The sequence below is a fragment of the Micropterus salmoides genome, unplaced genomic scaffold, assembly GCF_014851395.1.
Source record: "Micropterus salmoides isolate LMB-PRFRI ecotype aquatic unplaced genomic scaffold, ASM1485139v1 Ms_hic_scaffold_15, whole genome shotgun sequence".
Lineage (NCBI taxonomy): Eukaryota > Metazoa > Chordata > Actinopteri > Centrarchiformes > Centrarchidae > Micropterus > Micropterus salmoides.
In genome coordinates, this window is record NW_024040596.1 from 30,164,174 (window position 1) to 30,306,029 (window position 141,856).

The following is a 141,856-nucleotide window of genomic DNA, read 5'->3' on the forward strand; positions in this document are numbered from 1 at the left end:
GCATCTGTGGGACGTCCTCAAACGGAAGGTGGAGGAGCGCGAGGTCTCTAACATCCACCAGCTCCGTGATGTCGTCATGGAGGAGTGGAAGAGGTCTCCTGTGAAGCTCTGCTGAACTCCATGCCCAAGAGGGTTAAAGCAGTGCTGGAAAATAATAGTGGCCACACAAAATATTGACACTGTGTGATGTGTTATTTTGAGGGGAAAGCAAAGCTGTACACTCACTACTTTACATTGTAGCAAAGTGTCACTTCTTCAGTGTTGTCACATGAAGATATAATCAAATATTTACAAAAATGTGAGGGGTGTATTCACTTTTGTGAGCTACTGTATCTGCTGTAGAAAGATCCCAAAGAGCACTTAATCAAGGAAATGATGGCCTTGTGACAATCATAAAAGCCATTAGACTCAGTCACATAACCAATGAGCTTAATTTGGGAGGGAGAGGAAGGAGATGAGAAGAGGAGGAGGGGGTTGGATTTTTGGGTAACATGAAATTCACTGGCTTCTTTTCCTGGTAAGTGAGGTGTGTTTCTTGTCAAACTGAAAATCAAACACTTGTCACTGTTAGCTTAGGGAAAATTAGTTGATTCAAAATGGATTTTATAAGCAAAAGAAAAAAAAGAAAACGTGCGTGCATGTGAGTGTGTGTGTGGAGACCAGGATACCTCTGGGCTTATGCTGTGACCTAGATTAGGCCTTGATGCTCCCAAGCCTGGCAGGCTGAGTGTGTGTATGTGTGTGTGCACAATCCATGGAGTAAATGCGTATGCATGTGTGTCTATATGCAGAAGAGAAAGGAAGACAGTAGAGAGGAGAGAGAGAAAGAAATGTGTGTGTGCATGTGTGACAAGAAGGGAGAGGGTTGTGTACGTACGCATGAAATGAAGCTGCATGGCTGCGTTGCTTGTGTGACTAAGAGCCTCAGCTGGATGACATACAAAGAGGTGAATGTTCACGCAGTAAGAGAGCTTATCCAAAGAAGTGTGCACACACAGCTTCTGCCTCCAAGGGTAACCTTACATAACTTCAAAAGCAGAGAAATGAAAAATTACACAACATAATGAAAGGATAGTAAATTCAGACATTGACACAAAAGCATACCAATCTCACTGGAAGATTTTGTGAATCATACTACCTCGGTTTGTGCGTAAAGCTTAACAGATTAGCACCCACTCTCTGCATGTATATTAGGCTGTTATTGGCTCTGGAATCATTCATTTCCTTTACATATGGTTTAAAATGAAACATCTTGTAATGTATTTTTTGGCTCTGTTACTCTGACCATGCCTTAATGACTCAAAACTATACCTCCTTACTCCATGAATGTGCTGCTATTCAATGCATTATACTGGCCTTACGTAAGAAATGAGTGGAATCATCTCGCCCCAGTTAATTCCTGACCTGTCCTCTGGCCAAATTCATCTCCATGTTATTAAATGGTTAATCCTGTGCATCATCAGCTTACACTGTGTATTGAATTTACAAGAACATATATTCAACTCAGTGGTAAACAACTATAAAAAAATCATCCATTTCCAAACTGCGTTGCAGAAGTTGGTAAGTTTGGATCCAGTCCATGACTTCTTTCACACACAGATGGTGACTCTCCCGCAGAGTCAGGCCGATGGTGGTAAATGATGGGAAAAGACTCATCAGCAGAGACCTCTGTAAACTCATGCGTGCCATTTGCTCTATACAGGAAATGACACACACATAAGAAAATTCATGTTACCCTGGAGGATGATATTCTGGGATTTATGGTTCTAGTTTTTAGGTTTTAGGTTTAGGTTTGGGTAGAGAAGAAACTCAAAAATAAAAACCCAAATCTCTTTTATGACAAGTGTCAGATTAGGAAGGCACAGAGAAGAGAGGTGTGTTATGGAGGATCTGGAAAGATTTGCTCCAGTTTAACTTGATCCCTCCTCATCAAAATAATACCAGGATAGAAATATTTCATTGATAAATTATTTATTTAATGTAATATTTCTATTAAAAGTTTCTTTAAATGCAGTTATTTCAATGCTGGTGATATTAAAGATCAGTGTCAGGAAACATGTACAGAACAATATACATGTGTGGCCATATATCAAATACACCTAGGCTAAATACATTCAAACTCAATTCCTCACAACTCACATTTCATGTTACCATACTTTTATTGTGTTAAGTCAGTTGGGGAGCTACTTTATTACATTTCATAATAAAGAAATTTATTTCAGCTTTTATTTACTAGAACATATTGAAACAAGTTTAAATACACACTGTTAGTATTTTGGTGACTCTGCATTTTCACTTCAGACGCCTAGGGGAGCCTTCTACAAGCTTCTCACAATACTTTTTTTTTTTTTTACTTCTAATTTTGGCCCATTCCTCCACACAGAATTGGTGCAACTGTGGTGGAATACAAATACAAATTAAAAATTCAAAGTACTTACTTACTTACTTTCCATTTTATGCAGCTTTATACTTCTACTCCACTACATTTGTCTTACAGCCATATATCTATATCTATATGTATGTAAAACAATTTTGCATACCCTTCCTGTCCAGTGAATTTGAATGTTTGTGATAAACTGAGGGATGAAGTGTTCCTTAGTGGGCTGAGAAAATCATCCTCCTTCTTAAGCTAAATTAACTATTTAAAGCCCCCCTTTCGTCACAAAGCTGACGAAAATATGACTTTTTAGAGATAAGTGGCTCTCACAGCACAGTGACGCTACAAACATAGGATCTTATAGAATATGATTCACTGCCATAGATTAAACTACAAAACAGTACGTAAAGTAGACTGGTTAAAATGAGCACAACTTTAAACATCTACAGCAGTAAAATGCAACATACACATTAATGCAGCATATTAATCCAGAAACATCAGATGTAATAGTAAAACACTGGCAGGGAACATTTTACTGCACTATGAGAAGTGTTACTTTCGAAGATCATGTACTTTTGCGTGAGGTTTCAAAGGTTTTGGTCAGGATTTGTTTTCACATACGGATCTTGTTCTGCTCTTTCCAGAACTCAGCAATCCCTTGAGACAGTGCCAACTCTGCCAGGCCCCTGCACTCAAGTGGGGTGAACCCCACCAGCGCAGCACCCTTCGCGCCAACCCCCTGCCGCGCTGCCAGCTCTGCGACCCACGTCGTGATGAGAGAAGCCGGAGCATGACAGTACAACTGGCCACCGATGCTGAAAGACGGCCATAGTTGACCTGCAGTCACATGACTAGGTGGGCTCCCCTTCACACTTTCTACATTACAGGCGATTTCCACAGCGCCCTCATGTGGCAAAGCCAGCACCTGTACCCCAGGCAGGCCCCCCGGGGTCGACTCCCTGATGGCTGTGGCGATGCCGCGGCCCATGGCGATGTCCTGGGTGTCGATTGTGACATTGCAGTTCATGACGTATGGGCTGGCCCCAACACCTGCAGGACATCAGCCAAATCAAATATAAATGAACACACCGACACGGAAGCTAAGCAATGAACTGCTGTGGACAGGGTCAGAAGCAAAACCTGCTTTAGCCACCTAAAAATCTGTATCAGTACAAGTGTACGTTACATTAAAAATATTTTCACTGCTCTTCCTTCAGACAGTCATCTCCTTTGGAACTACATCTTCTCAACAGCCGAACTTCCGTATTCCTACGCTAAGTGCAACTTGGCTGCACACTGCATTACACCGCCAGAGATCAGCTGTTTGGGTGTTTGCTAAGACACAACAAATTAAATCAAATTTATACGAGTGACTATGATAGCAACAATGAAAAGCCGTTCACTTTGGAGACAAGGGCACACCATTTGGAACCAGAGTATCCAGAAGAAGAACTTTTGCAGAAGGACAGTGAACGAGAAAAAGGGGAAACATCTGGGGAAACATTACCGTTTGTTTGGTAAGTCATATTTTGTAGGTATTTATTGTTATCTTACTTGATGGTTGGGTAAAGCAGTGTTCTTCAGCCAGTGTCTATCTGGCTTATTTGGTCATAGTTTTACATAATCCTCTTCAGAGAAGTGATCACTGTAAACGAGGAGTTGTCTATATTCTATATTGTCTATATATATTATATCAAGATTCAGTGCAGTTAGCCACAGCTTTCCAAGCCCATAATCTACGGTTGATTATGCGCTGTAACTGCCATACCAACGAGCCTCGTCAGGTTGCATGTTTGGTACCCTATAGACCTGGGTTCAAATCCGGGTGGGGTGACTGCTCTTGCCCCTCCGTCACATCTTGCAACAGCACTTTCTGACCCAAACAGCTGATCTCTGGCAGCATTATGAAGTGTGTGACCAGGCTGTGCTTATGCGTAGGAATACGGAAGCCATACGGTTGAGAAAATGTAGTTCTAAAGGAAATGGCTTTCGGACGGCAGGGCAAGTGATGCACATATTCTAAATATAGCATTCACTTGAACTGATATTGATTTGTTTTGGTGGGCCAACTTTCAGGTGGCTAAAATCTGTTTTGCCTCTGACCCTGTCTACAGCAGTACATTGCTTAGCTTCTGCTATTGTGCTTGCTATGGCAGAACACAACAGCAAGGGGATTGGCAATTGTAAAAGACATGGATGAAAACCTTTTCAACTCACAATGCAATGTGTTTTTGCTCCATTGCATTACAGTCCACTCCTACAATGGATTTCTCCCTCTAAATCCATTGACTATCCCTCTTTGAGTGACACAGTTAATGGCTTGCGAAGGAAAAACTGCCTTTGCATCAAATACCACTGAAGCTTCACTAGAAGCATCTTAAGATGACACCACATTGGCAATGATTGCGAAGTTTTTTGTAGGAATAAAAAATGTACTGCACTGAATAACAGAATGGTTAGCAAAGATAATAGACTTTTCAAATCAATATACTACATCAACTACAATAAAGTACTCACATGCCCTATACAGTACATGTTGAACAGTGTTTGGTCAGTGTAATCATGTCCATAATGCTAATGAAGTGATCCTTCCCTACTGCTTGTGTGACTAGGGGGGTAAAGTCTAAAGTCATATACATCCTAGTTCAGCGGAAGCTATAATGGGGACGAGCCACAACAAAAAGTAGTTATCTAGTTGTCGTGTGCAGGGTTATTGCTGGCAACAAACCTACTGCGACTACCAGGACTGTCCCTCAACCGCAGCTCAGCAAGGAAGACTGTAACTTTGTAAAGTACCCACTTGCTTTAGCTGACTCAGACCGCAGAAGCCTCATTTTAGCTTCATTTACTGCATTTTTTCCCTTGACATGGTCCTCTCGGTTTTCCACTCTGAGAAGCTTGTCTATATTTAATTTTTATGCTGATTTATGCTGGTTAAATAACCTCTTAGCACGTTACATTGATAGCTTAACACTAAGCTATGTGAATATGTTTCCTATAAATATGTGAGTGTGGATGTTTATAGTTTCAGTAGCACAGCCTTGATACGGAGTCAAAGCACATTAGTTTGTCCTGCTGACATAATGTTACGTCTACTGCAGCTAACTCGTCAGTTGTTGTTGCATGCATCTCATTCGGGCGGATACTTCTAGACTACATTTGTCCATGGAATGAGAACTGGATTTTTTTTTACCCATTTCTCACATTGTAGTCTGGCAACAAAGGACTAGCTTCACTGTCTACGTAGACAGGAAGAATGATTATATTAATAAAATATCCTTAAAAGGTGAAGCACTTTAAATGTTTCAGGTTGCTGCTTTCTTTACAAGGTAAAAGAAGAGGAGAGAGATGGCCTGTGGTTGGGCTGTAACAAACCTGCAATGTATAATCCTGACAAAGACACATTTACCTACGGAAGCATGTCTGGTATGTCAATTTTAGCTTACAGTTTCTCTCAGCTCTGGCTCACCTGTGATGCCGAATCGTTCCTGAGGCTGCGGCCCCACGTCGGGCCTGATAGCCTGCCAGTCTGGCGTCTTCTTGAACCAGCCCATCTCCTTCCTCCTCTGTGCCAGCCCCCGCTGAAGGGGGGAGTCCGCCCAGCCAAACAGGAAGGCACTGGTGCCCTGGACCCGCTCTGTAAGTCCCTGAGCCACAGCTGAGTCCCAGCATGAACACAGACATGTTAGTTAACCAGCAAATGGAGCACATGTCGTCATATGCACGCAATTTCAGAAACAAGAGGGCAGTCAGAGTGTGTCAGACAAAACACACCTGAGGGGGAGTTATTCAGACGAAAAGATATGGATACATGGACCACTTATTACATGCATGCATAAATACAGTGCTTGTTAGTGAGTTTGCGAGAATAATGAGAATTATTACTCTGCAATCACACCACACATTAGCATACAGAGTGCACACTTCAGGAGTACAGGCCACATGCTGGGTTGCTGCTCGACACATGGCTCCTAAGTCAGCTGGTAAACTAATCAACAGCACAGGAAGCGAAAGAAGATGTCGCATCATCAGCAATTAGACACATTCCTAGAGGCACCATGAGCTCATTACATATACAGTATGGTAGTGTACATTAGGAGTGGGAATTGGAAAAGTATTGGAATTTATTACTTTTTTCCAACTTTAAATTGTGTCCCCAAAGGAAAACTCTTTTTCTAGTGGACTAAAAAAGCAACTGATTTTATTATTATACTACCAATTATGTAAAATTCTCATGTACAATTTATATAATAAAAGGTCGATACTTGGCTCTGTGTATCGATACAGTACTGCCTCAGAAAATATTGCGATATTGCAATATTGCTGTATCTTATGAAATGTATGATTTCCCCCCACCACCCCTAGTGTACATATACAATGGCAGTTTTTGATACTTTCTAAATGACTGTGGTATCATATACTAAAAATGGAAAGATTAAATGTAAAGTACAGCTGTCAACTGCAAAGGACAAATTGCAATATCAAGTCAAATCTAATGCACGTAATGTCTTTGCTCTGAAAGCTAATGAACAGATACAATATAGGAACAACTCAACTTACAGGGACATATTTTTAAGTGCACACACACACACACACACACACACACACACACACACACACACACACATGGCATCTCACCCCGAGCCTCTTTAGCACAGTCCTCCACTCCCACCTCCTCCCCCAGAGGGTAGATGGGTACAAGGTCGACCGCACCCATACATGGGTGGACCCCTGTGTGAACGCGCATGTCGATCAGCCCACAGGCTTTCTCACATGCAGACAGAACCGCCTCCCCTGGAATGTATCGCACATGACATCAAACACACAATCAAAGCGAAGAAAATAAACTTTCGTTTACATTTAAAGTTTTGTGTATCATCCAGCAGACATACTGATTCCAGTCTGAAGAAAACTGAATTTAATATGATAAAAATAAATTTGATTTGATAGATTTGGTAATTTTGCAAATGAAGCTGATGTATTTGTCTTTAGGAATGAATGTAGGACATACAACTGTAAACCTCTGCAGCTTTGTCTGCATTGTCAGAAGGTTGTGTTCGGGATAAGCATTCAATAAGATGCACTTTTCACTATGGTCTTTGCCAGAAAAACGTTCATCCTGAATATTTTGCGTTTAAATCCCTGACAAAGCTTATTAAAGGATTTTTCCTTTAATCGCAGAGCAGGGGGCAGAGACTGACTCCCTGCTGCAGAAGCACTGTCACAGCAAGTAGCGGACTTTGCTCTTCCCTCAGGAGAATGAATGAAGAGCATCTTTCATCATTTCAAAAGGTGCAATACTTACCGATAGAGTCAATACTGGCCACAATGGTGATTACAGAACGGTTGTAGTCATGGTCATTAAAGATGTTCAGCACTGTGGTCCCTTCTCGTCTTACACCTGATGCATATTAATTACGAAAGGAAATAAAAATTGTCAAAGTTAAAATTATTTTTGGATATGGTGTCTGAGTCTTCTCAGTTCAAAGTTCATCACATCACAGAAGTCCCCATCATGGAGGACAGATGGGGAAGTTGTTGTGGGCAAATACTGTGGTTGTGTATCTATATTTCTATCTATATTCTATATCTTAGTATCTTTCCATACCGAGTTCTGTAAGAGCATCCTGCAGGTGCAGAGAAAAACACCACATAACCTGTGCAGAGCAGAGCTCGACCAATACCCCCTCTTACTGAAAATACAAAGGCAATCAATTAAATTTTACAATAACTTAAAATTAGTTGACCCCCAGACATACCATCACAAAGCCCTAACATACCAGGAGCTGAAACCAGAGAAGAGTCCCCTCGGCCAGCTGGTCCTGAGGCTCTCTGCAGTAACAAGTCCCCAACAGCCTCAGGACAGCAACGCCAACTCAAGCAGACCAAACCAAATTATCAGCAAGCAGAAAGAAAAATATATTGAATACTGGAAAGAAACAACCAAAACACAAAGTAAATTGCAATGTTATCTGACCCTAAAAAGAGAACTCACACTGGCAAATTACCTGAGTAGAGTAAAATGTCCCAAACTAAGAAAAATGTTGACAACATACAGACTGAGTGAACACAGCCTGGCCATAGAAAAGGGTCGCCACAGACAGAGCTGGCTACCACAAGAGGAGAGACCCTGCTCCCAGTGTGACAGGGGACAGGTAGAGACAGAGCCGCAAAAACACTTTGCAAACATTCCCCAAATATTCATATCAGACACACAGAAACTCCCCTGTTAACTGGGAGAAATGCCCAAATGTGAAATAATTTCTGCAAAATATTTCTCCTCATGCCGTGAAGTGAGGACAACCAGTGGAAACTCAGACTGATACAGAATTTGATATTTTAGTAATTGTTTTGTTTTTACATTTGATACTGATTTCTTTTTTTAAAATGTATTATTTTTTAATCAAAAATTTTTTGTCTATTACTATACACACACACACACACAAACTTACTGTTTTATTTATTTATTTTATTTTAATATATTTGTATTTTTTTTACATACACAAACACATGCTTACCGTTTTATTTATTTTATTTAAATTTTAATATATATATATATTTTTAACACACACACATGCTTACTGTTTTATTTATTTATTTTATTTAAATTTTTAATATATTTTTATTTTTTAACACAAACACACATTACTTTACGCTTATGGATAGTATGGGGTTGATTGTCCTTTTGTAGTATGTATGATGCTTTGGCAATATTGTTGTTACACATTCATGCCAATAAAGCTAATTTGAATTGAATAGAATTGAAATTCTATAAAGTACAAATGAAGAATAGTATGATATGGAAGACTTGCACTGTGACATAGTTAACTGTCTAAACTTTGGAGCTATTCTGTCTCAGCAAGACAAATCTGATCAAACAACCAATATCCTCAGACTCATTTAATTTAAGCAGTACTCAATTAAATTACACTTGCCTTCAGTGTTGTATAACGCTGCCCTGGCCACAGTCTCTACCAGGTCTTTCCTTCGAGCCTCGGAAACATTGAGAAGACAAGCAACGAGTCTTCTGCCCAGGGAACTAGAGGTCATGTTTCTGCAACAGCCATAATCAAGTGCACGAGAACAAATGCTAAAGTGAGACAATGTAACTTTTGAAGTTGAAATAATAAACAATAAAATACACTCTAGCTACTTGGCAATAGGTGGTGTAGTTAGGATTCAAAAGGCTTTTAAGGAGTGCATTGTTTTTTACTCCTTGTCCTGTGTGTACATACTGGTTGTCTTTTCTGTTTTTATTGTATGTTGTTTGATGTGAGCTGGTGGCAACAGAGTATCCTTATTGGGGATTATTAAAGTTTTGTAATATAATCTAATCTAGTTCTTTCTTTCTTGAATGGCTAACATAAACCATAAACTGCTAAATGTCAACTGTTTATTCAAAATAAATGCATGGCTATACCACAGGGACAGTGGCAAGAACATAATACTTCCTTTTGTCTTATTAATAATAATAATAATAACACTGATTGTAGCAAAGTTTACCATGAAATAACCACAGTGCATGACAATATCTCCAGGAAATATTAACTAGTGCAACCAGTGAAATATGTTTTAAAGTCTAGATGACCTTAAAAGGAGTCTCCTTGTGTCTAGACCAGGGGTTTTCAAAGTCTGAGACTGTGGGCCTCCCCTCAGACAAAGCTTGGGAAACGCCGACCTCCACCACATCTTTAGTTTACTTGGTAAGTTTTGCTCCATTCCTGGATGCTTTTGGGATCATGATGACATTATTTGATCCCATAGACACACAACAATTGAGCCAAAATAGCCTAATATTGCTGTTTGACATAACTTCTGACTACAATAAATAGTTTTAGAAAAGGTCTGTACTAAGCATGCACTGTTTATAAAAAGGTCCTAATGCATTTATTAGTTTCTGACTCTGATGGAAGAAAAAACAGTTCCCAAAAACAACTGTATCTCTGAACTCTCACACGTGTAGGCTATTCTGTGAACTCCTTTTGATAACTAATGCAATAAGTAATGTAATATTGTTTCACTTCTATTCACTGAGCCTCTCCTGAAACTGCTTGGACCCCACTGGGGACTTTGAAAACCCCTGGTCTAGACTGAATGTGACAGTGTCGCCCCATATCAGGGAGTGCTGACTGTCTGTACAGTTACAGGACAAAGTCCACGCTGGAGTAAACTGGCTACATTTATCTGTGGCATGCAGCTCAAAAACATGTAACGTTACTTTACCTAAAATATCAGTCCATTAAATGTGAGATACTTGCGTTAAACTGAATGTTCTTTCAGCACTGACACGTGTAGTACATTCTCCGGTGTTGTATCACGGGGGAAAATGGGCAAATCACTGATTTCTGTACGTAAACACCGACAGAAAACCGCTTAGTGCAGCAGCTTCTGCTCAGATACCAAAGTATACAAAAGTATCTATTAGCAAGAAGAGCTAAAGATGAAAGAGCTCAGATGGTTCACTCCTGTTCCCAAAAGTACAGGAAACCTTTGTCTTTTCTGGAGGACGCTACATTTTGTTTTTAGCCTGTAACGTATTTTGCACAATCGTGTAACATTTTCTTACTGTGCTTGTTTAGTTTTGGTCTACATTTTGTAAGTTACTATGTATGCGTATGCAAGGAGGCAAGGATAATGTGTTTTATGGATGTGTTTTCTGTCGTGGAAATTAGTTTCCTGGTGAGAGGTTGAGCAAATAATTGAGTTACAACAAACCGTTGTCTTTGAAGAATTTATTTAACTAAAGATAATAAACAGAGAAGTACTAAAACACAAATCAGCTAGGCCAGATGTTCTGTCTGCTAAGACAGTCACTGACGTCTGGCCCAGAACAACGGGCTGCAGGATCATTTACACAGTCTGGGTTTCTATGTTTTGGGGAACAAAAGATCCTCTCCCAGCCTTGACTGGTCCCAGCCAAAACAAGGAGAGGAACAGCTTGTAAGGAAAACAACTCCGCATCCCTGACCTAAACCCTACACATGTGGACAGACTAGAATGATGAGAATAATAATAAAAGGAACAGGTTAAAGATTAAAAAGAACATATAAGACATATTAATAATAGAAAATAAAAAAAATAGCACTCTTATAAGTACTTGCATAAAAGATTATAAGTAAAGAAGAAAACAATTTTCTGCCGTCACATTTTCAAATCAAAAACACATTCTTGTTTTTGATGTTATGTATGTTTTAGTGTTTATTTTATTTATGAATGTTTTACTGTTCAATATCAAGAATGTTATGTAAATTATAAATCAGAAGCATGACAGTGCTGAGAAATAGGCCCGACAAAACAGTAAGTTAAATAAAATAAATAGATATTTTTTTAATTATTTGTGGATGTATGACACATATTAGATCTACTTTTTTATCTGTACAATATCTAAAATATTTATGTTTATATTTTACTCATATTTATTCAAAAATATAGTCATCTGGGAATTTATTTCTCGATTTTAATCTAAACATAGTCCTTTGCCTTGGACTGACTGAACGGTCTAGGGTGGCTGACCGACTAGTCAAAAACGGAAGTAGTTAGGAGGACATCATCTCGCCACCATCCACGCTCAAGTATCTCTGGAGACACAGACATGCGCAGAAGTACTAATGGTTTGTTTGGTAGGCGCTGGCAGCTCCGGGGTGTGTTTTTGATGAACAGCGCCTCTTCGTGGACAAAAAGACCCCAAACTATCAGAATCAAAGAAATTATATCAGAGGTTTTTCAACAATGTTGAGGCAGACGACGCATAGACCAAAGTGTGCAATGATAAGTATTTCGCTTACGTAGCTTATTTCGCTCACAGGCTCCTTGTTTTGACGTTAGCTGCAGAGGATGTGATGTTGGGTTGCTAGCAGAGACAGCTAGCTAGCTGACACAGCAGCAGCAGCAGCATGAAGTGAGTGGGTTAAATCATCATTTTCTTATTTTAGAGTCCATGCTAGGCGCCCGAGCAGTTGCGGCGGGCTTCCCTTTAATATCTGTGGCCAAAACGATGACCTCTGTGGGAGTGACGACACCCTCCGAGCCTCGGGGGCTGCATGCGTCTGCCAGCCGGGATGCGCGCGCTGGGAGCCCGCAGCAGAGGCTCCAGAAGCTGCTCGCGGTGCCTGGATGCGACCCGAGCCGAGTTAACGACCTGCTGCTGCTCCGGCCTGATACTGACGACCAGACTGCTTCAGAACCGAAGGAGAAGGGCAGTAACAGGCACGTTGTGTTTTTCCACGGGGATATTCAGGTGAGCGCCATGCAGGGTGGGAACCACCTGTGGGGTTTAGTGATCTGGGAGGGGGCTCAGGTAATCCTCGGGGTCAACAGGACGACGATGACTAACATAATCCAAAATGAATGATTCCACTGAAAGTTCCTAGAGACCAGCTAGTGATATATCCATTCACTGACACCCACAGTACACCTGAGACAGGTTCAGTAAAATCCTGTCAGTGCTGAATGTTTTGTTGTGGAAACAGATCACACCTGCTACACTCTTGACCAAACAAGAAGCAAACTGTAACAATAAAGACTTTCTGAGAAACGTGTATAAAGTTATATATGGTGCCTTTTATAAGATTTTCTATTTTCTTGAGTTGCTGCGTGTGGTTTTAGTAGATTAAGGGAAAATACACTTTGTTTTGGTACATTACTTTTATGTGCAGCTCACTTATATGAAGGCTACATGTCATGTGACATTTAAAGGGCAAAGGTCATGTATTTTGCAGATCTATAAAGCTTTCATAGCTTGTGCACAGCATGTGACGCCTCATGGATGCAAGGAAAAGGTTTGTTTTACCCCTTCATTAAACATTTCTCTAAACCAAAGGAATCGCCTGCATGCTGTTGTTCACAGGGCACACTTGGACTTGCTTGCTTTAGAATGATTGTTTCCCACTTTAGTAACAGAGTATGTGGTTAATTCTGCACAAAATATTGTTAACTGTCACAGCAAGACACCAAATCTGTAAATTGGCACCTTAGAAATCACACAGGAGACGAAAATCAGTAAGTCTGAGAGAGTTTTTTTAACCTCAGAGCGCAGATATTTGATCCTGTCACACGTGGCTGCTCTTGACTACATTGATATCAAGTTCAGTTTATTTATACTGTGTGCAGGACCTTCATCAGCGAACATAGAGCTCAGTAAAAAAGTCAGATAATTTAACTGGAAGAAGCACTTTCCAGCACCAAGCAACAACAAACACGCACAGTGACACTAACATATGAGCCATTCAAGGAGGAGGACGCCTCTGCATCATGGCAGCTCGCATCGTTTGTAATCTGTGCATATCCCTTTTATCTGCACACTGAAGACAGAACACTTTTAAAACAATAATAGTCAATGACTAGATAAAGACAACAACATTTGGTGCTCGTAAGTATGATATATTGAATTATTGACACCTGCTCGGCTTTCCCAGCTCTGCACTGTAGGGCATTCTGGGAAATGTCGCAGTGCTTGGCAGACAGTATGTCGCAACTCGCACAGCATTTTTCTTTGCCCTCTGGTTCTGGAGTGCGTGCAAGTGTATTAAGGTGTGCGATGTTGTAAATAACATCTGTGAAACCTTTTTTCTATGAAGCATTTCAAAAACTAGAATCAGACTGTACCGCAGAAATATTCTCAATAAAAACATAGCAACACAAGACCTGAGGAAAACATCCTAATAACACTAGCACTTATTTTGCTACCACCCATACACAGCATCAGCAGCCATCTGACCTTACCTTATCTCACCTTGGTTAGAAACCTGGTAGAACCTGTGAGGGGAATCAATTCAACACTCTAAAATAGTCATTTTGTCCTTAAAACATTGCCTTTGATGTACCGTGAGAGCACAGGAAGCCAAGGCTTTCCTATTCAGCGGCAACTGCTGTTTTAAGGAGTTTTAAAGAGCACTGGATGGATGGGAGCACTAGTGCACACTTTATTTGTGCCCCGTGACATCTGTGTGTGTGTGTGTGGGGGGGTGTTAAACTGCAGAGCTGACCGGCCGAGAAGCAGGGTGTTTCTGAACATGAGTGCAGTTCTGAGTAAACTGCTTTAAAGAATAGACATGATCGCTTCCCTCCAGCTGTGCAAAACGTCTTCATTGCTGCAGCTGCCAGATTGCAGTGTGAGATTATGCAAAGCGGTCTCAGAGGCTTTTTGTTTCTTTTTTTTAGTAAATGGAAGGGGCACTTACTGAGTAAAATAAGATTAAACACAACCCATTTGTTTTCCTTTCTAATTGCTTTCAGGAATTGAAGAACTGCCCTCATTTATTAGAGCTTCTCCAGTGCCCAGTCCGTCTATCCATTGTCCTTATCTGCAGTTCGTTTGGCAATCTTCCAAGCAAGTGTTAATATTCCCAAAGTGTGCTGGCATTTGCCCGGAGGCGCTTGTATGCTCAGGATGCTGTCACAGTAATGTTTCCATGTAAGTCAAATGAGGCGGTTGTGTTGGGACCACGCAGCCTCAGCCTGACAGCAGACGGAGAACATGCTGCTAACGGAACGGATTATGTGCATCAAACATCACTGACTTGTCTTTATGGGGGGATATAGTTTTCTTTTGTTGTTGTATCTTTCCTTCTTAATTTTAAGCATTTAAAGGTCCAGTAACACCCCCCGAGCAATACGATGAGTTTATGCTACAAGATTTCATCTTGCAAAGCTGTATCATGAACTGAAGGGCTGTTAGGGATGTACATACATAGAGTATTTTTGTGTAAACGTGTGCTGCGGCTTCAAACAGTCTCTCTCACTGTGTGTCGTTGGTGCAGAACTTCCAGGAGGAGATGGCCCTGCAGCCCGAGGGAGCCCAGTGGCTGTGCTGGAGTCTGGAGCAGGTGGCCCTCACCCTGGGCCGACGTTTCCCTGGCCGACATGTTTGGGTGGTCAGAGCCTCTCGCATGTATCTCCACAAGTTCAGCTGCTACCACAACTTTGTGGAGAGCAACATGTTCGGGGCACCGGAGCACTCGCCGTACTCACCTGAATTTGGGGCGTTTCGCCACCTCAGGTTTGGTTTGTGTGTTTTTGTTTTTTTTGTATATTTCCACATCATCATATTGGTCAGCTGTGTTAAACCTGCGTTGGCCACTTGGGGGCAGCAGGTACAAGCTTTAAACACAACACTGGCATACACAGATCAGGAAAAGGGAAAGAATTTCAGTGACTTTCACAAGGGCCAAACTGTGATGGCTAGACGACTGGGTCAGAGCACCCCCAAAACAGTCTTCAGTGCTCAGTACGTATCAGAACGGGTCCAAGGCAGGAAAAGCGGTGAACCGGCGACAGGGTCATAGGTAGCCAATGATCACAAAGGGTGCGAAGGCTGGCCCGTGTCCTACAGACGAGCTACTCCAGGTCAAACTGCCAGAAAAGTGAATGCTGGTTCTGATAGAAAGGTGTCAGAACACACAGATCATCGGAGTTTGTTGCGTATGGGGCTGCGTAGCTGCGTAGGTTTGGCGGGGGGGGGGGGGGTCGATACAGCATAGTATCACGAGAATTTCTGCGGCAGTACTATATTGATACACGAAGCCCAAGTATCGATCTTTTATTATATAAATCGTACATGAGAATTTGACTTTTTTGGTAGTATAATAATAAAATCTATTGCTTTTTCAGTCCACTAGAAAAAGAGTTTTCCTTTGGGGACACAATTTAAAGTTGGAAAAAAGTAATAAATTCCAATACATCACAATATGTTTAAAATCGCAATAATATCATATTGTGACATAAGTATCGCAATAATATCGTATTGTGACATAAGTATCGCAATAATATCGTATCGTGACATAAGTATCGCAATAATATCGTACTGTGGGGCCTCTGGTGATTCCCACTCCTACAGTCAAGGTGCCCATGCACCTCAGTTCACTGCAGCAGGCATGTGAGCTTTAGAAGTGGACCATGGAGCAATGGAAGAAGGTGGCCTGGTCTGAGGAATCACATTTTCTGGATGGCCGGGTGTGTGTGCGTCACTTACCTGGCAACACATGGCACTAGGATGCACTATGGGAAGAATGCGAGTCGGCAGAGGCAGTTTGATGCTTTGGGCAATGTTCTGCTGGGAAACCTTGGGTCCTGCCATTCGTGTGGATGTTACTTTGACACGTAGCACCCACCTCTGCATTGTTGCAGAACATGAACACCTTTTCATGGAAACGGTATTCCCTGTTGGCAGTGGCCTCTTTCATAATGCGCCCTGCTACAAAGCTAAATTGCTTCAGGAATTTTTTGAGGAACACAACAACAAGTTCAAGATGTTGACTTGGCCTCCAAATTCACCAGATCTCAATCCAATCAAGCATCTGTACTATTTGATGGACAAACATCTATGGAGGCCTCGCAACTTACAGGACTTAAAGGATCTGCTTGGTCCTTTAAGTCTTGGTGCCAGATACCACAGTACACCTTAAGAGGTCTAGTGGAATCTTTAACTTTCTCCAACTCACTCGGCTGCCTTTGTATTGTTATTTACAGTAGTGACTGTCTGAATTCTCTGTGCATCAGTAAAGACCTCTGCATTATTTAATGGCCTTAAAAGTCATACCTATGCCAAACACAGGAAAGCTGCACTGGCACAAGGAACAGCGGTCACAAACACTCTTAGCATCATGTACTGAGACGCAAGATCCGACAGAGTAGACTCATCACCTCTGACAGACGCTTTACCACATGAGTATTTACTGCATGGCGATTGTATTTCTTATTGCAGGGCCCTGCTGAGCCATGGCATGGAGCGAGCCAATCTACCAACGCCCCTCCAGCCACAAGGAGGCGCTGACAGCATCCCCTCAGGGTTCTCACTGACGTTGGTGGGCTTCAGCAAGGGCTGCGTGGTGCTGAACCAGATGGTGTACGAGCTGGCCGGGGCCCGCGCCGACCCTCAGATGAGGCACTTTGTTAAACGCATCTCGGACATGTACTGGCTGGACGGCGGGCACCCAGGAGGCAGTGAGACCTGGGTGACGGGCAAGCAGGTGTTGAAGGAACTTGCTTCCAGCGGGGTGTCGATTCATGCCCACGTGACCCCTTATGAGGTGTGTGACCCGATGCGGGCCTGGGTGGGCCGCGAGCATGGACACTTCATTAAGACCCTGGAGGAGTATGGGGCCAGCCCAACTAAGAAGCTGCACTTTAAGGATGAGCCCCCTTCCATTGAGAACCACTTCAGGGTCATCCAGGAGTTTTGAGATTAGTGGTGAGCTGAACGTCACTGAGCGCTTTAGATTATTTATTACGAATACAGATTGAGTGTCTTATTCGCTGGTCCTGCCTCGTTTGTCTGTGATTTAATGGCTCTTGAGTTTTGAGCATGTGACAGATGCTGGTGTGTTGTACTTTCTACTGCTAAATGCACTTGATCCTAGTTTGAACGACCAGGGGCCTCTTCCCCTGCAGCTCCCAGTAGGATTATGCAGATATGAAAATGATCTTGCTTTAGTCTTGAAGAGAAATGTGACCTTTTCCATTAGATTGTGGCTCAGGCCTTGAATTGCTGCAGAATGGTTCATGTCGTTTCAGCTGGATTTTGCTAATGAGTTGTATAATTTAAGGTGTATAATGTAATTATGACAAATTTGATTTTAAACTTAACGTATGTTTGGCTGAAGCAGGACAGCTTATTCCATTCTCTTTATCCGTGCCCTTGTGTTGAGCTATTTTTGACCCATGAATGTCTGAATGTCTGAACTTCAACTGGTTCAGTCTCCATCAGTCGGTCTCTCAGTAGTGATTCTTGATTGTGTCCAAACGTGTGTCCCCTGAATTAAGCCACGTACTTTGTCAGAAAGTAAAACAATGGTTCTGTTGTCATTCCTTCAGTTTGATCCCAACAGCGGACTGTCCACCAATAATGTGTGCACTCCTACAGTTTAGACCCCAGTCCCACCTCAGGGTCCATTTAACAGCTGGAGCTTTCGATCATATCACATTGTCTTTTTTGGCAAATTGCGCTGAGATGCTTTAAACTCCACCTGCTGATGACCTTGAGGTGAGATTTTGTCCCCTGCTCTTTTCAAGTTTAAAAATGGACATTTAAACTCAGTAGTATTGTAACCAGAACATTCTTTGAAACTTTTTTTCTGCTATGACTTACTCATATAAACCTTTCTTGTTATCACTTTTTCTAAATATTACCTGGGCCCTGTTTCAGAAAGCAGGTTCAACACACTCTGAGTGTAAATCTGTACTCTGAGCTGTCAAACTCTGAGTTTTACGTTTCAGAAAGGCCGATCAGAATAAGTTCAGTCAACTCTGAGTATGTTGAGCCTGATGGAAGCGTGTGCGTGGGGATGGGGGAAAAAAAACATCATCAATGGAGCTCCGATACTACTATTCACCATGGCAACGGGTAAATAAAGGCAGAGCCTCCATTTTAATCGGGTGGAGCTAGAAATATGAATGCTGCCAACGCGGACCATGATAGGCTCAAAAACACAGGATCGATACATTAACAATATTACATTTTATTCAGCGTTGCTCATTCATCATTTACCAGACTGGAATTTCATTAATGAATGATAAAGTGCTGGAATTCTCCTACATTTAAAATAGCTACAGGCCTGTTTATTCAGCTGGAACTTGGGACTAAATGCTGGTGGCAATAACTGAAGATGAAATTATTAATCAAACAGATCAGACACAGTTTAGGCTCCTCATGGACCCGTGATTGTAAATTGACAGTCCAACTCAGTAGGCCTATTAATGTTTTTTGTAATGTAAAATGTTTCTAGGTTCAAACTGACTGAAGTTTTAGACGTCTATGTTCCATTAATAAAATCTTTTGTATTCTTTTGTATTTTATGAAATGCTGTCAAAACACATTCAGACTATCAGCAGATAATGAAAAACTCACTTTTAAACTACATTTGTTTCAGTTGCACCACAGTCATCCTCACTCAGAAATATTCACATCATATGCAGCTAATAACTACGATAGGAATGTTCAATCTGTGCGACTACAATATGAAAGGTTACTGTTCAATCATCAGTTTTATAGAGATTACTTTAAACAGCAGCACTGTAGCGCACAGTAAGTGTTTTGCCTTAATGTCCACAGTCAGTGTGTTATAAAGGACAGCGTAGCTTATAGATTTTCTTCTGTGTTGAAGATAAATTTACGATGTCCAACTCTCTGTCCATACCTCGATGACAGATTGATCATAAAAGCGTCATGTTCAAGATCATGTTTGGGGAAAAAAAAACAACAAACAAATAGCCTATTTAACCGTGATTTTGATGTTTCTAAAGACGTAATTGCGTTCCAATATGTGCTTTGATTGTCAGTATAATTGAGGAAATGAAACAGTGTGTGAGACAGCGGCTTCAAGCTCTGCAGGAGGAGTCAGAGAGAAACTCAGCATTAGTTGAAGTAAACCTCCTCCTGAGCAGGTTAGGTTCACAGCGTAAGTTGCCGGGGTTACAGACCTAGAGTTTCTGATCTCGCTCTCTGAAACCCAAACCCAGAGTTTCCCTCATCTCGGCGAGTTTTCACTAAACCCGCTTTCTGAAACAGGGCTCTGAACATGTTACTTGCTACTGCTGGTTTTGATTGAACACGTTTACATTTTTTTTTGACAATATACCAAATTACCTTTTTATAAATAAAAACAATTCTTATAGTTTTTTGTTAAAGTGAAGTTGACAGGATGCATCAACGAGAAGGTACACGGTCATTTTCTCACCAGCTGCTTTGTTTCTCACGGTGGCAGAAATGCATCACTGTACTTCTTGTTTATTGCAAAATGTAAAACTGCACATCTGTGTTTTAGTAGGACTGTGGCAGCATGTGTATTAACCCATGTGATCTCTATGTAAGCTTAAATAGCATCTTTGCACTATGCTGATAGGCTGTAACTCATTTTGCTGAATGTAACTTCAAGTCATTCCATTGTGTTTACTACTTGCTGTTTGCCACGCTGTTTAAAGACCCTGGGAGTCAGAGGGGCGGATCAGATTCACTTTTCAAAAAAGCCAAGAGAACATGTATTATTTTAAAGCATCCGCTTTCTAATTGGTAAACATCGTCACCATGTTATTTTGTTCTGTTAACCAGTGACAGAGAGGAATCGAGAGACTTTGTCACTAGTTACTACAGTGCACTTTGCTTCAGCTCTCTCGAGTCAGCAGGTGGCAGCAGTGTGGAAAATATTGAAAGCAGGACATTGAAAAAGACTTTGATCAACACTGGACTGACTCAAGATGACAACAACAACAAAAACAACATCAGATATTTTCTACAACCTTTAATGAGCTTTTTCAGTTTGCTTTGTGATGCTTATATATTAGCTTGCTGTTGATCAGAATACAATATGGATAATGATTTTTTTTTTTAGTCATTTCAGATGAAGATCAGAATGCTCATACATTAAAAAATATATATAAAATGCAAAATAAACATACATCTCTCGAACATGTATTTGCTTGTTGCCTGGTTTGACTCTAATCTACAGTATGCTTCAGCGTCACTGCGATCACACAGAACAGAAATATTGGCTGACATCAGTCACCTGATGAAACTGGTGCTCCACTTCTCGAGGACGACGGCTGAGCACCTCCCACTCAGACAATGAGCACTCACACACGGAGGCCACGGCTGACTAGCTGCTGAAAATAACAGCACAATAGCTGTACAAAATGACAGTCAACACCGCAGCATAAGTCATGTTCAAGTGACCGACGGACAACGGTGGAGCATTTCGTCATCGTGCAAAGTGAGATCCCTGACATCACTGCGTTGCAAAACAAGTCCGTCTTGTGGTTAAGTTACTCAGATCTTAAAATCTTGAGATGCTGCAGCAACAGGAAAGACAACATGTCGCTTGTTTCTGTACAGCTGACTGACACCTCTTGTATCAAGTCAATCATTTCGGTCTGAATCAAGATTATCTCAAGACACTGCCACCTGTTTGGAGAGGTATTAGAAAAAGCAGAGTAGACCGACTTTGAAAATACTTCACTCTTGAGACAAAGTAAGATTCAAGCTTATTTCCTTTTACAGTAGCAAAAGAGTACACTATCAAGCTCAAGTAGGAGCTGCTGACTCTGTGCTGAGATGAGAATCTTTTACAGTGTGGTGTTCCAGTTTTTTAAAGATGACAGCATACGGATGAGAGCATGGCCGTGGCTGGAGACGCCCATCTCCCACACAAAAGGCCATTGTACCGGCTGGTGACAACAACAAACAACAACACAATGTGGTCTTATTCAGTTTGGCACCTCAGAACAAAAAGAGGAATGGAGGTTAGGAGCAATCAGAGATGCCAGCGCTGCACTTGAGGAGAGGTGAGCGGGGGGGGTTTCTCCCCATATTAAGTCTTACTTAAACAAAAGATGGCAAATCCTGTGAATCACTAGCACCTCATATTTCACATTAAACCGGTTCTCTCATGACAAGCAGCTCTTTCTAAAACTACCATCATTCCCACTTTCCCATCACCAAAAAGCCTTTCATGCCTACATATCTGAACGCTCAACGTCACCACTTGAAGGAATAGTTTGACACTTTGGGAAATACACTTATTCCCCAAAATGTCAAACACTTCCTGTAAATGCTTCTTTCAAGGCCGACACATTTCCAACTCCATCAATTTAATTTAATCTTCCTCCTGACTAAATCCATCTGACTCATCTCTCCATTTCCACATTCCTTTACTTCCCAGTACCACCTAAAAACTAAGCCTTTCTTTCATCCTCCCAATTCAATGCAAATATTTCCATTTATTACTCATTATACTGTAGCCACAACAGCATCGTATTGTTTTAAATAGCTGCTTAATCATCCTCAGTAACCCGTCTCCCACTGTCATTTCAGCACCTCCTCATAAGACACATAAGCGCATTATTTACATTAAAATATATAAGTCCAGCACATAAATAATAATAATAAGCCTATAAGAATAACATTAAGAATACGAAACAAAGTGAGCAGAGTGAGCAGCTTGCCCTGAGATGAAAACAGGAATACATGACTTCAGGCACCCGAGTAGCTTTTAATGAAAGCACGCTGAATGGCTTTGGTGAGGGACTGAAACAGCGAACCTCTCATGGACACGCAAACGTAGAGACTTTCAGAAACAGCTCCTGTTGTGCTAATCTGTTCAGTATGTATGCTAATGAAGTAAGTGCTAAAGTGTTGTTTCTCTTCCGCTGGCCAATACAGAGGAACTTACAGCTCGGTGAGGAAATCCTTTGAGTAAGTGCGGGCGTGGCATGTGAACAGCTACATGACTCACTGGTTTTATGAGCCCTGCAAGTTCCTATCGAACTATTGAAAGAGGAACAAGAATACCATGATTTGTTGCTTAAGTCTTTCTGTCAGAGCAGCTTCTTCTAGAAAATGTGATAACCTGAATCCATGATTGCCATTAAATGTGGAAGCCTTTGGAAGGGGGCTATGCTAAGGTTGCAGTTATTAAGATGAGTTTTATCTAAAACCCTGAGCTAAATGGAAACCCTTATTGCAAACATGGGGAAAATTAACATTTGACTTTGAGGGAAATGCAGATATAAGGAATGTAATGTGCTTATGTGTAATTCTGCTGGTTGTTTTTCAAGTCGAAGCACAGCTCTGAAGTGAAATACAGCAATGTTGCAGGTAGACAGAGATAAAGCAGCTGTCCCTAATTCTCTTCAATATGCAAATAAGGAAATTATCACACTTCCTCATTGTAAAGGTCCTTATCTGAATCATACGTTTCTGCTGAAGTACAAGTGCAACTACTAAGTAACCAGGGCTGGAGACTCACAACACTTTAACTTTAAGGCAGAGTGATATTAACTTCTTTAAGGTTTCTTGAGAAAATAAATTTAAAATGCATGAGAGAAGTATTGCATAGATTTCACTAGAAATACTCCATACTAACCTTCATCAGCACAACTATACCCGCTCATGCAGCCCTTTGAAAATACCAGAGATTTTTACAGTATTAAATACTTAAACACACTGCATTAACTGAGACACACTGTACAACGTTCACACATTTTAACAGCGATGGATCAGTGAGAGATTTAGCTGGTTATCTTTGGTCTGAGTGGTCGATCTTGGAATTTTGCAAATTAGTGGATTATATCACAACCTAAGCACTTTTGAGAGGTGGGCAGCAGACAGCTTGTCTTCTGGAGGCTTAAAAGAATTTAAAAGCTCAGAGGAAGAAGAGGGCACCCCCGCCTCCCACTTTAATTCCTCCCGTTTTTTATGATCTCTTTTCAAAGGTCACCGTCTCCAGCAGCAGGCGTTTCCTCGTCGAAGCGAAACCTTTTTGTATAAGAGTGTGGCGAGTCCAGGAAGTTCTCCTTGTCTTCTGGGTCTTCGGGCGGGGCTGCCCACTTGGTGCCGCAGCTCCTTTCGCGGGCGGGGCGGGTTGTGGCTGGGTCGGGGCTCAGACAGAGCTGCTGCTGCCACAGCCAGGGGTGGGTCATACACTCTGCAGCGCTGGGCCGGTCCCTGCAGTCAAAGCACAACGTGAAACACTTACAATCCAACGCTCAAGTAGCCCGTCAATAACAGCTTCCTGAATTTCCCCTCTGGGGATCAATGACGGCTTATCTCAGTATGCTGGTTATTTCTGGGATTTTTCGATGATCACTTTTTAATACATCTAAAAACTGTAAAATAAATAAATAAGCAAATTGCAACTTCCTAAAGCCCAATGTGACATCTTTCAAAAAGAGTAAACTGAAAGTAAATTTAGTTGAAAAACAAATTCACACGCCTTCTTTACTCACTCTGGCGTTTTGACCAGCAGCTTGCGGATGAAGTCCACAGCCAGCTCCGACACCCTGGAGAAGGCCTCCCTGCTGTAGTCCACGCTGACCTGGGACACATTCAGATACGTCTCCTGCTTGTCGTCCCCAGCGAAAGGAGACTCACCCGTCACCAGCATGTAGGCTATAACACCCACGCTCCTGAGGAAAACACACGTGCATGAGGGACGCAGTCAGAACATGTACAGGAGCGCCTGTGGTTTGAATACCAGAAGACCCACAGGGCAACTGATTTATTCAATAATTATTAAAAAAAAAAAAAACATAAGTAAGAACAAAAGGCAACCACTAAAATAATTACCCAAACTGTAAACAGCCATTAGCTTTTGCAGAGCTACTTTGTGGTGTGGTTTACCAGCAGCTCACCTTCTTTTTCATCTACAAATCATTTGCTTCACAGAACCGAGTTAAAATGGGGGTTTGATAACATCCTCGACTCTGTGTTGCTGACCCTACTGGGCATTCAGTGTAGCTGTATCACAGTGTCCTGATAGAAATGATTTTCTCTCCAGTCACCACAATGAAGCCTTAAAAAAACTGCTCAATATACTCCAAAAGGAAGTCATTTTCAGTTTTGTTAGCATGGACTCACCATAGGTCAGTCGCTGTTGTGATTGGCTCATAATTCAGGATCTCTGGAGCTGAATGAAGGCATGAAAGTAAAAAACACTTGTCATTCAACATTGCAAAAATGTCTTCTCGTAATTTCCTGTATCATTTCAAACCTCATTGTTTTTTCTGTCTTTGTTATTACTCCGTTGTTTTTTTTGTTTTTTTATCTACTTAGCCATTTCATTAAATGTACAAAATGACCAAATTAAATTTACAAGGAAGGCTAGACAAAAAAAACAGCCCAAAAGTTTTCTAGAAGTCTGTGTGACAGCAGGGTTGTATCTGAAGACAATGCGTATCTATTAGTGTAGTCAAACAGCCAAATGCCAAGGCCTTCTCAATAACCATAAACAGCTGATCATTTGTGACTTTTTGTTTTTCTCTGACACCTACAAAATGCATTTTTGCTGACAAGATAGGTTTCACGGCAGACAAGCTGATGACATCCTGTCTGATGACATCCGAGTAATTAAAGCATGTTTTCTGAACATCACCTTACCCACATATTCAGGTGTGCCAAGAATCTCTCTGAGCTCTCCCACTGCACCCAGTCTGCGTGCCAGGCCAAAGTCTACAATCTTTATGTCTCCTGGTGGAGACAGGCTGGTCAGGAGAATATTCTGCGGCTGAGAAAGAGGAAACACAAAAGTGAGCATCATGTACAGTAGAACGCAGAAAAACTGAAAAGGAAAAACCCAGAATGACCGGCCGGGGTGGAATTTAGGTTATTTCTTTTTACTATTTTAATTCTGCTTCATTCTGCACATTATTTACACTGAACAAAATTACAAACGCAACACTTTTGTTTTTGCCACCATTCATCATGAGCTGAACTCAAAGATCTAAGACTTTCTCTATGAACACAAAAGGCCTATTTCTCAAATATTGTTCACAAATCTGTGTCAGTAAGCACTTCTCCTTTGCTGAGATAATCCATCCACCTCACAGGTGTGGCATATCAAGATGCTGATCAGACAACATGGGGATTGCACAGGTGTGCCTTAGGCTGGCCACAATAAAAGGCCACTTGAAAATGTGCAGTTTCACTGTATATGGGGGGTCTGGGGAGGTCAGGAAACCAGTCAGTATCTTTCCACCATTTGCCTCACGTAGTGCAACACATCTCCTTCGCATAGAGTTGATCAGGTTGTTGATTGTGGCCTGTGGAATGTTGGTCCACTCCTCTTCAATGGCTGTGCGAAGTTGCAGTCAGGTCGAGACCCTAATGAGGACGAGCATGTAGCAGCTGTCCGGGTGGCTGGTCTCAGACAATCTTGGAGATGAAGATGCTGGATGTGGAGGTCCTGGGCTGGTGTGGTTCCATATCGTCTGTGGTTGTGAGGCCGGTTGGATGTACTGCCTTTGGAGACGGCTTATGGTAGAGAAATGAACATTCAATTCACGGGCAACAGCTCTGTTTGACATTCCTGCAGTCAGCATAGAAATTGCACGCTCCCTCAAAACTTGCGACGTTTGTGGCATTGTGCTGTGTGATGGAACTGCACATTTTCGAGTGCACTTTTATTGTGGCCACACACCTGTGCAATACCCATGCTGTTTGATCAGCATCTTGATATGCCACACCTGTGTGGTGGATGGATTATCTCAGCAAAGGAGAAGTGCTCACTGACACAGATTTGTGAACAATATTTGAGAGAAATAGGCCTTTTTCAGTACATAGAAAGTTAGATCTTTGAGTTCTGCTCATGATAAATGGGGGCAAAAACAAAAGTGTTGCGTTTTATTTTGTTCAGTGTACTTTACTCACTTCTTGAATCTGCATCGTTACATGGATGACGTTTAAGGGGAGAGATAGCAATCTTCATAGCAGGGGGACGAGTTAAAAATTAGCATTAGCTATAAACTTTACATGCAGCACTTCAGTGACAAGCTTTGTTTTGACACTATGTTTGTTTGCATTGTCCCTGTCAAATAAATAAATAAAAAAATATTAGGAACATTTCTGGTTGTTTATTTCTAACTGCAATGCACTACAGGAAGTGCTGGGGGCAGTATCGCTTCCACTGTCTGCCATTACTGCTTGACTGTAAGTAAACTCACGAAGAAGAATTCATGCGAAAAGCAAAGTAGAAAGAGGCGATCAGCAGAACGTTTGAGGAGATGGGGAGAGTGTTAAAATACTACAGTATGACTTCATTTAAGATATCAGAGGTAGCATATTCTGATAGACTACCGTAATAATGATTTTAAATCTTGATATTGCTGACGATCAGCCACTGGCTGCATCCGAAAAATCAAAAAAAATCTCCTTTCCTAACCACCTTTCCTTGACCTTGATGAAAACGTCATGAGGTCAAGGAAAGATGTGAAGGAGAATCCGTAAGGACTTAGGAAAAGAGGACGGCGGGTTGAGGAGAATCCGACTGGTCTTTTCTAAGCGACGTAATTATGCGACGGCGGATTTTACTGACGTGACCTGCCGTCCTGATGTAACTAAAACGTTCTGAAGATGGACTACAAAAAGCTCGTCTTTGACACAGCGGCCCATGTTGTAATGCAGGCCATCTAAATGTGGACAACACGGTGGAATATATTACCTAATAACCAAGATAGCAAAAAGGCAGATAAGGTAGCCTACCAGTCACTAAATAATGGACAGGGTTGTTATTTTGCTCCCCTCCCCACCCACAGGCGTATTTATCAACATGAATCCCAATTGTATGTAAATACAGTGTTTCCCTCAGAATGACAGCGTAACTGTGCTGAGAGAGAGAGAGAGAGAGAGAGAGAGAGAGAGAGAGAGAGCGCTCTGTCATCAAATACGATTTTACCCATTTTAAATAACAAAATCAATCAAAAATCAGCGTTGATAATGTGGCAGGCCGCCACAAATAAATCAGTGTGTGGGAAACGCCTACTTAAGAGGTTATCCAGCTTGATCTTTGTCTTTATTAAGGCGAGGGTGTCAGTATCTGTGACTGAAGTAAAACTAATTTGCTGAAGGCTGCAGTACATAACGTGAGGCTACACGCTGCAACATTATCCTCACTTTGATCACGTTACAAGACTAGTAGCAGCTCGCATGGGTCTCAGTTATTGTTGACAGTTTAAGATATATGCATATTAGCAAGTTATGGCATAAGAGAGAAAAGGCTTAACAGACAGTGGTAACTTACATGGTGATCATGGTTGGTGACATAAAACGGTGTTGAAATAGTATCAGATTACAAAAAAGCCAAAAGAAAACAAACCAAAAAAAAGAAGGTAATTATGAGTCTTATTAAAGTATCATAATGTGCTCTGATGATTGATTTTATCGTATGAGTTTGAGAACGTGCGCCGCTTTATATGTTGCCGCCGCAAGGAATTGTGGGACGGCATTCTCTCCTTTCCTTACGTAAAGGATGGTCAGGTGTACCCTATGCTAAAATTGGAAGCATTGAAGCACCTTTCCTTAGCTTTTAGAGAATTCGAACAGCTCTTATCATGGCTGCCACTGAAATAATTCCGGTTCACTTCACTCAGTTAGGAACCTTCCTAAGCAAACACGTCTCGACGGCATGCCCAGTAGCACGCTTGTGGGTCATACGCATGCGTAGAACCGCTAAGTAGCACATCTCGATGGGCAGCATAAATCGACAGAACACCTGCCGGCCAGTCACGCCCACAGAGCGCTCTGGTCCCAGTACACTCAGACCACTGCAGCAGCAACAACAGAGGAAAGGCAGTGTTTCCTATACCTTCATTTATTTGTGGCGGCCCGCCACAATATCAACGCTGACTGCCACATACTGATTTTCGTTTCTTTTATCTTATTTTATTGCAGATCAGCGCCATAGCGCATTCATGCAGCACATCTTCTCGCTCATCTCTCTCTCTCTCTCTCATAAACACCCCAGCACAAATCTGTCCAACACAACTGTGGAAATTTTCTGAGACCCAGCTTTAAAAATGTTAGTAATAATGAGTAATGGATTAAAGTGCATCAAGGAATATCTGGCTCGTGGCCTACAGAACATTCTCCACTGAGTTACTGCCTAAAACTTATAAGCACTTCTGAAAAATACTACAGCAGTAGTACAAAAGGGGACTGTTGCTTTATTGTTCTAGATAGACATTACATTGTTAGTGTACAGTTATGCTTCTAATTTGCTTTTATTTTATGTAGTTCCAAAGCAAAAATCTTTGTTAAACAGTTAAAAGTTTTAAAGTTAGTTTAAATCAGTGAATTATGGGTAGCTAGTATGAGTAGCCAACACTGTCTGTCCCTGGTTTCCCCCTGGCGTTGATACTAGTGTTCATTCTGAATAGTAAACCTTCGTCACTTAATGGCAACATTAGCTAGTTAGGCTGTGTGTTGGAGATTAGTAATTCACTTGAAAGGTATTTAATTAGTTAAATGGTTTTATTAGGGTTAGGGGGTGACAAAAATAATCGTGACTAGTCGACTAATCAAATAAATAATTAACAATTAGTCGACTACGAAAATAGTCATTAGTTGCAGCCCTAATAGTAATACAATACAACATCTCTCTGTGTTTTTCTGCAAAAAGCTAAAACGGGTTGCCATATATACCTGGGCAGTCTATATGTGGGAAACACAGCTTACGTTTAACTTGGGCTCATAAATGTTCTCAAGTTATCTTTAAAGACTAGTTCAGTAACGGTTTTGCCCTCTAAGAGGAAGTGTTTACCTTTCTGTTAAGCACTGAAAATATATTAACCATATGACACTCGGCAAACACTACTCTTATAAAATGACAGCATCATTCTCTACAAGAGAAGTTGAAAACATACAGTACACAATGTGCTTGTTTTGTGTGTTTTAAATGCAGATTAGCCTCTACTGTAAGTTGAAACAATCAGTCATGTAAAATTCCCAACCCTGGTGAAATGTACACTGGTATTATTGTTAAGTGTTTTAAAACGGGAATCTACCAGCAAACGTAGCCAGATAACAAAACCTTCATTTCACAGGCTGGTGTCAGTGCTGCAGGAGTTGTGGGGAAATCATTAAGTTTACACTGTGCTGTTGAGGTGTCCCACTTAGCCCTAGGTGAGGGGTTCAGTTACCACCTATAATCCCGGTTCTGGGCTTAACCGTGCCATGATAATAGTAAATTGGGGTTTTGAGAACACAACTTCTCTAAAAAAGGAATACGCAGCCACTTTAGGGGGAAGTTTGTGGTGAAGCGAGTGAACATGTAAAAATAGATTCCCTCAGCCTTAAGCTACACTCATGCATGCCATTTTCTGTGTGTGTGTGTGTGTGTGTGTGTGTGTGCGCAGACCTTCAGGTCTAAGTGCACCAGGTTGCTCTGGTGGAGGTAGTGGACTCCCTCCAGTGTTTGCCTGATCAGACGAGTGATCTGGGCCTCTGGCAGCAGCTCCTCAGACACACAGTGGTCAAATATCTCTCCACCCGCCGCACTGGGCAAAGAGAAAACACAGGAACACTGTAAACACACAGATGCACACACAGAGGCTGTGTATGAAAGCGTCAACTACTAAAATGTCCCACGACAGTAGAATACCAGGCAATTTGGTGATAGTTTGTATGTGATGCACTTTCAGCAACAGAAACTGGATGGATTGCAGGGTGGCCTGGTGGTTTTAGTGGCCAACCCATAGCCAGAGGATCCCTGGTTTGATCCTTCATGCCCTGGCAAAGTGCTATTGAGCAAGAAAGCAACCTCCCTTCTGCTTACTCACTGTAAAGCACTGTAGGCAAGACAGTCAGCCAAAGTTGACACAAAGCCCTAAAATTGCGCCCTGAGTACAAAGTTCATCTGATTTAATTTTACATTTCAGGTTATTCAAGTTTCTAATTTGGTATTTCTCTCAGCCCTTCTTTAGTTGTCCATGCTGTCTTAGTTAAACAACCTGAGTTCTTTGCTCTCAGGGAGGGATTAACATGTCTCCAACAACAAGTATTAAAGGTGTGGTTAGAAAACCACTTCAAGACAACCACTGTGCATTCTTTCTCCCAATCTAGGTGTCGCATCTAATTTCTGTGTCTGATGGTACAAAGGAACAAGATGAATGATGTGCCGGACAAGGAAGGACAGTTCATTTGAAAAAATGGATAAATGTGAAAGGTTAAGACGTCAGGACATGATCATGGTGCCTATGAAGATGTTCATCAGGTCATCTAGATCTGGAGTTTCAGCTCCAGCAGTGCAGTCATTTCCCTAACATGGGCCTTTTAATCTCGAAACAAATCTTTTAGGAAGAAAGAGCGTTACATAAATAGGCTGGGAGTGTGGCAGCTCCTTCAGGTTGGACAAACAGGACTTTGCCCTTCAACAGGCATTCACAGGCTCATACTGCTGGCTGTGCATGTTGCATGTTTGTGGTGAAAACACTGAGTCAGTGTGAGCGGTGTTCAGACAGGTTAGATAGTGGTTTTCAAGCCAACATACCCCCATAGTTCCATCAGATGGGCCTTCATCACACCCTTTGATAGACAGGATGGCTTTACAGTATTGTTCAATGTTTAGTTTTTTTTTTACCAGTTTTGCCACAGTTTGCATTTATGCTACTACTGTTTAAAGGGTCAGAAACTGGTTGGTTCAACCACTTACAGTCTCTTTACTTTAAGCTTTTTGTGGTCTTCTTTTTTAACTAGTTATCCTGAAGTATTCATCAACTAACCTGACTCAGAGTACCACTATTGGTAAGTTTTTGTGACAATAATCTCGAAACAGGTATCTTCATTTGAATGCAGAGGCAAGAGACAAGATTTTGGTATCAGAATTCATATGTAGTCAGTGTGGTATTGACCAGTCAGGTTTGAGCAGGCTTTGGTTGAATGCAACACAGTCCACAATCGAGGCCGAGATTGTTCAAACTATAAAAGATCAGTATTATACAAATGTGTATCCTTACTTGTGTGTTGATTTTCCTCCTAAACACAAATATGTGGATATATGTTATCAAATCATAATTTCTATTTTTCAAATTAGCAGAGCTTCAAGATGTTTCCATGTATCCCCTGGTTATTGCACAAGTACCCCTGGTAGGGAATCACTGGGTTAAGAGAAGATCAAATATGATGTTGTATACATCAAATTAAAAAGATAAAACAATATGTTACTGGCTCTGTTGTGAACTCACTATTCCAGCACTAAGACAATGTCGTGATCGGTTTCGTAAGCAGCATGCAGGTTGACCACTCGGAGGTTGTTACGGGCCATCTCCAGGACGGCCATCTCATGAATGACTTCTGCCCGGCAGTCACGACCTCGCCTTCTCTTCCGTAGGAACTTGGCAGCAAACACTTTGCCCGTGGCCTTGTCCACACAGCGCTTGACCACAGCAAACTTCCCCCTAGTAAGCAGAAAGTGGACATGTGGTTAAGGTACACCCCTTAGTCAGACAGATATCAGTTTCATTTCCAAACTACACAAAAATCTGGGACTTCTCCACAAGGCCTTGCAATGACAGCAACAAAAGAAAGGATCCTAAAAAAAAAAAACTTATTACAGGAATCCAAGAGCAATGAAGGTTACAAACTCAGAAGGACTTCTATTAAAGAATGGAACAATGACACTGAAATATCCTACTCCTTTGTAGCACCATCTGTCACTTTAACAAGTCATGTTTACATGCAGGTTTCGCAGCATTAGCACTTGATAGACAAAATATGTTTGCAATGCAATGTCAAGCTGAGCAGAGTCCCTAACATGAGTCAAGTTCCAAAATAGCTGGATCCTATAATTCCAATAATGTAACTCAGTAGCTTTTGTTAGACGCTGCCCAACCGGTTCAGCTCTGCTATCTCTCTAGCTTTCTGATGTTTGGTGCTGGGCAAGTAACACAGATTTTTTTTTAGCTGTAAACAGCTGGGTTGGAGAAAGCATCCTAGACTCAATCATAAAGTAAATGGGCAGGCTGTAAAACCAAAACAACAAGCTAAAACAATTCCTTAAAAGGTCAAAAGTGGAACTAGAATTGCCTTATGTTCTTAGATATTGCACTTCCTGTATTGACAAATCACACACAAATAAGTGAACAGAAGTGGCCTGTTTCTTGTTTCTAAAGGCTGGTTTTCACATGTGCTTGTGTCCTTCCTCCTGTTTTGAAATAAGAATTATAAAGTACACACCTCAGAGATCTGAGGATGTGATCATCAACCATCAGCAGTTGCCAAATACATGACAAAGGTTTACCATAGGCTCGTGTGTGGTTATAGTCCGGAGTCCAAATGCAATTAACGCTGTGTATTGAATTACTTGATCTGTGCTGTACATCAGTGCAAATGCAGAAATTATAGACTAAACGCACTTCAATATATATTATTAGATAAAGAACAGGTTAGTTTTAGTCTTCTTTTAAATGTTTTTGTCATATGTGATATATGGCAGTTATTACACTTGGACCCTCATGTTTAATGTTGTCTAAATCTGTAGTGACAACATAACCTAGTTCAGTGGCTCAGTTACGTCCACACTCTGTTTCGATTATACAGAAACTGACATTGTCATATGTAAATACAGACGGGAGGATAAATGACAGGAAAAACCTGAATAAAAGAGAAAACATTTCAGATGCAGATGCTTCCTGCACCAGGGCTCACTGAGCCGTTTGCTGAGGTTGGAAATGACTTGAATTAAATGCTACAGCCTTTACAGTCACCATAACCCAGTTTCACACCTATGGAAGACTTTGGGCCAACATGTAGACAATGCCCTCCACATTCTCCCAAACACCAAATAACAACATAAACTTTGAAAAGTCTGCGACTGCCCTGCTATTTGTCGTTTAGTTATGTCTGGCTATGTGTGTGTTTCTTTATATCTGCTGTGCTTACGTCTCTCTTGATCTCGATGACATGACGAGGTAGAAGGTGGTGTGTATAAATGAGGGGATATCTGGTGTTTATTCCTTCAATAGAGTTCAACAGACTAAGCAAGGAGACCTGAAGCTGTCCAGGAGGCTCATGTTCTGACTCTATACTGACACACTTCATGTTGCTTTTTCCTGTCATTTGTCACCCATCTGTATGACACTGGCACAATTACCGCATTAAAATATATTTAACTTCACTGAGTACTGTGATAACACATGGAAATGTATGACACTCTCACGCTGTCCTCGATGTTGCTCTGATATAAGGCTGACAGTTTCTAAACCCCTCTCGGGGACCCTGACAGTCCCAGGACAGCAGCCCCATCGGTTTGACTCACCTTCCAAGTTCTCCGGTGATTTCATATACACTTTCCATCGGCTCCGAGCTGATTGGGGTCTGAATTTCGCTGAGCAGCCCCGCGGAGAGCCCGCTGCGACTGTCCAGCCGCCTCCGAGACATCTTCCTATCAGTCCTGCTGCCAGCTACCCGGCTGGATACTGTGCTGAACGCTAAGTAAACCTTAGAAGAGCGATGAAACTAACCTAAGTGGCTAGTTAACTTAGCTAACGTTTACACTACCAGCTTCACTTTAGTTACATGTTAATGTTAAGTTGGCGAAACCGGTTACCACGCTATTGCTTAGTTTGAATATTTAGTTTACCGAGTCCGGTTAGCTCAACTGTCGCTAATTAAGTTAGCTCCAACGGTCAGTCTCGCGAGTTCAAAAGTGAGTTAAACCGATTTTCCACAGCTCAACGTGGAAGGAGCGGTTAGTCTATAAAGTCGATACATACGGATGATTCCAGTGGGGAAATGATCCAAACTGCCGCTGCGGGCGACTATTATATCGCTTAATAAGTTTATCTAACGTTAGAGAGTTTTCGATCATTTTTACATCCCTCTGTTTGACACTTTCGCGACACGTCACTGCCTGGCGCATGCGCACTGATGTTGTGTTTGAAAAACGCGAGGTTGGGTTTTTCTGAAACGTGAACACTGTTTGAACAGGTAACCTGAGATCAGGCAGCCTACTCCCTTTATTTATGTAATAGCGGTGGTGGCGGGTTATGATAGGTCAAAAATATGAGAAAATAAATAGATTTCTGTATATCAGGGGCGCAGCACAGCACCCTATAGGCATTTCATTGTAGTCGGCCTATCTATACTCAGTCCCCTTGCCCCCCCAAGTCATAGGCCATTGACTGACTGTGAGATGAAAAGTCATTTTGACTTTTTAAAGTGGAAATGTTTACTAAGTCAAAATTAAGAGTTACTAAGTCATAACTACATGCACTGCATCAAAGCTGTGAAATAAAACATGCACTGCATCAAAGCTGTGAAATAAAAAGTCTTAATTGTAAGGTGACTTAGTATCTCATAATTTTGACACTTCTATATCATATTTTTGAGTAGAAAGTCAAGCATTTACTTAGTATGTTGCAATAATGGCTTTCTATGCAATTTTAACTTTCCACGAGTATTTTTATTTTTGTCATTTTGAACATTTTATCTATTTTTCTTTTCCTGGCAGAAATGAACTACCACGTAAATCTGTCCATTGTGCACATGCATTTATTAACATCTGGCAAAGCATCTGGAGGGCATTGGAAGCGTCACACTGACCTACGCATCTGTCCCGAAAAGACTGCAACTTCTCAAAGCACCACGCAATTACAAATGTATAAAGTATGTATAGGGAAAGTTTTACAATTTGATTTTTTTTAAATATATATTTTCTCCACATGATCATTGTGAAACAAATTATTTAGCTGCACTTTTTCTATTTTTCTTTTCCTTTTCTCTGACATATTTGGCTGGTAATGTGGGGATTATGAGAGGATTGTTTAATCAATAAGAGGTAGTGGCTACTTGCTGATTAGGTGTTTCCCAACACACTAATACTGTCTTGTACAAGATAAATAAGGGTCATGTATCATTAATCAAAATGTTCCATTTGTTCTCTTTTATTACAATCATTGGGGTGAAATGGAGACACACATACAGGAGCTTTGCATAGAGTGGAATTCTGAAAACTGCAGCCGGGTCTTGTCAGAAATGTACTAGGAAAGACAAGAGATGCAACTGTTTTCATCTGCCTTGCCGGTCTGCTGCAGCAGAAAAGCCTCATTATGGAAAACTTCAAACTGACCAAGTGAATGTATATCCTAACGTGAAGTGTTGTTGCCCATGCCACGAAGCTGCCCTTCAAGCAAACATGGGGTGATGCTCTGTAAGGATTTGGCAGACGCCAGGAGTGGGATGTGTTTGTTAGACAGAAATAGAGAGCAGGCCTAATGATTGACTTTGCAAGCCCCAAACCTTTGGTACATTCGGTGCAAAATATGTATTTATACACACAGGACAGACATACATTTATATACAAATAGACAAACAAGACCACACACGGTACACGTACATGTGCTCTCACGTTTCACAAAATCAAAACAGCCCTATTGATTCATCACTGATTCATGAGCAATGAAGCATCACCTTTGACCTATTACTAAGATAGGCAGACACGCACATGTGAAAGAAACAACCATTTTTGAAACATGCTGCCGAGATACTCGCCATTACACTGTCATAGAGAAAACAAACTATTGCATTCACACATTGTCCATTCCCAGAGCTAAAACTAAGTGACTAAAGCACCTATTTCCTACACCCTGTTCCCATGAGCTGAACACTCAAGGTATGACAGTGCCAGGTGAGCATAAGGCCGCATGCCTCAAGTAAGCGCCACAACCAAAGTGACACAACTTAACCAGCTCCCTCACCCCTTTTTCTGAATGGATATCAATATCCTCATGCAAAAAAGCTATTAAGGACAGAGTGTTGCACTATTTCAGCATGCAATATCGAGCTATAACACAACGCCATCTAGGGGTTTCTGCCTCAGCGCAGCTCACAGAGCTGACCGGGAAGATCCCGCATGCAGTATTGGACTGAGAGGGGGGCTGGGATACAAAAGGATGCCGCCACATCTTGCATCACACGTGGGGCTCCCTAGCACTATTTCAGCCCCTGTGGTCTAACTCCAACAGGGCTCTGTACAATAGGTGTAATCTTGCATGCACCCCATAGAAAATGAGTATGTGTTTGTGTGTGTTTGTGTGCATGTAAGAAAGTGTGTGAGAGACTGAGTAAAAGGGCCCTCAGGGTTTGGGTCGTGCACTTAAGATTTATAGAAATGTTTTATCACATGCTTTTTAAGAAGAAGCTATTGACAACACCAGGTCTTTGTTTAGGTGGTGCCATAGTAATGACACCTTACCGCCCCCTTGTGTTGATGTCTGTGTTGGGAATTTAAACCACAGCTCCTGTTTGATTTGTTATTAGACACACAGATCTGGTCAAACTTCACAAGGAAATAAAATAGCTTCCCTTATGAAATTTCACTTTGTGGTCAGGAAAACCCACGAGGCACTAAAAGATTTCCTTTCCCTCCACTTCTAACTTTCCACTTTGTGTTTTCCTCTTCCGCCTGCTTGAAATCCTCCTCGGGGGCTGGACAAAGTTGCTTGAGGAGGTTCATACATTCAGTCACTTATTTGGTACATTCATCACTTTCATTGGATGGGAGGCAATTACATCAGTGGGACGGGCCTTGTGTATCATCTGTCATCATTGGTCTGTGTGAGAAAGTACATCTATTGCTTATGATCAGTTTGAAAGACAAACCCTGCTCTTCTATCTGACTGAAGTGTGTCATTAAATGTATCTGTATACTGGAGGGAGTGCATCTATTACACTGTAAGAAAGTGCACCCGCAGCATCAAGGCTGTAATATTGTATGCATGTGTTTGTGTGTGTGATAGTAAGTGTCCTTGTTAAATATATGCTGAAACAGGACTGCATGTCTCAGATGTGTCTTTACCTTTCGTGCCCATGTACAGTAAGAGCTCTGGTGTCGCAGTATTGAAGGTAACAGTCTTGACCAGAACCTGCTGTCACTATCACAAATAAGACTGTCCGGAAATGTCACTGATGATTTGTGACTCCTTGTCTAGCGTAACCAGAAATCAGAACTGTAAAAACAAGTGTATTTTTAAGTTACGGAACTGGAACAACTGGGTTTATGCAATTTTGTGTATGTTTGTGTGTGTATTAGTGCACATTAGTGTAATCCTTGCTCTCTCACAGGCAAGGAGGACCAGCCAACATCCAACTGTAAGTCTAAAACGTCTTTCTTATCTTTCAATGCTGATAAAAAATCTTGGAGGAAACACTGGTTTGTACCATTAATAAAAACTAAATGTCCCACAGTTGTGTGTGTTTTGTGCAAAGGTGATTAATGTGTGTGTGTGTGTGTGTGTGTGTGTGTGTTATAGTTCATAACGTTGCAGTCCCAGTGCAGAAAGGACACAGTTTAGAGGTCCAGAGAGGGGGAAGGGAGGGTGGGTTTTGAGCAGCTGTCTCTGAGGTGCAGGTTGGAGAAGGAGGACGGAAGGTGCTAGAATTCCAGTAAACAAGGCCATTAACTGAAGAGATAAAGCACACATGTGGCTCAATGAACAAAGGTTACCATGAAAACAAGAAATTGTACAGCTTTTCAAACCATTCTCCGATTCTCTTCCTTTCTTCCAGAAGGTGTTCACTTGATAGACTTCTGTTATACATAAGAGAAAGACAGAGAATCGGAGGCTGCGTGCTGAATGACGAAAAGCCAGGCGGTGAAACAGCAGAGTTATCCACGGGGAAGTTAGTTGCCTTTTGAGGATATTAGTTTTATATTCCATGTCTCTCCTAAGTGAGAACGGCGGATTTCCAGATGGTTCACTCTCCCAAGTTGACCCTGGGTGTGAGCTGATTTAAGGTTACTCCAAACCGAATGTGCTCGTTTCCTCCACAGCAGTGACCAGCTTCTCGTAAAGCATGGAGAAGGAGGGGTAAGGTGGGAGGTCCAGACGATTAAAGCAAGTGTGAGCCCTATGGAGACACATACACAGGCATTAATCAGATGAATGCCAAGATAAATCATCTGTGAGGTTTAAACTTAACTAAAACCAAATTTAAAAAGAATAAAAATCAGATCAGATGATGCCTTAAATGACGTTGGTAGAGAGAAAGTTTAATGACTTAGATATAAAGATAGTAAAGCTATAAAATGTACATGTTGGTCCCATTAGTTAGTTTTTTCATTTAGAAAGGAAGGTCCTGAGAAGGAGAAAGGACTGAAACACACATTGTGTCATTATTTGTAACTGTTTAATCTTTGTGTAATAATCAGTATTTCATTTTACAAGGGAATGTTCATATATAAATGAAGGAATTAGGACAAAAATAAAAGGCCCAACCCCACTTCAGCAAAAGAAAAAAATACACCTTTTTAATCATTTGTACAGTCCCTAAAGGCGACATAGTCATCCCATTAGTTATCAGCTTACCTGGGTAAGGAAGTGATTTTCCCCCACTTCTCCACACAGAATCTGCGGGGTCCATTACTGCCCCGTAGAGAGGCAAATCCCTCGTAGGGAATACTGGAAGTGCCTGTCACAAACTAGAGAGACGGCCAATAAAGTCACAAAAAGTTCGAAAGCAGCATAAAAACATTTATTCAGTTATTATTTATGACTTATAACTAAAGAATTTTTTTTTTTTTAGTTCTGCACGTTTTTATATGAATTTAAACAAGTAGTCTCATCTAAACTGAGAAGGTTCAACTTCAATGAAATTAGAAAATTGCATGCAAATTGTATAATCTAGTTACATAAAAGAGAGCTTAAAGTAACATCTTTCTGCAGCCTCAAGCAGGACTCTGCAGTGCCTGCAGGGCACCCAGCCTCCACATGGGGGCAGTCTGTGTGCATGCGGTCACCCACGTGCTGTACCTGCAGCAGTCTTAGCCTCTGCTCATTGTTGAACCTCTCTACAGCTGCCCAGAACCAGCGAATCACTATATGGTTGTCATGGTAACCTGAGAGGAGACAGATATGATGGTGCATGAGTCAGATGAATAACAAATATTCCTGGCCCCTGATCCTCACTGCTCTCTTCCACCTCCCGCATCACTGTTTCTCCACTGTGATTTTTGAATGAGCTCTGCTGTTTAATATTTAATGGCCGAGGCTGTTTTGTCCATCTCAGTCGATTCCTTTATTAAACGAGCTTCACACTGAGTCACGGCCGACTGCCCGTTTGGGTTCTCTTGTCTCTCTGCTTGCTGGCGGCTTTTCAACTGTATTGGCCAGACTCTTAAAAAGCCTTTTAATGTGATCTGTTACAAATGGTTTGGACACTGGTGCTTGTACTGTACACAAGATGTATTACAATAATTAAATAGCAATAACTCCCCGAAGAAAAATTATTTATCAATTATTATTTCTTCCCATCTGTTCTTCAGCAGCCACATTTCTAATATTGTTTAGAGTTGTCTTGCTGACACTTGTGTTTTACAAAAATATTAAATAGACATGTGCAGCTCATTTATGGTGATTATGGTAAGAGATACCTTAAGTCTTTTTTTAATTACTGTAAGCAGCATGCCTTTATTTTGTATCGGTATTTCTTAAATAATCCTGTAGGTATAAGAGGTTTAGAGGCATCCCATCCTTACACATGCAGTGGACATTGGCTGGAATGGCAGCGGACCACTGTTGCAACTTGAACCAGTGTTTTAAACAGTGGCCACTGGGGGGCTACATTTGTCAGTTCATTTTTTCTTCAGGAAGATTGCTGGGTTTAATCCCTGGACTCGCTGAGAAAAACTTGAAGAAAGTGAATGAGAAAAACTTTAAACCTCCTCAGCGATTACTTAACACTGAGGCGTTCTTTAGCAAGGCCTCTACATTATCTAATCCCCCCTGCTCAAAACAGAGGGTTAGCTGGTGCACACCTGCAGCTTTCAGTTATGAATGAATTGTGTGTGCATTTGACTTTGCTAGTTTTCTCACGTTGCTGTCAGTGTGCCATGAACACTTTCATCTCTGTCTCTGCTTTCTGCCCCACTGGCTCCCTGCTGCTTTACATACCTCCTCTGTACTCTGTGTTGTTTCTCCAGTCTGACAGATCGATCTCTGCGGTGCCCGCAATCACCAGCTCCAGCTCCCTGGCATCAAACACAGACACCAGTCGCACATCCACCACCTAACACACACACACACACACACACACACACACACACACACTCAAACGGATGAACACATGGTATATAACATATGATACAGCCTATTCATTTATCATCCTTCCCACATACATCATGAGTTCCAGCGACACAGATGGCAGTAGGATAAACATAGTGAAAACATTTTTTGGCGTCTCTCATTTTGTTTACAGTAAATGGTGGCGTTTATTTGTTTAGTAAACTGAGGCCTGTAAACTCACATTGACACACATGTAGCCCGCAAAGACCCCGTAATCTGTCACAAGGGACTTAAGCAGGGGTTGGGTTTGTACCAGTTATAAAAAGTCATGAGAAAAAGAATATGAGCACCAGTCCACATTATAGTTCACTCTTGTTTCACTCTGTCATGCTGAGCTTCCACAGCATGTAGGACTGCGGGCTTTCAGATGTAAACATCCATCTTACAGTTATACACTGGACATTCTCACTTTTTTAAATCCACATATGTTCATCTGTCATTATTAGTTATTAGTCTGAACAGACCACTCCAAACGTCCTTAGTAGGAATGTGCCCTCAGATTCATATACAAACTGAGAAGTGCACAAACACTCTGTAAGCAAAGTACATATCACAGTTGTACAGTAATGTATGCCATATATCTTAATTAATCTATTTAATTCTCAAATGTGAATATTGTCTGTTCTCTTAACTCCTCTCTGACAGTAAACTGAATAAATATACTGTTGCAAACATGCTGCTCTTAACTAATTGCCCCTAGTGGGATGAATAAAGTTGACTGAATTGAATTGAATCAAATGGAATATTTAGGTCGGACAAAAGAAGACATTTGAGGACGTCACCTTGGGCTTAGGGAAACACTGATTGACTTTTTTCTTTCCAATTTTCTGGACCAAATTTTCTGGTCGGATAATCAATAATGAAAATAGGCACATGAAAATAATCATAAGCTGAATCCCCAATTTCCACCCACTACATTTCCAAGCTAACTACATATGTCATGATGTAGTTCAGCAAAGTATAATGCTGCTTTGTCATTTGCTGTTTTGGCTTGATCAAAGTCTTTCTAATTGAAATGTATTGTGACACCAGCTGCTCGCTCAAGGCATCGTCATTCACCACTGAAAATTCCAGATGGCAGTCAGAGAATGGGCGGAAGCATGGGTTCTTAAGTTTGTGCTGGTCAAAAACAAAATCTTAAAACCCGAAGCAATGATTCAACCACACTGCGTCAACAATCCTGTCATATTATAGCCATTATGCAACATAAAGAGGGTCTGAAAGCCTCATTAATACCTGTAACACCAATATTAATGATGTACCTCATAGAAGCCTCGGACCAGGCTCTCCGTCTGCTGGGCTACTCCTCTCTCTATACGCCACTTGACCATACGCTCAATGTACTCCTTCTTGTTTTTCTCAGACACAGGGATACCAGCCCCGCCTGGCTTCAGCTCTCTCTCTGTAATCTGCACAATCACATGCAGACATTTTAAATACAGCTTTATTATTACATGTCTACAGTCACAAATTTAACAAATAAGACAACCCGTCTTATGCAATCACACACATACCTGTCCAAAGACCTCCTCATTGACAGTGAAAGTGAGGTCCAGCATGTCTTCGATGTCGTTGTCTTTCATCCACTGCAGGCTCTGGTGGAACTCCTCATCTAGGAACTCCAGGTCACTCAGGTCACATGGGCTGCACGAGCGCAGGCAGAGGTTACACAGAGCTTTCAGAGGGGTCACGGTAGGTATTGATGGGTAGCCCTACTCATAAACCATGGCTGATTGTAAGAGGGGAGGTTAAAGGTTAATTACCTCATGTATACCAGCGTAAAATAGCTTTCCCCAAATAAGCACATGCAGCATGATGCATGTCAAATGTATTATGGATACGGATAAACCATCTCAGTTATGACGTATGTGAGAGGCTTACCGAGTGGTTTTCACTCCCTTTATTTACAGGCTTATTTCATTGTCACTACATGTTTTAGCTAGCGAGGCCATATATTGCTATTTTCAGAATAGGTTAGGTTACTCAGAAATGCCATCACTTGCTATGTTGGTGACAGGTTTTGTACCAAAGTGCTTCACAATGACGGAAATGTATGTAAACACACACAAGAATAAAGGCATATACTGTATGTGCATGAGTGTGGAAATAAAGCAAGGTTTAAGTAGAATGGTGTAGGGTGTGAGATTATGAAATATGGCCCGAGACCATGGACAGATTTGTAGACAATTATAACTTAGATCACCACCAACTATAACAGCAAGGTTCTTGGCATGTGGTTGGATGCTGGCGGAAAGGTGCTTGAGGCTCTGGGCAGTAATGATGTCGGGGACCAAAGAGTAGGATTTCTCTTGTCCTCGTTTAACTTAAAGAGGTCATATTATGCTAATTTTCAGGTTCATTATCCTATTTAGGGGTTGTACCAGAACAGGTTTACATGGTTTATTTTCAAAAAACACCATATTTTTTGTCATACTGCACATTGCTGCAGCTCCTCTTTTCACTCTGTGTGTTGAATGCTTCCTTTTAACTATCGAGTGATACATCTTACCTCTACAAGATCTTTGTTGGGCGTTGCACATGCGCAGTTCCTAGTTAAGGACTACAAGCCAATCAGAAGCAGAGTAGGGCGGGTCATGAGAAGCCGGTAAACACGGCTTCGGTTCAGTTGTACATGTTCCCTTAGCAACATGGACTGGAGCAAGAGTTTCAGAGTGGTGAGATAGTCATCATTTTTTAAACTGAGCTCTGCTACATCGCGATAACAACTTAATGTCCATCGACTGCCTGGAGGGTAGCTAATTTTGGAAAGGAGAGGAGATGCAAAAGGCGGACGTCTTGTCACTGTGTGCTGCGTGTTTTTCCACCTGTGTTGTTGAGGGCGTGTCGGACTAGCTGCTTGGCGAGCGTTATGACTTGTGTTTTGCTGTGTCATCACAGGGATCAAAGGGAAAAGGCTGGACTACAAAGAAGCTGTTTGCAGGCAGTTCAGAGCAGAGTTTTCTGTGGGAGATGGTTAACTCCCTATGGGCTGGACTTTGGGCTTTTTGACTTTACATACCTATTACACATTCAAAAAAGGTATATTGATGGGATGTTCTGGGCCTTAGTAGTGTCAATTCATGTGCTGATAGTAAAAAAAACAATACATTTTCATAAATTTAACACTTAAAATATTATTATTTTGTTTCTTATGACATGAATATATTTTCATATTTTCCCACCACACACTAGCTAATGGAAATAGGAAGTATAGAGTTGGTATGGAAACAGTGAGTTAGCGGTTTTGCAGCCTTTTTATTCATATTTCTTTACATTTTTGTGAATGTGCACCATGAAAAGTATGGCTTTCGCAGTCACCTGGATTACTATATGAATATTATGTTTTTTATAGGGGCTCAGGAGCAGGTTGCCCACTAATTGGGAGATTGATGGTTCGATCCTCTAGTCTGCATGTCGAAGTGTCCTTGGGCAAGATACTGAACCCCAAATGTGGTGTGTGAGTGTGTGTGAATGTTAATTTCTGTTTCTGATGAGCAGTTGGCACCTTGGCCAATCACATTCTCAGCACGGTCTGAGGGGGATCTGACTGGAAGTGCTGGTGTCCTGCAGACTGGTGTGGAATCGGGAGAGGCAGAGGGACTTACATACGAAGAAGCCCCTTGTAGAAGGGTCGGGTAAAGAAGGCATCCAGCAGGTACTGATGGACAAGAGCCAGGCCGAGGATACGCCCACTGAAGCGAAACCTAGACACAGCACCAAAAATACAGGTGAATACAGGCACCAGGACCAGAACTGGAAGAATAGACCCCACAAAACAGAGGATGCAGCAGATGGTGACATTGTTCATGACAATAAATAAACTCCCCTCAGATTTACTGTGAAAACACTGCATTGAGTCAGAATAGTGCTGAAGCCTGTAGTACAGAGACCATCTGAGACACTTCTCTATCCATCTTTCTTGAGAACTTCAGAAAGATTGTCTCTACAGGAACAAGTATTATCTTGTCATTCTTCATTTTGAAGTGCCACTAAGCTTGGCCCCCGTGACAAACAAACCCCTGAAGACTTGAGTTTATGTTGCTACATCTGCTATCTTCTTCATCCAGCCAATGATGTGCTGAATTTCCTGTCAAGTTTTTGTCCATCCATTCATCAGTCTGATCATCCATCCATCCATCCAATCACTGTCACTCAGGCAGATTTTAGGATCAACACACAGCAGTCAGAGCAGACAAGCGTCCCTTTACAGTCAGCTCAGCAGCAAACTTACGTTCGACAGACTGATACTGTAGATGCACTACACAGATAAATATATGAAAAGCTCACCATTCATGGTGGTTGTCTACAAAGGCAGACATGGGGCTGATCTGGACAGTATATGTGTCATTGGCTGAATATTCAAACAGGCCGTAGTATGGGTTGAACAGTTCTCTGGACACCAGGAAGAAAAACTCTCTGGATGGCCCACTGTAGTCCAACCTGCAATCATCACACGTTATGCATGTGTTATACATGTCATTAGGAAAACCGAATCAGTGAATGTTCTCTTCTGCAGCTACTCAGCAATCACAGAAAGCACTTAAAGGAACAATGTCTAGGGTATATATTAGATTCTGCTATAGACAACTGTCTAAGCCAAATCTAGAGAACTGGTGGCTCAAGAAAAGAATGAATGCTCAGCAAAACACCCCTGGATCCTTTACAGTTAGCAAATACATACATTTCACACTTGAAGTGTCTAAAGCATGATGTGGAAATGAACTGGGAATGAAATGGGGCTTTCTCACCCGTCCTCGCCCACAAAGCTGACGTAAAGTTTACTCCTCTGTAGGTCTTTACGGGAGTAACACATGATTTGGTTAAAGGCGTCCTCCAGAAGGTGGTCCCTGCGTATGATGAGCCTGGGAGCACACACACACACACACACACAATCACACACAAATTGTTATTATTACAAATTTGATGCTGTAGTGAGCATTTACAGCAGCTGGACAGTGAGTGTGGGACTGAGACAAAATAAACAACGTGTGTGTTCATGATAACGGAGGATCCATAGACAGTGTGGCTTATATGTTTTTAATTGTTGTTAGACAACATTGGAGCTCCAAAGAGGAAGAAGAGACATCAGGCCATCTTCAGTGCTATCACACAATTTATACATACATCTCTTTCAATTGTAGGGTTTAAACCTACTTGACTTTTCCTGGTCCCTGTCCATAACCCTTGGTCTCCAGCTTTCGATAAAAGTTCCTCAATTTAGCCTCAAAATCTCGCTTATAGGGAGCAGGAGCGCGGGCATTGGCTCGCTGGGTGCCTGGGATTTAAATGAGAGAGAGAGAGAGAGAGAGAAGGGAGAGAGAGAAAGAAAGACAGGAAGAAAGAAAACGGCTGAGAAAATGGGCAATGAAAGTCAGGCGTCAGGCACAACAGAATGGTAAACTGACAAATAAAAGGGGGACAAAGATGGGTAAATAATGGAAAACAGATATAGGGACATTGAGATAAGTGTAACTTTAATGATCCCAAGCTAAAATTTTCTAAAGCCTAAATTGGCGAGGAAGAATCAGAATGTGAGAATCGGAATTACTATTTGCAGGTTAACAGTTTAAGATTAGAGGTAGACAGTAGTAGATAATCACTGACTTATGTGTGTGTTTGCGTGTGTGTCAGCTCCTGTACATCCCACTTAAAGACACATCTAACCCTCAGTAACTAACTATTCTATTGTTCTATAATTAGTTTCTATTCGTTTTGGTTTAATTTGAAAATGATATGGCTACTTGATATGCTCATATATTAATTAGGCCAACTGGCTGTGGTTTATTGTAGTAATTGAAATGATAATCAACAGAGATGAGTTTGTTGTACATTTGATCACTGATTTATCACTTCATTTGTTTTTTTGTTCAGATAAATATGAAAATAATTATTTAGTTTTTTATAAAAAAATGTATATGGCCTTGAGGGGAATAAAGGACTAAGCGTGTATGTATGTAGAGGTTGAGGGGAGGGAGTTAACAGGGAATGCGAGTGTACATTTAAAGTATGTCTTAGTTTTAGATCTAGATCTAGTTTCAGCTCATGGTTAAACATCAGCGATGTCAAAAGTATTTTTAACACATTGTTGCCTTGTTTTATCTGTAGCCCACACCCAACAACTAGATCTAGAATTTTTAACTCATCCTCTGCTGTTAAATTAAATACTGCCTTCGACATTCCCACGAGTTTCTCTAGAGCACTGCTCTCTGCATCTGAGCAGCTGAATAATTTTAATAATACATGTTCCTCCATCTTAGGTGACATTGCTCTCTTCAAAACCAAAACAATCATGTCACCTCTCAATGCCCAAAGCCCTGGATAAATGAAAATATTATTATATAATCATCTAAACTCACAGTTCAGCTGGTTCGCTTCTCAGGTCTCTACTTAAGACCTTTAATGCAGAAGTTAGAAATTCTAGAGCTTCATATTTTGCTTCTTTAATTGATATTAATCAGTCAAATCCAAGACTTTTGATTAACATTGTGAGCCGTGTCACTGATCCTCTCCCGGGCCAGATATTAGATGCCACCCCTGAGAAATATGAAGAAATTCTTTCCTTATTTACTCAAACTGAAGTTTCATTTCTCTCCCAGATTCTCCAGTTACTGTTAGAAGCCCTGTGCAGTCTTCCTTGGCTCATTTAATCCAATCTCTCCATCTCCACAAACTGATATGGTAATGAAAATAAAACTCTCAGCTTTCCTTTAGATATTCTACCTGTAACATTTCTAAAGGTTGTTTTTAACAAAGTGTCCCCTTTTCTTTAGCAAAAAGCTGCTCTTGTTCAACCACTTTTAAACGGGCCTTCTCTTGATTCCTTTCATCTTAACCATTTAAGGCCTATTTCTAAACTCCCTCTTTTAGCCTTGGTTTTAGCAAAGGTTGTAACAGATCAACTGCTAGCTTTTCATAATAACAATATCTTCAATTCCAATCTGGCTTTAGAAATAAGCATAATACTGAAACTGCGCTTCTCACGGTCTTAAATAACTTATTACTAGCAGATGGTGCTGACCATAAATCCATTCTTGTTCCCATAGCATTTGACACAATGACTCTTGGACCGTCTTGCAACTAGACCATTTTTTTCTGCCAAAAATCTGGAAACAGTATTTTATGCCTTCATAACTAGTAAGTTAGATTACTGTAATTACTTGCTCTCTGGTATCTGTAATAATAATATTAATTATGGTGGTGAAAACTGGTCTGCATGGCTGTCGTCCCAGAAGGAAGCCTCTTCTAAAGATGATGCACAAGAAAGCCGGCAAACTGTTTGCTGAGGACAGAGCAGACTAAGGACATGGATTACTAGAACCATGTCCTGTGGTCTGATGAGACCAAGATAAACTTATTTGGTTCAAATGCTGTCAAGTGTGTGTGGCAGCAACCAGGTGAGGAGCACAAAGACAAGTGTGTCCTGCCTGCAGTCAAGAGAGGTACTTGTGAGATACTGTAACTCACAAATAGCAGCAAGTGAAATACATTATTTTTTGAGGTGAACCATAGAGGATGCTAACACTGTGGTCAATTCTGGATGTAATGAATGCGGCAGAGAACGTGAGTGATGGGCGGAGACGGGCAATGTTTGTGAGGTGAAAGAAGGCAGTCCTGGTGATATGGTTGATGAGGTGTTCAAAAGTGAGGTTGTGAGGTTCAGTAAGAAATCCCTCTCCTGTCTCATCCAAAACTCTGCTGCAAAGGATTTTGACTCGAACAAAGAAACACAATCACGTCACACCGCTCCTAGCGTGCTTTTAGAATAAATTTCAAGTTACTGTTGATTACTTACAAAGTTCTAAGAGGCTGAGATCCAGGTTATTTGCAAATCTTTTAGTGCCCTATGCCACTTCCCGCTCCCTGAGAACCTCGGATGTGTCATTCCTAGGTCCAGATTTACACTCAAAGGTGACAGAGAATCTGCAGTTAGGGCTCTGAGACTGAGATCAGGGCTATCTCGTCTTCTAAATCACTTTTTAAAAAAGGGGGTTTCTGCCTGTGAGCCCTGGAGGTGAAGTTCTCTCTCGTGCATTTTATTTTATTTTACTCTTTTTGTGTTTTATAATGTGGTAAGTTTTATGGCTTTTAGTTTGTTTTTTTGTTTTAAATATACTGTTTTTATTATAAGGCACTTTGTAACTGTGTTTTGAAAGGTAATATAAATTTAAAAAAATGATTAGTATTATTAGTATTATTGTGAGTGAATTAATATTTTATGTAAGTCTGTCATCCACCTATGTTACATATGAAGGTGTTATGAAATTGCTCCTTTTTTGTTAGACAATGTAAACCAAACCTCATGGTGGATGAAATGTAATAAAAAGATAAGAATTTAATAAACATAAACAAACAAACTTGGTGCAGTTGTGGTGATGCAGACACAGAATGAGATGGAGACTTACCAGGGGAGCTCTGAGGAGACGAGAGGCAGTAAGTTTGGTGGAGTAATGGTGGTACATATGACATCACCTCCTCCTCAAATAAGCTGGAGACAAGAGAGAGGTTCTCACACAGAGCACAGCCAGGAAGGAACAGACATACAACACTATAGAAACCAGACTTTTTAAAACATAGGTGGATAAAATGGGAATTCGACTTGTATTCCTGGAAGCCAATAGGTCATAATTTTCACAAGTGACCATTAATCAGTCCCCCACCCCTTCACACAAACACATGCAGTGGGACTCACCTCAGCAGCATGACGAGGTCAGCGTCGCTAGAGAGACGAGCCAGCCCACTGACACCCTCACTGCGTATAAACTGCACCTTCTCCCTGCGCGCACACACACGCACACACACACACGTCAGGAGGTTAACTGACACAATCCATTGGGATTAAAGGTTAACTGTGTGTTCAGGATGACTGATGTTGATGATGATAACGCAGTGGGCTGGAGAGGAAGAGAGAGAGTGGGAGAGAAAAGGAAAGCAATGAAAGACAGAAGGAGGAAGGGAGAGGAAAAGAGGGAGTGAGAGACATACTTGAGCGAGTGGTTTCTGGCGAGCTCGGGTTGCCTTTCCTGCAGGATCTCAAAGATGTTGGGTTGCCGTAGAAACGCCACGATCTTGTCATTGTAGGCTGGAGAAAGTGAGGAATATGCATTTATATCTGAGTCTTGTGTGTGTTTGCACTTTATGCTTGTATCTTTGCATGTGTACATAGATCCTGCCTGACTCACCCACAGGCACCACATCTTGGTACTGACTTCGACTGGAGCCGCTGAAGGTGCTGGAAGGGCGTGGCATCACGGGCGGGTTGGTTTGGCGAGAGTCATCTACTACCTGTGAAAAAAGGAAGCACTACAGTTCAGGTCGCATCCTAGTTCTCAGACCGATCCACCTGCTAGTGACCAGCCAACACTGACCTCTGCTCTGAACCTCTGGACATCAGTCAGCTCTGCATGTTCTCGTCCATGAACTACTAATCTTATTTCTTATATTTCTTTTTGAATAGAATACCACATACATAGATTTACAATCTCCCAAGCTGCCATCTATTATACTATTGTATAAAAATAATTGCAGAGATTTGAATTTTTGAAAAATAGGTATTTGATCATGATGAAAATGTAATCAGCCCAGCATTTAAGATTTAAGATGGCTGCGAAAAAATGCATTCACTATGTATTAAAGAAAGCCAAACCCAGAAGACTAACTGAAAGTAATCTATATAATAACAGTTTTACTAAAATTACTAATTTTCTGTATTAAAAGTTGTATTTTTCTACGTTTATTTTCTTAGATATTCCAGAAAGCATTTGAATGCATTAGTGAGGAAGATTTATTTTTAAGTAATCTCTGCTGCATTAGCATGCAAAGCACAGATTCTTCCTAACAGGAGACCTATCCAAAATCTATCTATCTTAACCAGATAATTGAACCCAATAATGCTGCGGATTCTATGGATTTAAGAGGCAACAACAGCCATTTATCATCTTCACTATGGCCCCTAGTGTTTATATTAATCATACTAAGGTATCACTACTAATATAACAGTCACTGAATGATGCTTATCATTCCTACATAAGTAGTGGTCTGGAAGAGATGAGTGGAAACAAGACAGGAGTGATGATGAACATAAGAAGGATCCATTATTTGATATAGTGTCTATGAAGATTGTCATTAATTCCAGTGATACAGCAAGATCTCTTTGAGTTTTGAAATTAAGTGATGTGTCACTGCACTAAAGGATTGTGTCAAATATCAAAATAGGTAAAATGAACTTCAGTGAACTTTCTACTTTCTACCACTGACTTGACTTGCAAATTCCCTGCCTGTGTCCACCATGCAGATACTCACTAAGCATATATAAACATTGCAGTATTTCTGCTAGTCTTAAGTTGACTCCAGGTGACAAGTGGCGCAGTGGCGGCTAGTCTCTCACCTCCCCAGCACTGTGGCTGCGTTGGCGGCTCAGGTGCTGGCGGTGGGCCAGTAGCCCGGTGGAGCGAGAACTCTGGAGGGGCAGCCGTGGGTCAATGAAGGTCGTGGAGCGACAGTTGTGGTCAACAAAGAAGGGCTGAGGATTGAGAAGCACAGTCATGCATGAATAAACTTCACTATTTGTTCATATACTGAAAAGAAGGATTACTGAAAGACTGCTGAGAGACTACCGGGACTACTGAGCAAAGATTACAATTACTATGATATGACCTTCAAGGTTGGAGTAATCTCAGGTCAAAAGCCAAAGGTTATGGGTCACACACACACCTTCCCAGTATGGTCATGCTTCATCTCCCAGCCCCGGGGAAGCTCCAGCTGCTTGTTGGAGAACATGTTGAGGAAGGTGACGAGGTCGCGGTTATGCTGGTAGCGCTCAAAGTAATGAGCGTCCCGACGCACCTTACTGATCATGTGCTTCAGACAGGTGTTGCTTGTAAACATGCGGTAGGCACTCTGGGCAGAGAGGGCAGAGAGGTGAGGTCAACAGAGAGGGACAGGAGGCGGACAAGGGAACAGCTTTTGGGTCATTTTCAGTTCATTCACTCAAGATGGAGGACAATGTGGATAATGACTGAATTAAGAATTATTTACATTTTATTGTCTTACATGATTAGTGCAGGATCAGTCGTTTACAATGATAAAACAAAGAGATGCAAGTACATCTTTGAGATACTTGAGATCGTTTGTAACTAATACTATTTTTGTAAAATGAAAAATGCTACTAAATAATGATAGCCATCATTGAGCATCGCTTATGACCAACAGGTCAACTAATTTAGCACCGTATGGGACAACTACGAAACAACACTGGGTCATACCCGCTACATTGCAGTACTGTACTGAAAAGTCGAGCTGTGTGGTGAACTGATACTGTGGCTCATTCAGGCTGCAGTCACTATATCTGAGTCCTGTGACTGTGATGTGTACTCACAAATTAATTCAGCCAAAATGCTGAGTCTGCAAAAGTATTTGCATTTGAGTTTCATTATACAGTGTGTCTGCTTGTATGTAGACAGATCTATGTAAAAGGAGTACAGGGTGAAAGATGACAGAGGAGGTGAAGTATGTTAGACTGACAGGGTTAGAATGCAGCACGGTGAAGAAGTCTGGGCTGCACAGGAACTTGGCGCTGGGTGACTGCAGCAGCAGGGAGAGACGCGAGCGACCACTGGAGTGAACGACTGCACTTTCTCGTCGGTATTCTGCAACAAAATTAATGCACACTAGTTAAACCTTGAGACAGGGAGACACTACCGAAGGCAGCTTATTTCATGAACGAGACATTTCAAAATGACATATCCATCAGTGTCAGGAGTATAAAAACAAACATCTCCACAGGCTACTGCTATTCTGAGTAAAATAATATACTCATGGCTTACCATAGTATTTCAAGAGATGAATCATTTTCAAGAGGTGAGTCATTTAATTGAGAACATATTTATCTTCAAAATGTGTACAAAGCTCTAGTAAATTAAACCTCAAATGCTTCTATTTTTGTGTTTTCTGTAATAGGTCTATTGAAACTAACCAGAAATGTTGTGAGGCATCAGGTCACTTTCTGGTTCAGGAAGCAGGTCAACAGAGGCTTCCTCTGACCGATCAGTGTTGGTTATGGTCCTCCTGATGCTTTGATACCTGTGTTTGAGAGTAATGATAAAGTTACTGTAGTAAAAGTATAGTTTTCTACTATTTTAGCAAAGAATGTAGTCTCTTGAATAGAAATTAAGAGAGGTGAATATGAAATTTGCCTATATTTCTCTGCTGAAAGTCTTTGTATTCCTTTATTTTATTCAAAGTTACATTAGTTCAAAAACCTGAAGATAAAAAGAACTACTAATAACTGATGATAGTAACTCTTGGTTTAGTGAGATATTGAATAAATACCTATACCTTATAAATAATAAATAAATAATGGTATTTACTAAGAGAAAAAAATTATGGTTATTGCAATACATTTCTTTTTACAAAGCCCACCTGCGGTTGAGTTGCTCCATCTGCTGAATGGAGTTGGAACGGGTCAGGCCCTGCGGGGCAGGAGGTCCAGTAGGACGCTGCCATGTGGTGGTTCTGTTCACATGGTCCACAAAGAAGATCCTCCCGTGGCTGTCGATCCGGGCCTCCCAGTCTGAGAGGCAATTAATAATTGATATACAGTAGGTGTGGAATGCCTCAGGGGAACGTAATGGAAAAATAAATACTAGCCAAAAATGAATGACAGATGATGATACCAACAAATAAATCTAAAGTATGCTCTGGGAGGCAAAATGAGAATGCTAACATGCTGATGTTTGGCAGGTATAATGTTTACCATGTTCATCGTTCATTTTTAGTGTGTTAGCATGCTAACATTTGCTAATTAGCACTAAACACAAAATACAGCTGAGGCTGATGGGAATGTCATTACCTTTTCAGGTATTAAGTCATAATCCCAAGTATTACATCTGTACCAAACTTCAATGCAATCCATCAGATCGTTCATTTCATTCAAAACCGAACCCATCAACTTAATGGTGGCGCTACATGAAAAGTCATGGGGATCACCAAACATGTATGGTTTGGTCTTTGGTTCCACGAATGAAACATTTTCAGCAATTATCAAGATTTTAGTGTGGAGTCAGTGGACCGACCTACTGACTGACATTGGCATCCCCAAAGTCCAGCTAGTGTGGCAACAAGAAATGCAAAACTTCCGATAATTTTATCGACATCTTTGTTGTAGCCATTTCTCAATATAGGGAGAGACTTTGCTGTGTTAAGGTCAATAGTCATTCTTCGGGTCATTTGGGATTAATTTGTGGTCCAAGAATTGTAGTTTTACTCAGGATCAATCAGCAGGACATGGACACACAAACACAGATGCATAAACACAAAGACACGTTGCTACACACAGGCGGTGACATACAGATACGACAGACAAACAATACGGTGCATGCAGACACACACACTCACTGGGAGGTAGAGGTTCGTCCACACGTTGGTATCTGTGGATGTCATGACGCACAGAAGGAAGTGAACGCACAGGATGGCCATTGACGTGAGTACCTGATCAGAGAAAACAGGCAGAAGGAATTTGTCTTAACATGGAGACAATGATAAACAGTAAAATCCGTCCAGAACGCAAACTGAGTAATTTCAAAAATGCATTTCTTCGGAATTCAAAAATGTACTCTGCAAAAGTGAAAGCTGACTTGTTTAAAGCTGGGTACCTTCCTCTCCATCTGTTTCTGTGGTGACTTGGTCTGAATCAACAGAATCAGCCTCCTTGTGTGGCTTTGTCCCCTCCCCTTCCTGTTCTTCAGCCACGCCCCCCGCAGCCTGCAGGCTCAGCCTCCTCACACTGATCCCCTCTTGCACGCCGGCTGGGGGAACTCCTCCTTCTGCCTCAGTAATAACGGCTTGCCCACCCCCTTCATCGTCTACAGCTTGATTTGTCGGTGGGGTGCGGGAAACCACATCTCCCCCAGGATCTATGGCCGTCTCTGCTCCCTCCTCTGCTTCCTACAAAATAAAAAAAACTACTGTAAACTAGTGTAAAGAGTGGACAAAATGATCTATAAAAAATCAAATCAGCCTCACTGACAGGGCTTTATAGTGAAGTAGGTAAATCACATATACAGTACATTGATATGTGTTGTGGAAATTATATTCCTGGTGAGGGGCTGAGCAAATAATTGAGTTACCACAAACCGTTGTCTTTGAAGAATTTATTTAACAAAAGAGAATAAACAGAGAAGTACTACAACACAAATCAGCTGGACCAGAGGTTCTGTCTCCTAAGACAGTCACTAACGTCTGGCCCCAAACAAAGGGATGTATCATGATTTACACAGTCTAGGTTTCTATGTTTTGGGGAACAGAGATCCTCTCTCGGCCTTGAATGAACATTCCAGGAGAGGAGAGGAACAACAAGAGGGGGAGTACACCAAAACAATCTCACAGCTCTGACCTAAACCCTAGTAAATGTGGACGGACTAACATAAGGAGTATAGGAGAGGAAAGGTTAAGGATAAAACACAATACATAATAATAATAATAGTAAAAGAACATACATAAAAGATTAAATGTAAGAGGATACAATTTTCTGCCATAACAATATGCAAGACATTCACCACCCAAATGGCAGCTCTAACATGAGGCACCTTTGGTTCCATCACCAAGGCAACAAAAAAAAGCTGAGAAACATGTTCATCAAGTTTGTGCAAATGCATTGGTGCGTAGGCGCATGAGCTAAAAGGAAACAATCATCGAACAGTTGTCCAAAAAGTAGAAACAGATAACTGGTTCCCACTCACAGCACACAAAACTATCTCCAACTAACTGATCGCTTGAGAATATGCATTTAACACCCTATATTATAGGTGTAATGGTGGTGTTACATGTAGTAAGGTGGTGTTGCATTATGGCGCAATGTCGCATGAAAACAGTTAGGACTAGAACCTATGTGTGCACTGTGGGGACAGTAATGACACTCTGCCACAGCAGAGTGGACTGTGGGGTTTACTAGCTTACTTTTTAGAGCTTAATAGATAAGGGATTTTTGAGGTTGATACCAAAACTGATTTTAAAGGGGGAAAAAATCACAGATTACTGATATGGTTTAGTGTAGCTATGAAGCTAGCTATGAGACTCATGTTACCGCCTTGTTCCAATGGATTGATCTCCAATCAGAAACACTTTTTACTTGCTTATCAAAAAATGTCAGCAATATTTCACTGCTAATGTATAACATTAACAAGTAAGATAATCTTGTCACAGAGAGTAAAAGACTCACTGAACAGACTCAGTCCATCACTGTACTGTTCTCCACTGAACTGCAAAATGACTGGGAAGAGATGCTCTGATGCTTACCTTGCAACCTGCTACGTTACTGACTCTACTGACAAATCATAGGGGGCTAGCTACCTCGCTTACTAAGCAAACAGATGTGAGATCATGAGTGACATGGCGGTTGTCAGGGACAGGGTTAACGTTATATTACTTATATTGAGAAGGGGAAATGATGGGGTCATTGTTTATTATATTTTCCAGTATGTATTTCTGCACCACTGTCTGCTCAGCTGTGATGCACTCTGCAATATGCTGCAGACAGTGCTGACTGAGAGAATAAGTCAAAGTGCGCTCTGCTGAACAAACTACGTGATGACACCTTTTCTAAATCACCCCAAGCATCGTTTTCTGTGTTGTGTTATTTTTTCAATTTGGTGCATATCAGAAAACATACATGCCAATAGCGATATATCTGTGATAGCATAACATAACATAACAGCTGGCAGTGTTGCCGGTGATGAACTCACAACTGCCTTGTTGGTCTGTGCTATTTATTAGAGACCAATTCGAATTTTCAAGACAATTTTTTAAAGATCTGACCTGCTAATTCCGATTTAGCATTTGTGAAAATTTGACCAGCACAGAATCATATGTGAGGCTGATCAGCCTGGTCACCTGTCATGGCATCAATTAAGAGTAGTTAACTAAGAAGTGAAAAATGGTCTACAGGGCACCTTTAACAAACACTGATTATTTCACAACTTGCTAAATTTCCTAATAAATAAAACATGTTAAAATATCCATTTATATGTAATCTGTGTGTGAAATATACCTATTCGCAATTAACACTACAATACAGACAATAGCGCTGAACAATTCAGTTTAGTGACTAGTAAAATGCCGGAAAATTAATCAACAACTATTTTGATAATTGATCATTTAAGTCACTTATCAAGCATAAGCATTCTCAAATGTGATAGTTGGCTACTTTTCTCTGTTTTTTAATCATTGTAAATCATTATTATCGATTAATCAGAAAAACAATCCTTAGTTGCAGCTCTAATAGGGACCATTGTGGTTTTGTAGTAATACATATACAGAAAGTTGAATCTTGGGTTGTGACCATAAAAAGATAATGAACTCACCACAGCAGTAGTCAACGTTATTGGACAGCTCTCTGATGACGAGAATACTGTCTGTGGGGCTGTTGCCATGGAGCAGGTGTCAATCTCTGAGGAGGGGTCCTCACCTAGGCCCCTTTCTTCCTCATGCACTTCACCCTCTGGCATAGTGTTATGGGACACAGCCTCTGTGAAAGGAGCCTCCTCCACTTCAGAGAAGACGTCTGGCTCCAAAACATCCTCCATGTCCAGACTTGCCCCCATTTCTAGGGCCATCTCTGCATCAGGGGGCACATCGTCTGTCGCACCACCTGCACCCTCGGGCGACTCCTCCGCCACAGAGGGCTCCAGCTGCTCAGGCTCCTGCTGGAGCTCAGGAAAAGGGTCGTCTTCATCGGGGCAGCTGACATCTGGAGGTTCTCCATTCATCAGCAGCGGTGACAGCGGCACCGGAGTGATGTCATTGGCCCCGGATCTCTCCTCGTCCTCGTCTGAATCAATGTGCAACATGGCACTGAGCCTTGTGTGTGTGGGGAAGCTAGAACGCAGTTTAGGTGAGGCCGCACCCAGGGGTCTTTCACCAGGGCCTTTGGGGGCCTCAATAGCATCCAGGCCTTCAATGAGTGACCTCTGGAGCATTTCATGGCTTGACAAGCTTTCGGGCTCCACAAATCTACCCTGGGCTCCAACAACAGGCAGCTCCTTTTCTGGGAAGGCTGTGGCCCCACCTTCCCACATGTTTTGGGAGCCCTGGGAGCCGGTAGGAGAAGGGCCTGCCGAGATCACTCCCGGAAGATGATGGGGCAGGTCCTCATCATCGGATGGAGTCCCTGGAGCTCCATTCAATGATGACATGCCAATGATAGACTCGGGAGAGGCCCCTACAGCAGGCAGAACGGGTTGAATTTCCATGTTTAGAAAGACAAATTTAGAGAAAATACATAGTGTCAAAATACAATTTAAAGGCAGATTTACCATCAGGCCCAGTCGAGGTGAGCTCCACTTTAAACTGCAACTGGCCGCTTACATGTTCAGTGGGTAGGCGCCGACACAGGGAGAAACTCACAGGCTGGACTCTGGACAGCCAAACAAAGAGAAAAACAGATCCTAACACCATGATATCTGTGACGGTGCCCGCATCAAATATGAGTAATTAAGCGGGAAATAAAATATATCCTTCTGACTAAACTGAAGCTGTAGCTGTCTGGTGTTACATACAGGTATATGTCTGTGTGTAATTCTGTGAGTGTCTGTATGTTTTCCACCTACCCGGGTATTTTTTCAATAAGCCTCTGCACAGGGATAGTGAGCTGACCAAGGAAGCGTTTGATGATCGGTCGACTTTTCGCAAACTTGTCCTTTACTTCGATGTACAGGATGTCTGTCATTAGAGCTACAAACGTGTATTTCTGCAGAGAGGAAAAACATGCAGTCATTACATTCTCAGTTGTGTACTGACAATACATTGTTTGAAGGAGAACGTGTGTGGATATGTCCTCCGAGTGCTGATGCTCAGTGAAGTATTGTAGTGTAGTGTATAAAAGCCTAAACGTCACCTCTCCGTGCCAGACGGGGTTGGTGGTGTTAGCGATGATGGCTGATCGGCGTTCTTGTCCGTGGTGGCTGAAAATGGGGAAGACGCTTCTCTTCCCCGGGTGGATGGACATCTTCAGGTACGGGTCCGGATTGAAAAACATGCCCTTCTTCAGGCCAGTGGCGCGTAGATCTGCAACAAAGCGTGTGAAGAAGAGAGGGTTAAATACTAGGAGAACTAAAAGACTAATGCTCTTTTCTCTGCGAACAAGATTTAAAGTCTACAGACGTGCTGGCAACTCTGTCTGGCTGCACTTAGTTTCAGCAATGCTTGGATGTAAATGTTAATTGTAATGTCATTACAATTCATCAGGTAGGGATCACTGATGTCTTTGCCAAATTTCCTGGCCGTCCATCCAATATTTATTGAGACATTTCATTCTCATCATCTGCACATCCTCTGGGAACCATAAATATTTTAACCCAACTTTGTTGCAATCTCTCAGTCTGGACCACCATGGTGGACCAGATGACAGACTGACATTGCCATCTCTAGAGCCATGCTAAACCATTTTCAAGTTGCTATTTAGTACGAAACAGCTGGATGGATAATGACAAACAGAAGAAACCACTGTGGTTGAGAAGATCTCTATTGTCATGTCATGCCATTTTATTTCCCTATCCCCAACCTAACGCAACCCGAGTCTATTAACACAAAATCGGGGATCACCCATCACATTGGCCAATAACTCCCAAAACTATCCCTAACTGCACCAGAGCACTCCCAGTGCATAAACCTCTTCCTGGTTTATTATATTTTCATCTGGAAAAAGGGTAACTTGGGTTGCAGCAGGGCAAAACAGCTAAAAGCCATTCCTGATGCAATGCATAATTAAAACAAGCTGTACACGTACATACCGGTCTTTTACTGTAAACTTATTTTAAAAAATCCTGATACATACTGACATATGTAGAAAACTGACAACATTCATTTTTTCTGTCAGGAAAGCACCTCTTTAAATTCCAAGACTACCATGTTACCTGAACACTACGGAGCCCCTGAAGTCCCATAAGATTATATCAATTATCTGGAGCGCACAAGTTATTATCTTGTTCCCACAAAATAATAACTTGTTCCCACAAGATAATTATCTTGTGCTCAGAAGCTGATAATCATCTTGTGCAAACAAGTTGATAATTACATTGTGCACACAAGATAATAACTTGTTCCCACAAGTTATTATCTTCTTCCCACAAGATAATAACTTGTGTGCACAAGATAAAAAAAAATCATCTTATGGGACTTCAGGGGCTCCGTAGAAAACAGCTTTAGTTTACTCTAGTTTATCCCACAGGACTGTAAGACAAACATGAGAAGAGAGCATCACTCAGCTAAAATACAAATGTCTGTGTTTAAATTAACTTTAATTTAATCACCTCACTTTTTCTTTGACTTGTTATTGTTAATGTCTTCCAACACGTCAACCTCTCAACTCACCTGTCAAAGTAAAGCTTATCAGTTTTCGTGGATGTTCAATGCCCACCTGCTCTGCCAGCCCCTCCACCTGAGAGAGAGAACCGACAAGGTTACACTCCATATACCACAGACCTATGACAGACCTGTGCTCGTCCTACTAAAGTCACATAAATCTAAATGCTAATACAGTAACATAAAATGTACTGACTATTTGCCCGCCAATTAAGTGGATGGGATGAAACATGATATAAGCAATGACGGACCTGCCAGCTTGAACCACGGTGAGGCAAAATTATTTAAAGACAAAGAGTTTTTTGAAGAGTACTATACATTTTCAGATAGATTTCTAACATAACAGGCAGTCACTGGTTTTATACTCATTTCAGTTCAAAAAACAAATTCGCAGAAACTAGAATGGGGTAATTCGGGTTTACTTGTTGGTGCATTCGAAAACACAACTTTGAGTCAGGTGCTGAACAGCAACTGTTTAATGTAACTAAAGACAACTACAACAATACTATTCTTTATCTTCACCCTAACACCTAATTTTCACCATAATGACAGAGCTACGCCTGAGACTCTGAATGTCTATATCTCACTCACACACACACACACACAGACCAGGACTGCTGGATTCTTCACGGTGATACAGGGGGTCGTGGCTCTCAGGGCGCCGCTCACTCCATGGTAGTACTTGAAACAGATCTTGGTCTCAGCTGCAGAGGAAGCAATTATGGAATGTGGAAGCAGTGCAAACATTATCTGCCTATTGTTGGCCACAAAACCGAAGTTGAACTGTAAACTGTAGAGAAGTCCAACTGTACTGTGTTTTGAATACATAATATGGTCTTAATTCGAAATATATCATAAATATACTGCATTGATTTAAGGCTTTTTATGTTTTAATGAAATGAAATATTCCCATGGTAACTTACGCTCCATAAAGTAGGGCCCAGGCTCCAGTCTCCAAACAATCTGACCCTTCTGGGTGCCATTCACCCCTCGGTTCTTACAGTCCCACACATTGGACGGATTGGTTTCATCTGGAGAAGAGGGTTAGATGTCAGTTAGATGTTGGAGTGTGTGTAAGTTCTGGAGTTAGACAAATCACGCTCTTGCTGTGTTAACATTTCCCGATTTGAAACCAAAGAATGTTACATTAAACAACAGATGACAGTGTTTAAGCTCTGGATCCTGCTCTTGCTATGAAAAACTGCAACAAAGCTGCATCTGTTCAGTCTTTTAATATGTTTAGTCTGCAGACTTTGTCTTCCAAAACACACGTTTGCCTTTAATCAGTGAAATTCATTCCCAAAATAGCCTCCCTACAACCTCTATCCAGAAGGACAAACACCAAACTTCCTCTGAGTTAAAAACAGGGAGGGGGAATTCCGCTGTACGTAGCACTTTCGCACACAGATTAATGAAGCACCACACGCTGACTGGTGGAGAGAGTTGGGGGAGGAGTGTGTACAGTATCTGTGTGTGTATGTTTGAAGGGGAGTGGAGGAGGGGAAGGCAAGTTGCTTCTCATTGAATGTCTGCTTAGTCGATGAAAGTGGTAGCCCCTCTGGGGTATAAGACCCTTCAGCAGGTAATGAAGTCCTGGCGGCCTTATGATCGATATGAAGTGACCTGACGCCCCGCCCGGCACCAGCAGTTTACACTATCTCTTTCTCCCATACAGCATTCTTACCTACAAGGGAAACGTTCAGGAAATTTAATCAACTCATCCAGAAAGGTTAAGTCCTGGAGGTCATCAGAACTGTAACTAATCATTTGGTAAACAAGTTAAAGCCATCATGAACTACATTCTATTTTTATTTTTTTTATCAAAAAATTGCACGGTATCCAGAATATACTGCCATCTGTTGTACTGCAGGTTTGTCTGACCTCTTAGAAGTCAAAGACACCCATTGTTTTTAGAAATCCATTATCCATTACTAACACAACACATCATGCTGAACAGCTCACAGGCTGCATGGCCTGCAATGGCCCTATAGAGAGCTGAAATAAAACAGGAAAAATCTCTTTTCTGTTTCAGAAGTAAGAAAAGCTAATTCAAAATCTCACTGACATTTGTAATAACACAAATACCTACGAATCCAGTTTTGGGTCATACCTGTACTGTACATCTAATCAGCTCTTTATTATGTGAGCAAACCAGCATAGAATTCATAGATTCTTAATAAGGAATGTGCTGGTTATACACTATTGCTCCTGTATTACATTTCACCACGATGGACAGATCTGCCTGACAGTTTGAGCCTGATAGCCTCTTCAGCAAACAGGTCAATGTATTGTCCCCCCCTGTCAAATTCCTGTCTCTAAGCAGGATTAGCAAACATTATTGAAGACCACCCCATTTGCCCCAGAGACGTGCATGCTTTGTGATGGTGTGTATGTTATTGTATACTGAGGCAGAGCTGTTACATGTTGAGTCAGCCTCCAGGCCTGTGTAAAGTCTCAGCAGCTCCTTTTGCAGTATTGACTTGGAGTTTGAAGCTCCTGCATAAGACTCTACCTGGCTATTCTCAGCTCCCAATAATAAAACACCTGGATCAGCTGAAAGGCTTTAAGAACAGGTAGGGTCAAGTCAGCTCAGGTCCTGGATGCCTGCAAGTTTTCTAGTTAATAGTTAATAACATGTTTCTGATTGCATATTCATAATGCTGCAATTCACTAGGAATTTATCACACAATCTGACATACCCCAAAATGTTACGCGATAAGAAGTTATTAGGTTCATCTCGCACAGTGCGACATGCAATTAACCTGCAAAACTGCTGTTCCAGCCAGATCTAACCTACAATAATCCCAGAACATAAAAAAATGAATAAGACAGCAACAAGCAGGCCTTTCATATCTGCATACCTTGCATATTTATTATTAGGATGCTTTGTCATTTTATTATTAGGATGCTTTGTCATTGCTTTATTGGTCATCATTCAGACCTAAAGAATTTCATCTTGACCTCAGACTTGTCTCTCACTAACTTGAGATCTGACCTCAACATATCCTAGTTGACCAAAAAGCAGCTCTACTAGCAACTACATATGTACAAATCATCATCTCACCAATGTGGTACAGCCCAATCCAGTCGGTAGCATCCACTTCCTCCTTGATATCCCAAGAGATGACGAGGTTCTGGCCACGGTTCAGCGTGTACTCCAAAGTGGACGCCGTTAGTGAGGACCGGCTCTGAGAGGTCACCAGATCTGTGTCACTGTTAGCCCGCGGAAGCCCGATAGGACTGCTGACAACAGAGACGGTATCCACGGCAGCCCCGCCTCTCTCCGCCAGGGTTCGCAGATTCTCCGGGCTGAGTGTGTGCCGGAGGTGGGGGCTGCGCCTGCGTGGAGCCGACAAGTGTTCACGGCCCCCCACTGCGAGGTTGGGTGGATTGTGGGAACGGGTCCTGGGAGGTAGGACTGCCGTGGCGAGGGAAGGACGCATGTTGTACGATCGGTAAAGAAACAACGAGGAGATGATGAGAAGGAGCTTCTTATCAGTTGGGCTGGTCGTCAAAGTGATGGCAAATTTGATGCATTTTCCCTGTTGACTCAACTTAAATCCTCATGTTTGAACAGCGAGAGTTGGTTTGTCGCAACTGGAAACATGTGGGAGCCTTAGAAATGGCGTGATTCCCTCTCCACAGAAGCTCACATCATCGAAACTTTTGGTCCTTGCATCATAACAGGCCTGTCGAAGTAGAACTATCCTACAACAGTCGCCGTGTTCGCCCCTCTTATTTCAAGTTATCCAAAGGCAATGGGAATCTAAAGATGGGGAAAGAGGAAACAGAGAGAAAACAGTAAGAAACAACATTGCTCCCACACAACAAAAACAATGATTGCATGTTGTGTGTTGCAATCAACAAATGACTGAACAATCATTAGTCACCAGGAGGGTTGTTTTCTGTCAAAGAACCTGACAACAACACAAATAACCCAGCACAACCATTTCACTCCATCCTTTCTTCTCGGACAACCCTTCTAATGAAAGAGGAAATGGATGTGAGGAGGGCTTTGACATGTGCACGATTACTTTTATTATTTCATTTGAATTATGTTTTTATTAGTTTATTGCTCACTAAACACTTAAAGTCTTCTTGGTGGTACAAACAGACTGCCTTAGTTAGAAGAGGGAAGGGAGACAGGCAGCTGTATATGCCTCCCAGGAAGCTCTTTAATCAGCAAATGCCAGTTTGGAGACTGTCTGGGGAGTGCTGTCAGAGTCTCAACCAGAGCCATTTTGTTTTTAAAGGAAGGATGGCATGTGACTTCAGAATCTAGCCAAAGGCAGCTGGTTTTAGACGGGCTGAAAAGCAGAGGTTTTTTTCCCCAACAGAGAATAGGTTTGGTAATATTCAGCTAATATGTGCCTGGTGCAGTCACTGGAAAACCATGTGGGCTGCAGTCTGAGCTAAGCCCTGATAACTTTGGCATTTTAAGTGCACAGACGTCTCAGAAGCTGAGCCGTTCAGCGATGCTTCCTCTGCAGGCCTCAGTGTGAGGTCTGCACTGTATGCATCATGTATTTAGTAAAAACCTTTGGATTGTAAAGTTAATAACCTTCAAATAAGTAAACCTGAAAACCCAAAAGCTCAACATCACTCCAGTTCAAATGACTGAACAGAACTGTCAGTTTACGCCCCCACTTATATTTGCATATTAAAGGAAAGTTCTACATTTTGGGAAATACGCTTTATTGCTGAGAGTTTTGCCTAGATGACAAGATCATTACGTTTCTTATATCAATGTGGTAGCAATGAAGCCAACCCCGGCAGCCAGTTAGCTTTGCAGCATAAAGAGAAAATAGGGGAAAACCTGCCTGATTCTGTCCAAAGGTAAAAAAAATATCTCACATTAACTAACTCTCAAGCTCTACAACTGTATTCCTCTTTTGTTTAATACAAAGTCTGCGATGTTAAAAGAACTGTGGCTGAGCGCAGGAACTTTTCTTCAACTTGGTACCATTAAAAATATCCCAAATTAGCTATTAGCAGTTCCTGTTTGAAGTGTTCCCATAGATGTACAGACAGCTATTACTACTGAAGATAACTTAAAAACATGATGATTCGCAGGCAAGTTCGGCAGTCGAACGTCATTCTTCTGTGATTTCTAAACTCATTTATGAATTTTTATTCAAGATTAACATTAGCGATATAATGTAGAGGGTAAGTCGCACTAAATCTAAAAATATGTGTGTAATGTCTGTGTGTTGAGATTTGACTGAGAGCCATTTTTGACAGACTCACTTCAGTTTTAAAACCCCTACTTTAATGTTTACTTTGTTTTTAATAGTTATTTCTGTTCTTCACTTTGTCAGAATGGTTCCCTCCACTGCATCCACTAACAACGTTCCCTGCCTCATCTATCAAAGTAACAAAAAGAGCAAAACTGAGGCTCATGAAAGGTTAAAACCACAAGCAACTGCTGAGGTGGATGTCTCCTCTAGTCAGTTATATCATCCATTTTCAATCCTTAGCTCTGCACTTCCTTTCTTTACAGTCAGATTTGTAATAATTTTCCATGAACAGAGCCAAAAGGTAAATTGCGTGAGTATGACTGTGGAAATTCTGCATGAAATATTGTCTAATCTATTGTATATACTGCTCCTGAGCTTCTGAATCAATTCACTTTGCATTTTGAACTGACTGAACAGAAATGATGGACTGGCCCCTGCTCTGATGTATGTGGATTGGCTGTGTTTTTCCTGATAGCCAAGGTCTTACATTGAAATAAGATCTGCTACATTTGACATGGGGAAAGCCTGGACGCCCCTGATTCGACAAGATTACCAGAGCAGCTCCATCACACACACACACACACACACACGCGCACGCACATACCGCATATAGGGATTTATGACAGAATAAAACCTTCATCACAGATGCAGGAATACGTAAATCCTGCTCATGTGTGCGCAAGGTCTTACACACAGTCACGTAGCAGCAGCAGGGAGGGGCCGTTTCCATCAACAAGCCGAAGCTTACTCAGTTGAAGAAGAAGCAAAAATAAGTGTATATGTAACTGCTGAGTTATGTAAGTGCCAGGCACTGTCGAAACCTGATGTGGAGTGGGAGATGCAGAGGCTGCAGTCGTCCCACTCAAAACAGGGGGGAAGAGGAGTCTACAAGCAGCACAGACCAGAACTTGACCTTAGGAGAGGGCATTGAACAATCTGGACTCACTCCACTGCCTTTTCTTCTAAAAGCCATTTCCCATTATAATCCACTGATCTGCACAGCTTTGACCTGAAGTGGGATTAGTGATTGATTCTCAGGAAAGGGACAGATAAACAAGGGGTTATATGATTACCCAAAAAGGAAATTGTGCTTCTAATTCTAACCATTCTCTGGGATGATGTTGAATTTGACACCTGTCTTGCAAAGACAGTCATTTGAGTACTGTTCTGTTATTAGGCACCAAATACTCTGTACTCTGCACCACTGTGCTTTGAATACATAAAAGAAACACATCTACTGCAGAGGATCTGATGGAGCAAGTCAGAATGTGCTGGATTGTTGTTTTCTTACATTTTGTCAAAAAGCATTTCTTCAGAGAACATTCCTAGAACAGGAAGATGATTTCAAGGTATACTACTACTATACTATACTACTGCAAGTGCATGTTTGTGTTTCAATGTGTCTTTTACTTCTAAATCTGGCCTAGCGGCTAGTGTTGCACCCCCCTCAAATACAAGATCAAATAGAGTGTTCAACACACAGGGTGAAAAGCTGCAGCAATGTGCAGTATGAAAAACAAATGTGATTTTTTCAAATTAAACCATGTCCAAACCACATACACACATTCATACACTGGCGGAACAGCCGCCAGAGGCAATTCGGGGTTCAGTATCTTGCCCAAGGACACTTTGACATGCAGTCTGGAGGAGCCGGGATTGAACCACCAACCTTCCCATTAACGGGCAACCCACTCTACCTCCTGAGCCAAACCACAACAGCATCTGTAAAATAAAATAACAGACAGAACAGACTACTTGTTTACACACATATCACCTTAAGGAATTGTGATGGGCATATTTAACTAATTTCTGGCATTTCTTGGAAACAATGAAAGAAAATAACAAACAGAGACAAATCAGTAATGAAAATAATCAGTTTCAACCTGTGTGTTTTTGCCAACTGGATATGTGTTGTGTGCTGTAGGTGCTGTGATGTTAGTAACTTGCTTTTCTCTGTTCCTGTGTGTGTGTGTGGGTGTTAGCAGAGGGACCCCTCTGTGCCCCTGTGGAGGTGACTGCTGCACTTTACAGCCTGACAGAACGGGCACCTTGGGGAGCTGGCACACACACACACACACACACACACACACACACACACACACACACACACACACACACACACTGAGGTCTTATTGCACCTCACCGAGACAGAAAGTTAAGAACAAAACACACAACCAGCACGACAAAGCATTACACAATGCTGCTCGAAAACACCACACACACATTCTTGTCCATGCTTATGCAAACAGCATTTCTGACTCAGAAGATGAAAATACATTCTCTTCACAAACTATGTCCTCGCTGAGCTTTCAACATGAACTTAAAGGTGGATGAAGACTGAGCGGTCCACCTGACTACCGCTCCTTGCACTGAGGCCTCACAGGAGGTGCAGCTTTATAAGCCTGAAAGAACACAGGCCACAGGGTCGATGCCAGAGTGTTCCCACTTCCCAGAAAAAGTGCAGCCCTGTCCCGCTCAGGTTGTTTCTCTAAACACATCGCCCTGGGAGAACATATCTGGGATGAGTCACTCCTCGGGAGGTATCCCTCTACGACAGAAATGGCATTTACGCTGGAAGACTTATTGATATCGCGCTCTCCAAATTTAGAATGCTGACCTTTGTAGTTACGTATGGATTTGTAAAAGGCAGAAAAAACTGTATACAGACATATACAAAGTATAAAGACAGATCTGAGGCATTTGAGCAGACTACTGTCTCTTTTCTTCAACCTATATTTAAGAACCATATCTAGAGCAATGACTGTGGGGACAGTCTATACAAATTCAGGTTGTACAGCACGTGCAAATTGCACAAACCCACTTTTAAATTTTATATCATAAAAATCAAATGTACAAAGTATCACAGGCTGTATTTTGGGGAAATGTACATCAAATCATGCACAAAATATCTAGAATATTTCTATTTGATGGAATGGTGCAGTCATAAAAAAGTGGTGAGTATTTCACTCATTGTAAACATCCTACCGCTTCAATGAAGAGCTCAAACACACATTACTGTATATATTACTGTCAGACAGCGTGGAGTAAGATCAACCTTAAAACTACTTAAATAGAAACAAAATGGCTTGGAAAATGGGTTAATGATGGATTAGTATTGACCTATACATGAAGCAGACAGCGACATCACTGCAAGGTGACACAACCTCTATGTCGCGCTTCCATTTTAAGTCCTGACTCATTGGCTAACTCAGTTTCTTCCAAAGGCTTTACAGCCTGTCAAGTCAGTGAAGCCTTACCCACGACTCAATAAGGATGTGTTTTTAATTTGATAATTAATCTCTTTCTTATCACATCACTTCCACTACACCAACATCCAAAACGCAAGCAGTGTCTTAACTCACACTCCACAACTCTCTCTAAACAACACAATGAATGCTGAACAATTAAGGGTGCATCGAGGGCTGGGTGTTGTTTGAAATGTTTTGTGGTGCCAATACAATACCTTTGTTTCAGTTCTGACAGCCAAATACCTTTCTAGGGAAATTAGGGCTGGACGATATGGCCAAAAATGTTATCACGATAAAAAGTTTTGTATCTTTTGATATCGATAAATATCACGATAAGTATCAAATCGTTATTTCTTTCGAGTTTAAAGGCTGATTTTTGCTACTGAGTGAATGTTGAAAAAAACTGATGTTAAATTGTGGTTTAAACCTCTTTAGGGTCAACTCTTGATGCTAAACAGTGGATCCCTTCACAAATCAGATGTAGAACATTCAAAACAATTATGATAAAAGCTTTGTCAACAAATATGCATGAGTAAAGTTAAGTAAAAGCCTTTTTCCTCAACAAAATAAAAATTTTAATAAAAAAAGTCCTAATTCGTTTGTTATTTATATTGAAAAAAATGATATCACGATAATTATTGTTATAGTTTTATTGTATAGCCCTAAAGCCATTTTTCATGTAACAAAAGGAAGCCAATATTTTTAACAGCAGTTGCATGTAGTCTATCCACAAGCAGCCATGCAGGCACCTAATAAATCTAAATAAAATGCAGTGTAAAACGTAATAAAATGCAGTGTAAAAGATTAAGTAGTCGCAAAACTCTATGCACTAATACGAATTCATTAACAATGTACGATGTTCTGCTCTAACAGGAGTAAGAAAACTAGCGAGGGAGTCAAGAAGATGTCAATCAAGAGCAGTTTGAACACATACACACATCCTCAAGAAGAGGTCGAATCAGGTAACATGAGTGAAAACACCTGTGTGGGTGGACCAGTCTGCAGGGGTTTCCACAACACGTCAAACGTGTGTGTAATAGAAGGTGTGTTCAGGTTCAGGTGTACTTTTTCTGCATGTTTACAGTGTTTTAATATATTAAAGGTTGGGGTCAAAGAGGATGGCTACATATTCTTAACTTGGGTTTGATTCCCACTGTGACCCATCCACTGTTGTGTCCCTGAGCAAGACACTTAACCCCTAGATGCTGCAGAGGAGTGTGACCTCTGACATGAATAGCAATTGTAAGTCGCTTTGGATAAAAGCGTCAGCTAAACGAAAAAATGTGAAACGTGCACAGGACTTCATGACATCTACTTAAAAACTTCACATGTACACACATACTCAGCAGTTATCAGACAAATCTGCAGCTGACATTATAGGTTCTGTTCTCCCCTTTCTGTCAATTCTGTCAAGTGAGGAAATTTGGATTTTTGTGATGATCTGCTGCAGCGAAAATCTAACAAAACTGTATTTCTGCTTGTACCAGGCCATCTCAGGTAACATATTGCTTAATGTTTCATATTTTGTTTAGAAAGCTGTGCATGTTGGCACTTTTCAACCAAAAAAGCAGATCACATTAGGAAAATATAAGCAATTTATGCACTGGGAGATCTCAAAGGGCGATTTAGAAAAGACACTGCAGGCCCATATGATAGGATTAGCCTATAGCACTCAATCTCACTTATGACCACCACACCACATTTTCTTATTATATATAAATGCCGGTGGGGTTATTTACAAGTCGCTAAGTGATATTAGTTCTATATGAATATAAACACAGGCCACTTTCTAGACTAAGGCATCTCAGAGCAAAAGAGACCAGAAGGTAACCCCCGCTTATGGCAAAAGCGCGTCAGCAAAATCACCTTACATAACAGTTTGTCTCCAACTTTAATCATTTCAAATCAATCTTTGCGCTGCCGAAGCCGCGCACGGTCGCTTTGCGCACATGACTGAGCAGGCCATGTAGGGGCCGCACTGGCGGAATGTGCAGGTGTCATCGCTCGCTATTGGATTACTGTGGGAATTCCCTACGTCATTTTCTTTTTTATGCATCTCTTTCACAAGACGCATTCGTGAAACCAAAATCGATCAATTATTCCCTTCAGTACAGAACCACAACAAAAGCAGGTAACGCGACACGCATGAGACTGCGCTGCGGTTGTTTAATGACAGATTGGGCTGCTTTGAGCATCACCGTCATCATCATTATCCCCATCACTTCGGGAAGCCATGAACACCTACGCGGTACCTTCATTCCTGACGGCGCCCTGGTGGCAGAGCTTACCTTTGGCGCAGGGGTGCAGGATGGAAGAAAACGGTGTACGGGCGATGGCAGCGTTGGCACCAGCACTTACTCAGTGGTCTCTGCACGGGGATATCACGGTTTAGGTCGTTATCCCTGCAGTCCAAATGAGGAGAGGCGGGCGGGGTGCCGCGCTAGGGCCCCCCTCCCTCTCTCCCTCTCAGATCCCGAGCCAGGGCAGCTTTGGGCTTGGAGTCACGTATCGAGACGGTATCCCTCTGAAAAGCTGCGGCGCTGCAGAGACACTTCGGCCCTCTTTGGTAGCAGCTTCCAGAGGTGTGCGCATAAACTCCACCAGCACCTCCCTGCACTCTGTCCGCACTGGAGGCTGCTGCTGCTGCTGCTGCGGGCTTCAGGCGTGCATCTCATACAGGCATCGCATGTTTAATCTCGCTCTCTGCATCGCAATGTGCTGCAGTCAGTGCCGACGTCCTCCCACCAGTCCCAGTTGCAAAAAATCTGACTGGGCAGAGCATGCAACCACTGTCAGCCCCCCCCCCCCCTAAAAAAAATAAAATACAATAAAAACGTAGGCTAGCGGAGGATGGCGTAATGCATGGTTATTTGCAGTGGAGTGGCTCTCCTGGAGGGCGTGGAGGAGAATTTTCAGAGGACTGTAATGCCTGAGATGTACTTTTTGCTGTTGATAACATATATACACTCACTGAATATTAATGTGTGAAAGCGCGAGTGGGCGGTGACTCAAGACACGTCCCAGATAGAGGAGAGAGAGAGGGGGGGGGGGTAGTCAACCTGTAGAACAATTACACTGCACAGGCACATCCAATGACTGCTTTAAAATGAGACCATCATGACTGGTCTCCATTGCTAGAGATTTAACTAAACAGTAGCTACACAGAAGTTAAATGACTCCATCTCGACCAGCTACAACATTAAAATGTTGCTTATTCACTTATGCATCACTTCAATCCAATGATGTGATATAGCCTAGCCTTCATCACTCAAAGAGTCCATTCTGCATAATGAATACTTTGGTGATGGTAGCCTACTTTATTTAGGTTACTGAAGTAAAATTTGTGCAGGACTTTTACCTACAACAGAGTATGTTCATGTTGTGGTATTTCTACTTTTACTCAAAAGGATCAGAATAACTCTTCCAACATTGGTGGCATCATCTTTCCTCAGCCGACAGGCAGGAGAATGAACAAACCAAATACCGCATTGGCATACATATATGCCAATAGATAGATATATACCTTTACACCTTTAATGGTAGGAGTTTTCAGTTGAGGGCTATTTGCCTTGTTTCAATTACGCCAAATTATGACCCCTGGAATTCCTATTCAGCACTTTCCGCCATAGTGAAAGGAGTCACCTGCGCAGTGACACTTTAAAGCAAACATTAGGAAATGGCACTGATGCGTTCATGCAGCCGTTTTGCAACTTCCCCACTTTGTGTTGCCGCAGACTGCGGACAGTCAGGTGTTGGCAGGGACACGGAGCCCCCCGGTGGCCGCTCAGCAGAGAGGCAGGTGATGGCGCGATGGTGTGAGAGACGCGGGTTCAATCCCCAAGGACCCCTCCACCATTGTGTCCCTGAGCAAGACACTTAACCCCTCGTTGCTCCAGAGGCGTGCGACCTCTGACATGCTTTGGCGTCAGCTAAATGAATAAATGTAAATGTACTCAGTGACAGCAAACATAGATAAAGATCAAATGAGAGCATGAAGCACAATGAAGTGCTGCTTGCTAGGTGTCGCCGTTATCTAGTATGAGCTAAAGGGTTGTATTTCTGTAGCGTCAACTATTACCCTATCTACACCATAGACTGTATATAAAAAGATCTACACTTGCATTTGTTTACCTCTCACAGCATGTTTTTGACCACCAGGAGACGGAAAGCCAAGCAAAACAAAATAGGCTACACTAATAGCTTATCAAATGACTTCCTGACATTACTGACCAAGTAATGTCATTCTGAGGAGGTTTCTGTCTGGTCACCCGTTGAACATGTCCAGTATTCACTTAACTTTAGCTCTGGTTTGGAAAGCTCTCTCTGTCATCCTCAATGTTCGACTCCTAGCAGTTATTTTAGTCAGTTTTAGCTCTCTGCTTTTCTGCGCGGGCCGCGTTGGTACAGTTAGCTTGAGCTCTTGTCCTGGAAGCAACTGCCTAACGTTACGCCTTTTCAGTGATATCAATGAGCAGGCTAGTGACAATTAGTTGATGCCGTGTCCTGAAAGTTAGAATAAAATAAATAATGTCTGCACTCTGAGAGATATTGTCACATTTGCTGGAAAAAGCGATGTCAGAAAGAAGCAGACAGTTTTGCAGTTGTATTAAATATTTGAAGGTTTTATTACGTTACATTCAGTAGGAAGTTAGCTAACGTTAGCTAAACTGTCTGCGTCTTTCTGACATCGCTAGCTATCGCTAACTGACATTACATTAGGAACAATCCACAGCCGACATTTTTGTGGATTTATTTTAGGTTTTGGAAAGGGAATAAATCGTACTTCTCCTTTCAACCTCCCTGGGGAGCGACTGTAACTATTACAAGTGCCCCAGGAACAGCGTTTGACCAGATCTTGGAAAAATACGGCAACATTTTTACATTAGTCAAAGTTTTTTTTGTTGTTGTTGGTTGTTTTACCACTTTTTTTGCTTGTTCAATAAACAAACAGGCACCATTGTAACATTACATAGACCTAACATTTAAGTGCAACTAAGCAGCATACAACCGAAAGTATATAAGCAAAAATAAATAGATACAAATATATAAATCAATAAACATAAAATACAATGAAAGTAACTCAGAGAATCTTAAGGCATTATTCTTTTCCAGTATTTTCAATGCCGAAAAAAATCTTCAAATAATTTATAAATGCATTAAAAGTTGATGTAGCTTTAAAAAAATCTACACTTATGAATGTAAAATCTTGCTATAATAAAGATATTATTACACAAGAACTCAACGTCTTTGTTTTCCATAAACAACCAAACTTCACGTTATGGTTATCAAACACAGGTATTTCATTGTACCTAACCAATCCAATATTCTGTCCCACAATAATTTAACAAGATTACAGCCGTAGAAAAGATGTTCCTGAGATTCAATATCAGTCTGACAAAATGTACAAACATTACAATCTAAATTAAATCTTATTCTTAAGAATTCATTACATGGATAAATGTCAGTAATTGTTTTGAAATGAACCTCTTTCATTTTAGGAAACAACGGAAATGATAAAATCTACTTTGAACAGTTTCAACTCTTGAAAGTCTTTCTGACAAAACCTTTCTTTTCACAGGAAAACAGTCTTTTTTCATTAATGACCTCAAACATTTGTTATCACATTTACTATCTAAGAAATTATACTCATCAACAAAGAGATTAGCAGATGTGGGTACCACAGCACTGTATTGTAACATTCCTTTTATCTGGTTTATCAAAACCTCAGGAATGACACTGACTACTAAGGAATATTGTCTAATTGAACAATCCAAATTAAATTTTGTTTTAAAATCATCATGATTTCCCATATTCATCCATTAGATGTACTATAACCCACACTCCTTTTTTCCATCCAATCTATATAAAATAGTATTTTCCTCTTGTGTAAGATGTTCCTGTTGTTCCATATTGTAGCCTTATGAGGGGAAAAATTATGCTTATACATCATTTCCCAATACCTTATGATAATCACATAACTTAAATGGCATCTTTGATGGGTCAAAATCACATTTTAACAGAAAACCAATTCCTTCTACCCTCTGTAAAAGATAAGCTGGAAAACTAAACCATAACCTATGTTCATGTTTTATAAATATTTGCAACCATTTTAATTTAATAACTCCATTCATTACTTCAAAGTCAATCACAGCCAAGCCGCCTTCTTCTACTGGTTTAACCATGTCACCTTTTCTAATCAAATGCTGCTTATTATTCCAAATAAAATTAATGTATTTGGTTTATTTTCTTAATACATCTGTCTGGAACTGCTAAAGAGTATGCAGGCTATAGTCTAGAAATCGCTTCCATCTGCGTTAACAAAATTCTTCCAAAAATTGAAATATTTCTTTGTAACCAGCTATTTAAAATTCTTTGATTCTTTTACAAAACATTGAAAGTGACTGCTTCCCCTGTCACTATGGCCTTTACTGATAGTTACTCCCAAGTACTTAACCTCCTTTTTGACTGGGATGTTATGAGTAAAAGGTTGTGCGCAATCGTGAATAGACAAAATCTCACACTTTTTAAAATTTAAATACAGCCCTGTATCTTCCGAAAAAACAATAGAAACAGCTTTTAAGGCATTAGGTATTTGATCAGAATCTTTCAAAAAAAGTACCGTGTCATCTGCTAATTGTGTTATTATTAAGGGATTACCCATAATATCCAATGGTTTTATAGTTTTATCATTTTTAATATACACTGCTAACAGTTCAGCTGCTAAAATAAAAAGAAGAGGACTAACTGGGTCTCCTTGTCGTATTCCCCTTTCAACCTTAAATCTTGTTTTAGTTCCTGACTGAAGTAAGACTGCACTTGTTATTCCCTTGTACAACATAGAAATAACCTCAAATTTTTTTTTTTACCAAATCCAAAATATTGTAGTATAAAATAAAGTGGTGTTCCAGTCTGTCAAAAGCTTTTAAAAAATCCCAAAATAATATTAACACCTTTGTCCTCCACCAAGTGTGCATAATCTAAAAGATCTAAAATAAGCCGGATGTTCTTATGTATTAACCGATTCTGAAGAAAACCTGACTGTGTTTCATTTTATCCATACCACTTTTAAGCCTAGAAGCCAAAACATGGGTAAATATTTTATAATCAACATTAAGTAAAGTAATCGGCCTTAAATTATCTATAATTGTTTGGCTTTGTTTGGCTTTGGGATTAATGTTATTGTACCTTGTTTCATTGTTGTTAGTAACATATTACCATTTAAACATTCTTTCGGACCTCAATTAGAGCGAGTCCTATACTGCACTGTGATTGGCCAGCTGTGTAGTTGGGGCGTGGCTTAGCAAAAGGTCAATTGGTTAGACAATCTCATGCAGCTCCACCTACCTTCAACCTGAGCAGAGGTCTAATCAGCCAGAATTAAGTGAAAAGCACATGAAGGTCTGGTGGGCATAATAATTTCATACTCACAACATTTCTATAATAATAAAATAATAATAATGATAATAATAATAATAATAATAATAATAAAACAACAATAGTTTTTTTTGGTTTTATTGCAACAACAAAAGGTGCCAAAAATTGCACAGTTTGCCCATTTACAATGACATCAGATAAAAATGTGAGAAATATAAAAACATCAAAGCAACCCATTTGACACAATAATGCTTAAACCTGAGGATAAAATACGCTTCCACATTAGAGCATCATCAGAAATTATAAATAAAAGAAACTATCCCCTCAGACATGGTATATTTTCACTTCTTTCACCTAACTGCCTGTTACAATATTAGCAAAGGCCAGAGGACTAACTAGTTCTACACAACAAGGACCAGCTAGCAGAAGGTTACAGGTTTTAAAGTCACTCTAGGCAGAAGCAGAATAAAGGAAAGTGATAGTATTACCAGACTTTAAAGCACTTATAGACAGTAGTAACATGTAATATGATCGTTACCTCCATATTACCAGATGAACACTAGAAGAGGGTCATATGTAATTACCCTTTTCATTACTTGGCAAAGAAGATGGTAGTGAATACAAACAATCCATCGATCAATCAAAATGATTAACGCTACTAACACTTTTCAAATATGACCTACTTTGTGACTGAATTTGAGAGTTTCATATAGGTGTAGCAATGCTGGTTGTCAAAAGGATTTTCTGTAATGGATATATGGTTAATAATATAATAATAATGGTTATACTGTTGTATTGTTCTACAGTTTACCTTAATGCAAGATGTATGTACTTGGACCATCAGACCATGTTTATGACAAGCTGATTCAACATTGGAACAACTTTAGAAATAAGAAGCAGAAGCACATTATTCTTGGCAAAAATCGTTTGTTTCTAAAATGGAATTTGGTTTGACTGAGCAACTCTTTTTCAGTAAGTTGAACTAAGAGCCTTTATGTTTGATTATTCAAAAGAGCAGCTTAAGTTTTCAGCAGCTACACATTTCCCAAGTGGACATTGACAGTGATCAATCCGACTGAGTGGAGTAGAGGATCGAATTTTCTTAGTGTGCCTTGACTTGAATGCTAAAAAGCTTGGGAAGAAAAGTGAGCTTGTGAAAAGAGAGAAATCCTGTCTGTCTGTCAGATATTTGATGTTTTTTTGATCCTATATGCTCCATAAGTCACTGTACATTTGGTGGACAAGACAATGAAATAACAACATACCAAAAACTGTATCACCTACTGTACTATCATGAGAGAAAAATTATTGGACACTAATCTTTATGCCCTTTTAAAAAAAAAAAAAAAAGGAATCCCTTCTATGACATTCAGGATGTGACAAAACTGTCCAAGACATTTTTGACACATAGGAAAGCTGCCATGACAGACAGCGGAGTCTAAAATATTTTGCTTCTGAAATTGTCGGGTCTCATCTATAAATATAATTGAGTTGTCAGTTTAAGCTAAAGGTCCCATATTATGCAAAATGCACTTTCATGTTTTTCAACCTAAATGTGTGTCCCCACTGTGTCTAAAGACCCCCAAACTATGAAGAAAAAAATCCTTTCTCCCGGTCTCTTCTTGATGTCATGTACGGATATGTTTAGCATGGGACCTCCTCCAGCCCTGTAGCCCACTGAACATGTACTGTTCTCAGCCATGCCCCCACTGGCCAACCTGTTTTTCCAACATCGAGCAGTCATTCCATCTCTAAGCTGAATGTTGTTCAGTGTGTCTCACAGAAAGAGCTTTTAGGGTTATGAAGGAAAGGAATATTTTCAGTTTTTCCTTCTGATGTTCCCTGGCTGATCTGCCTCAAGTCTGTGATTTACAGAGTTTCCTGATGGACAGACAGCTTTACTTGTTGCTAACACTACAGTAACTGCTAGCTACTGCTAACTGCAGCTGCCGTTATCAGCCGACTCTGCCCAAACTAGGCGCTCCCAGTGGTCCAAGGCTCCTGTACTAACGTTGTAATAACCCCCAGAGCACCAAGCTTCCAGTCCGGGCAGGGTCAGCTCATGATAAAGATAAAAAGTTGTGTTTTTGTACTGTAAGGCCTTGTCACTCATAGCAGACCTAGCTCCACACAATTCAGCGCTGTGCTAGCTAGTTCCTGCCCCTGGGCAGGCTTCTAGAAGTTGGCCAATCAGAAGAAAGTGGGCTGTTAGGGAGGGGGCCTTAAAGAGACAGGAGCTACAACAAAGTGTTGAGACAGAGGTAAGCGGGAAGCTAGCGGTCAGCGATCTGATGCAAATGCGAAGTCCCTGAAACCTGCATTCTATTGAACGGCCAGCAGGGGGTGACTCTTTTGGTTGCAAAAAGAAGTCCGGCTCCACTAGAAATAATGGTAAAAAAATTTCTCACCTGAATAATTACCTCAGTAAACACTTTCCTAATGAGTTTATGGTCTCAGTTGCTAGTTTCATGTGTTCTTCAATATAAAATGATGTTCATTTAATAAATAATGGTCCCATTTATTTTAAAATAGACCATAAAGCAGAGTATGTTTCAGAGCGGGATTATCTATGATTGACAAGTTGTTACCATGGCGACCTGTCAATCAGGCTAGAGCCGACTCGTACCCACGGCACTGAATAAATTTAACCAGTTCCGTTGAAAAAGCTTATTAGGAGTTGGCTGTTCACTTTCTTTAGTGAGTACATTTAGTTTTAAGTAAGACTGTTGTTTGCTAGACAATATTGTCAGCCCTGTTAAAATGACGCAATGAATGAAGCACCTAGCTTAGCAAGCTAGCTAGCTCTGCACACGGCTGTTAGCTCCACTGTTTTGTCCAAATATGGTAACTTCCGGGCACTTCCTGATTGCAAAAACTCAACATGGCAGCGACCTATCAGCCAAACTCGAGGCTTCAAAACGGCAGTCCACAAACAGCGGGTGACGTCATGATGACTACGTCCACTTCTTATATACAGTCTATGGACAGAGGTTGAAAAGAGGGGCTGAAGCAATGGACACCATGAAAAAAATAATGTGTTTTTTGAACATTAAAGTGTATAAACATTTTCTAGTAGACCTGTAAAATAAAAGAATCCTGAAAATGAGCATAATATGGGATCTATAAGACTGGAAAGAGATTCAGTGGCCGCTATTCTCGTTGATAATGGTGCCATTTTACCAACTTACAGTTTACTCAATTTCCACAAATGATTCATATTGGTACACCCAGAAGCATTTTAATATAGAATAAAAGACAATAATGTTAAAGTGGAGAAATAACATATTCACTTGCTTCTTCCCTGTAAAGATCGATTTGTCTGAATTCAAAATACGTAACCCAATATAACAAAATTAATAGATAGGCACATTTTCCATAACTGCATTACAACAAGAGAGCAACGGGAACACTGTTTGTTTTATCGGTTTTTAAAATGGTAGTATTTATAAGACTGAGTGCTTATGAAATGTAGAATTTGATTCCCTGCATAATTTTAGTCCAAGTTTTCAACCTAATTCTGGATGTATTCAAGAAACATATATGACAAAGAAATATGATTTTCTGTCTTACTCTAAAATGCGAGCTAATATTAATGCCTAATATTCCAAAGGATAATTTTGTCTGAGAAAATGTAAAAAAAAGAAATTTTCCAAACATCGGTTTTCCAGCTTGGAAAGAAAACCCTCATGTGTAAATCTGGAAGTACGACATGATCACAGTGAACACCGATATAAATCACATTTATATTTATATAAAACAGAACTCTGGACTCTTCTAATTTGTTCTACAAAGTAGTGTATGCCACCAATTCACAATGAGGCGACAATGTGCATCTCAAAGCACTAAAACTGCACCAAACAGACGAGTGCACAGAAAAGCACTAAAATCACTTACACCACTAGTAATTGTATAAAGTCAAACACACGTAGAGACATTCTGCGCAGGTACATTCACATTGGGAACAACAGTGGCGTCTTGCAGAGCATGCTGACATGATTGTATGCTTGCTTGATGGGCAAGAGTGATTGGTCCCTTATGAACTTATCTTTAGTATGAAGTTATTATCAAGTCACACAAATTCAAAATCATACTACCGTGTTGAGGAAATATTTTTGTGGGTAAACTCATTCACACAGAACCAGTGAAGTACACTTACATTCACCATAGGCCTTTATCATTTAGCCAAGACACTGCTACTGAGGACTACATGGTTTTCAACTGACAGGCAGGTATGAACAGATGCACTGCTGCATACACGAGAAAGCAGAAAGGCACAGCAGCTGCTTCACTGATGTGAGGAGGTGTGAGCAACAGTAAGAGGATGTAACACAAAGCAATACAACACAATCTTTAACACAGAGAGGCATAAAATAAAACAAAATTGAAACTGGTACAGCTGTCATGTCATGTCTGTCATGTTACCCACAGATACTGTAAACCCCTAGTCAGACACTGATTCACAAAAGTTTGTTATGAAACTCTAAGGGGTGTCGGTGTCAGTGCAACACTTGACTGAAGTCAAAAAGCAACAAAATGTTAGGCCTACATGCCATTACAATACACCACACACACAACATGCGTCACCGCACAGAAAACAGTTTTCGTCAACAATCATAATGATCGTTTGAAGCAATTGTGGCAACAGAATTTCACAACTGTTTCTTTTCCACTGAAATCTAAAAGCTTCATTCTATCAAATATTACATCCTCCTCTTATAACAAAGGAGAAGGCTTGTTATATTTTATAGTTCTCTTTCTGTCAACAAATCCCATGAAAAGACCCAAACCAGCAATGAATATATTCATCCATCGTCAACTGCTTATCCCGCGTACAGGGACGCAGTGGGCTGGAGCCAATCCCAGCTTACATCGGGCGAAAGGCGGGGTACACCCTGGACAGGTCGCCAGTCCATCACAGGGCATGAATATATCCACTAACAAGTATTGTGTGTGGAGCCAAAACCTGATATCATCTTCCTCTGTGCCACAGAGCTCCACTGTTATCCAAAAACTATTAAAACACATCAGTGAGCTACACTGTTGCACTGGGAGACATTGTAGTTTACCCACTAGAGCACCAAATGTGGATTAATCCACAGTTGGAAATCATCAGATTTCCTCCTGTTTAAATTACATTTACTAAAAATCACTGACACCAGCTGCTTTAGGAAATTATATAAAAAAAGAAACTATGTTTTTAAAAATGTACATCCTCAGTAAAAAGCATCAGGCTTGGGGCTGAGTGCCACCAACATGGTAGGGACGTCAAAAAAGTACTAAATAGCCAAATAGCACATTGTTGGCTTTTGTTGACAGTAAGGAAAATATAAAACGACCCCAGCCTCGTCTTCTAAGTTGCTCTTAAAATGTTAAAATCTGGAACCACATGTTCTAACATATTAAGAGAAAATATTCAAAAATAAGAATAAGAATTTAAGTTGTTGCTTGCTATGTACTGCTCCATGCGTGGCTGACTTTGTAAAAGGACACACAGACCAGTAGTTTTGTGATCTTTGTTTTAAAAAGGTATTAAAAAATTAAGACAAAAAGGTGGATTCCTTGGTTATAAATATTCACCTGTACACCTGCCATTAGGATAGCTTACAGTGCCTTAAACAGTCACTAAACTGCAGCAGCACAAAGCAGATAAAATTCCAATTACAATATGGGGTTTACAAAGTGTTTGTTTAAAGCTCCAATCACACTGTATGCTGCAATACTGAACAGACGTCCCATAATCCTCCACTGAACCTAAATCTGAGGCTTAGAGAAAGCAAGTAATCTGCTTTTTAAACTTTGCTAGCCAGATGCTTCACCAAGAACAACGTAGAAGAGGGTGTCCCTAGTGTAATAGTCCAGCATAATTTGACCGTCAGACCTCACTCCAGAGTGTCTGAAAGGACACAACAAAGCCTGTTCACACACGACAACCAACACAGCACTGACGGCATTTTAGATCCTTTCTTTAAGAGTTCTTGCCTCATGTCTTTCAAGTAGGAAATATATATCAATATTATTTGGCTAAGCCTAGCCTGCTGCTCATTTAACAGCCGCTGTTACCTAAATAAACGAATGAGTATCGAAAAGCGAGTATTTGTCACACAGTGACACGCAGGAAAAAAGGACTAAACAAGACCCCAAAATGAATAGTGCTCATAGCCTGGCCACGCCTATGAAAATTGTTTGGCTACACCCCTGTATTTTAGAGAACATGGAGTAGATCATAATTTTCCTCTTCTGAATTAAAATGTGCGACAGATTAGAACCTGCGCATTCACTAAAACCTTTTCCAGCTCAAACGTTCATTTTGCTGCCCGTGCCTGGCAGTGCTACGACAGTCAACAGGTAAAGATAACATAGAACCATAAGTCATCGCTAAGCAGTAGGTAGTGCAGGAGTTCACAGCGTAGTGACCACAGTGAACAGTGCCACTGTAAACACTAGAAACAAACAAAAACTAAAAGAAGACGTTTTAACAGTAACACCCTGTTGTGAATCTCTAGTATCAGTAGCTTCACTGGTTGTGGAGTTCTTGCTCCTTGAAGACAGAGCTATAGATATACAAAGTAAGGCAAACTTGGTTTCAGGTCAATCCTTGGGAGCCATATTCACACCAAATGTTCCAAGGCCATTACATCCTCTCATTTTAAAACACAGTGTAATCGCCATGGAGCTTTCAGTGCTAACATTGAGCAGACAGTTCCCCAAGCTATGTATGTCTATGGCTCTGCTCCATGGCAGCTAGATGGCGTAAGTCTTCCCCGGACAAATCAGTCTTGACCAGCTTCAGTGAGTAAAGCTGCGCTTTAGAGAAAGGCTTGTTATGGTGGAGATGTGGACTGAAAGCTGCCAGATACCGTCAGAGAAGACAACACAAGGCCAGCGGGGCTAGTGCTGCCAACAGGAAGTAGGTGACCCTGTAGAGGTGGAGTGGAGAGAAGGTCACCATGGTGATGGCCAAGGGGAGAGGGAGGCAGGATGTCAGAGGCAGGAGTTTACTGAAAGAGATATAGAAAAAGTTGTACACTGCAGCAGAATTCCTGTGACAGGGTAATCAATGAATAGGGGATGTGTGTGTTGGTGATGGTGTCCTCTTACCTGTTGCTGAGTTTTAAGGTGTTGCAGTTAATAAGCAGCATGTACACACTAATTAGAGGCACAATGTGTGGCCAACAGGGGTCAGGATCCAACTGCGTGGAATACCTGCAGAGGATCACAACGAATAATGGTACTGATTTCAGCCAGTTATTTTACACAAATAATTTGTAGGGAACTTTAAATGAATACAATAATTAATAACAGTGATCTGCCACAGAAACATCCTGTTCTGCCAACAAATCAGAGGTCAATATTAGACAAACCAGCACCCCTGCAGCTGGTAAAGATTCAACAGTTATATTCATAGAAAGTAGAAAGTTTAAAGATGCATTAGTGGACCTGCTTACATAAAATGGGCCAATTTTTATCTGAACATGTGGTGGAATGTTTGAAGATTTTATTATGTTTTGTTTGACATAACTAATACACCCTTTGGTGGGTAGTATGCAAAAATGGAGGATGCTATTCAAACTCAATTTATTGAAGCAACACATGTTATTGTGAGGTTACCAAGTCATAACCCCCCCCCCCCCTTAAATCCAACAAGTTGTACCACATCATCACAACAACCAGACATTAGCAAGCCCTTCATCTCTTGGCCTTTACAGTGTAGCATAGGGAATCGCAGCTCTCTCTCTCTCACCTGGACTAGATCTCCATGCAGGAATGGAAGCACCAAAGGAAGTCTAATATTTGCAATGGACTTGATTTTCGTAATTGGTCTTGTCAAATCAGATACTTAACTACACATTGCTGTGGACGTCCAGTTTTTGTACATGTAGAAACTTTTGCATTTTTCTGAACAGATGCATAGTTAATAATTAATAAGCATTGTTAAACATGGGGTGGTGATTAGCATACTCTCTAATAAACACAGCCTTGGGTGTGTTCATCTCAGCAGTGCAGGTGCTTCGTCTCTAACATGCTCTCTCACACGCTCCTTCCATTTCAATACTGTACCTCAAGTTGCGGATCCAGTGGAGGAGTGAGGGTGTGATGAGCACAACAGGTAGTGCCATGAGCGCCGACATGCAGAGGTGGAGCTGTAAGTCATCTCTCACCTCCTGCAGAGCACACTCAGACAGCAGGGGGGCGCCATTACATTCTTTAGACTTGCTCATGGATTCAGCGTGAACTGTGCCATTCTCTGCTTCTTTGTGCTTACGTGGTGCCTGGAAAGATGGTGGAAAACATTCAATTCACTTATTGTAATTGTATTGTAATTTGACAAGAATCAAATTGTAATATTGTAAAAGATTCTGAACCCTGGTTCTTCATTCATGCATCACCATCTGATGCTGGTGGTTTGACTGGAGCCATTCAGTCCAACCTGAAAATCTTACCAGATTCAACATGTGACTCAAAGATCTTTCTGTCATCTGTAGCCTCAGTACCTGAACATGCAATGGCAAACAAAGACAGATGGAATAAACAGAGTCAGTACAGTCTTTCAACTGGTTTCATTATTGGTGCTACTCTGTAAAATGAATGGGAGGGGCTTCCTTTGTATTACTATGTCCCAAGATTTACCCTGTAAAAGTGGAGCAGAAAGGCAGCAAATATTGACAACGCCCCACAAGACGTCCCACCCAGAACAGTCAGACACAGAGCGATGAGGAGCTGGGTCCGCAGTCGCAGGGTGCCACAGTCTCGAGAGACAGATGGTCTGCATATGAAAAAGAAAAAAAAAAAATCAGACAGAATCCTACTTAAAGGTTTACAGTTACATAATAGTATGTGAGACATGTAAGAATGAAAGTGCTTATATATATATTCAGAGTGCCTAAAGAGAGTCACAGTTTCAAATCACACACCTTGATGGTTAAATGTCCAACCATACCTGTGTAGTGGAGCTAATATCAGCGAGATCAGTCGCATAATGAGACGGAGCAGTGCGCTGCCCCAGTATGCCACAGCTGCCCCAAAGATATAAAGTAGAGGGGACAGAAGGTGGGGCCATTCTTCAACTGGCACCACACCCTCATGAAATGTGGCATCAGGGACTGTTGGGGGGAGTGCATCCATAGGCGGGAGGCAAAGAATTGACCAGACCTCTTGAAACCAGCTACAGCTGAGGCGAGGGAGAAAACAAAAGATTAGCAAGAAAAAAATTTATTCAAAAGGCTGTGAGATGCAATAAATAAGCTCTACATATGGCCAGTAAGCAGACATTGAGTTAAGATTATTTCTGCCAAAGTACTGTTTCCAAAGGGACATTTTCACATCTCAGTTCAACATTAGACTTCCAAAGCCTACCTGAGTAAGATGTGGAGAATGTAAACGGGCAGATAGACTTTATGAGGCTGCAGGCCTTTCCCTACCACCTGGCTCATGTCTGCAGCTCGCCTTGACTTCAGGATGGAGGACAGCTGCCCCCCACAGGCCAGGAGGAGGGTTACAGCTGTATACACCGGCACCATGGGACCACAGAACCTCAGTATCTGTCAGATGAGAATGCAGATCATGCTGATAATTAAACAAAGCAAACAAACACACACACAAAAAGAAAAGTCAAGAAAACACTGTACAATACTGTTCCTGATGTCACTACAAGCCTTTAAAGGGGATGTTGCCCAAAAAACAGAGACAATAAAGTTGTACCTGTCCCAGCACCCTGGGTAATGAAGTCCTTACTGACACCTGAGGTTAAAATCAGAAGGTAAACATGTCATTTATTTCACATCACGTTTTTTTCCCTTATTGATGATAAAAACATGTTTGTCATTAGGATTTGCAGGACGTTGAAGGCTGAGGACTAGTACCTTATACTGGCAGTTGGGGGCAGTGTGGAGCTGAAGGAGCACACCTGAGGTGTTGTCTGGATGACTTGTATGGAGCATCCCTGAGATCTCAGTCACTGATGGCACACTGGCAGACACATCACATCAAGTCATGACAGAAACAGTGAACATGATGACGATCTGCCAGTAAAAGAAACTGCTAAGGGACGGACGCTGACATAACTAACCTGACTGTGGTTAAAGTGTCTTCCCGAAACCACGGTACATTTATTCGGTACACATTGGGCAGTCTATCTGCAGACAGACGTACAATGATCATCATTACATTTTAACATGTGCCTACCTATGAATCACAAAACAAACTTACCTTTATGTACTTTGCACTGGCTTGAAACACTAATTCTGAAAGCCTGATAGACCTAAAGACACAGAGGTGTTCAAAATGTAGTGACACAGTAGGAACAGAGATACTGAGTCCAGAAAGCACCTGAAAAAATGAAAGCTACCTGGTGAAAGTGCTGCAGCTTGATAGTGTGAAGAAGTCCAGAGGAGTTGACCGTAACATCGCTGACTGTCAAACCTGGAAAATAAACAGTTATTGAATAGGAATGTGTCTTTTCTCTCCTGAGTTTAAGAAAATCTGCATCAACAGTAAGACTACTTACCCAAGGAGAGAACATGTGGCACTGGGACAGATAGAGTCTGAGATTCTTGTCTCTGCCACTCACACTCCACTGTGAACTGTAGACCAAACAGACTTTGTAATTTGTGTAAATGAACATTAGTGATGATTCCAAGTCAGGGTAACCTCTTCCTTGGCTTCTTTGACTGTTCTTCTGGCCACTTTTGCTGGGCTTTCTCAGGCTTTTATATTCTACAAACAACCCTTTTTTAAAGTTGTTTTGATTCTGATTCCACCGATTCCACCTGTGGCTGTGACTGAGAAGTTTGTACAAGCATTTATGGTTTCCAACTGATGCACCACAATGACACTGGTGGTCCCCAGATGTTTGCTCTCGCACCACCATTGGCTGACCTTTGGGTTTATTGTGAATGTCTTGACAACAATGGTATGAATTGTCGTGAAATTTGTTTCAGACATTCATGGTCCCTTCAGAATGAACTGTGATTTCTTGACTTCTCATCTAGTGCCGTCATCAGGTCAAAAGCCGATTTACATTATTACATTAGTTTATGAGTTTTATTAGTTTACCAAATACATGCTGTTAATTAAAATGTCAACACTTACCAAAGATAACGAAGACAGTAAATAGTAGAGGTTACCTGCTAAACTTCAGCATTTTAGCATTGTCATTGTGAGCATGCTGAAGTTAGCCTTTAGCTCAAAGCTACTTGTGTTGAGGTACAAGCCTCACAGAGCCACTACCATGGCTGTGGACCTATGCCTTGTTACAGTTTCTTCCTTTACGACAGCCCAGCAAGATGGACAGAGGCAGAACAGAGAGAGAAGGACAACGAAGGGGCAAAAAGCACCTCATCAGAGTATTGAGATTCTCATTTTGTTTCAAGTACCTGTTTGCCACTGAGGTTGGAGGCTGAAACAACCAGATGAGTAACTGAAGACAAGTCACTGAGACTCAGAATCAGGACCTGGGGAGAATAACAGACGGTTTTGAGCAACCAACAGCAGCTCAGACTGGACTGCGTCTCTTTAAAGGATAGTTACCTTGTATGGTGGCAGAAGCTCAGTTCCCATTGACAGATCCACTGCATGCACACTGGAAAAAGAGCATGAATGAAGAAATATTTATTTTTTTGATATGGCAACCGGCAGCGCTTGTAGAAGCAGCAGGCGGTAGCTCCTTCAAACTGCGCTACACTTTTGTTTTTCATCAGTATTTTCTGGCTTTATTGCGGAAACACGTATCACCTATGACAGAAATACAGTCATTGGGAAAAGAAGACAGGGTTTTTGGATTACAGAGCAGTGGACCACGATCCACCAGCCAGATAGACTGGAACAGGCACCATGGTGGGTGCAGTGATGGCTCAGAAGAGAGGAAAGACAACTGGGAAAGGAGCCATGTAGGCCCAGCTTTGACATTATTTTATTTTATTTAAATGTTACCATATTTTAATACGCATTTAATTATCTGCTAAGTTCTGAGTGTGTAGCATGAAGGGACTACAAATTTCATTATACAACCTTACGTAGTATAATGATAGATAAACTACCTTGTAATAGGAATACATACAGTACATCATCTAATATAACCACAAAAGACATCACATTTTATCTAGTAAGTAAAGAAATAGGTGGCGGGGAAAGAGATATCATATTCTTACCATGAGGAACCATTCTTGTGCACACAGCCGTACACCCAGCTAGACATCTCCTGTTGGACACCAACAATAAATCTGAATCAGAATTTGTACTGTGATTACCAGAGATTACTCTGGTTTCTGCATTACAAATTGTGTGGCTTTTGCACTTAAATCTTAAACAGCAAAATGCTAGCCTGATAATCAGACTGAACTGCAATTCCATTCATACATGTGTGCCTATATGAATCACTGAACAAATCAAAGATATGGGTGGCGATTCACCAGGCACCAGGCCAGTGAAATGGTCTTACTCAAACCCAAAGGGATGACAACATTAGCACAACAGTGCTGAAAACTCACCATGTTGTTGCTCCGGCAGTAGAAATGGCTGTAGGCTTTCCTGCGACTCGACAGGGCAAACAGAAAATATTTGACCTGTCCTTCCTGTAGATGGAGAGAAACACTGAAGACACCAGGAACATTTTGTTGGTCTGTATCAGGTCTTTGCTTTCTTAGATCATTAGCCACACTACTAAGCTGGACAGTCTGCATGACTGCATTTGAATGCGATGAGAAAAATTAAGTTTCCAGTCTTCTTCAGTGAAAGGACTATGGTAAAGCAGAAAATAAAATTAGCATTCCTCTTTGACTGTGTCTAAGGAGCTCATTTATCATTTACCTTTGGTGTGCTGTACGCCAGACGCAGTGTGTTCACTTCACTCCATGCTTCAGGAAAATCTGGAAAACAGAAAAGAAAACAAGGGGAATAACAGGACACAGATATGGGTGATTCATTAATAGTTTGACTCCTTCCTTTTGCTGTGTAGAGTGAATGAAAACCAAATATTTTAAAAATACAATACAAAATATGAAACACGTAAAAATATGGCTCTATGACAGCTAAAAGTACATGAACAGGATGGTGCTCTAAATAAGACACTAATTGCACAGTTTCTGTGGTTACTCCAGCCTCTCCATGGTGAAGTGTTTCTCACTAACCTAAAATGGAGATGGAGGTGTCTTGTGTTTCTCCCAACATCCTGACAGGATGTCTGACGAAGTGATGGTTTAGTACGGCCATTTTCTTCTCTGGGTTTTCTGTGAACTAATAAGAAGACACTGGTTATCTTGGAAACAGATGCCGCCTGATTGCAATGAATGCTTATCAGAGATGTATGGGCTTTGATGTTTCACAAAAAAATTTATTCAGAAAACTGTGTTTTAATGTTTGTTGTTCTGACCTGTCTAGTTTCAGGATCTATTAGGTCGAAGAATGCCCTGACAGTAGCAAGTACAAGCTCTTTGCACCTGGAACACAGACACAGACATATACATGCATACCACATCTGCATACTATTTTAATATAGTTGTGAGTTAATGCATAGTCTAGTAATACATAATGCCATGTCTTTTACCAAACGATGGACAGATGGTCAGTGGACACCCATGTCCTGGGAACTGCAGTTGCCTTAACAAAAACAGTAAGACATTCGAACAAAAAGTGAAGAGCAGTGCAGGATCAAACAATCTATTTATGCACCAAATAGTTCCAGGAACTTACTCCAGGGACTTCTATGGGGGTTGAAACTATACAGCAGAAACAAACTTAGTCCCCACGGTAGAAATGTAGGTAAAGTTCCTCACTTCTTAAAAACGCACCAGGGCAGAATGACATGGTCAAGTGCCACTTCACAAACTACACTTACCACCAGTGACAATTTATTGGGGTCTCTTAGGGGACAAGGTAGACATGTCAAGCCAGAGCGGACCTGGTAGTCACGGTAACCCCCTCCAACAGACAGAACTGTGATGTTCCTGAGCTTCTTCGCCTGGTTCACCCACTTCTGTCTCACTGCAGAGTAGAAATCTACATAGAGCAGGGACAAAGAAATATTTATTAACCATTTATGTGAAGTCATATTCTCTATTGTAGCTATGATCTGGAAAAGTGCTCATTTACATATACAAGGAATATGCTGGAAGTTAAATTTAATACCTTATAAGACCTTTTTAAAAGACCCTTTCCATTAGGGCTGTGCCATTAATAGAATTTTATTTTAAATTTAAATTTTTGATTCAAACGATTATAAATAATTATCGTGATAAAACGATTATTGTTCCGTTTTGTCTTGTGCTACAAATCACCCAACTTAGGATGGGTTAATGCAAAGAACAAATTTCCCTATAGGGATCATTAAAGGACATTAAACTTTATGCCTAAAGTCCACTGGCTGTTCTGCGGCTGCCGGAGCTAATCACACCCATTCTTGTCAATACTCATGAGTCCACCAGACGTGGCCGCAGCGCGTCCCAGAAGCGTCTCTCCGCCCCACTCCGCAGAGAATAGGTAGCAGGTCTACATTAGAAGGAGGCATTCAGGAGTGGTGACAGGGCCGGGTGCAGGGCGTTAAAGTACAGGTTTAGCAAGGAGGTGCGAGAAGCTAAACGACTGTGCTCAGAGAGGCTAAAGAACCAGTTCTCTGCAAACGACGCCTTCTGTCTGGAGGGGGTTCAGAGAGATCACAAACTATAAACCCAAAGTCCCCCACTCCATAAACGATTCTCGCCTGGCAAATGAGCTAAACCAGTTCTACTGCAGCTTTGACGGTCAATTGGACACCATCCCCGCGTCTCCTCCGCTCAGCTTCAGCCTCAGTCCACCAAAATCCATTACAGACCCACTCCTGGACCACCTGCAGTTCGCCTACAGAGCCAACAGGTGTGTAGATGATTCAGTAAACATGAACCTTCACTTCATCCTCCAGCACCTGGACTCCCCAGGAACCTACGCCAGGATCCTGTTTGTGGATTTCAGCTCTGCTTTCAACACCATCATCCCGGCCCTGCTGCAGGACAAGCTCTCCCAGATGAGCGTGCCTGACTCCACCTGCAGGTGGATACCAGACTTCCTGACGGACAGGAAGCAGCACGTGAAGCTGGGAAAACATGTCTCTGACTCCAGGATCATCAGCACCGGATCCCCTCAAGGCTGCGTTCTTTGCCTCCTTCTCTTCTCCCTGTACACCAACAGCTGCACCTCCAGTCACCAGTCTGTCAAGCTCCTGAAGTTTGCGGATGACACCACCCTCATTGGGCTCATCTCAGGTGGGAGATCGACCATCTAGTTGGTGCAGCCAGAACAGTCTGGAGCTCAACGCTCTGAAGACCGTGGAGATGGTCGTGGATTTTAGTCCAGCCCCACCCTCCCCCATCATCCTGTGTGACTCCCCAGTCACCACTGTGGACTCCTTCCGCTTCCTGGGCTCCATCATCTCCCAGGACCTTAAGTGGGAGCTGAACATCACCTCCCTCACCAAGAAGGCCCAGCAGAGGATGAACTTCCTGCGGCAGCTGAAGAAGTTCAGCTGCCGCAGCAGAGTTGTCAGCAGCAGAGTTGTCAGCAGTTCTGCCAAAGACAATGATGGTGCACTTCTACACCATTCACCATCATTGAGTCCATCCTCACCTCCTCCATCACCATCTGGTTATATGTACACAATATTCTCTTCCGTTGCGTTACTTCTGCATGGCACAGACCCAGAATAATGCACATGTATATATCTGCAACGTTGTTCTTCTATTCCATATTTATATATTTCCACATTTATTTATGTTGACTGTATGTTTGTCTTGATTTTGTGATTATTACTTGATTATTTATATTCCTTAAGTCTGTAAGGGTCCACAGATCATAAGTATCAAAATGGATTTACATAAAAATGAATTCAAGTTATAATAACTACAGTAAGCTTCTGCTTTCACCCTTTCTAAGTTAGGCTACTGGTATATTGATATGGGTCTCTCTCTCTCCATTCTCTCTCTCTCTCGTGTAGATGTGCTCTCTCTAGATCCAATGAATGAGTTGTAATTTTTATTAAGTAAGTAATTTACTAATGTTCATACTGGTTTAAATAAACAACTTATTAATAGCCCTTCCCACCTTTGCTGAGATTTGTAGGAAAGGAATCCCATGCCTGTCCCAAATATAGGCAGAGTGAGTTCAGTGATTTAAGCAAATAAAAACCCGGGTTATTAATCAATGTTTCATGGTATATATCAGTTTTTTATGTTACTTTCTTTTATATTTATGTTTTCTCACATTAAAGGATTGGAGGTCAAGAATTTAATTGAACTTAAATTGAAGATAATTAAAGGTAATATTTTAAAATGTGGTAAGCTTCAGAGGGGTAACGTCATGTCGGAGTTCTTAAATACCCATCATGGCAACTGTTGATGCTTCCAACAAAATCTATCAACTCAGACGGCTGTCAGACAGCCTTTTATGGTAGGCTATATAAAAAGTTTGGCGTCATTCAAGACCAGCATGAGAGTTGTTCTTACCCAGCAGATATGGGTCCAGGGCCAGCACCGGAGCCAGGTGAGGGGAGGCCTGGGTAATGATGAGGCTGACCAGATTGTTGTTGAAGCGGGGCAAAGTGAACAGGGCCCGGGCCACCACTCCTCCCATGGAGTGACCAACAAGCACCACACTCTGAGGGGGGGTCTTGACGTGCTGGCAGGTAGAAAAAAGGAGAAAAACCGTTATAATATATTTACCATAAAGTTTTGTTAGTAATTGCATCCAACAGTGCCGCATGTAGGGGTAGACCAACACTCCTTAATGTTGGCTTCTTGTACTGGAATTTTACTTTTTCTACTGTTGCCATGTCAACTTCTTTACCAATGTGAGATGTACAACTCAGAGGGATTAACTGAATGCCTTGAAGTTTAAAGATAGAGGTTTCAACGTGTTTGTAATGTAGCCTCCACACTGAAATAGAACTCCAACAATATCCATAATCTAAATTAACCCTGTCTGAGGACTAGATGATATTTGAGGCCTGACCTTGTAGAGCTTCAGGATGGCCTTAATGCTCTCATGCAGGAAGTGCGTCTGCCTGAGCAAACTGCCGCCATAAAGGGCCACCAGCTCCTCGTTGAAGTCCACGGTGAACACGTTGAAGTGGAGACCCCCCTCCATGTTTTCAGCCTTCCTCAAAGCCACAGAGCCCAGGGAGCGAGCTTCATGTAGAGAAGAAGACATATGATGCTGTCATGCAGTGTGATTCGGCTCAGATGGCATTTATAATCATACAGATGCAGATACAGATAATCACCACCATATCCTCTCTTTAAAGCACCTCTGCCGACCGACATGCTGTAATAATTATTTATACACAGCTCTTACAGATACACTAGAGTCATCATGTGCTGAGCTTCTTCAGATCCTCTGGGCAGCTCTTCGTGACCTAAAAAGAAAACTCCCACTCTACTGCTATAGAAGCTCATTAAACGTCCACAGACAGTACAATGTTCCTGTATGGAAGACCCCCGAAACATCCCAGCACTCTGATCTTATTTGACACAGGTACTTCATCAAGCTGTTGTAACCTGTGAAGTCGGGAAGCTTATCGAACAACAGCTGTTTTTAAAAATACACCGACTTTTAATTTAGTAAAATCTGTGGCTTTTAAAAAAATATTCCTCCAGAATATGCCCAAACAATCACGTGGCAGAGAGGGTTTTCAGATACTTAGGTATTTTTGTCACTCCTTATTTCAATAATTTGAGACCAATTACTCGCCTCTAATTCAAAAAATTTGAAGAAGTGTACCTCCTTGCCGACTTCCTTCTTTGGGAGAATCATCTATAAAAAGAAACATCCTTCCCTGATTAAATTATTTATTTCAAATCTTCCATTTTTAAGTCAATGAACTCTTATTCTTCTTATTATATGTGGAATAACAAACATCAGGATCAGGTTTTCTCAACTTACCAGGCCGAAGGAACTTAAATGTTAATATATTAGTTTATAAATAGACAGGATTCTTCATGGACTGGCCTTGCATCTGTAGCATGTTATCCTAGAAGGCTTAAATCCCTCCCCTTTATCAACAATGTAGATCAGATAAATTCTCTGAACAATAATATAATTATCTTCAACACCCTACTGGTTTGGAGTGATGTGAGAACATTTTTAAATATTCCCTATGGTATTTCTCTTTGGTCTCCCCTGGAATTGAATCCTTTGTATTAGTCTGATGGAGTGGACTTCCAAAAGCCTCTCAGATCGATTTTAACATTCATTTCAAGTATCTAAAGTAAATCTCTCTCTTTTAGGAAAGAATGAGATCCGCCTGAAACTTTCAGAACAGGAAAATGACATAGCCTCCAAGGTTTCCGCTCTACTGCTGTACTCCGACTCTTCAGCTTTTGATTCTCTGTGGGAGTGTGACCTGGGGGTAACACTTAGTTCTGCAGAATGGATCAAGATTTCCCCAACAGCTTAAGCCTGTTATAAATGTAAAACACACATAAAAGTAAATTTCTCCATGTTTTGGTCATGTAATCCCATCCAGACATTCTGGAAAGAGTGGTCCAGGAGCATCTTATTCACTTTACCTGTTATACAACACTTTGGAAAATCTTTTTAATACGGATACCAAATCTCTATTATTAATCCTTTTTTTTCTGGCTAAATGCTTATCTTGCTACTGTGGTCTGCTCCACAGGTCCCCACAGTCTGCATGTGGATATCACAGATATCGTCTCTTCTCCCGCTGGAGAACTCATGATCATAAATCTGACAAACTCTGGAAACTCTGGAAACCCTTGCAGAGAGTCAGACTTGCTTGTCCCCGGAAAGCAATGGCAATTGCTTCATCTGTATGTGCTATTAATTCCTGTCATATTCCTGTATAATTAATGTTTGTATATACATATATATATTTAAATACCACAGGGTCTGTTTGGGGAGGGATTTTTCTGTTGTTGTTGTTGTTGTTGTTAAAGAGTGTGTTTGTTAAAGTTAAGAAATGTTAAGGAACAGAGAGCACGGACCATTCTCACAAACACCACAGTGTAACTGCAACATTTTGTAACTGCAAAATGTGTTTGTATTCACATGAATAAAAGCGTGGGTGTTTTTCTCCTACACACAAGTGATAGCCAGAGAGCCAGAATAATCTCAGAAAGGATTTGTATCAAGAGAGCACAACTTACAATTACTTAGAGTCACCATAGGTTCCACGTTTAATTCCCTGAGACATCATAATTTTCCAACCATATTATAAACAGAAAGATAATATATAATACAATTTACTGCATATATATTATATATATAATTGTATTTCATTGTCAACAAAGCTAATGAAAAAAACAAAACAACAATACATTGATCCATCTTTTAATACATTGTTACTTTCCTATCCTGTGGTCCAAACACATATGTTCCTACTGAGGACATATATCTTTAAAAATGGATCACACAAATAAAGTTTCATTTTAAAAAGAGATTATGTCATTTCCTAAAACAGCAGGGCACTGTAGTTTTTAGATAACGTTACTTAAACGGGAGTCAAGAGGGCATTTGTTGGGCACTATTTTCAGCTGTGGATTAACACACATTTGATGCTCTAGGGAGTATTTCCAGCAGCAGGACAGTGTGTGTGGGATTAAGTCAAAATAAACTACAGTGTGTGTGTTCATGGTAATGAAGGAACATGTCACCCAGTGCAACAGTGTGTGACTCAGTAATGTGTTTGTAATAGTTTTCAGCTCAGCGGCACAGAGGAAGAAGAGACATCATGTGCTGACTCCACAGAAAATACTGAGGATCAGTTCATGGGGTTTGTTGACAACAACAGAAGTATAGAATAACACCAACCCTATCCTTTAATATTATCTATGAGTACAGTTTAAAAGATTAAGGGTATTGCTCTGGGTGTACATATCATGAAACCGTATCACAACAAAAAATACAAAACAAAAACCGAACACACTATTGGAAAAGGGTAGCATAAGCCAGGTTTTCAAAGAATAATTAATAACGTTTACACGTGGATTGCAGCACCACACACACAAAACAAACTGTCCAAACATGATTTTGTGATATGGCAAAGCTCTAACATCCTCTATCTTAACACACTGAAAGCTGGTGTGCAAAATTGTCAAGTCAGGTGCAGGCTAATCAACAAAAAACAACTTTCCCTCGCCTTGTTTCCTCCCTTTGCTTGTCGCTAATTTAAAGGCTAATACTGAACCCTCTCTTCGAGCAATCCATTGTATGCACTTACCTTGTTTGTAACTGCCTGCATTTCCAGGCAGGAAGAGAACAGGGGCCCCGGTGAGTTTGAGCGCTCGGGTCTCCTGGGCATACAGACCCTCCCCGTACAGATAGAGCCCATACGCTGGGTACAGTCTGGCCACACGGCGAGGCAGAGCCACGCGCTGTCAACACCACATGCACCCACACAGACATGGATTAGGAGGTGAAGTGCCACAGCCACATCAATCACAGACAGTTCATTAACCGTCTGTCACACCGTAACACATCCCCAACAGTCCCACTATTCTAAATACCTACAGTTAATTCTGCTTTTATGTGAGATGTTAAATTCCTGGTATAATTGTATACAACAGTGGTTCTAGGAGTGTGGTCTGGGGACCCCCGGGGGTCCTTGAAGGGGATCCAGGGGGCCCCCAGCAAAAAAGTGAACAATTTATTTTCACTATAAATCCATCCATAAGTAACACAGTAACAGTACGTATAACAATTCTGGTCACGTGTAATGGGTTCTTACACTGTAATAAAACCTCTAAAAGCGAAAATACTATCAGATGGGTCATCCTGGGACAAACTCTTATCAAATGGTGGTCCCTGGTACTTTTTCAAGCAAAATTGCCCAATTGATTGATTTCCTTCTTGTACCTGGTTTTTAAGTTGTAAACTGAGCATTTTTGAGGTTTGACTAATGTTTGAACAGAACCTGGAGTGCGTGGGATTATGGTGGGACATGTTTTAGAATTGTTATTTTTTTTCTTTTCGCATTCAAGGATTGATTAAGAAACACTCAGCCTCAGTATTGGAAAATTCCTACATTAATAAGTTACAGCCCTAAAATTGACCAAATCAAATATAATAGCATCAGCTATTAGATGTTTATTTTCACCTCTGACTTTTCTCCCCTTGCTCTAAATAACGTTAGCATGTTGTTATGCCCTGTATTCATCACAAGCACTAACACTGACACAGACACAGACTCAAAAGCCAAATGTCCATTAACCACATAAACAAAGCGCTATCTATATGTGTATATGAGATATATGGGGTTCTTTTTATTCTTCCTCCCTTACAACATAACTAAAAGGCATCCACTCCTGTCTCCTGTAAGGTGCCCATACAGTGCATTGCCCCCAGCTGTGCTCCACTTCTGGACAGATGAACACATCAGTGAGCATAAAGCAGAGGAAGGCGACCTACATTGCTTTGCTAACATTTTAACAGCAACTTCAGCTGTCTTCCCCTGACCTGGAGCCTGTGTGCAACAAACATCCGCACCTTGCTAAGCTGGTGTGCTGATACTACGCTGAGAGGATTCAAGGATCAGCAGTTGCTTTATGGTTTTACAACCTGGCTAATTTAGGCTTTTATAATCTGAATCCTTTAGAACACGCACGCCGCCCCAACCAGACAGGCGCGTGCGCTGATAGAAACCCCTGAGGAAATGCATGAGCCCGGTTCAGAGGCAACACCTGACGTGAGTTGCTGTGTTGGGCAATGTTAGCAGGTTTCAGGAAATAACGTTAAGTTAGCTCACAAGACCTTTGTCGTGGATAATTTATGCTGCCTGTTGAGGTGAAAACAAAATATGGTTCTCGGTGTTGAAATGAACAAACCATTTAGCAAGACTAAACCAGAAACAACGCGACGCTGCTAGCTAATTTATGCATTACGTACTGTATGAGGTGGTAAGTGAAATAATTAGTACTCACCCGGTACTCTGGGTATTCAAACATATAGGTCATACTGCATCTGTTCTCCTCGAAGCCAGTCAGCAACTCTCGGAGGCCAACCGCCAGAAGCCCCACAGCAAACCCGTAAAAGGCCACAGTGGCGAGTTTCATGGTTCAATTCGGGCTCTGGGTTTTAGATATTACAGGTGTTTCATCTTCCTCTTTTCATTTTTCATTCTGTAAACTCCTCGCCCATGAAGACGCTACACAGGCTGTCACTCTCACCGGCTGAACCCACAACAGGAACCACACGCTGTACAAACAGTAGTGATTGGCATGTTTCTCGGCCAATGGGAGGAGAGGACGTGAAAACTGGACCAATAGGAGAGCAGACAGCCAGTGACATATTTTTATACTAGGGATTGCTAAATGCAGCTGTTTTTTGTTGTTGTGAGTGGATTTTGCTTTTCACTTCATTGCATTTTTACTTTTCTTTTACAATTGTATTACATTTTTATATAGCCTTAAAGTGATCTTTATTGGTGATGCCACGTTTTTAGTACACCTTTGCTTTTTCAACGATTACAAATACATATTAATTTTAATGCATCAAAGACCAAAAATAAAAACAAATAAATGTAAATAAAAAGTCCCATGGAGCAATCATTTTGTCTAAATATATATGTGAAAAAGGAGTATATTAAGTGTTGAATGTTTGTAATACTACAAGAAACTAGTGGCACATTCTTAATTTCTCAAATCTTTAATAGAACAATCAATGTTCTGCTGCAGCTGCATCAAACTGCCTTAACCATTGCAAACACATGTACACACATACATAGCATGTACTTCAGGTGTCTGCAACAGGTCAAATATAGTGTGTGAAAAAAAATTATTTCAGTGTGGAAACAAATCTGGCACATTGAATTGCAACTTCTCTATAACACACAGTCCTACATAGAGAAACAGGAGTTCTCTACTTGGAAATACAGTTTCAGACTATTATCAGTCTTTTCAAAAATAAAACAACATGATCAGAAAGTTTCTAACAACAGGTGCACAGCACACCCATATGCACAAGCCCCACCCATATGATGTTACATAATAGTTACAATTAGGCTACAAATTATTTGAAAAATATATTCGATTCCTCTGGCCACAGTCCTGAATGTACAAAACCTTCCAGAGCAAGGGTTCACGAACCTGGTCACATTCTGATCAATTTTTGGGGAGATATCAGAGATAGCAAAGAAAACTATAAGAAATATTGTTATACTGCAGACGGTTTTGGCAGTATAGATGAGAACAGATGTTTTTGGCTCATGTGTGTTTTCTACAGTGACTAAGTGGATGAATCCAAGTTTGTCCTGGTGCTTCCCTCTGACTTCCCAGAGAGGTGATGGGTCTTGTTTTCCCTCTGTGGATTGACTTGTGGATTGCTGTTTTTTGTTTTTGTTTTTTACTCAATTTAATGAAAGCAAATACTGAGGAGAATTTCATGTCTTTGACCAGTTCAAAACGACCTTAATCCAAAAGCTTGGAATGTTCTATCCTTGTAATGGTCCAGTCTGGAGGGACTCCCTTAGTAAACTCCCTTTGAAATCTGCCAGAAAGCCAAAAAGAAAGATCAGAACAAGTATTCTATGTCACACAAAGATTTTTACAATTTTATATGTCATTACACTCCTGAAGATATACTCACTCATAATTTGCAGTTAGCAGTCTCTTAGTTTCTGTTTCTCTCTCTCCACCAACGGCCACCTGAAAGACACGGGTTCCCTCCATGGTGTCGTTAGGAAGACGGGCGCTTGTCAGATACCAGAAACGCATCAGAATACTGACAAACTTTCTCCCTGGAAAAAAAATAAAAAATAGTACAGACACTGATTAACACTGCACAAATAACCCCACCTGTTCTATTCCGTGCGCGCAACACCTATCCATCCTGGCAGAGGAATCCCTCCTCTCTTGCTCTTCTTGAGGTTTCTCACCCCCCCCTTCTCTAAATTGACAGTCTGTACACATTGTAAAGCCCTTTGAGGCAAATTTGTGATATTGAGCTATATAAATAAAATTTGATTTGACTTCATACTAATGCAATTAATCTACTAATATTGAGGATACAGAACCAACACAGAGAGCAAAACATTGTTTACATGTAAAATAATATGGTAATAATAACTATTGGTTCCTAAAGTAGACGAGAATCCTTAAAACAGCTCACCAATATATACTTTTAATTTCACAAAAAGACCCAGTAATTTTTAACAATAATAATAATAATAATAAATAATAATAATAATAATAATAATAATAATAAAACAGGAGTAAATTGTGTATTTGTTTGGAACTATTTTCAGCTACGGATTAATTCACATTTGGCGCTCTAGTATTTTCAGCAGCAGGACGGTGTTTGTGAGACTGTGTGAAAATAAACTACAGTGTGTGTTCATGGTAAGGGATGATGTTAGGCAGTGCAACAGCGTGACTCACTGATGAGTTGTTGTTTTTTTTTAATAGTTCTTTGGACAACAATGGAGCTCTATGGCACAGAGGAAGCAGAGATATCAGACTAAAATACTTGTTAGTAGGATCAATTCATTGTGTGTTTGGGTCTTCTCTTGGGATTTGTTGATAAGAAGGAACAGAGGTAAAAACATGCTGCTGACCATTATCATCATAGTAGATTCCCACGTCTCCCGGGGTCGTGTACATGATCTCTTCAGGATCTGCAGAGAGCGCTTTCTTGTGGCTCGATGGCAGCATGTTGCACTTTTCCTCGAGCTTTCCAATCAACTGCAAGGACATGGAAATTAGACCAAGATGAACTTGAGCAGGGAGAATACACCTGTTACATACAAGAGAAGGGTTTTAAAAGACTGCAAGTTCAATCCTTTGATACACAAAAACATGTCTTGCCATGTTTAGTAGTAAGACTAAGCGATTCCTTAATTAGTTATTCAACAGATGTATTTAATCCATCCTTGTAGTTATTCATTTGTTCCACAAATAGGTGGGAAAACCTGGCAAACAACCTTTTATTTTTATTTTTACCAGTTACTTTGTTAAACATAATTGTTATGAATAGTTATCCACACCTTACACCACTGGTTCTCAAGAGGTTTGGCTTGTGAACCTGTGTTTCCAACCAATTCCAACTTATGACCCCTCACCACAAGTTGCTTCTGTTTAGGAGCCGTTTTTTCTTTCTTTTTTTAGAGGCCTAAAGAAGGTAAACACTCCAGTCAGAACAGAAATATATCCATCCAACATCAACCGCTTATACTGCAAACAGGGTCGCGGGGGGCTGCAGCCAATCCCGGCTTACATCGTGCGAAAGGCAGTGTACACCCTGGACAGCCCGCCAGTCCATCGCAGGGCCACACAAACAAACACTCACATCCACACCTATGCAGACTCCACACAGAAAGGTTTGAACCCACGACCTTCTTGCTGTGAGGCGACAGTGCCAACCACTGCACCACCGCACCGCCCATAGAAATATATATTTGAACTTATTTCCTTAATTGAAAATATTCTTGCGAGTACTCAGAACTATAATATATATCACACTGAGGGCTCCTGGAAACACTGGCCTTGTCTATTATAATTCTATACAGTCTGCTGGTATTAGTCAGTCCTGTTTGTCCAGGATACAACTAACTTACATGCGGCTGCTTGACTTCACACTGGCACCAGAAAGAGAAAACATCATCCCTGCCTTTCTTTGCCGACTTTCAGCGTAGTATAGAACTGATCTTACTGTTTTGTTTTTTTTAAAAGGCACTCAGTGGGCTGATCCTTTCTTACATCTCAGACTGTCTCTGAGGTTTTCTGACCTGAAGTCTAATCCACGTCCTAGGGTGAAAGTCCAATTATAGTGGAACCTCTTAATTAGGAGTTCCCACACAACTGAAATTAGTCCCACCTCTATGTTACTTGTTATCCTTGCCTTGACAGAACTTATGATATATGTGTTTGTTTGTTTTTTAGATGTATTTTGTAAAAAACAGGATGCAGTATCTTGAACAGTTGAATTGTGAGGGTCAAGGCTCTTATTTTTGAGTAAACATGGGAGAGATGGTGTCCCTGTTCCATAGTACACCAATTTTTAGCAGGTTCACACTGCAAAAATACTATACTAAAAAAGCCAGTACCTGATACCTCAGCTAAGGGTATCTGCAGATACCAAGCTGATACCAATGCTCTATTTTTCTAATTTAAAAATCTGTAAAGATCACTGTGTGGAACTGATTGGAAACATGTCAATGTTAGGCCAGAGCCCACTGTGATTATCACGTCCATGATGTACACGATTATCCCACAATCTAATGCACAAAGGAAATGGGAGCAGGACTCAGAGCTGCAGAACATAAGACATAGTTGTGGATGTTGGTAAAGCAGGTCCAAAAAGATCTCAGAAAATTATAAATTATGAAATATGTTTGACAACCACTTTCTATTTTTGACATTTATTCAGCTGTTGCTCTTTGTAGGCAGATCTAACTGCAGTACACACAGAAAGAGTGCATATTGTATACCATTAGTATATAATATTGAATTGTGGATCAGCTTGAGTAATCAAGTGATCGTATTAGGTTATGGCACAGGATGGATAGCACAAGTTTGGACTTGCTAGGTTCCCATACTCACGTCTTTGGCCACGAGCCCTTCCAAAGCTTCAAACTGACACTGTGACAACAGTCTGGAAACATGGGAGAAGGCCTGCGAGAGTAAACAAAACGCTCAGCAGAACAGAATTAACACGGTATTAACTGGGTTTTAGGTCGCAGAGACAAACAAATGACGATAAATAAATGTGTAGCTGTCAGAGAAGTTGCTAACGTTAGCTAACAACCACTTAACACCACCTGTTTACAGGTTCTTACAGACCTGCTTCGCGCCCTCCGTGAACTCTTCAATGCTGAACTCTTTATCAAAGTAAGCCTTTATCAGAAAGTAGTATATTCGGGTGCGAAACCAGATGAAAGGGTTCGGGATGCCAACAACCACCACCTTCTGGTTCTGGTTCTGGTTCTGTCCGCCCTGGTCGGAGCTGTAAAGGCGGACCGCTGCTGCTACCACAGCGGCAGGTGATGAAGGACGTAGCGGCGTTTTACCGGACCGGTTAAGGATGACACTTTCATTTAAAAACAGACGAGTAAAGCTAAATGTTGACGGCAACCTGGAACAACCTCTTAACATGGGCAGCGCCATCTTTTTTTTTCCTCTGGCCTTCTTGTCCGTGTACTTGTATTGTCCGGTGAGGAACAAAGACCAACTATTAAAAATACAGATAGTAATGAAACTAAATACTTAAATAGTGACGCAGTTTTTAATATTTCATAAACAAAATTTATGTTATATAAGTAATAATAGTATATTTTTTTCTTTTTACAGTTGGCTTTCACTTTGTCATGTTTTGTTTCTATGGGGAAAGTAACACCCCGGAAGTTCCGGAGCTGTTTACTTTCATTAGTTGGTGAATTTCTGAAGCAGGTTAAATGGAGCTCCAGGAAAAAGTACCGGTGCCGATATTTACAGAAGTAGACAAGGACGTTTTTCTGCGAGAGATCTACCCCAAGGTAAGATAAATCTGCTTCCTGGGGACACGTGTCGGTCTTTATGGCTGCAGGAAAGCGCGACTACAGAAATGTACATGATCCAACCGGGGGCAGCTGCTATTCTCAGTGTTGCACGACGCCTTAAAGGGCAGTTTATAGCTGTATCTCTCTTCCTGGTATGCATTTGGTCTTGGTTCTTGGCCACATTTACAATAATGTTCTGCAGCATGTGATAATGACAGATTAGAAAGAAATTGAATCACCTGACAATCAGTTAATAATTTCAGATATTTACTTCGCAAAAACACCAAATATTCTCCGGTTTCAGTTTGTCAAAGAACAAGCATGAAGTTCTCTCATTTAAACTTTTAAGGACATAATCAAGTGATTTGTTCAGTGTCTCAAATGAGTACCTGTTACTCCAGTGTTTTAGTGTTGCACATAAAATAAAGAATGGTCAAAATCTCAGCAGAAGAGGTTGAGATATCCTGACTTTTATTCTCTACCACTCAAGTTCCAAAAAAACTCCCACAATTCTTATAATGCATTTGTGTAGTGTCTATTCATAAGACCATTCCAGCCTGAAAAATGCCTTAATTTCCCCATCAGACAGGGTGTGCAGATTGGGACTTGAGTAAAGTCTCTCCTGGGGGGCAGCTAAATTATAATGACTCTTCTCCAGCGCAGACCAGCAGTGCTGAGAGGCCCGTGTCTCGGACCATGCCTGGAGAAGTGGACAGCTGAATATCTTGGACAGAAAGGGGGAGACAAGGAAGTGAAGATTCACGTATCCGCTGTGCCACAGATGGACTTCCTTCACAAAAACTTTGTGTACAAGTGAGCTGTCCCTCACACACAAACAGAAAGACAAATCGGTGCTCCTTCTCTGCTCCCAGCTACACTTCTTTATTCACAGGACGCTGACATTCAATGAATTTGTGAAACGGGCTTCTGAAAAAAAACACTCTGACTTCTTCCTCAGTGAGGTAAGGCTCATGAAGCAAAGATATGGTATGTACTTCTTTTGCAGTATGTTATATATTTTAATGACCCAAAGTCCCTGGTCTTATTTTAGGATGAGAGCTATTATCTGCGATCACTGGGAGAGGACGTTCGAAAGGTTCTCATTTTTTTGTACGTTTCTCTTTCCACTTAAAATGTTTTCTGTCCTCTCTTGTCTGACTCTGCAGAAGCTCTTGACCCAGAATATAAATGTCTCTCTCACAGGAACCTGCTGATCTGAGCAAACAGTTCCCAGACCTGGCAGAGGATTTTCACATCCCGCACTTCTTTGCACCGGATCAGTTTTTCTCCAGTGTGTTCCGCATCAGCTCCTGCGGTCTGCAGCTGTGGACGCACTATGATGTGAGTATGCTGCGGTTCGTCGTTTGTTCAGGTTGCTTCATGTGGGTAAATATTTTTGAGGTTTGAATTTCTAAAGACACTGGCCTCAGTAAGCTCTCCCTCTTCTGGTCTTTGGGGCCTGTTCCCTCAGGTGATGGATAACCTGCTGGCTCAGGTGACGGGGATGAAGAGAGTGGTTCTCTACAGCCCCCAGGATGCATTGCACCTCTACCTGTCAGGCAAGTGGCTATAGAAAGATGCCAGTTTGTTTGAATGCTCAACATACACTTCACCAGCCTGGTCCACTTTCATATTAAACTCAAACTGATATAATTTGATTGGATGAATATTTGTTGTTTTTTTAATAGCTTGGCTAATTTTATCGTACCCTTTTAATTTGAATCGAACCCATCAGGTGATAAATCAGAGGTCCTGGACATCGACTCCCCAGACCTGCAACGGTTTCCTGAGTTTGTGAAGGCAAAGAGATACGAGTGTGTGCTGGAGCCTGGAGATCTACTTTTTATCCCTGGTAAGGCGAGCTGCCCCCATGAACCAGATCTTCCTGCAGTCACACCTGCAGATTTTCCATCTGCTTGACTGTTAAGCCACTTCTTCTCATAGAACTCAATTGTAGCACACGGATGTAAAACACTGACGTAAGACAGCACACTGTTAGTATTATAGCAACTTTGATGCATCAACAGTTACATGGGATTTTGGGTAAATAGTTTCTCATGTATAAAAGACATAACATGATGCAGTGTCCCTTTTGTTGTCCTCAGCCCTGTGGTTCCACAACACCCTGGCACTGCAGTTCGGTGTGGGTGTGAATGTGTTCTGGCGCCATCTACCTGCTGACAGCTACGACAAAAAGGACCCGTACGGTAATAAAGACCCCGTGGCTGCGACCCGGGCCCTTCAGGCGCTGGAGAGGGCCCTGCACACTCTGGATGAACTCCCGGCAGATTATCGGGACTTTTATGGCCGGCGTATGATACAGCGCATCCAAAAGCGGACGTACTGTGACAATCTGTCGAGCACAGCCAGGCAGGAGGACTCTGACAGTACATTACCCAGCAGTCCATTCACCAAGCCTGGATAAGTGTGCAGGGAAATGTGGAGTCGCCAATAAAACACCTGTGTTGCTCTTCAGCTTTGTTTTGTTCATCTGACTTTCAGCTTGGAACATGAATGTGATTATAACAAAGTTACAGTCTGTAGAGCTGCAGCAATTAATCAATTAGTTGTGACCAATTAAATGAATCACCGATTAATCGGTTTATGTAATTTATGGGGAAGAAAAGGCAAAATTATCCGATTCCAGCTTCTTACAGGTGAAGGTTTTCTGGTTTCCTTATTCCTGTTTGACAGTAAACTGAATCTCTTTGGTTGTGAACAAAACACATGTCAAACACATGTCTCAGAAAGTGGCCAACGTATAGATGTTTCCTGCTGAGGAATGGATCAAGTTTGGAAAGTATGGAATATTTTAGACATTTAGAATTGAACATTGCATAATGATGAAAATAAAAGCAAAGCTTTTTTTGCTGCATTAGCAAAACTCATAGACAAATATAGACAGTGTTTCTAAGAGTCACTGTCACTAGTGTTCCAGCTACAGCAGCGCTCATCCTCAGTTTCTCTCATAGTAGGCTTGTGAAAAAGACATTCCGGCATGTTATTACTTTTATGCATGCTGCACACCAAGGTGAGTTTCACTGCAAGTTGATCAAATTTAAACATGTTGCATAACTCCTCTGCAATTGACAATGCTTTAGCACCCTGATGTGTGTCAGACTGTACAGAGGAAAAACCCTGAATCAGTGGTGTTACTTTACAGAGAAATGCATACATCAGTGAATTATAGGTATGCGAGACATTACAAGGATCAATGAAGTCCAATCTAAATTTTTCAATACACGACGGCACATTCTGTGCTTTCAACCTTACTGTTCAGAATAAGTCCATCTCTTTAGAGAAGATGCACCTTTATCATTTTGGGGAGCTCATGTAATTCCTAGAAACCCAACCTAACATCCAAGTCAGCCTACACCTGGCCTTTTTTAAATAAGAAAAACAAACTCAGAAAACAAAAATGACTGAAGATTCACAGCTAATTTGCTCACAGGCAACGTGCCGAATTTAGAAATCTAGAATATCTTCCCTTGAGAGTGAAGCGTGTAATACTGGATGTTATCCAGTCATTTATATTTTTCTTTATACCACTGTTCCGTTTTAACTGAGTATTGTATTTAAGACCATTTTGAAAAGACGATTGCTGTGTCGTCTTGTACATGTACGTAGTGACATTTAGATTCTCTTGTAAAACGGCATAATTATAGTAGTAACATACACTGCTGCCAAGACAAAAAGATATTTGCTCACTTGAACATGACTTAATAAAAAGTACTTTATTTTTTTAAAAACTGATTAATTTATTATCCAGTAGCGAGAAAATGTTATAACATAAAATATTGTCACATGAAAAGGCACTTAACACATTTTTATTTTATATTATAATAAGAGATGGAGCAAATATGTGTTTGTCATGGTGGCAGAAATTCCCTGCTGTATGTTACCAATAGATTAAGTGACTACATAAATGTGATATTGACAACAATCTCAACTCAAGGTCCACTCGTTCTAGAGCTTTCCAAACTTCTGTTTCAAAGGTCAAGAATGAACTGTCAAGCTGAGCCTCTAATATGGCCCCGATGAAGATGGCATTTGCAGAATAAAGCATGGTCCAGGACTAAAACACACAGGTGTATAGATACCAATATGATTTGAACTTTTATTGCACAAAGATTACATTTCTTTATGTCTCCTTACAAACATCTGAAAGCTTTGTAAACAGTGAAGCAGCATCTCCCCAGTGCGTTCAGTATCTCCTGCTAACACTGCTGAGAGTCCCCGTTGTCACATCTCTTCAGTAAGTCTCAGCAGTGAAATGTGTGCACAAGAGCCAACCAGTGACTGACTACATGGAGCAGGAAGAGCTCGGAGATATGCTTAGCAGAAGGGCAGTTACACGCTGTGGGTCAAACTGTTCCACGTTCAATAACCTGCATCAAGCCGCTGGCTACAGAAAGGAACTACAATTTAAAGCTGGTGACTTTCTGACTGTGGTGATTATATGGTGTCGGTGGTGCTCTGTAAAAAGTGAGCTATCCTTTTGTCTGCAAACAGGTATCGTTCAGTTTTACCACAAGTGACAAACACACCCAAGAACTTACATCTTTAAAAATAGTTTGGCTTTGGATGCAAATCAGGAAAAGGTCTGAGGAGGAAAATACTCATTCATTTTGCTCTTTCATTCACACATACAGCACTCATGTCTTCTCGGCAACGAAGGTCAACAGTCTTGGGCCTGGGAAACTGTTTGTCTTTTCTCCGTCCTCCATGCGCGAGAGCAAGTAAATACCTTGAATCTTGATGAGAGGCGGCGCAAAGAGGGCAGTGCAGCATTTTGTCTCTCGCTATGCTGGACAACAGAGAAGTCGTCTTGGTGTCGTTCAGTCCCGGGACTCTCCATGTGGCCCATTCACCCTTCTAGCAGAGCCGTGCAGATGTTCGTACCCAAACATCTGCTCCCGCACCGCATGTACTTTTTCAGGGTGTGTGTACAATGCTACGAAGAATTCTCATCGGACAGAAAATAGACAAAGTAATGGCACATTGCTTGTTGGTGTTCTCTATTCTGTGGATATGTTAACTAAGAGTCTTGATTTCTTTTTTTTGTTCTTTTTCTTATGGTTACTATGAGGCAGCTGCAAGAGAACCCCATATTGCAGGATGACCCTTTTCCACTTCATTACCAGCCAGTTTTGGATAGAGAGGAGGTGGAGATGATGTGTGGGGACGTTTCTATGGAGTCTGCGCCATGCCACGACTAGTCTTCATCTTCTCCAGTCGTTTAGACAGGTGGCTGTTGTTCGACTCGAGTTCGTCGACCTTGTCCAGCGCTGACCGCAGCTATCGAGTCAGGTGGTAAGAGAGAATATATTGGAATTAAGAGATTAAGATTTTTTTTTTTTTTTGCCAGTGTGAGAAAACAACGTTCTACCTCTCTCTGCAGTTTCCGTTTCTCTGCCTTCAGCTCGTCCTCCACTTTCTCTGCGTTCTCTGCACAAGTCTTGTAGCGTGTCACCTGACCCTCAAGTCTGGCCACCTGGAGACCAAAGAAATACAAACATAAGTGAGAATGAGGTCATGTTTTTAGGTACGCTGTCAATTCAGAACTCTTCTCAGCTTACATTTTGTTCCAAAGCCGTGACTTCCTGCTCTGCCTTCACAAGTTTGAACTTCATGTCGCTTATTTGCCTGCTTGAATCTCCTGGAAAGATTTGAGCAAAAGCAAAAAGTTTTAGGAGACAATAAAACATCAAACTGCGGGTCTGTTTTCATGCTAATGAAAACTTACTCTGCAGTTCTATTATGTTTGGATCAGTGCCGTTTTCAAGAATTTCACCATCTGGACTTGAAGTGTTCTCTGTGCCGTTCTTCTGTGCCTTCTGTTCCAGCTGGGCCTTTAGCTTCTTTACCTGTAAACGGAGCCATAACACATCAGCTCATAGATGACTCACCCAGCTACAACCTTAGTGCATTTCTTAAGCTCCATGAGGAACATACGACAGCTCACACACACACTTTCTCAGTTGAGGAAATGTTTGTGTGTTACACTGCAACCAATCCAATGAAAATACCAAAACCAACCATGCGTTCTGTGGGACTCAGCACGTTGGAGGATATACATTAAATATATGTGTGTGTGTGTGTGTGTGTGTGTGTGTGTAATGGAAATAGAGGAATGTGTGGCTCACTGATGGGTTTTTAATAGATTCTGGACAATAATGGTATGGCAGGCCATTTTATTTAACATTTTACTAGTCACTAGTCAGAAAATTTAGTAGTAAGAATGAAAATGTAACTAGTTTCTTTTGGAATAGTTACTAGTAACTAATGAATAGGTACTAGTATCATATATAAATAATAGATACTAGCAAAATGGAAAGAGATACTAGTAACTATTCGAATAAGTACCATAAAACTTTATATAATAGCCTGGGCTTTTATTTGCTAAAATCACTGAATTGACCCCATCTATATTTGGGACAGGCCTTTAATTCCTTTCGCACAAAACTGAAAGAGTTTATTAACAATATGAATATTATATATATATGAATATTACTTGTATAAAAATGATCAAATACACGTTATTCATTTGGTCAAGCTCCGACAGACTGTTTATGCGCTTTTATTTTGAAGACAGCAACGTAAGGAGAACAACAACAGGGTGCAGGATGAGAGAAGTTAGCAGACAGAGAGTGAGGGACTTCACATGACAGGATTCACAACTTGGATTCATTTTATGAAAAGCTGTTTTGGTTCTTTTGATCGGTGGACCCTTACAGACTAAAGGAAGATAAGTAATCAAGGAAGGACACATTCAGACTTAACGGGCGCTTCAAAGGTATCTAACCATGTGCTGCATGTCCATACTGACATATCGATCATAGGTTTAAACATTAATATTTGTATTATCGATCTAAGCAGCTTAGAAGCAGCTAGAGCGGGCACCCCGACAGAGTTTAAGATGTTTTTATACATCCAAACAACTTCTATAAAAACCAGACCAGGCGTTTAATGGAGACCTGCGTTTATTTGTCAAAATGTGTTCCCACACCAGGCCAGTAAACGGGGTAGGCGGCTATTTGGGACTCAGCTATTAATTGAAGTTTTACAGTATTAGTAACTAATGAATAGTTGATATCTGAACTGCAGTGTCCCATAGATTTCAATGGCAAATGGCACTAGTAAAAAATAGTTACTAGCAACTAAAAATTAAGTACTAGTATCTAATCAATTGTTACTTGTAAAACAGGAATAGTTACTAGTAACTAATAAATAAGTACTTGTAGCTTTTAAATAGCGACTACTAAGTTTTAAGGAATAAATGTTAAAACAGCCTGCCATACAGTGGAGCTCTATGGCACAGAGGATACATCAGGCTTTGAATACATACACACACACACACACACACACACACACACTACACTTGTTAGTGGGATCCATTCATTGTTTATTTTGGGTTTTAATGGGATTTGTTCACATTAAGATTAAGAATATAACCTTTTCCCGTAAACACTCTTTAAAAGACAACTGCCATATTCAGAATAAACATATGAGCAGCATAAAGTTGATCATTATACTGTAGATACATCAATCTTACCAGTAATGGGACAACCACATATTTAGAAATTGAAATATACATAGGCCTGTCTGTTAGCAGTAAAATGTCTTCTTGGTGTATGTGAGAGGCTACAGCTGAATCAGAAGTAAAGCTCATGACAGCCACATCACAGTCTCAGATAATGGATGAATCAATGACCCACCTGCTCGATCATTTTTTCACGCTCATCCACCAGTTTCCTCAGGCGGATCTCTAAAAGATAAAGCACATGTTTGAGAAGACGACGACGACGACGACGTCTCAGAAAAACTCATTTGACGTCTGAGTCTTGGTCACGTACCATTAATGCAAACAGAATGGCATGCATCACAATGCAACACCAATAATTCTAACTCTCATCTTTAAAATGAAAAAAAAATGAGTTAACATACCAGGGGTGGGAGGAGCCAAGGACATGGTGAGAGGGGGGGGCTGGGTCAGGGTGGGAGGTTGATGCATGCAACAGAGCAGGCATCCATGGGATAGTGATGGAGCGGAGTGTGAGGGGGAATGTTAGCATGCACAAACTGTGGAGAGTACGGTCAATGCAAGAGCACACAGCTGGCAGGACTATGTTCATACTGTATGACAACACAATAATAAGATCTGGACATCTATTCTAATTGGATGGTAGTAACATTTCTTGCCAAAAGCTTAGAGTATGTCACTGAAAGAATTTCATTACAAAGATGCCTTCAAACGTTTCAATCTGGTAACAGCAGGGTATTTATTGGCACTTCAGTGTGGACCCACCACATTCATCTTTTCCATTCAGTGCAACAAAACACAAACATACATTTATCATACATTTTCTGTGCTTTAGAATCCAGAGTCCTCGTAGATGGAAATGGATTTGTTGTCAAACAACAGCCTTATTAATCCCTACATCCCCTAAACAGAACAGCGTCTCCAAGCATTTTTCATTTTTAACCATCACAACTTTCAACACTACAGCTCGGACATGGAAAAGCTAGTTCGCAGGAGTCTTAATGAGAATGACCAATTAACATGTGTGCTTTTATTTCTTTTTTATTTTACACCTATGAAATGAATACATGTATGAGTTCCTGGAACTGTAGCATGAGAAAATGTTGCAATATTATCCGTGACACATTACAAGCAGCACGATACATGTGCATCAATAACAAAATAATGTTAACTGAGCAAGTACAGTACTGTCCAATGGTAAAGTCTACTGTTACCAAGCCGTTTCCATTCCCATCTCTACACAAATCAATTGTTTTTGCACATTTAACTTCAAAGAAAACTCATGTATGGATCTTGGACTGGTTATATGGAATTTAATTAAAAGAATGTACATACTTGCACCATTAGTCAAATGGGAAAGAATCAAAGTGCTGGAAGGATCAGCATTTATTTACTTTACTACTTTGCAAACAGCTAAGCAAAGACTATACTATATACCATGTATAAGCTAAGACATTTTACAGTCCTCTTTGGCCTTGCCTTTGCCTCTCTTGCTGTTCTTCTTCGCATCTTTCCCTGTCTGCGGTGGCTCTTTATTGCTGGCCACTTGGTCTGCACTGTTTGGCAAAACCAAATCTTCGCCCTGCAACTCGTGCTTCATGGCGTCTAATCCTTCCTCTATGGGCGAAGACACAGCCTGGTTAATGTTCTCTGCATCAACAGCCACCTCCCCAACATTCAAAACATGTCCTTCCTCTATGATGTGCCCGGGCTCCTCTGCTACACCTACGTCTTCCTCAGGCACGCTGTTCGGCTTTTCACAAGCATTTTCAGACGGGGCCTCCTCGTCAGCCGAAGAGTGTTGGTTGTCTTGAGGCACAGTATCTGACGCTTTATCTAGTGTATCTATCTGGTGACCCCCATCGACCGTACACTTCTCGGCATTGCTTTCTGGCTCGTCTGGTGTACTCTCATTCGACTCAGTATTTCTTTGGCACAACTCTGAACTACCATTGCTGCTGTCGTCTAACATGACTTCAACTCCCTCCTCGACTTCTTCCTTTTTTGGATTTTTAGAAAGATGTGTCACTATAGCCGCCTCCATATCCACGTCATCAAAATCAAAAGACTGCCCTTCCTCATCTTCAACGCCCCCTTCATCACTGTCCTCCAGGGTGGGTTGAGATGCATCATTTTCCCCAGACTCGTCTTTGCTGGGTTCATGCAGTTGCTCTGCCGAAGGACAAACAGGTGTCTCACTTTGCTGATCCTTTTGACTGTTGTTATGTTCTGGATCTTCTACAGCTGATTCTTCAGTACTGTGGTCCTGTTTGATAGAGGACCCAATTTCAGTAGCTTCTTTTGGAGAGTCTGGTGTATTTAACGTGTTAATGGTATCGATCTCTTCTGTTTCAGAGGACACGGCTGCATTGGATTCATCAATCGGATCCTCACACTGTAATGTCTGGCTTTTTACATCATCCAGTTCTTCTACCTGCACTGCGGTCTCCAGCAGACTCTTTTCGCCGTCAATTGCGTCAGTGTTTTTCGTTAAAGATGCACAACTGTCTCTTTTTTCGTCAAGCGAGGGGCTGTCTGGCTCGGCTAAACCTTCGGCCTCCCTCAAGTCTCCACTCAGCTCCTCTTTTTCTGCTTTTAGCCCTGAATTATCCCCGTCATGACTGGCACTGGCAGAAAAGGATTCTTGTTCTGTCTCTGCTCCTGGCTCCTCATCATCTTTGACTGTCACAGTTGCCTCCTCGGGACCTCTATCAGGAACCTCGCTGCCCAACTCCACGGTTGCGGACAGCTCCGAAGGCGGCTCTGAGCCAGACAAGCTCTTGAGACCATCTGTGAAGCCATCAGTAGAACACAGGGAGACTGACGTGTTATTGTTGGTCTCAGAATTGTTTGTGGATTTAGATTCATCAGCAGCACTGGGACCATGGCTTGGAACTTGAGATTGAGCTTCAGTGTTTTCCTTCCCGTTTCTTTCAAAGGTGTTTTTGGGTTTACTAGTTGTGCATTCTGATTTCCTCCCATCAACAGACCCACTTTCACCCTCCACACTATCAACAATTTCTGAATCAGTATGGATGACATTAGTTGAGATGTCTGCTTCACTTTTCGAGTTCTCTACACTGGAAGTACACATTTTATCAAGACCATGAGAGCTCTCTGCACGTTTGGAGTTGTCAATAGGATCACATGTACTGAGGTTGGTCTCTGGTACAGGACTTGCTGGAGATCCCACTGCTTCTACCATCTTGCTTTCCAAAGTTTGTTCCTTGTCTTGCTCATCCGTTTTGGGATCTGTGCAGGTTTCCTTGAGAGTTTCACCACAAGAAAAGTTTTCAGCGGGTGCCACTGTCTGCGCTGCTTCTACTGTTCCTGTTTCCTTGTTCTGTTCATCCAGAACATGATCCAGTACTATTTCGTTGGGAGTTTCAGTGTGAGAAAAGGTTTCAGTAGTTGCCACAGCTTCTACTTCTTCTATATTTTCCGTTTCCGAACTTTGTTCCTTGTCTTGCTCACCTGAAACATGATCCACCCTCGATTCTTTGAGAGGTTCATTGTGAGACCAGTTTTCAGTCGGGTGCACTGCTTCTATTCTGTCTACCTCCTCTGTTTCTTGTGTTGCCTGCTCATTTTTAACTGGAACCACCCTCAATTCTTTGAGGTTTTCAACATCAGGTTCTGCCGGTTCTGTCTCATTATCTTGTGCAGCCGATTCAATGTCTTCTTCTATTTTGCCCTTTTTTGTAGCTGTTCCATCTTTTTGTTGTTCCTTATCTTCATGAGTTCCTCCTTTCTTTTTGCTTCTCCTCTTCTTTTTCTTCTTTTTCCCTGAAGCAGAAGCGCCCTGAGGCAGAGATTTATTTGATATTTCCGCTGCCCCGTCGTTCTCTGCGTCTCTGTCGTTCTCGGGCTCTTGTTGGGGTTCGGTGTTTGATGCAGCTCGGACAGACCCGTCAGGTAAACTCTCTTTCATAACATCTTGTGCAACTTTTTGCTGAGGACATGACTCCGTATTGCTCAAACTGTTTCTCTCAACATCTTTCCCTTTGTTGTCTTGCTCTTCTAAAAAGTCGTTACATGACTCTCTGTCAACACTGTGTGTCTCAACACTACTGCTTGTGGTTTGTGTCTCCCCTAAATCTGGGTTACTTATGTCTACAACATCTCCCCCCTCAGGTGTTTCTGTTTCTGGAACATTTTCCTCAGAACTTGTTACAATCCCTTGAAGCCCAGGGCTGCAAACATTTATATCTTTGGCTTCTGTGATTGAACGGTCATCAATGTCAACATTTAAGTCCTTGCTGAGGCCACTTTCTTCAACATTGTCTTCTTCAGTGGCTAAGCATGTTTGCTGTTCTTCACTAGATGTTTCCAGTACGGGGACATCAGCAACATTACAGAGTGAATCAGAGTTCAAATGATTCTCTTCGGCCTCCTCAACCATTTCTTGATGCTGCTCTGGATCCACCTCTTCCTCTCCGCTACTTCTCAACTGAGTGTCCTCTGTGTTGCCTGAGAGATCGTGAAGAGGTGATAGAGGGCCAAAAAATGTTATGACTTCACACATGATTTTCAAAACTGTAAATCTAAAGGAAGTGCATCAGCAGAAGTCAAGGTAAGGCCTGAATGATTTGGTGGCCAGAAAAAGAAGCACAGAGCCAAGATGACCAAGAGAAGCACAAGTAGAACAAGAAGAAGAAAGGCAGGAGGAACACCGAAATGAAGTTCTCGATTCCCAGATCATCAATGTGACAAGAAAAGAAGCCTGAAGCTGGCGTCGCAAAGATATACATACAAATTTCTCCTCACATTAACTACTATTTGCTTCTAAATTACACTCAAATGTTTTATAGAATTAACCCTCTAGAGACCTGTCAGCATTTGCACACCAACACCACCTGCATTAACACAGTTAGTTTTGATTCAGAACTATATGTATTAGCCGAACTGGTGAAAAAGTTGGAAGAGAAACATGAAGCCAACACATTGCTAATGAAGAAGTGAGGTGTTGCTTTAAGTGAAATCTTAGTTTCTACAGGAAAGCAAGATGTCTGATAGATGTTGCTTAAAGGATAAGGCTGCTGTTTCTCTACATTTTACTTGTAGTTGGCAAATTTCATGAAAAGACCAAAACTAAGTAACAATGCATCGGTCCGTCTCACTACTTTGCGACCTCCCTACCCTGTCTGAACCACAAGCCCATTGGTTTCCACTAAAGACTACAGAAATACATCAGTTTAAATTAGCCTCTGTTATGTCCTTAAACAGCTGGACAGTGTAGTGTTTAGCAAACGTTACTCAAACAGGAATAAATTGTGCATTTGCTGGGGACTATTTCAGCTGCAGATTAATACACATTTGGGGCACTAGCATATTTACGTCCAACACCGTGGCTAAGTTCTATAGCACAGAGGAATGGGTCTTTTCATGGAATTTATTCAAAATAATAAAAAGGTCCATTTAGTAGTTTAGTAGTAACACAATCTTCCTCAGCAGAGAGTTTGTTGAAATTGCCATTGTCCTCTCAAAGAGGTCTCGTCAACATTGGTTCAAAAGTTAAGATTGAAAGCTTCATCACCAGACTTATCCTTTCAGGTGAAAAATGTGTTAAGTGACACTTCCAGGGGCACAACACTGAACTGAAGAGTTCACTCCAAAATCAGACATTAACCATTTGAAAATTCAGATGTCAATTGTGAGAAAAATGCCTACATGTAATCTCACTACTCAGTATTCATTTTCATAGATTCATTTCCATCACCACGAAAATTTTGGAATGAAAGTCTTCAGAAAGTTTTATGCCGAGCCATGCAGTAAGAAGTTCTTAATTCACAATGCGTCTTACCGAGCATGCTGTTCCCCTCCGTTGGAGAGGTCTGGGAATCCTGAGTCGGTTGGGAAGCAGGGTCCGCACTGGGGGATCCTTCAACTTCTGCCTCACCACCATCTCCATTGATGTTCAGATCAGGTCCCAATACTATTCCATGTTTCTGGACAAATAAAAAGTCAAACATTACTTTATTTTTATACTTTAGAGTCTCACATTTGCTCTGCAAAACGACACACAGCTGGCTTAAATAAGTATTCACACACTGACTGAGTACCTTCAGAATGTCTTTCAGATTCACCACTTCTTCTCTGAGCTCATCTCGCTCAATTCGGATTGCATCTGTGTATTCTTTCTGTCGCTCTAAGGCCTGAGCAGCGCCCCCAAGTGGCAGAGTGCGAAAGGAAGTAAAAACAAACATGTACATGGGGTGGGGAAAAAAAGTGAAAGTGAAAGCTCATGCAAAGGAGATACTGAATTCATGTCAGCAGAAGTAAAGCTGAAGATAATAAAACACAAAATGGCTGGACCAGGGCTCATAGGCAGGGCGTACCCCAATTTTTTTATCCTTCCACTCCACCGTCTCCTGCAGGTCAGATATTTCTCTAATAAAACCCTCCTGTTTCAAACGCAGCTGACGGATCTCCTAAACAGCAGGAAAAGGATTTGAAGTTTGAGACGCAGAGAGAGAAAGCAAAAAGAGAAAAGCAGTGTAAGCATATAAATAGTGTATGAAAAGAAAAGAAAGCTGTGAAATGCACCCCAACATGCAGCCTTTCTCCGTGACAAACTGAGTTTGTTTGTTTTCTTAGTATCTGTCTTTTAAGCCCATGGGAGGCTTTCACACTCATTGTTAGGCACATTCACACCAGGGGACAAATACTCACATTTAGCAGCTCTTCACTTTGTTTTAGCGTCTCTTTCATTTCATTGAACTGGAACTGAAGCACACTGTGGGCATGTTTCTCTCGCTCGAATTCCTGTGAGGAACAAGAGACAACTTGACAACCAATAACTCCTTTGATGTCATTTTGAACGTCCATCTCATACATGACCAAAAACTTCATAGGAAAGCTACTTGCATCGCTGTCAGTATGTCGTCTTCACTTGAACAGTTGTCATTCTGAGACCTGAAATGTGCATTACGGTGCTCATTTGGCTGATATGTTGTATGTCCTAGCGTACCACCGATATAATGCTGTTTAACTGCATATGTGGAGAGTAGAGTGCAGTGTTGTTTGTGTTGAGTCAAAACAAAGCATCATTTATTCTCTCATGTCTTCTGTAAGAAAAAAGTTGTGAAACCAGATTTAAACACTTGATAATGTAAGTATACAGTATCTAACAAAAGTGAGTACTCCCCTCACATACTGTAAATATTTGTTTATATCTTTTCATGTGACAACACTGAAGAAATGACACTTTGCTACAATATAAAGTAGTGAGTGTACAGCTTGTATAACTGTAAATTTGCTGTCCCCTCAAAATAACACATCACACCGCCATTAATGTCTAAACCGCTGGCAACAAAAGGGAGTACACCCCTAAGTGAAAATGTCCAAATTGGCCCCACTTAGTCATTTTCCCTCCCTGATGTCATGTGACTCGTTAACTGGAGGAGCGCAAGGTCTCTAAACATCCACCAGCTCCGTGATGTCGTCATGGAGGAGTGGAAGAGGACTCCAGTGGCAACCTGTGAAGCTCTGGTGAACTCCATGCCCAAGAGGGTTAAGGCAGGGCTGGAAAATTATGGTGACCACACAAAATATTGACACTTTGGGCCAATTTGGACATTTTAGGGGTGTCCTCACTTTTGTGATACACTGTATATAAAGGCAGCTTCATTCATTGGGACTGATTACTTGCATCAAAGTTTCTGCATGTTTATTTTTATAAAAACAGCTTTGTGGAAGCAGAACATTGATTGAATAAATGCAAGAAAAGTCTCGTCTAGGTCCACGTTCCATCCATGAATAAATGACAGCAAAACTTGTACAAGCTAGCAAGGTGTAACCCTCCTGTGAAGTGTGTCACTTTCAGTGTTTTAAACACACTTTACTGGCATTTAACGAGAAGAGGTATGACCTCACAAGCAATGACATATTGATTAACATTTCTCAACAGCTGAGTGCTATGAATCACAAGGGAATAGGTCATAAGGGTGTTTTTTGACACCAAACAGATGGACACATTTATGGTTTCTTATTCAAAACAGGAACCAGATTTAAGCCATTCAGACTTCCTACAATTTCAATATTTACTTTTATTTTAGGTCAAACATGTGGCTTAATTCTATAATATTCTCAGTTTTAAAGACTGCTGTACCTTGACTTTCTCCTCATATCCACGACGTGACTCAGACAGCAGTTCCTCCAGCTCCATGAGCGAGTCCTTCAGTGTGTCCACCTGGTACATCAGGTTGTTCTTCTCGTTATCCAGCTGGGCGTTGGACACCATGGCCTTACGATACTTCTCCTCCACTTCTGCTAATGCATCCTAATGTCATGACATTTACAGAATATAAGAATATAACAGGTGCTGGCTCAGGTATAACACATCATACTTTCCTCGGTCAAAGGGTATGGAAAAGTTTCAGTTTGGAGTAACAGATGGGGTGCAGCAGGCAGAGAATCCAGGCAATGCTAAAACGCACTTGGAAGTCAAACCTGTATACATATCTGTATTTCACAACTGTAAACCCTGGTGAGTGGAAATGTGAGTTAAGAAGTGTAGGCTAATACACACACACACACACACACACAGACACACACACCAAAATTGAAGAAAGAAAGCAACATGCAGGTGAAACTTTGCCGGTTAGATCGCCAGTTTGCAAGTTTATACACAAAAACATCGGCATTGCCCAGGGGAAAATGAATGACAGGAACGGCATCTGAGCCTTACAAAAGGACTACAGTTATACCACTGCCCATGTGTGTCAACACTTGTGTCGAGTCTAGAGCAGCAGTATTGCTCCTAAAACACTCCATGGAGAGTTTCTAGATAAAGCATTTATTTTATAGTTAGGACAACAAAATATTAATTGTTTGTTTCCATTTCAATTCAGAAGCCCTGTAAGCAACACGTCTTATAAAATAAAGTCAGGGACACCAAACTTATTAGTTCAGATTAGTGAGTCTGGAGCTGGGAGTTCTGTGAGGGTCTCAGGCTTATACCTTGACTTCTTTTAGGTTCTGTGTGTACTTGGTTTCCACATCTTGAATCTGATCCTTCAGTTCGTGAATCTCCTGGTGAAGAGTGCAGCAGCATTGAGCAGAGAAGCGCATCGTGACAGCATCAGAAAAAGGTAACCGGGCAATGAGAACAGCACAAGAAGTGTTTGCAGAAAGAATGAAAATGGCATGACAGCGTGCAACTTCATACAAGAACATGATTTAGACAAAAATAAATCTCTGAGTACAACAGTAAGATCCAGTTTTTCTAGAATGTGAGACTTGTGCCCTCTAATGTCTTGTGGAATCGTTCATGGACAGAAATATCTCTGTCCCTCTTCCACACTGAATTTAACCAAATGAGTATTGACATTTGACTCTACACAAAAGCTTCTGCTCTGACATAATACAGCAGAAAACTTTTCTTAAAGTCTCATCGGTAAAACGATGAACAATTTTGGCCAATTAAAGAGTAATTCATCATTGGAGCTGAAACTCTGATCTTAATTATCTGACTGTTGTTGTTATTGTTTTTAACTATGTTCAATTAAGTACATATTCCATGTAACGCACACATTAGAGACAATTACTCAAGTCAAATGATTCAGATTGTCCATGTAAATTCTTGTTTTCATGATGATTTTGTCAAAATGATTGAATAACCCTGCATGAGGAAGCTACACCTCTTCAGCATTACCTTGATTTCTCGTATAGAGGTCTCTGCGTCGACATTTATAGCCGTCTCGCCGCTTCCTCTCCGTGAGGAAGTCCCACCCAAGGAGGTGAGGGTTGCTGCTGTTATGGCAGAAGCTGCTCGAGATCCCTGAGGAGGGGGAAAAAAAACCCTCCTTTATATATATATTTTTTTACACTCACATAAAGGATGAAACACCCACTCATAATTCTTCATTAACTGTCACTTCCTGCATCATGAGTAATAAAATACATAGCATTTGGTGACGTAATTCACTCACCTTCTCAAGATAATCTCTGTCCTCCACCTGTTGAGGCAAATAAAATAGAGTCAGAGCAAACAGAGGGTGATGAAGAGGCCACAGGGCCACAAAAACTAACTGAGGGAGGAAGAAAGTCCCTAAATCCTCACACACGGCACCTCAGCAGTAAGAAGATTTGCCTTTAACACATGAAACAAAACTTCCAACTATTCCAATCTGCTTTCTACTCATGAACATATTAAGAAAAGGCACAAGTTTATTTTGACGTGCAACACCATGCAAATTATCAGAATGGGTGGCGTCAAAACTCCTTCAGAAATTAAAACCACCAAAACTTAACAGGTGAAAGATTAGTCAGACAGTATTCCACAGCAGAACAGCAGCTCATGTGTTACAAAAACACTTCAAACACTGGGCCATCTTCTGCCACACGCACAAAAACAAACTGTCAACACACAAATTAACCTCTGACACAAACACAGTGTGCAATCAGCCCTCCTTGTAGGGCCAAGTGCACACAGAGGAAGGACGGCGGCAAAAAAAGCAACCAAGCAGGAGCTCGGCTCACATCACTGCCTCCTGCGGGTGCGAAGCCACTCACATCGGAAAAGTCAGGAATAGTAACATCGTCCAGGTCTCGGGGGAGGCCACTGCTACTGGCCGCGCTCCTTAAAAAACTGGCAACAGAGCTGCAGTTGTCCTACATCGGCCACCAGGAGGCGAACCAGAACAACAAAGAAGTCAAACACACACCAGCCAGTTAGAAATACACACAAAAACAAACAAAAAAAAAAGCATAGAAAGAAGTTGCAGAGAGAAGAACTTATTTTCAAATCCTCATTAGTGCTCAGAAAGACTAAAAGGAGATCCATCTTTACTCTACATGTAAATTGTGTTACCTCAGGTTCTTTTTTTGGAGATTATTTTTGTGTGGACTGGTGTTATGGCTCATGATGGGAAAGATAATCACCTTCATTTTGAATTTGAACGAGAGTTAACTGAATTAGTTGCATGTATGAAAATAAAAAAGTGTCCGACCCAGCCCCTGAACAGTAATGACGGCATCCTACAGGCCCACTTTCAGAACACTGTTGCTAAAAACAAGGTTTGGGAGCAGATAATGCATCACATTTCTGAGTCATGGTGTTTCCCCATCAATCACTGACATCACACAGTAGTAGGCTACATTTTTAAGTAAAAAATGAGTATTGTGTATATGTGTATTCTAAGGAACATTTTTCAACTGGTGACTGATAAATCAACGGATCTAAATCCAAAGAAAAGCATTTTTAAACTGTGTTCTTTGTGAATGACGAGCCTCTACTAAAACTGTGCAGCTCCAGGCTTGTGGCAGATGGACAGAAACTGTGCTGTGGCTCGTCTCTGAACTCACTGAGCTGGACTGATGACCACACACTCAGACTTGTGTTTCATAGTTACATTTCAGGTATTATTAACAGGGAGTTCAGTGCTTTTCTGAGCTTTCATTCATGGCTCATTAAAACAAAACATTAACATTCAGTACAGGTCCATCAGGAAATACCTGCTTGTATTCTAAACGCAGAACAATTAATGTTTGCGCATTTCCAAATTCTGCAAATCATGCCAAGTCTGAGTCACTGTTGCACCCAGAATGAACAGGGCCTAATGATATACAGAATTCCTCTGATGTCAGTGAATCATAAACCAAACTGTAGTGTAAGTGGATAATGGCTAAGTTCAATCATAGACTTCTGTGGTTACAAAGCATCATGTTCATGTGGCTTAATGCTATTTAAACCCCAGTGTTGGTGGAAGGGTGTCTGGAGATTGAAGGCTCACCACTGGGCTGGCGCGGGCCGAACTGGCCCGGGAAGAGGCTCTGGAGTTGGAGCTGCGATAACTAGTGTACTCTAAAGGCTGCAGAGAAAACGCACAGTTATGTTTTCTGTCTACACATGGAGGCAAACAAACAAGCATGCGCATATTCACACCAAGAGTACTAATGATAAACGCATGCTGGGGAGGACTGATGCCACAACTTGGAATAAAAATCACAATCTGCTTTATTCAAAATGTACATCTAAATTCTTTTTCACTTTTTGAACAATTCACAGATATTAGACTTATTAGCAAAAAGCTACAGTCAGTCAAAATTCAGTGAAGGCCTTGCTCGTGTGAGAACGAAACAAACGCAAACTTCACACATGGTCCATTCCATTACTTCACACCAGATACACGGTGACACTTAACTGTTAGTCAGTTAACAATCCAGGAACAGAAAGACGTTTCACAGGTCATTCTCAGATGTGTCAAACCAACAAAGCCACAGTTCCCTTAAATCTTACATGTGAGCCAGCGACTCGCCGTGGCCCAATACTGAGACCATCTTCATATGCAGAGCTCTGCATATGTGACATGTCACAAACACACAGACACACACAGTAAGCTGTATGCTCACGCTTCAGTGGTGTGAATTATTACATTTTGTGATTTTATTACGTGCTCTTCTACTCTTCTACTTAGTGTCGGACACGTGGCTCCATTCGGACCTGACGTTAATGCTGGGAATTTACAAAGTGTTCAAGCATTTAACTGAGAGCCGCTGACTTCAGCATCAAATCCTTTGCTTTGAAAACAAACAAGCTCAGTTATGGGTGTTCTAAAGAAAGCTGGTGTGAGTGATTGATAATTACAGGTGTCATTTAACACTGTGGAAGTTACAGCGGGGGAAGGGTAAGCTGAAAATGAATGGAACCAACCCTACGATAGAGCTGCTGGGTGATCTGATTGAGTGAGCTGCAGAACTGCAACAGATAAGTCGGGCGACAGAATGAGGTCTGCGGGGCAGCAGGTTGGAAAAGGTTGTGAAAACAGGATGAATGATAACTTAACTATTTTACTTTTTCTTGTAGAGAAATTCTCTTCTCTTTCTGTTGTCCCTCTCTACAGAGAGGTGGAAGGTCAGGTTGCAGCTACAGAGTAGCAACAAACCTGACCGAGTGTTTACAGTATTTGTCTGTATACAGACCTGGTAACCATTGAAAGCTGAACCTGGGTTTCTGGAGGAGGACAGACCATTGAAGCTGTACAAGTCAGAGGAAGCATAAGAGACCTGAAAAGGAGGAAAGGGAAGAAGACAGCAGAGAGTGTGCGGGGGGAGGGGGGTGGAGAGGAAACAATAGGAACTTCAGAAACATCTTTTTTTTTTTTTTTTTTAAATCACCCAACTCTTCATCCAAAGCGTAACTTTCACCTGTCAGCAGTGCATTCATACTACGCAACTAAACAGCAGTGAGTGAGGATCAGTGCTGTATGAATGTGTAGCAAATCAAATCCCCCCCCCCCACACACACACACACACACATGCACAAACCAATCCAAATAATTCTGGACAACATTTTCATCTATAAGCAGGGAAATATGGCCAAAAATGTAATCACGATAAAAAAACTTCATACTTTTCTATCTAACCATTTTAACTTAGCCAGCCTTTACATGTGTGGTTGTGACCCAGCGCTAGCTAATGGGTCCTTCCCAGCAAAAGTCCAATCCACATCTTGTTTTAACACACAAAACAACTACATTATCAGCATGCTCGCCGAAAATCTGAATCAAAATTCAGAATTCAACACAAAATTCTGCCACCCACCGGCTGCAAGTCTAATCTGGAGGCACGAGACATCCGGTTGTCATCACTTAGTCTGGAGCTCTGCGGGGAGGACACATCAAACACCACAAAACTAAATGTCATCCTCAATTCATCTGTCTGACAGCGCACAGCTGTGTTTCAACATCACAGAGGTTTAACTTATTGACACATCACATGCTGTGAGTATGCTGATATGTAGCAGGTTTGGAACATATGATATCAATCAAATGTGTCAGCGCTAGAAATAACAAGGTAAAATCAAAGATATCAGCACAGGCCTCTAGCTGTTCTTTTTTATTTTTACATTATTTGTGTTGAGGAGCTTCTGATCTTCCTTCTACTAGAATGGAATGACTACAGGAAGAAATGTAAAGCATATTGCTGCCTTCTATAGGCAAGTCCTGTTCATTTTTCCAGTTGATTAAATTCTTGTGCACAAACCAGCAGAGTGCAGAAATGTAGTCATCTTCAAGATTGTTTTTAAAGACAAATAAATTGCTTTAGATTCTACTAACAGATTGTAAAATTGACAAGAATGTTTTCTTTGACTCCACCCCCTGCAGTTTGCCCAAACAATGAGATTATTTCTGTGTCCAAAATATGATTTCCAAAGCAAAATTCAACTCCGCATTACAGTGTTAACAGGACAGTTTGCCCTCAACATGACACAGCTGTATCTGGTTCATCAAAGCGACTGTTACGCTAGATTCTGTTTTGGACTACTGTACAGCAAGTCAGCATTAAGGATGATAGGGGCCCGCCACGCACCGTTAGGTCTAGTCTGGAGGAGCGAGACACTCTGCTTTCATCACTGAGTCTTGAGCTCTGACGGCATGAGAAAGAGGAGGGTCATGAGTGACAGGTTGAAGGTTGTCCACAAACGTGCTAGCATTCCCTTATTTTACAGCCGACCAAACGCAAATGTCAGTACAATCAGTTCAACTACGAACCCTGCTGGATATTACACTGTAATCATCATCACAGCCGTTCCTCTGTGGAGAAAGAAGACGAGTGAGAAACATTTCTGTGGAGGCCGTTTGTGCATTCACAGGCTGGGTTTTTACATACATCTCTGTCTTTGTGCTTATGCTTCTTCTTTTTCTTTGACTTCTTGTGTGAGTGTGATGGGGAGTCCTGAGAGTGAGAGAAAGAGAGGGGGGACAGCCATGGGTGAAAACACGCTATCTGGAAAAATCTTTTCTTAACCCAAAACCAGAATGCCTAATGAACAGTATTTATTGGTGCACAACTGTATTACTACTGTAATCCAGGAAAACCCAAGCAACACAGCACATACATGCATGATGGACTCTTAACACTGGCCAGACTGCTGTAAAAAGCATACAGAAGGCCACAATGTATTTAATACGTGCAATTATATGACTAAACTAACTGATTCAGCTGATGAAGTGACTGACCACGTATACTGGATCTCGTACGCCCGTGAGAATGATAAGTATGAAGAATTTTTCCACATTACATAGCACAGAAGAAATGGCACTTAGCATTTTGAGACATAACAGAGCCTAAAATAGTGCGGACTGTGTTTTGGTTGGAGCGTGATAGCTCTATAACACAGTGTTCTTTTTGTCCAAATCAAACCTGACTGACTCCAAGGTAGTGGATGTTGCAACAGCAAAAACAAATACATGACAGAACATAATCACTTGATGGAATCGCATAATACTTATTAAGTAAGTCCACACTCATGCAGCGTTTCCTATTTATTGCAACGATTAAATCAAGCCGACAAAAATGCGTCATAGATGTTGCTCTACAATCATGGACTATGCAACTCTAAACCATAAGAAAACCTGACTCACTTTCACCTCACATAAACGGACAGAATATAAAAAAAGATGTAACTGATTGTTATGCCTTCTATGTAAACCTGATTTTTATCACAATGACAGATTTACTCCATGCTTTGAGGTCTCTATAACAGCTGTTAGTCAAAAAAAAAAAAAAGTCATTGTCTTTCATGAACATCAACCCTTACCCCACCACCATACGCCCCAACGGCATCAAGATCCGACTGTGCAGAAGACACAATATCATCATAAACAACAAGTGCCACCCACTCTGACAGCACCTTAATAAGTTACCAAGGACAGACACACTGCCTCAACTCAAGGGGAGAAGGTCTGTCCTTGTGAAGCGAAAAGGTATTTGATAATGGTTAAAAGGGGGAAAAAGGTTTAAAGAGAGTCTTTTGGATTTTCGATGCACGCTGTTTGAGTGATACTGACCCTGACACTGCCCCGGCTTCCCACTGACATCCGCTCATCATCGTCTGAGAGCTGTGTGAGAGAGTGAGAGATGAAACGGATGGTTAGGGTTTGGAAAATGGTCACCATGTGGGATTTCCGTCATCAATGCGAGCAGTGGATTATGACAGGAGGTATCCTGCTACAACGACACGTGGTTCAATTTCACCGTGTTTCCTTCTGTGAATTTTTGTTAACCATCTGATGGGTGTTTTATGTGACCTCGTGGAAATTACAGAAATTCTCCTGTGCAAAACCAAAGTAAAAAAACAAACAAAACATTACTGTGATTTACTTCAGGGCTTTATGACGCTGCACATTCTTAAATAAAAGCTGATATTAAAAGAATGCATACACAGTAAATCCAGCATAGTGGTTTAATTTTCTTTCATCATCATAGTTTCTCTTTAACAAAAATACTGTTTTCATGATGCAACTACAGTCACTATTATGTGCCGTTTTTTGATGGCTGTTAAATTGCTGTCAATTAACACTTACTGCTAATTTTTTACATTAAAAATGTGACTTCTGCTGCACTGATGGAAAAGGTGTTGTGCAAATTTACATTTTTCTGAATTTTTCTAGACAACAGGTAAACATAATGCAAATTAAAACAGGAACACATAGTAAAGTCATAGAATAGCTGCCTTTATTTGGCATATTTAAGTGACGCTGACTTGCTCCCTGTCTTCTCCCAGGATTTACATTTTCATGTGCTTCATGTAACATTTTCCAAGTGGTGGAGGACAAGATTACAGAGGAAAGGCATGAGGAGATGGAATCACAGGGAGGGCTACAAACCGTTTGTATCCGTGAAGAACGTGAGTATCTCTCACTGTCCTCCTGGACGAGGGAGGGGAGGGGTGAAGATGGAGAAGAGAGGAGGTGAAGGAGGAGAGAGATGTCAAAGATCAACGAGACAGATGGATGAGGAAGATAACTGCCGCTTGAGGTACAAAAATACTTTTAAGATCAGCTTCCCACTGATCCAGCATTGTAAGAACAAGTTGCATGTTTTCATTCCAGCCAAATAAACTATTTAAAGTAATTGAAAATCTTTTGAATTTTCTGATAGGTATTTACAGTCATACATATTTCCCTTCTCACACATATTTGGTAGCAGTTAAGACATGTAAACAACACTGGACACTGCATCAAATGAATGGCATGTAAGTAAATACCAGGTATCACCTGCCTTTGGGTTCATTTGAACACAATTGGCTGCATGAAACCGACACAGAAAACATTTTATTTGATAGTGAAGTACACACATCCTCACAGGATCAGACATGCACGTTCTTAAAACAATCACACTGAACCAGTAATCCAGGCAACAAACCACTGAGACAGCCATGTTGAGCAAACACGGTCACCTCAAATTGGAACATACAGAAAGTAAATTACTTTAGTAAAAAAAAAACACCCCAGGGTTAGTCAAGTCACACACACTAAGCATCCTCACTGCCGTGTTTCAAGCTGACAGTCTGGAACAATTCAACAGTAAATCCCATGCAGTCTCACACCAATGGGGCAGATGGTCATGCCGATTCAAAGCCAAACGGGCACCCTGCTTCTTTGAATAAGTGGATTATCATTAATGGTCAAGCTTTGATTCCTTATAATCTGTTATTTTCTAAAAAGGCTTAACAGGAATTATCTGGAATTCAAAACGCAGACTCGGCACACTGCAAACGCTTTCAGATATAAAAGCTTCAAAATATGTTCAGAAGCATAGAAACACATGCATGTTTTATAATATTTTTAGTGTTGCATCACAGCAAAGAAACTGTACCATCCATTGCTCAATATCTCCCCATTTGCTGTCCACTGGGTCATCTAATTTGGTGTTCAAGCCGTAATATTTCTAAGAGGAGACAGGAAGTGAGGGCAAGGAACAAACACACGGGTAAGAGATGTCCATTATTTTCTTTGGCACAATTTAAAGCATACGTCTAGGATATTTACATAACCATGCTGAAATCAAATGATGTCTCAGGTGGAAATGAGGAAAAGGAGGCCTACCTTCTGCACCTGAAAGATCTACAGATCAACACCGATGAGAGGTAGAAAGATTGGAGGATATCAAACATGGAAACAGGGGAGGAAAAAACACAAACCAAAAAAAATCAGCCTCAAAACTGAGATGCAATAAAGACAGATATGAAATTAAAACTTAAAAAAAGGCAGAAAAGGCCAGCTGCAGTACATGACAGATAAACCCAGACAGCATGCAGAGAAGACATACAGAGCCAGGTTTCTGCTAATGAGAGGCGCTCAGGAATGTGAAGTACCCCGCTGCACGGCAGGACCAATAGTAACTGAACCAAGAAGACACCGAGTTCACTGCACCCATGAGACTGTGTTACCAGGCATTTTCCCATGGTTCCTTTAGGTCGGTATCAGTGGCACAAAGCTGGAGAGTGCCAGTGCCACAGTGTCACTTTCAAGTCTATGCTCCCATGACTACAGAGCTGAGTCTTGTGACAAACAACTGGCCTCTGACACATCCTGGTACTGAGGACATGAAGGACAAAAATCAGCCACGGAATCTAAATGTTAGGCGTTTTATGCCATGAAACACTGTCTGCCTGTGCACAATTTGCAGTTTTCCAGAGAGCAGTATAATAAATGTACATGTTTGACAGAAATAACACATTAACACACCTTTGCCATTACATTTCTTTTTATGATGATTCTGAAGGTGACACGCGACAAAAGATCACACTTTTGGGTTTTCGATACACTGATTGGTATGAATTGCTGAGAATATCATTAAATCTTTATCTGATCAGTGAAATAAGCATTCTAATTTTCACTGTATTTAACAATTAAGCACAAAGTTGTATCAGCAGCGAAGAAACAAAGACTTCTGAAAAACAAAAGGAGCCTAAGAGATGTGATCATGTTCAAATATAGTAATTTGTGATTATTATCTGAACCTCAATATTCCTCTTGTATTGCCTGTTAAGATTGATACCACTCAATGAAGCTACAACCAGCAGCGAGTTAGCTTAGCATAAAAACTAGAACATAAAAATGGGGGAAGCAGCTAGCCTGGTTCTGTCCAAAGGTAACAAAATCGGCCTACCAGCACCTCTAAAGCTCACTTCTTAGAAGTATTGTTGCACAGAATGAGAACTGTGGGTTTTGTCCCCTATCAATTATATTTACATTTATTCATTTAGCTGACACTTGCAATTGCTATCTATGTCAGAGGTCGCACGCCTCTGGAGCAACTAGGGGTAAAGTGTCTTGCTCAGGGACACATTGGTGGATGTCTCACAGTGGGGAATTGAACCCAGGTGAAAGGCATGCATCTTATCCACTGCCCCATCACATTAAAGTAGGGCTGAACAATTCACTGAATTATTATCCAAATCGCAATATGGTCAAGTGCAACATGCAAAATGCAGGAGCTGCACTTTTTTTTTGATAAAAGGGTAAAATGTGTCCATTATAAATGAAGCATTGCGGTGCTACACAGACACAGCCCACAAATCAGATTCTACCGAAGTAAGAGAACATGCTTTTTCAGTACTTTCCCAGCAAAAGTCACTTCATCATTTCGCAATCTCTATCAAAATAATCGCAATATTATATACTTGTCTTGCCTTATCGTCACCAAGCACTTGTCTTCCACTTGCTATAGCAAACTTCTAACATGTGAAACAGATCCAAAGTTCTGTTTTTTCCAGCTGCAATATTACAAAAATGTAACAGAACTCTGTGTCTTGTGTGTAATTTTAAACACCACTTCACTATGAATCATGGTATCTTCTCTAACCTAGAGGTCTGTATAGTTTTCCTCATCAGTACTGGGAGCAGGCCTGTGTATCACTTTGAGTCTGTTAGATAGAAGAAGAAGCCGTCTCTTGAGGCTGGTGAGAGTGCCGTCACTTGTGGGTGTGTCTTTCTAAAATGTGGATCGTTTGAGGAAGTACACAAATTATAGCCAATTACAGTAGTTAAAATTTTTGCTAAATACATCAACCCATTACCCTGGGCTATATTTATTTTTATATGGAATGTTATTTGCTATGACCTCATAAAGATCTTCATAACCTCTGAAATCTTCCTTGATGCTGTTTTTTTTTTTTTTACTGATGTGACCGTTAACAGGCACGGACACATTGCAGCCATTTTTCTCATAATCAAATCAGCTTTGTGTAGTACATACAGTGAACACATCTGCCCTTCAACTGAAATATGACAACCAGTAGAGTTTAATTAAACACAATCAAGTCACTGTCTGTCTGAGGTGTTTTCATACACACTTTCAAAATGTGCATCTGCTCTTTTCACTACAGCTCCTTTCACCACTGAGACAAATACACTTGCAGTGAAAGGTAAAAAAAAAAAAAGAGCACTGCCTCTTTGAGCTTGCCTCAAATCCAACACAAACACTGAAAGCACACCCCACCCTTACTGCAGCATTTTCCATCCCACCGGTCCAGTCCTTTAATCCAGATTTACTACCGCCGTCTCCCTTGTATGCTTGCCCGATATATGGACTGGCTGTTCTGTTATTCCGGCTTTCTATAATCGATTTGCAGCTGACCTTTGTCCACTGCATCACCTCAGTAACAACAGTGCTCCTAGATAATGAGTGGAGTATGACCTCTTGCCTTCACTAGTCTACTGCTCCTAATTTATAGGTTCAGTCGAGATGAAAGGTCAGATCCCCACACTGGCAACCTCTAACTGCAGCAGACTCAAAGAATTTGCTGCACCTTGTCCAGTCAAGAAAACAAAGTCATGCTCATTTACAAGCAGGTGACACTGAGTTGTAGTGGTTAGATTCATTTATAGAATATCTATACCATGTATGGTGGGGAGACACATTATGTCACAATTACAAGAATAATGTAATCCGCACCAATTTCACATTATTTCTGCATAAAATATCCATATTGTTTCATTATAAGAAAGAAAAAACACTCGCTGCGTGATTTAAAAGTTAATTCGGATCAATCCATAGCAATTCTCCAACTCTCTCTGTGTTGACCTTTGACATCTGCCTACACAAGATGCCTTCCATTAAATTAATGTCGTTTTCCACTTTTACCGACAACTATAAAATGTGAGAATAGATGTACAAGAGCATTCTGTGGCAGAAAAATGCACAGTCTAAAAGAGATTAATAACTGACTGGAAGGATCTTGTCTGCTTACTTATCTCTCATTATGTGTCTGGACACCCAATTAGCAAGAGAGCCAGGCACCGTCATTCATCAAACGGGTTACACAATCAGCTTACATTTATGCGCCTGTTCTATTAGACTCACCGCGCTCCCCTTCTTGATCGGAGGGCTTCTTGGGCGCCCGGTGAGGGCAGCCCTCAGCCCCCTCCCTGCCAGCCGACGCCCGGCCGTCCTGCTGCTCCTCAGGGTACCAGGAAAGGTCGCATCCTTCAGCAGTCAGCAGGTGAGACCACGGCCAGTCATGTAGGCTGGATCACCGCGGGACGGAGCACTGAGATTTGAGCTCAGAACACAACGAGCAGCCACGCGTCTCTCGTATGTCGCTATACAACCGATAATCCACCTTTAAATCCTGACTTCAGTGTGAGAGAAAATATCCAGAAGTCCCGCAGGTGGTTGTGAGTGCAGCGACCCATCGTTCATGTCAACAACACGGCAACAACACCAACTGCTCCACTGAAGGCTGGACCAAGGAGCGCAACCTGCTAAGCTACTTTGGAACTCAGCTAAAGGGTTTAAGGAACACACACATACTAACACACACACACACACACACACACACACACCCTGACCAGACTCAGCTTAACACTGACCAATAATCCAGTGCGTATGACTGGTGTGTGTGCACATGTAGATTGTTGTTGGTGGGCTCACCACCTGTGTTTTGATTACTGAATAATTGAGCGCTGCTGGAATGCTCATTATCCCGGTAGGGGGCAATGCGACAATATACATGTAACCAAAATTAGTGACATATGTTTAAATCAAGCACAGTTTCGCTGAATCTTCTGTGGTACAAGTCTCTAGTTGCATAGTGAAGAAGAGGAATCCTTCGTCTGGCTCCTGAAGGTGGCAGATTTAAAAGCATCGATGAAATGCCTGCTCAGAATCCAGAAATATTTTGGTGCACTGACGATGAGACAATGGAATGGTTGTTTAATTTTGTTTCTTGTAAAAAACACGGGAATGGTTTATTTGTAATTTATGCTGTTACTCTGGTTTCTGGTCTCTTTTTCTAAAGGGTGGTGTCTTGTTTGGGCAGGGCGTATTATTTATCCATGATAATAATAAAAATCTGAAAACCAATCATGCTTACAGTGAGATGATAGAAATGTGTCAATCATCTGAAATTTTTAATCAGTGGTTTCTTCCTGAGGCACAGCAGCTATCCCTTTCCTTTATCTGTGATTGTATTAGGTCATTGTGAGCAATGTTGTAAATCCAAAAGGAAGATATCTTAATGTCAAGTATTTGATTTACAGTATGTTTGCAATAATGACTACCTTAATTGTTCAAGGTATTTCATTCAAAGTATTAGCCAGAAAGGAGAATTTGTTCTGTTAACGTCTCTAAATTCCAGCAATATATATATATCATCACAGTAAAACATTACATACTAGGGCTGAACAAGTAATTGCAAAGGTTGCGATTACACTCTGGTCACATGACACGCGAGAGTAAAGCAGTCTGCAGACGAAGCATCAACTTCGCACGTTACCTTGTACCTGTTGTTGTCCAACGGCCATAAGCTTGACAGAGGCTGACACTATAGAAGCGTTAGTGTCACACAGGGAATGAAAGTAGCACCCGCCACCCGTGGGTAACTTGGTGGTGGTGGGTGACATTGCAGGGTCATCCGCCGCTTTGATGGACAGGAAAAAGACGTGTGTAGTAAGGTAAGCGTATTGTGGCGATCGGCGTCAGCGTCACACACACAGCCACGAGTCAGTTCAAAAAGTATCTGTGAAACGGCGTTTCACCCCAAACGCACCAGTTCGAAAGAGGCCCGGTCTGTCCTGAGTTACAGTCTGGTTACAGCCAGTGCGCCGCTTATAAGCATCGCCAGGCTGCGAGGTGGGGAACTCCGGTGTTGTCAGAGAATTACTAAGCTTGTCTATTAAACATGAGAGGCATCATTTAGTTTTATTTTCGTTGGCCAATTTTTGAATTGAACTAGTATTTTTTGTTTGCTTACTTAGAGGGATACAGAAAGATGGACTCCTAGGAGATCTGAACTGGGATAAGGACTCATTAATTGGTGCTTGAACTTTTGTCTCCAACCCCAACAACATAAAGAGCTTTAGGTAACAAACACATTACAAAAACATGTAGTTATAGTTTCAAGGGTCTAAACTTCTAAATCATCTCTGGACAGAGAAATTATACAACCTTTAAGAGTTCAGTTTTGACAGGTGAGAGGCAGAAGCCTGTTTGTGTGAGTGAGATTACTCCAGGCTAAGAATAGCGAGCTTGGAGAAGCACGACTCCCCATGGTACTCATCAGAGGTGGAAAACCAAAAACAAGAAAAAGCACAGTGACCTGCAGTCCAAACACAAACACTCACAGACTTAGCAGCTCTGCACCTGTTTCAACATAAATCAGAATGTAGTGCTGGTGCTGGCAATAACACTTGCACTGGAGGTCCAACCCAGAGCGTTAGGGCCTCTCTGGTCTTTGGATTTGACTATAATGTGTAACTTTTGACCCAAATATTGGTAAAGATGGACTCAATCACCAAGTGACTGAGCCAACCAGAGGAATAAATACTACTAGTACTGCTATGCTGTGTACATTGCTTTAATCAAGAGACTGTTTAACAAGATGAGCTGCACATTTTATCACCTAAATTCCAGATTTTTCACTGCATTGTAAGAATATCATGAATTTAAAATTCGATTTGGGATTTTGCACATGAACTTATTGTTGTAATTGTTATTTAGTCGAAATCCACTGGACCCAGGGCTGTGGGTTATGACATTTACTACAAAAGCCAGTGATAAGTCGGTGTGTGTTTTATTTGTTCGTCCTGCATCAACTTGAACATAACTGCACTTTCTATTAGACTGCTGAAAATCCCCCGCAGTGCTTCTCAGTGCTGCAGTTCCAGCACTCTGTGTACACTTCTGACCCATGACCCACAGGATTTAAGAGTCCCAGCTTAACAGAGTAAAGCAATGTTGACAGGAAATGCTTTAAGTTCAAACTGCCAGTACCAACAACACTGCTGAAATCCACTTGTTATTTAGGGTAATGGTAATCATGCCATATACCATACAATGGCACCTAGTGTGACAAATGTGTATGTAATAATGCTGTGTAAATATGCCAACCGGAATTTAAACACCCCACAAACAGGAAACTCTTCCAGACATGAAAGGATTCAGAGATAAATCTCTCCTCATAAAGTTCCCCTTTTGTTCAAACCAAAGTATGGTGTATTATAATGTGAGAGTACATCTTGACTTATACCTCCTTCTGTTGTCTCTCCAGCTCCTTCATGCGGATCTCTCTGGCCTCTGCCCTGGCTGCCCTCTTCGCTGCCAGCCTGGCCTCGGCCTGAGGGGCAGATAAAGAAAGAAATAGGAACAGAGAGGGGAAAATAGAAAAAAAGAGAAGTTAGACAGCAGCCAATTTAGCAGGGTTAAAGTGGTACGCATCTATAAATGCTGAACATGCGTGTGACCTGAGGTCCAGTTCCTCGACAGAGTTCTTAAGAGACGTGTGAATTTTGTGGTACATGGTGGGGAAGTAAACACACCTTACGTTTCAGTAAATGTCAAGTCCTGGAGAATAAATGGGCCCTTTTTTCAAAGGTGCAGGGGATTACAGTATCAAATAAAGCTACTTCAGACAAGGTCTCTAAAAACTGAAATGAATCATATCCAATCTTGGTGGATCATGTTTTACACTGCAGTCAGTCGCAGTGGACTGGATTACCAGTGATGCAGCAGTGTGTATAAACACAGAATATCAAGTGTCCTTTAAACTCTGAATAGATGTGGTGGACTGTCTGAATCTCTAAGTATACAATCTTGTGTGAATCTTAAGACCCATACAGACACACAGCCACAACGGCGTGTAAATGTGTGTATGTATTTATATTTCTGTATTTGAAGGCATTGCCTTTGCTCCACTCAGCAGTCAGGCAAGAGCAGGGCCTTTTCCTTAAAAGGACCTCTCTGAGCGTGTACAGTATGAGTGTGCGTTACAAAGTGTGTAAGCATTTCCTTCCTCTAACTGTGTGGTAGACAGTCCTATGTGGCTGCAGTCTGTTCGTTCTAGGTGGAGTTACTGTAATCCCTCCTACCGTCGCTCTAATGCATTTCCCCAATGTCAGTCACCATGACCATGTAACAGGAAAACATAGACAAAGAGTGAGCTTGAAAGGCGAGCATGTTCTCACACACACACTATTGAAACTTTTAGGCATGACTCAGTTAATCCTGTTCACATAAATGTCAAATGTTGATCACTGTATAGCCTTGTCTGGTAATATCAGGTAAAATGTTCCAGTAACTAAAGGAATTCTTCTTTATCTCCAGGACACAAAGCAGATGAATAAAATGGGTTCAACAACTTGACCTCAGAATTCAGTTTTCTGTCTGTCTTTTGTACTCCTTCAAACTTAAAATATGTACCGTTTGGGGTTTGGGAAAAAGGAAAAAGTCAGCAGGAGTTTGGCTGCATGTCATTAAAAATTGTAAATCTTACACTTAAAGACAACTACACCCAGGTTGAAAGCCCCTGTGGAAACTGATCATGTAGTTACGATGTTTGTGTATGTGAAACCGCACTAAAGCCCAGTTTGTCATTTCACCTAGGCCGCAAACAGCTGAAGCCACTCACTAGCTTCCCACCTAGCAACATTGCCACCTGTGCTGGTTTGGTCATAAGGCGTTGCCAGACTGGAGACTGCAGTCAGGAAATGAACCAGGGCCTCTGCTGTTCTCCAATAGACACTGCCAGTTTTAGGTGTGCACAAACATGAGTGTGCTTGTGACGCCATTTGCTCTCCTGTGCTTGTGTCCATTGTGACACATGTCTATTGGTTAATAATTCTCACGGTGACTTTGCCTACAGTACTTTATTTTAACATTTACTCACCAATTAAATGTGCTCCCGTTCCCTCTTTTCCCCCCACACTCGCACACACCTAAACTTTCTGCTGCAAACACAGCGGAGTGCCCCGCCTCTTTCTGCGTCTCTCTCCATGTATGTGTCTGCTCTGCTGACTTTCTCCATCAGCAGTTTTATAAAGTTGCCAAAATGACGTAGCCTATGAAAATAACACCAACATGGTCTGGTGTGTTCACTGTCGCTTTACTTGGCCTGTGCTTGTAAAATATCCTTTGTGTCTGCGTCTTGTAACGTAATAATGCAAAACCGTCCACGTCTCTCGTATCGCTAAGCCCCACCCATCAAACCCACAAGAAGGAGCCGGTTGCCCTGGAAACTTCATCCCACGTAGGGCTCGCTCACCATGGCAAGGGCCTCACCAAGACCTTCTCAAAGACGCCCAGGGCAGAGCGCCCCAGGCTTCAGAGGCTGCTGCAACAACATCTAACAGCGGGATGAGAGACTAGCACACCACTGCCCCCCAAAATGTATTCCTCACTGTTATTCTTATAAAAGTTACCTACAGCACCTTCAAGTTACAGATGCAGGATTCAAGTCTTGCAGAAAGTTTTACGCAATGCCCATCTGCCTCAATCTGCCTGAAGTGTTTCTGTGGTGGAGAAATGAGCGACAGAGGCCTAAAATGTGACAACAGCAGGGTTGTTGCTGCATCAGTAGAGATGCTTTTTACCCTGCAGTAAGCTGTGTGTGTACTAAGCACCTCCTGCTTGTGGATGTGTGTGAATGTGAACCAGGACATTCCTAAAAAAAGAGAATGTTGTCCTCAGAAAACACTGTAAAATGTTATCTGAGCGATGAAGGAGATATTCCAGAAATGGTTTTGACTGTTCTCCCGGTGGCTTACTCACTGACTGACTGCTTGAATGGCATTTCCTTTAAACCAGTGACTGCTTGGTGTCCTTGGGATTTTTAACATTTGTGCCCATGGCTTTTAGACACACAAAAACAAGCTCTTCAAATCTAATGCAATACCTGTGCTGACACATCTACAACTAAAGTATACACATACAGACTCTCTCTCTTAAAACATTTCATCTTCCATGATCCTTGGGGTGAAGAATTTGTAGTGTCAGAGGAGTAACATGACATCAGTCTTTTGGCTTCCAGCAGCATAAATTCAGCTCCTGAAAACCTCCACTAACATGTCAACTTTGCTCTGAGGAGTTCTGATTCTCACTTACTCTTTCGAACAACAAGCTCAGGTCTTAAAAGCTTTTACTCAAATTTTACAAGACCTTCTATTGACTTCATTCAAATGAAATACGAGAAACAAACAGACATTTTACAGAAAGTTGATATAAATCAGTTTGGGTTAAAAATAATCAGCAAATATTTTTTACAGCGGTTTTAAATCAGGTGTCAGTGGGTGGGTACTACTGTACCACACACAATGCAACCCACACAATACAATAAGTGCCAGGACATGCAGACAATCCTGTATTGAATCAGACTTTCCTGTGAATGACGACTTATTTGACACTCTCTGAATTGTCCGAATGCAGTGAACCCCTCCAAACAATAAGTGGATTAAATAAACTTCAGTGTTATTTCCAAGTCTGTTACTAATCCATCACACTTGACTCTGACTTACAATATTCAGAAGACAATGCAAGCAGAGCCAAAGTATGTCCAAACCCGCAGAGCATTATTTTAAAGCCAATATGTGTAATACTTAGGGATGGGTATCGAGAACCGGTTCCAAAATTTCTCAAAACCCGAAAATCAAATTAGGTTTGAGCTTATTGATAAGTTACTGTTATGGACACTAGCGGGTCCTATGATGTAATGTTATGTCTTGAGCGTCAATTCGGTTTTATTTCGCAACGCAATGGATAAGAAAATCATCGGGCAGCAGTTTCTGCTTGCTGTCTGTCGGCTCACACACACACACACACACACACGTGAAATACAATGAGGGTTAAGTTAGCTCCAAACTACTGTAACGCTCGTTACTGTAAGTACGTGCAATAAAACCTTCGCAAGTAAAAAGACAATACTTTATCAATCCACCTGTCCGTATGGTAACGTTAAACATGTAGAAATGGTTAATTTGATCATTTCTGTCCTCAATATGTTTTATACATGCACAGCTAACGCTAGCTTGGCATTAGCCAAATGTTAAAAACAAGCTAAATAGAAAGCGGTGTCTGGAGAATAGACTGGTCTGTAGCCGCTCTTCATACCTGGTAACGTTACCTGCAGCCAGCGAGAGAGGAGGAGGGACTGATAACGTTACAGACTGATGTTATTCTTTCTAAACGTCACTCACTACTTGTGATGTCAGATAAAGTTATTGATTTACTTTGCTGTTGTCTAGAAACAACATTTAGCTGTATTTAAAATATTAAATTAAAAACAACCAGGCAGTTAATATGTACACTTCAATATATGTTTATTTATCGCAAGTGATATGTCTATATCTCAATATATATAATGTTATCGCACATTGAATATTTCCCTCATACCCTGCAGGCCTACCTCATGCCCACTGGGTCTGGTCTTACCAAATAACCATCACTAAATAATAGTAAAGTATCGATTGTGGTATTGATAAAGAATCGGATCGTTAAGCAGTCTCAATAAGGGTATCAATATCAATAAAAATTAATGATCCCCAACCCTAGTAATACTGCAGTCAACTGATTTGGACCAGGTAAAAGTTATAACAAATATCTCTATGGTTTCTTGACTGGTCCTGATAGAAATTACACAACTGAAACCAGTTGGGGAGGAAAACAGAAACCAGAATTCAAGAAGTCCAGCATGATTGGTGAAAAATCTAATGTAAAGCCAATGAAGTGTGAAAAGTGACAGTCAATATAATTGAATTCTGTGTCCTATACATCATATACGAGATTGGATTCTTGCATAAACTGTCAGCATCTGCACTGGTAATCTCACGGCAAAACGTCAGCAGTGCAGCAGCCCCTTGAACCGCTCTTGAAACCTAGAGGTGTGAATGATTTCATCATCTGCAATCGTTTGTACTGGGTGGGAGTGCTGTATATACTTAGAAACATACTTACTTGCGGTTATTTTTGATAACAAAATAATTTAACTCTGCAACATTTAAAAAACAGGCTGACTAGCAACATTAAGGCTCGTCACTTCTTTTTCAAGGAAACTATATTTTAAACAGACAAAAACAGTAAACTGCACACAGAAAGCTGCTATTATTTATATCAATTTTAGCAGTTTATCGCGCATTTTGTAAATTGCTGTCGCACTAAAGAAAAATGTTATTAAAGTCGAGTCAGAATTCTTTTCTGAGGTTGATTACTTACCTGACAGCACCTGAGATGCGTTGATGTTTAACCAAATGACTCAAAACAAATACACACATTATCTAACTCTTAAAACTATTAGTTTGGCATTTATTATTATCAAGATACACCACTAGCTCAGTTACTGTACGTTAGTGAAATCCTGTGTGTCCACACATGTTGTACCTATCAGTGTATATTGTAGCTGCCTCTAGTCAGAAAGATGCATCTAAATAGGCCAAAAGACAGAGTCACACATCTTTTTTGCTCCTCCTTTCCAGCTATTTATAATGACCTACATGGTCTCAGGTTCTAATTCAGCACAATTTCAAAAGGGTGACTGTCCTCCTGAGAGCAAATGAGCTAGTTCATTGCAAAAATGGATGCTCTAACAATATCTATCACTTGGACACAACCAATTGAAATGGTTTAAATACTGACAAAAGAAACAACAAGATAATGATTTAAGAGAAGGTTCATTTCAAACATATTGTGTAAAGGTAGATTCTGTAATTTAGTGTATGTTCTCCTTCCTCCTACTCCTGACTTGATCAAGCAAGAGCTATGCTATGCCAAAACAGCATGTCATGTTTGATTTTGCAAAATTGTAACCCAAGTGCCCGCGACCCTGTCCGCAGGATAAGCGGTTGACGATGGATGGATGGTAACCCAAGTGCCATTCCTCCTTCAGTTTACTATATGAAGAATATGAAATGTTCAAATTTTATACTAACCAAACCTTTTGTCATCAGAATGATTAGTGTGCTCATATAAAAAAATCTTTATTAATTGCCCTTATCAGCCCTACAGTGCTGAGGTGACAGCAGAGGACAGATGTATTGGCCTGGCTTCTGTCAACCTGATCCCTTGTGTCTACTGATAATCTTATTTGGGCACTGTGCCTTCAAGTGCCACCAGAACTAAATGCCAGTCTGGTCTGACTCCGTCTTCAGTGAGCCGAATTCCCACGCCCTGAATGCCGGTCTTCGGCAACCAAAATGGACGGGTATTTTAATGACCATGAATGCTGACAGGCTGGACAAAGAGAGTGTAGAGAAATAAAGCTGACTTGAGGTTGGACAGGACACAGTTTGCTTATTATCCGGTTGAGGGTTACAATGACTGGAATAAAAAAACTTGTTTCCTCTTTGCAAAACCTTAGAAACCTCCCAGATGTTGCCTAAAAGGGAGTGGTTGCTAAAACGCTCTACTCATGCTAAAGCCAAAGACTTGAATCAACTGAACGGACGTCATTTTCTCACAAGGAGCAGAAATGGATAAATCAAGCCTTCATTTTCAAACCCTTACAAACAAAAATAATTCAATGTATGCTCACAGAGAAAAGTACCATCCATACAAACCTGCTGCACAAAAATGAAAGTTCATTCTTGACTTACGATAAAACAAGTCTGAAAAAAAATATTTAAAACAAACAAACAAAAAAAAACTAAGTATATTTAAAGATCCATGCAGATAAATACAGACTCATCCTAGCCCTGCACATTCATGAAAAAATCCTGCATGGTTGCAGCCATGCAACTAAACCTCAGGCTGCACCTCAAAACACATGAATTAAAAAAAAAAAAAAATAGTATGCTTTGGATATTTCTAAAAATAAAAGCAGGAGGCAACTAAGTCTGGACAGTGAAGAAATATGATACAACCATTAAAACTACATTCCAATGTCAGGGAAACTGTTTTCCCATACTTGAAGATTTTCCAGAGATCCAAACATGGAAGTACCAACAAAGTGTTTCATGCCCA

General features: G+C 41.2%; 8 protein-coding genes across 34 annotated transcripts in view; 2 read left to right on the plus strand and 6 right to left on the minus strand.

Moving 5' to 3' along the window:
• Window positions 1-1,954: 1,954 nt before the first annotated feature.
• On the minus strand, window positions 1,955-10,788 carry ftcdnl1 (formiminotransferase cyclodeaminase N-terminal like 1). 3 transcript variants are annotated; one of them, XM_038719589.1, is made up of 6 exons: window positions 10,601-10,788; window positions 9,313-9,431; window positions 7,683-7,778; window positions 7,016-7,171; window positions 5,847-6,035; window positions 1,955-3,427 (listed from the first exon to the last, which is right to left on the minus strand). In XM_038719589.1, the coding sequence occupies exons 2-6, from the start codon at window positions 9,425-9,427 to the stop codon at window positions 2,991-2,993; spliced, it is 993 nt and encodes a 330-aa protein (XP_038575517.1). In that variant the 5' UTR covers window positions 9,428-9,431; window positions 10,601-10,788; the 3' UTR covers window positions 1,955-2,990. The 3 variants fall into 3 exon arrangements, with proteins under 3 accessions (XP_038575517.1, XP_038575518.1, XP_038575519.1); XM_038719590.1 differs by having other exon boundaries at window positions 10,636-10,787; XM_038719591.1 differs by lacking the exons at window positions 9,313-9,431; window positions 10,601-10,788 and adding exons at window positions 7,986-8,070; window positions 8,158-8,179.
• Window positions 10,789-11,998: 1,210 nt separating this feature from the next.
• On the plus strand, window positions 11,999-20,705 carry cunh2orf69 (chromosome unknown C2orf69 homolog). The gene is made up of 3 exons (XM_038719588.1): window positions 11,999-12,614; window positions 15,136-15,374; window positions 17,079-20,705. The coding sequence occupies exons 1-3, from the start codon at window positions 12,315-12,317 to the stop codon at window positions 17,554-17,556; spliced, it is 1,017 nt and encodes a 338-aa protein (XP_038575516.1). The 5' UTR covers window positions 11,999-12,314; the 3' UTR covers window positions 17,557-20,705.
• stk17b (serine/threonine kinase 17b (apoptosis-inducing)) lies at window positions 20,596-34,495 on the minus strand. Its single transcript, XM_038719587.1, has 7 exons — window positions 33,892-34,495; window positions 31,820-32,032; window positions 29,995-30,133; window positions 25,242-25,368; window positions 24,723-24,771; window positions 24,092-24,271; window positions 20,596-23,810 (listed from the first exon to the last, which is right to left on the minus strand). The coding sequence occupies exons 1-7, from the start codon at window positions 34,011-34,013 to the stop codon at window positions 23,573-23,575; spliced, it is 1,068 nt and encodes a 355-aa protein (XP_038575515.1). The 5' UTR covers window positions 34,014-34,495; the 3' UTR covers window positions 20,596-23,572.
• A 613-nt stretch (window positions 34,496-35,108) lies between these two features.
• On the minus strand, window positions 35,109-72,804 carry hecw2a (HECT, C2 and WW domain containing E3 ubiquitin protein ligase 2a). Of its 5 annotated transcripts, none has more exons than XM_038719593.1 (30): window positions 72,765-72,804; window positions 63,114-63,815; window positions 60,973-61,080; window positions 60,659-60,753; window positions 60,059-60,125; window positions 58,584-58,753; window positions 58,297-58,436; window positions 58,003-58,103; window positions 57,052-57,908; window positions 54,346-54,637; window positions 54,089-54,181; window positions 53,114-53,264; window positions 52,668-52,774; window positions 52,217-52,341; window positions 51,407-51,592; window positions 51,081-51,215; window positions 49,876-49,996; window positions 49,679-49,775; window positions 49,386-49,469; window positions 49,099-49,181; window positions 45,851-45,971; window positions 45,445-45,558; window positions 44,984-45,136; window positions 44,302-44,400; window positions 42,211-42,340; window positions 41,959-42,105; window positions 40,526-40,640; window positions 39,386-39,471; window positions 38,942-39,054; window positions 35,109-38,483 (listed from the first exon to the last, which is right to left on the minus strand). In XM_038719593.1, the coding sequence occupies exons 2-30, from the start codon at window positions 63,490-63,492 to the stop codon at window positions 38,372-38,374; spliced, it is 4,581 nt and encodes a 1,526-aa protein (XP_038575521.1). In that variant the 5' UTR covers window positions 63,493-63,815; window positions 72,765-72,804; the 3' UTR covers window positions 35,109-38,371. The 5 variants fall into 5 exon arrangements, with proteins under 5 accessions (XP_038575521.1, XP_038575523.1, XP_038575524.1 ...); XM_038719595.1 differs by lacking the exon at window positions 72,765-72,804 and adding an exon at window positions 70,823-71,402 and having other exon boundaries at window positions 49,903-49,996; XM_038719596.1 differs by lacking the exon at window positions 72,765-72,804 and adding an exon at window positions 70,823-71,401 and having other exon boundaries at window positions 49,903-49,978.
• A 6,835-nt stretch (window positions 72,805-79,639) lies between these two features.
• pgap1 (post-GPI attachment to proteins inositol deacylase 1) lies at window positions 79,640-98,255 on the minus strand. Its single transcript, XM_038719619.1, has 26 exons — window positions 97,808-98,255; window positions 96,109-96,262; window positions 92,880-93,055; window positions 92,375-92,546; window positions 89,740-89,900; window positions 89,449-89,501; window positions 89,275-89,341; window positions 89,033-89,138; window positions 88,713-88,771; window positions 88,394-88,477; window positions 88,055-88,104; window positions 87,435-87,486; window positions 87,281-87,358; window positions 86,413-86,488; window positions 86,254-86,327; window positions 86,115-86,166; window positions 85,975-86,041; window positions 85,769-85,874; window positions 85,608-85,646; window positions 85,263-85,447; window positions 84,847-85,077; window positions 84,537-84,672; window positions 84,350-84,400; window positions 83,967-84,178; window positions 83,007-83,111; window positions 79,640-82,906 (listed from the first exon to the last, which is right to left on the minus strand). The coding sequence occupies exons 1-26, from the start codon at window positions 97,937-97,939 to the stop codon at window positions 82,768-82,770; spliced, it is 2,817 nt and encodes a 938-aa protein (XP_038575547.1). The 5' UTR covers window positions 97,940-98,255; the 3' UTR covers window positions 79,640-82,767.
• Window positions 98,256-98,515: 260 nt separating this feature from the next.
• Window positions 98,516-103,011, minus strand: maip1 (matrix AAA peptidase interacting protein 1). Its single transcript, XM_038719623.1, has 5 exons — window positions 102,662-103,011; window positions 102,422-102,493; window positions 100,438-100,564; window positions 99,471-99,621; window positions 98,516-99,371 (listed from the first exon to the last, which is right to left on the minus strand). The coding sequence occupies exons 1-5, from the start codon at window positions 102,983-102,985 to the stop codon at window positions 99,293-99,295; spliced, it is 753 nt and encodes a 250-aa protein (XP_038575551.1). The 5' UTR covers window positions 102,986-103,011; the 3' UTR covers window positions 98,516-99,292.
• Window positions 102,893-105,953, plus strand: tyw5 (tRNA-yW synthesizing protein 5). 2 transcript variants are annotated; one of them, XM_038719620.1, is made up of 9 exons: window positions 102,893-103,031; window positions 103,169-103,353; window positions 104,015-104,169; window positions 104,249-104,318; window positions 104,408-104,452; window positions 104,560-104,697; window positions 104,828-104,915; window positions 105,092-105,208; window positions 105,462-105,953. In XM_038719620.1, exons 2-9 carry the CDS (start codon window positions 103,273-103,275, stop codon window positions 105,779-105,781), a joined length of 1,014 nt encoding a protein of 337 aa, XP_038575548.1. In that variant the 5' UTR covers window positions 102,893-103,031; window positions 103,169-103,272; the 3' UTR covers window positions 105,782-105,953. The 2 variants fall into 2 exon arrangements, with proteins under 2 accessions (XP_038575548.1, XP_038575550.1); XM_038719622.1 differs by lacking the exon at window positions 102,893-103,031 and having other exon boundaries at window positions 103,217-103,353; window positions 103,942-104,169.
• A 1,494-nt stretch (window positions 105,954-107,447) lies between these two features.
• lrrfip1a (leucine rich repeat (in FLII) interacting protein 1a) overlaps window positions 107,448-141,856 on the minus strand; it is a 45,902-nt gene continuing 11,493 nt past the window's right edge. Inside the window, exons 2-28 of one of the 20 annotated variants that reach the window (XM_038719617.1) lie at window positions 135,162-135,248; window positions 128,734-128,751; window positions 128,504-128,575; window positions 127,513-127,554; window positions 126,694-126,744; window positions 126,444-126,479; window positions 125,513-125,578; window positions 125,395-125,436; window positions 125,213-125,269; window positions 124,445-124,504; window positions 123,824-123,907; window positions 123,141-123,197; window positions 122,635-122,712; window positions 121,415-121,513; window positions 120,832-120,858; window positions 120,555-120,680; window positions 119,861-119,932; window positions 119,010-119,180; window positions 117,572-117,664; window positions 117,238-117,330; window positions 116,962-117,054; window positions 116,703-116,847; window positions 111,075-111,124; window positions 109,151-109,223; window positions 108,936-109,015; window positions 108,746-108,850; window positions 107,448-108,654 (exon numbers count right to left, since the gene is read on the minus strand). In XM_038719617.1, coding sequence (XP_038575545.1) covers window positions 108,547-108,654; window positions 108,746-108,850; window positions 108,936-109,015; window positions 109,151-109,223; window positions 111,075-111,124; window positions 116,703-116,847; window positions 116,962-117,054; window positions 117,238-117,330; window positions 117,572-117,664; window positions 119,010-119,180; window positions 119,861-119,932; window positions 120,555-120,680; window positions 120,832-120,858; window positions 121,415-121,513; window positions 122,635-122,712; window positions 123,141-123,197; window positions 123,824-123,907; window positions 124,445-124,504; window positions 125,213-125,269; window positions 125,395-125,436; window positions 125,513-125,578; window positions 126,444-126,479; window positions 126,694-126,744; window positions 127,513-127,554; window positions 128,504-128,575; window positions 128,734-128,751; window positions 135,162-135,248 — 2,085 coding nt within the window. In that variant the 3' untranslated portion in view covers window positions 107,448-108,546. Of the gene's footprint in view, window positions 108,655-108,745; window positions 108,851-108,935; window positions 109,016-109,102; window positions 109,224-111,074; window positions 111,125-111,613; window positions 115,370-116,702; window positions 116,848-116,961; window positions 117,331-117,571; window positions 117,665-119,009; window positions 119,181-119,860; window positions 119,933-120,554; window positions 120,681-120,831; window positions 120,859-121,414; window positions 121,514-122,634; window positions 122,713-123,140; window positions 123,198-123,823; window positions 123,908-124,444; window positions 124,505-125,212; window positions 125,270-125,394; window positions 125,437-125,512; window positions 125,579-126,443; window positions 126,480-126,693; window positions 126,745-127,512; window positions 127,555-128,503; window positions 128,576-128,733; window positions 128,752-135,161; window positions 135,249-141,856 lie in introns of those variants that run through there. The other 19 variants (XM_038719616.1, XM_038719618.1, XM_038719597.1 and 16 more) reach the window with 19 other exon arrangements.

What these genes read in the sequence shown, in the direction of transcription:
- hecw2a (XM_038719593.1), bottom strand. Translation starts at nt 63,492, where the DNA reads ATGCGTCCTTCCCTCGCCACGGCAGTCCTACCTCCCAGGACCCGTTCC. An exon ending in AGAAACAGATGGAGAGGAAG is followed by an intron (nt 54,182 to 54,345) that starts GTACCCAGCTTT and finishes TTCTCTGATCAG; the next exon opens with GTACTCACGTCAATGGCCAT. An exon ending in CCAAGATGTGGTGCCTGTGG is followed by an intron (nt 49,776 to 49,875) that starts GTGAGTCAGGCA and finishes CACTTTCTCCAG; the next exon opens with CCTACAATGACAAGATCGTG.
- stk17b (XM_038719587.1), bottom strand. Translation starts at nt 34,013, where the DNA reads ATGTCTCGGAGGCGGCTGGACAGTCGCAGCGGGCTCTCCGCGGGGCTG. An exon ending in TGGCACACCTGAATATGTGG is followed by an intron (nt 24,772 to 25,241) that starts GTAAGGTGATGT and finishes GCCTTCATTCAG; the next exon opens with CTCCAGAGATCCTGAATTAT. An exon ending in CTGCTGGTCAAAACGCCAGA is followed by an intron (nt 23,811 to 24,091) that starts GTGAGTAAAGAA and finishes CTTTGACTGCAG; the next exon opens with GGACCGGCCCAGCGCTGCAG.
- tyw5 (XM_038719620.1), top strand. Translation starts at nt 103,273, where the DNA reads ATGGAGCTCCAGGAAAAAGTACCGGTGCCGATATTTACAGAAGTAGAC. An exon ending in CTGACTTCTTCCTCAGTGAG is followed by an intron (nt 104,319 to 104,407) that starts GTAAGGCTCATG and finishes GTCTTATTTTAG; the next exon opens with GATGAGAGCTATTATCTGCG. An exon ending in TGGGAGAGGACGTTCGAAAG is followed by an intron (nt 104,453 to 104,559) that starts GTTCTCATTTTT and finishes TCTCTCTCACAG; the next exon opens with GAACCTGCTGATCTGAGCAA.
- cunh2orf69 (XM_038719588.1), top strand. Translation starts at nt 12,315, where the DNA reads ATGCTAGGCGCCCGAGCAGTTGCGGCGGGCTTCCCTTTAATATCTGTG. An exon ending in TTTTCCACGGGGATATTCAG is followed by an intron (nt 12,615 to 15,135) that starts GTGAGCGCCATG and finishes TCGTTGGTGCAG; the next exon opens with AACTTCCAGGAGGAGATGGC. An exon ending in GGGGCGTTTCGCCACCTCAG is followed by an intron (nt 15,375 to 17,078) that starts GTTTGGTTTGTG and finishes TTCTTATTGCAG; the next exon opens with GGCCCTGCTGAGCCATGGCA.
- ftcdnl1 (XM_038719589.1), bottom strand. Translation starts at nt 9,427, where the DNA reads ATGACCTCTAGTTCCCTGGGCAGAAGACTCGTTGCTTGTCTTCTCAAT. An exon ending in AGCGTTATACAACACTGAAG is followed by an intron (nt 7,779 to 9,312) that starts GCAAGTGTAATT and finishes AATATGCATCAG; the next exon opens with GTGTAAGACGAGAAGGGACC. An exon ending in GGAACGATTCGGCATCACAG is followed by an intron (nt 3,428 to 5,846) that starts GTGAGCCAGAGC and finishes GATGTCCTGCAG; the next exon opens with GTGTTGGGGCCAGCCCATAC.
- pgap1 (XM_038719619.1), bottom strand. Translation starts at nt 97,939, where the DNA reads ATGAAACTCGCCACTGTGGCCTTTTACGGGTTTGCTGTGGGGCTTCTG. An exon ending in AGCTGCAGCACTTTCACCAG is followed by an intron (nt 86,167 to 86,253) that starts GTAGCTTTCATT and finishes CTGTGTCTTTAG; the next exon opens with GTCTATCAGGCTTTCAGAAT. An exon ending in ATTCTCCACATCTTACTCAG is followed by an intron (nt 85,078 to 85,262) that starts GTAGGCTTTGGA and finishes CCCTCGCCTCAG; the next exon opens with CTGTAGCTGGTTTCAAGAGG.
- maip1 (XM_038719623.1), bottom strand. Translation starts at nt 102,985, where the DNA reads ATGGCGCTGCCCATGTTAAGAGGTTGTTCCAGGTTGCCGTCAACATTT. An exon ending in TCACGGAGGGCGCGAAGCAG is followed by an intron (nt 102,494 to 102,661) that starts GTCTGTAAGAAC and finishes TTACTCTCGCAG; the next exon opens with GCCTTCTCCCATGTTTCCAG. An exon ending in AAGGGCTCGTGGCCAAAGAC is followed by an intron (nt 100,565 to 102,421) that starts GTGAGTATGGGA and finishes ATGTCCTTGCAG; the next exon opens with TTGATTGGAAAGCTCGAGGA.